The 135,037-nt window shown below is 35.6% G+C and overlaps 1 protein-coding gene across 3 annotated transcripts; it reads left to right on the top strand.

The window, feature by feature from the left end:
* Positions 1-21,555: 21,555 nt before the first annotated feature.
* Positions 21,556-120,408, top strand: LOC149784695 (uncharacterized). Of its 3 annotated transcripts, none has more exons than XM_089932735.1 (22): positions 21,556-21,626; positions 39,117-39,313; positions 42,971-43,049; positions 44,172-44,315; positions 51,485-51,759; positions 52,198-52,308; positions 55,238-55,379; positions 56,492-56,634; positions 60,727-60,896; positions 62,863-62,994; positions 65,635-65,784; positions 67,353-67,388; positions 78,442-78,526; positions 84,275-84,457; positions 91,822-91,961; positions 97,860-98,078; positions 99,439-99,691; positions 106,643-106,806; positions 107,141-107,336; positions 111,833-112,000; positions 112,544-112,654; positions 115,348-120,408. In XM_089932735.1, exons 2-22 carry the CDS (start codon positions 39,191-39,193, stop codon positions 115,456-115,458), a joined length of 3,135 nt encoding a protein of 1,044 aa, XP_089788861.1. In that variant the 5' UTR covers positions 21,556-21,626; positions 39,117-39,190; the 3' UTR covers positions 115,459-120,408. The 3 variants fall into 3 exon arrangements, with proteins under 3 accessions (XP_089788861.1, XP_089788859.1, XP_089788860.1); XM_089932733.1 differs by lacking the exon at positions 21,556-21,626 and adding an exon at positions 31,356-31,429; XM_089932734.1 differs by lacking the exons at positions 21,556-21,626; positions 67,353-67,388 and adding an exon at positions 31,356-31,429.
* The last annotated feature ends 14,629 nt before the right edge of the window (positions 120,409-135,037 follow it).

The following is a 135,037-nucleotide window of genomic DNA, read 5'->3' on the forward strand; positions in this document are numbered from 1 at the left end:
AGGGACAAGGGGAATTTTTTTTTTTTTTTTTAAATTTTTTAAATTTAAATTTAAATTTAAATTTAAATTTAAAAAAAGGGGTAGGCAATTGAAAGGCTATCTCTTTTCGAGAAATATGGCTGGCCCTGAAAAGGGCCTTTGGGTTTCTTCTGCTTCTTCTATTTCCTCCATTTCCTCATCAACCCCCTAATCTTTCCCCAAATTCCTTTGTTCTTCCTCTTTTCTTTTTCTGGTAACCAGTCTGGGTGCCCCATAGCCCTGAACTTCTCTTGTATCTTGATCCAATTGTTGTTGAGTTTTTCAAATGCGTCTTTTTTCTTTAAGTTTTCTTTCTCCTTTCTTTCTTTACTCCACTTGTCTTTGATCTTCATGACCTCTTCCTCCATCACTTTTCTCATAAGTTGTTCCGATTTCTTAATCTGGTCCAGGCCTTTTTTGACAAAGGACCACTCTGTCCATTCCATTACTTCTTCCAAAAACACCTTACTTCTAGCACATTATCCATGGCTTCTTTCAAGTGGCCAATCTTTACATACTCTGGATCTATAAAGCCTCTTAGTCTTTTTACTTCTTCTTCTATCAACTCTGCCACCAGATCCATGGCTGATTTTAGGTTTGTCACTTGCCTTCTTACAAAATCCCTGGTTGCTTCATACTTCCATTCACGTTCAATCCTTTCCACTGCATAAGCTCCATCCACCATCCAGTACCAAATGTCCTTTAACTGGTTAAACAATTCTGTTACAGCTACCATTTTCTTTCCTTTATTCCGTAGAATGGTTCCAACGACGAACGTTGTGGGTTCTTATACTGAAAGTGCGGACGTGAAGGAAAACATCCCCCTAAAACAAAATTGATCTTATCTAGATCATGACCGAACAACGCGCGGACGTGAAGGAAAACATCCCCTACTTTCTCATTTCATATAATAAAACCCTAACTATACTCTCCACATACGCTAAGAAACAATAAAGTAACCCATAATCTACTATTCACACCAACTTACTTGAACAGTTACTAACACAAACACATGCACTTGCACTATAAAAAAGAGTTAGTGTTTATATTCACACTACTCTACCTACACACACACACACACACACACACACACATTGGCAAATTAATAGTTATTTCTTTTCTAGAGTATTGGGTAGCCCTGAAAAGGGCTGTTTTTTTGGAACTTCATGGACGCCTGGTTAATGGTGGCACCTTCCAGGCCTGGCGCCACATACACATCTTGTCCCCCAGTTACTTTTTACCTTTTTGGGGGAGAGAGCAGAGGCAGGATATGTGGCTTCAGAATCCCAATTTTCGGTTTCTGGGATTCTGAAATTTTTTCTTCTCTCCTTTTCCTCCTCCTCTTCTTTGTATCTTCTCTCCTCCTCTTTGTATCTTCTTTCCTCTTCTTCTTTATATCTTCTCTCCTCCTCTTCTTTGTTTTTTCTTTCCTCCTCTTTTATCCTTCCCTCTTCCACAATGGCTTCCGCGCCCAGTTCATTTAATATGCGCCTGGCATATTCCAGATGCACATGAAGTTCCAACAGTTTCTCCAGTCTCGTGTTCATTTTTGGTGTTGATCAATCAACAAGGGTAGCTAGACTGCCGAACGAGTTTCAATTTATAGTGAAAGCGCGGACGTGATGGAAAACATCCCCTAAAAACATAAAATTGATCTTACCTAGATCATGACCCAAAACAACAACGCGCCGACCTAAAAGAAACACTCACTCACTTTTTTATGCTACCCATCACTATTTTAAAATTTTTTATAAATCACTTCAATAGACTATCCACATACGCAAAGCAATCCAATCTAACTCCAAATATACACCTCAAACACCAAAAAAACCATGATTTTAATCTACTATCCACACCAACGTACGTGAGCACTTACAAACACAAACACACAAACTCACAAACACATACCCTCACATTTTTTAAGAAAGAGTTAGTGTTTATTTTCACACTACTCTACCTACACACATTGGCAAATCGATCGTTATTTCTTTTCTAGAGTATTGGGTAGCCCTGAAAAGGGCTGTTTTTTTGTTTGCTATGGCATTCTTTTTTAGTTTCTAAGAATGCGATGTCCTCTGAGGATAGACTTTCTGTCGATAGGTCTGCTTCTTCGGAAAGAGAAGAAGAACTCTTTGGTGTCGATACGACAATCGACAAAGACTCTGTCAGCTTCAGGTTGCTGCTGTTGCTGCTGCTGTTGTTGTTGTTGTTGCTGCTGTTGCTGCTGTCTCTGAAGTCTGTACTTCTCTGTCCATTCTTCTTTTTCCCTGTTCATTTCTTCTCTGAAGAGCTCTTCTATCAGGTCTTCAGTGATTTTTAACATTCTCACATTCTCTATTTCTTCTGGCTTCGGTATCAGACTGTGTCTGACCCTATGCAAATTCACGTAGGCTTCGTTGAGCTTAGCTAGTTTGGAGCACATCTTCTTAGGAGGATGAGTCGACAATGGATGGTTAGACTGGAAACAACCCGGTTCTTAAAGTCAAAGCGCGGACGTGAAGGAAAACATCACCCACACTGTTTTCGAGTCGCAACGTTCAGTGAGTGTCATGAGAGGGATAGAAAGAAATGAAAGAGCATCAATCCAACATTCTTATAGCTAAACGAACCACAAAGGCATTTTTTTTAAAACACAACATTTTTTATTCAAAAATCACTTAACACTAAACAACAACTCTAACATTTTTAACAATAATCCAACACTATAACATCAAACATTTTTTCTCAATTGACAATCTACTTTAAACAGGGCTGACAACGTTGTGAATGAAATTGTGATTTCCACTGTTGGAAATCATTAGGCCATTGATGGACACTACGCTTCCTAGCTTGAGACAAAAGATAAGCATAATGGTCACAAAACCATCGATCTACTTTCACATCGTTTCTAGTAGAAGAACGAGGATCAAAATGAGTCACTAAATGTTCTAAGGAATAGCCCAGGCTGCGATGATGCAGAAAATACACACAGTACTGTCCACACACCAAGGAATCTGTGCCTTGTAATTTCACATTATTGAATCGGGTGGTTTGAGCATTTCTTCACATAAAGTCGATGATATCGTCTTCCAAAGGGGGCAATCCGTACGAATCGAAATATTCCACACATCCTTCTTGAGGAAAGTAGACGGCTACCCAGTGGGTTCCTGGGAGATGACTGTCGTCCGTGTTGATCACGTAAGCTTGATGGTCTTTAGGTTTGCGATGAGGGAGTTCATCTTTAGTACAGACGACAGGATTCCAAGAAGCCGTATACGAACTGTGGTTCAAAAGGTAATAAAGTTCCCAGGTATCCATGTTTTATGTGTGCTTTTTTTCTTCTTCACAGGTAATAATAAGTCGTCAATTCGATCCTGACTTTTTGCTTGAAAATGTCTGACGAATAAGCGGTTATTCGTTCTGTTTCCTCACTCTGATTCAGGAGAGCTTCGATACGATGGATCTCTTGAGTGGTTAATGGTGGACAAGAATGTTCACGCAAGTCTTTATACCACTGATGCAACACGTCTTCGTCCGAGATGAGACTCCAAGTTTCGTCCAGATACTCGTCCAATTTTTCTTCTTGACTCAACATCAGGCATTTATGGTGTTGAATTTGACTGGGATGATCGTTTTGACATCCATAACAATTTTTCTTGATCAATTCCGTCATTTTGTCCACCAAGTGTTTGGCAAAACAGGAGACTAAATGGGATTCTTGTTCTGGCCATCTCGACTTCATCATGATCACTTCTTCTTCCACAGTCTCCTCACATTTCATGTCCAAAGTTTCTCCACTAGGTAAAGAGGGACAACAGTCTCCCATGGTTTCTAGTAATCTAGGATGACTTCTCTCAAACTGTTGATTTCTATCGTATTATCGAATTCTGCATACAGGATGACGTTCACGGTTTCATCAGGGTCTCGGTCTTTAAACTGAATTTCCACACGAATCTGGCCAGATTTTATAGGGTGGAAATGTCCCTCGTCGCTGCCTTGGTCTGGAGTGAAATCAAAAGCCCACAAAGCGTAGCCTCCTGCATAATCCTCGTACGTAATACCGTGACTGGTATTGGTTCCTAACTGTCCGGTGGCTTCGTACAGGGACAAGTACGATCTCAAGTAATTCTTCTTGGTAAAGTCAGGTTCGAAAGGTCGGGTACACAAGGTTTTACCATCGCGACTGACTTCGATTTTGGACACGCCAAAGTGTTGAAAGTAGAAAGGATTTTTTTCGGCAGCTCCGTTGAAGGCTGTATTATCGACGATACCAACGATCAAACGTTTGGGTAACTGTCCTTGGAACAGATGATCTTCGATCATGGATCGCTGTCCCTTGGGAATGGTGAAGGTTTTCACTTCCACGCGTCGTATGGGATACTTGGCGGTCGTTCTGCTCAACGTCTGACTGATGTCGTTTCCCACTTTAGGTAACACTTCCACACGGCGTACGTAGAGTCTGGCTTCTTGGATTTTGGTTTTGTAACCGTCACTATCAGCCATTAAATGGAAAGTGGTACTGCTACGATTCAGTCTCAGGCGGACATCCACCCCGTTCAGCAAATACTTTTCTTGCAACCACATGTCCAAATGCAAACGATCCATCAGTTCTAAACTTGTGTCGGCTCCCGTGATTCTCTTTCTTCGTTCTACAAATCCATCATTGTTGTCTTTCTTTTCATCAGTTTCCAATATTTCAAACTTGGTAGGTTCGTCAGCTTCCCATACCACACAGGCATTGAGATGAGTGTTCTTGGCATCTATTCCGTACGTCAAGAGATTTTCCAGGTAGGCACGATAAGGGTAAGTATCCATGCTGCTACTGACCAGTTTGTTATTCAAGTACAAGTCCACTCCACTGAACAAGGAATGCATGAAATTGTTGACGGGAGCTACTGCTTCATCGTCTATAGCACCTCCAGTCTTATCTAGAATTTTGACTTTCAGGTACAAGTAACTGCCATTCAGATCGATGTAATCTTCGGGCTGTCCTTTGATTTCAAACTCGATGGGAGCGGAATCCGTCAAAGAGGAGACGGGGTGAAATTCCACCCATTGGGATTCTTGCATCGTCATCATCGTGGGGGGCATGGCAAACAGGTCCAGTTCCGTCTTGGAACAAGCGCAAGATTCTCGGTGCATCATTTTTTTTTGTCTCTTTTCTCAATAATCGAAAACGTCTAAGTCTCGAACGGTTCTTCTTTTCTTGGCCTTTCTCGCTTGAAGTCTGGTGAAAGGGTGTTTTCTTCGTCGTCTCTTTCTGCCTTGTCCTTGCTGAATGCCTAACTCGGTAGCGTGCAGGGCATTTATAGGTGTGTCTCGTCGGCCTAAAATGTCTTTGCCCGTTTGAAGCAAGACATTTTTGCCTGCCCTCATGAAGGCTTCTTTAGGGTTTTGTTTGTCGATGATGACATTTTGGAGAAATTCTTTGCCTTGCGTCAGTGCCGCATCTTTCAAGGCGTGCAATCCGCGTGTCACCATCGGTTTCAAGACTGGGGCCACCGAACGAAAGGCCGATTTTAACATATCTCTTAAACCGTGTCCTCGCTGTCGAGCAACCCCTCGGTACACTGGATACATGACTTAAGAGTCGTGAGAAAACCGTTTTTGAAAATGGAGTTTCACCGTGACTTTTCCTTTGGTGAATGGAATATTTTGTCCCAAATCTCCTTTTATAGCAATGTTGACCGTGTCCAAATACGACTTGCTGACAGGCAAATAGTGAGGATGGACAAATTCGCGGTGGACGTGGTAAGTGTTTCCATCTTCCTCGTCAGCGTTCGTGGCAGAATCCACTTTGAAAGGAATGACACGCAGTAACGGCACGGAGGTGTGTCCCACCACGTTGTACTCCACCACATCGGAATACACGAACATCAAATTCAGTCCTTGGTTCAGTTCTACCGGGGCACGAAATAACTTGCTAAAAGACTCGTTGTCGTAAACGATGGGTAATTCGTTTTTCTTGATCATGGCCTTTCTCATGTCCTTGTCTCCGCCCAACATGTCAAACAATTCAGGACAAAATAAAATGGACATGATTTTACTCCGTTCAAATTTCATCAAGAAGCGACGAGCTGCTTTGTGGTACTCCATGGTGACACTTTTGTTGACATGCTCCAAAGCTTTCAAAAACACGACATTAAACCTGGAGGCTATGGTGCTGACCAAATGTTGACCACTAAAATAATAGCCTGGGGGAATGAACAAGTGGTAGGTCCACTTTTGGTTTTGTGTACGGGTTTTCTTGTCATATTTGACATTGCTATCCGTCCACTGTTGCATTTGCTCGTCATGGACTTCCACATCAAAAAAATTTTGATTGGGAAGGACATTGAGGACTTGGATCGGGTGAATGATTTCTACTAAAGCCACTTCCCAATGGGCTTCGTGATATAAGGGGATGGCTTGAGGTAATTTGGCCGTGTAACAGCACAACGTTTTGTGGGGAAACACCTCCATGGAACTGTCACTGGGTAAGGTTAAGTAAAATTGGTTTTGGTGACTCATAATTCCAGAGTTCTGTGGCTGTCCGAGGGGTTAGTGGATGTCAGAGGCGTGTCTCCGCCCAAAATGGGGTTCTGGTTGTGATTGTTGTTGGAGTGGTGACTGGCACTGGCACTGGACACAAGGTTCCCGTTGGAAGAGAATTTCAGGGAGGGATTAGGAAGCAGGTAACCGATGCAACTGCTCAATAAAATGGTCCACAATTGTTTGTCTCCTTGTTGCAAACTCAAATTGGCGATGGCTGCTCCGATGACACAATACACCACGAAGATTTGGCAGAAAAAGACGATTTGCGTTTTAGGCACACGTTCTCCACACCACACCCACAAGGGTTGTTTTTGTAAATCTTGCACAGAAGAACTAGGTGAAGGAGGAGTGGTCGACGTAGCTGCGTCTGCTGTGTGAAAAGGCATGATGGTCACTTCTTTTTATAGTCGATGACTTGCGAAGCGTCGATCCAAGAATCAAAACTGGGTGGATATCCTTTCCAACGTACTTTGACTTCTTTGACACGTCGTTTGCCCACTTTACGGGTTCTGCGTTCGAGAATGCTTTCGATGTCGTACACGTCGTCTTCTTTTTTGGTGACACGTTGTAACTCGGGCAAATAAAACGTTCCTTTGAGCGCTTCTCCGTTCATGTCTTCCAATTTATAGACGGCAGGATGACGGCCATGCACTCGTCCAGTGACGCGAAACAATTCGGTCGTCCAGTTAGGTAAGTAACCTTTGTCGAAAGTGCGTTTGGTTTTGCCAATGCGCACCCAGTCTCCTACGGCCAACACTCCACTTTTCTTGGGGACAGCCCTCGTCGGGGACGTACCAAACAGACGCTCAAACACCAACACTTCGTTGTCGGGAGTCACGTCTTGCGGGGCACGTCCGATGCTTCGATGGTAAGATTGGTTGTACGCTTGCACCAGGTGCGGTAAGATGTCGATGTACTTCAGAGTGTGGTGATGCGTAAAATATTCCCACATGCGTTCTTTCAAAGTGCGTTGAAAACGTTCCACGATGCTGGCTTTGGTTTCGGGATTATCGATGGTAAAAAATGAATGTCACGTTTCTTTAATTCTTTTTGGAAAGCTTGGTGCAGAAATTCGGTGCCTTTGTCCGTTTACCATCGAAGAGGGTGACGACCGCTTTGTTTCAACACCCGTTGCAGGGCTCGCACTAACTCGCTGCTCGATTTGGAAGTCAAGGTCATGACCCAGGCAAATTTGGAAAAGACGTCGATGACACAAAACAAATATTTGTAGCCACGATTGTAGCTGGCCAAATGAGAGACATCGGCTAAATCGGCTTGCCATTGATGATCGATGCCTTCCACTCGGGTGCGACTTCTGGCAAACTTGCGTCGAATGGGTTTGTGTAAAGTGTAGGTAGCTTGTTCTTGTAACCATCGTTGCACTTGAGGTAAACGGAGACTTTTCAGTCGAGTTTTGGCACCACGATACAATTTTTGAACTCCTGCGTAACCTGCAGGATGGGAGGGATCGTAGTAAATGCTGGATAAGACTTTTTCCATTTTTTTTTTGTGTTGGTTGGTGTGTTAATAAGACACCCACTCTTGGAGGATGCTACTCTTTTTCTCTTGGGGTACTTTCTTGGATTGCAATGCTTTGCGTGTGCGGCCGGCAATAGGTGTTGAAGAGGAGGATGTCTGAGCGGGGGATATCGGTTCTTGTTTCACTTCTGTCTTCACTTCTGTCTTCACTTTCTTTTTCTCTTGTGATGAAGAAGGAGTGGCCATCATCTTTTTAATCCATCCAATTCTGGAGGTACATGGTGTTGTTAACTTGCATACTTTTTCTGGTGGAGTTTGAAACCCTTCTTCTTCTCCTTTTTCTGTCTTGGTCACTGGTACTGGTGGTACTGGTACTGGTACTGGTGATGGTGCTGGACTTTTCATCAAGGTCTTAAAATCTTTCAGAGTGGGTAGAGCTGTTTCGTCTAAAGCTTTCTGGTGAAAGAGTTGCAGTCGTTGCAAGAGTTGACCGTACTTTTGCGATTTTTCTGTTTCGGACAAATCTTGGCGATCCATCATGGACTGCAATTCGTGTTGTAACTGGGACATCTCGCTCAAATTGGGATTGGGAGGTAAATGCGGGGTGCGTTGTTCTTGCCACCGATGGTATTCCATCCATCGTTTGTAAGGCACTAAAGCTAGTTTTCGTCCTTCCATGGGGTTGTCAGGGGTCGATTCTGAGATCTTGGGACTTCCAAGGGCCTTTTTATCTTGCTCCCACCAGTCCTCCCAACATGGTTCCCAAGACTCCTTTCAGTATGGGGCCTAACAAGAGAGGCATAATGCCTCCACGTTGGACCAACATCTTCTTCTTTTGACGAATGGGAATTTTCTTTTGAACCATTTGGCGAAGAACGTGACGATGTTTGCCTAAGCATTGTTTCTGGTGTTTGGACAAAGGGATCGTGCCTTTCAAAACGTTCAAACAACATTCGCATACGGTATCGATGACCTCTTTGGAGGCCGTTTGAATGAGTTTTTTTCGTAGGGGTGGAGAAGCTTTGGACAGGAAGATAACATGTCCCCATGTTTGGCTAAACGTGGTGGCAGTCCTTTCCTTTTCTTTCCTTGGGGTTTTCTGGAGGGTGACATCTTTGAGTCTTCAGGAGCACCAAAAAAAACCACTGATACCCTACTTGGTCACAGGCCTTTTTAATACTGGAACGCGTCGCCACTGATTGTCTTGACGTCGTATCAGTTTGAGGACAGGCATGACACGTCGTGCAAGGGTACGTAACGGACTAAATCGAGGCAGTTCTTGCTTGGACAAATCCAGTAAACTTTGTAACATGCCCGATCTTTCATGGACTTTGATTTTGGGAGAAGGTACTTTGTGAGCAGCAGCCACTGCCACTAAAGTGGAGGGTCCTGCCACTGGGGAAGTTCTTTTGGGGGTCATCAACGGAGAAGTTCTTGGTGTGATCAACGTCTCCAAGTACTCTTCAGTTCCTGGTGTCATTAACGGAGAAGTGGACAAACGTGAGGATGCCGGAGACGCAGTCACGGCCGTGGCAGATCGTGGTTTGCGAGTGTAAGGTTGCGTCCTGGCCGAAGTGCCTCTCTTGCGACTAGTTTTCTTCTGTGGACTTTTTTTTTCTGGGGACTTTTTTTCTGTTTCTTTTTCTGGGGGCTTCTTTTCTTTTTCCGGGGTGATGGTGGTGTCTGGTAAGAGGAGGGTCCTGCCACTGGAGAAGTTCTCCTTGGGGACCTGGTCTTTTTCTTCTTGGGGTTTCGTTGGACTTTTTTATTGGGGATAACTTTGGGGGCATTAGGATCCCATCTTAAGAGTGAGCGAATGATGACCCCTCCTAGAGTACCGCTCCCTCCAGGTTTCAAAATGATTTGTTTTTTGGTTTGAGTGTCGATGCGGGGATCGGCCAGTTGGACCAAAGCGACTTTGTTTCGATCGAAAAAGCGTTTGGTTTGATGAGGAATCTGAATGATTCCTTGGAGTAATTGACGTGCCGTCACCGTGAACCATCGTAAAACTTCTTTGAGACTAGCTTCTAAGACACGAGCTCGTGTTTGTGGATTTTTTTCTCGACTGATGCCATACAAGGCACGAATCAATTTGACGGGAAGATGCGACTGAAGGGACGTCATGTTCACACTGTGTGAGACAGACGAAAAGGGTCTGAGGTTTTTATAGATTTTTTGATGGGGAGTGAAATGAAGTCGAGGACGGAGACGTGTACAGGACAGGCCCTCCGTCTTGGCACCAGTGGTGAAACAAGTGGGTACGAAATCGCAAATCCTCGGGGGTCGTAGGTTTCAAATCGACGAGTAAATAGGCGTGTGGCGTTTGAGTGGCATCGTCGTACGCCTGAGTCAGCCAAGGCGTTCCTAACTGTTTGGCTAAGACTTGCACTTGCGATTTATCTCGAGGGCTTTTAAACAAAAACCACGTAATGCGCATTGAGACTGATGGTGCGATGGGCTTTACTTTGTTGAAACAAATTTTGGGTGATGTAAACGACACTGGCATTACGGCGATGCCCTTTGCGCGTGAACCACAGTTTAATTTCTTCTTCGTCTTCTCCTAACATGTCGTCGAAAATGACCAAATGGGTTTGACGGGAGTCAGAGACGATGCCGTCGTCTTCTTTAGGAATGCCTTCCACAAACACGATGGAATCGCCTTGACTTTCTCGCAAGAGGTTGTACGCCGATTGCCACTCTTTGTAACACCACACGATGCGTTGAGGTGGCCGATCGATCAAATGATGTTTATGTTCGATCAAACGTTTGACGAATTCGGTTTTGCCTGAACCGCTAGGTCCAGCAATGAGCATGCTAAAGGGATGGCGAAGATACAAAGCCTCCCAACTGGCACGATCTAAGTGTTCGCCGATGACTTTGACAGTAGAGGAAGAGGGAGCAGAGACAGCAGAGGTAGCCATTGTGTGAGAAATGTCACTTGTGACACGAAAAACAAACAAGACAAGAGTTTATATACTTTTTCAGAACACGTTTATTGAATGTTTTTTTTCAAACATGAATACGAAAGACAAAAATACATAAAAGCCAAAGGCTTAAGTACAAGAATAAAAGGTACATGATAACCATGAACGTGGAATAAAAACAAGTGTCTGTACAACATGTTTTGGGTAATGTTCTAACCAGTTCTATAGTAGGGGGTAAGGTCACACAAGTGTCCTCCCGAAAGGGTCTTTCAGGCCTGTCCACGACAGTCCTGTCCTGGGTTACGGGTTCTTCTGGCACCGTCACTAACACGGGTTGAAAAGTAACTTTTTTCCTTGAATAACTCTCGTGCATACTGGGCCACCTCTTGTGTCCAAGCCTCAAAACCCCATTCTTTCCAGGCACGGACATCTGTCCAATGGGGATGTAAGTCACAAGCTACACACACATCGTCATACACGTCTTGGGTAGCTAAAAGTTGACGAATCTTTTTTTCCTGTTGAGGTCGAGAAGTATCCAGATGAAAACGCAAGGCTTTGAGCAAAAGGAGTTTTTCGTGACCATTTAAGGCCATGGGGGTATGGTAAGTACTGATCGTAAAGAGTCCACAAAGAATCGGCTGGTAAACGAAATCCCAGAAAACGAGTCACTAAGACACACACCACTTGTCGACCCAAATTGAATGGATACAGTTCTTGTAATAATCGATGGTAATGATCCACGGTTTGAGTACGTTCATTGCGTTCCTTCCACGGAATCTGTTGGATTACATACGACATAAGTCGTGGCATGGCAGCCTGTTTTTATAGTCTCTTTGTTTCGGAAGCAATACACGTACTTTCTAGCCAGTGATGTTCGTTCTCGAGTTGGGAATGTAAATCTTGCATACTGTAACCTGAACTTCAGATTTCGATTAGAAGTTTCCTCTTCCGCTAAGTAGATTCCACGGAAAATATGTTGGTAATCCTTTACCTCGTCTTCCTCAATGCGTTGCTCTAGGTGAATCTCGAAGTAACCAAAATGATCAACACGTGGATCATCGGGGGCCTGGAAGTATTGAACAAGGTCTGACCACTGCAACAATTTCTGACGAATCAGTTCTCTTATACCATTCAGGTACCAGTGGTTAAAGATCTGGTGACGTAACGGATGCAATTGTTCTTTACGTTTGACTTGTATTTTGACCAGCTCTCGGTAAATGCATTCTCTCAATTCCACAGGCAAAGCACGAATGTTCTCTTGTAAAGTATCCATGAATAGGCCAGTCCGTACAATTCACAATCTTCTCATAGAGAGCAAAAGTAATCCACATAGTGAGTAATTTCTGACCACTGCCATTCAGGGTAGCGTCCAAGAATGTCACTGAACTCTTTTGATGTAAACGGTCTAAAGCGATATAATAGGATGAATGCACCCTTGACCCAAAGAAATCTAACACACTGGTTGACTTTTTTCACCTTCCTCTTATGAATTTCTCGACACAAAAGTTCTACAGTGACCCATTGAGATTTTACTCTGGCAAACCCCTGCCAAACTTCTTTGTAAATCTTCTCTTGCAGTTCTTTAGGTAATGATTCAATATCGCTTTTGAAATGAAGTTTAAATACTGGTCTCGGTGATGTCCAACATTTGACTCCTAACCAATCTGGTTTCTTCTTCGACATGGTAAGTTACTTCAATGTCTCGGTCCCACTAAGGGTAAGTAATGACAATTCGGTGACCATCGAGCATGTTCTACGTAGGCCGAATCTTGCGGTTCCCAGTGGTGAAGTGACACACCGCAACTGAAGCACTTGACTTTATCTCCTTCGCCCAAGTAGAAAAATCCGGCTCTGGCTAATTCTTCTGGGGTCGGTCCTCCCAGATACTTAGGCCATTTTCCTTTGAACGATTGAAGACGATTTTCAAAGTCGCAGTATTCCGACAAACGCACAGGAAACGAATATTCGTCTTTCACAGGTTCGTTTCGATGAGGGTTGAGTGACATGGGTAGGAGTTTGCTCAGGGCTGGATGACATCCGTAGGGGGGTAGACGTGAAGGTGAACATTCCCCTTTAAAACGAAGCCCAGTAAAATATCCAAGAGGACGAGCAGCATCACTTTCGCATCCCTCAGGTTTGACACGCACATCATCCCTTTCCATGATAGGGGCAGGGACACTAAAGTTCCCATGATGCTTTACGGCATAAACTAAGGTCACAAGGTACAGCATCGTACCCATCGCAAGGCTCACAATCGCATTCCACTTCCGAAGCCTCACACTTGAATTGTGCCTTTCTAAACAACTTGTTCTGTGTTTCTCTGAAAGTAGTCATCTTGTTCGCTCGGTCTTGGTAGTCACAATGAACTATCGATCTTGCCTAGGGTTCCTTTTTATATACAGACCAATACCGACGTGACCGTACGGCAACGTAAAGTGATTGGGAAGTCTCACTCGCTTCTGGTACACGATTTGATAGATTTTTTCCAGGGGTCGACTGTCGATGTGGTGAGTGGGTAAACGTACAATCTTGTTCGGTTGGTGAGTGGTCACTTTAAAGTTTCCATCCTCTCCCGATTGCAAGGCTTCTTTTAATACCCCAAAGTTGACCACACGACTGGTACGATGATTCAGAGTCAGTCCTTTCACTTTGCACGTCGTGTGCACTTCTCCTTGTTTGTCACGGTATTCGTAGCCGTAATTTTTGGGACCGCCACTGACGAAACTTAGAATCTTGTCGTCGGGATGCTCGTCTGTCCAGGCTCCTAAACGGTCTCCTTCGATGTCAGGGTGCTGTTGAATCGGGTGATGGATGTAAATGCAACTGTCCGTGTCAAAGTACAGGACGCGTTCCCCTAACAGTTCTAAAGCTTCGTACAATTTTAAGCGAGCATGGGCTGTCACGTAAGCCGCAATGATGACATTTCCAAAAGGGTCGTCTTGTACAAAGTCCAGATCTTCTTCGTAATTGACCAAGATTAAATCCTCTCGAACGACGTCCACGTGTTTCATGTATTTGGTTTTGTCGTGAATCATCTGGAAGTAGCGGGAAGGTTCTGTCAAATATTCCGTCTTGGGTAAACACGGTCGTTGTGCCATTTTACCCCACAAGCAATTTAACATCACTTTGGCAAACGATCGCCTGCCTTCGTTTTTCTCGATGTGGTCTAAAGAGATGCCTTCTTGTTCGTAGTATTTCTCTTTGAATTGTATTTGGTCTTCGGGAGTGTGACACCAGGACGGATAGCCGCTGGCTTCTTGTTTCAGTTTCAAAAAGGCATCCACGTAGTCAGCGAAAATGCCTTTCTGACTGGAATCACCCTTGTGGTACTGTTGTGTCTTGGGAAAGTGGCAAATTTCGTACACTTCTAACAGTTGGTATCCCATGTCCAGAGCTTTGAACAATTCCACGCTGACCCAGGTTCCCGTCAAGGCCCGTTCTTCCTGGCTGTGATGGCAAGGTTGGTCCTGGTTGCACGTTTCGGCACAAGTACGGCACAAGGGAAACATCAGTTTGCCTTGACAATGGTGAGGTAAGACGGGATGGTATAGGTTCGTGGGAGGCAAAACTTTACACTTGATCAAGCCTTCGTATTGTCGAATGTTTTTCAGGTCGATGTGTTCCGTCAGCTATTGCGGATGCCCTACAGGAAAGCGACAATATTTGCACACGTAGGGATACAGCGAACACACGTCCAAGTATTTGATTTCTTCTCCTTTCTCTTCGTCGGCTTGGTACAGCAAACAGGTGGCATTGGTCCTTCCTCCGTACAAACTATCCCTCGGGTTCAGCGGGTCCATGAACTGGTAACTTTCCACGAGGCGTTTAAACTCGGGATCGGTTTTCATACGGTGATCGTATTCGTGTTCCCACATTTCCACCACTTGGTATCCTTGCTGTTCTAACTTTAGGCGTCGCTGACAAGTGTCCTTTTACAAGTCTTCCATGGTTCGTTGCAAAAACTGATTTTTAGTGTCACGGTCAGGGTAACAGACGGGACATCCATGAAATAAGGAACCGTTAAACTCGTACACGATCTTGGGGTTTTCTAAGTCCCAGCCATCGACCGAATACGTTCCGATGGTCTTTTCGCCTCCTCCGTTGCGGGCATGCTGAATCCATTTGTCTTCCTTGTCGCACAAGTAATGTAACCAGCGTAGGGCTTTGACCGAGTATTGACGCTTGACATAGTGGGTCGTTTGAGGACTGATGACAGCCACGGTGTTTTCAGGCATGAATCGTTGTCGGTACACTAAGGAACACGCTTTGGCAATGGTGCAAGCTTCTTTCAAAGGATCGACCCCTCCGTGTTCCATGAACAGTTCTCGAAATTTTCCACAGCAACGCCGTAAAATGTCCACGTCGGAACGACAATACTTTAGCATTTCTTCCTGAAAGTCGAAAGGGTCCGAGGCGTGAGCCTGGTACCAAGCGTAGAAAGCTTCTCGTTCGGTACGCATGTTGTCGGGGTCGTAATAGTGAGCCTCAGGAAAATGGGGTAGAACGGCATGTTGATTGGCTTCCGTATTGAAAAAGTGTGGAAAGTACCCTTTAGCCATTTCTGTCATTCCAAACGTTTTAGGCATTCGACTCAAAGGCATGGCCAAATAGCTCATCGAATCTTTAAACTGTACTTGTCCCACTTGCATGAAAATGATTTTAGCTCCGTTCAAAGTGACTTTAGGACGCTCGGTGCCTTGTTCCGTATAGTACCTCAAAAGAAACTGTCCATCGTATCCGGAGAAATTGTGAGCCATCACCGTGGCATGACGATGACAATCTCCGTAACGTTCGATGCCCTCTTGGCTCCACGTCTTGTCGATGGTGTCTAAGACCCATTGGGCAAAATCGGCTAACGTGTTCGGTCCCCGAAAGATTTTGTCACGCCCTCCAGGAATCTTGCTGCAGTGAGGGCAATGACTGAAGATAGGTTCTTGAATGCACTTCTCGCACGCTCGATGAGCCACGCAGAAATTAGGAATGTGAATGCCGGTCTCTTGCATGCATTCGAAATCGAAAAAGATGAAATTGCCTTTCTTCTTGTGACCGTCCTCTTCCTCTGGTGGGGGTTGGTATTTTTGCACGTAACATTCGTGCTCCAAGTCCACGATGTGGTGACAAATGTGACATTTTTTCTTTCCTCGACATACGTGTGCCTTGGTACGATTGGTACGTATGCCTTGTCCACACGTAGGGCACAATCTCAGGAGTTGACAAGCACATTTCTTCTGTGAACCTTGTGTTTTCAAATGTTGCTGGTAACAGGTAGGGCTGACAAACGTGCGCAGACAAGTTGAACAAGGCACTGGTTCTTCGCTCAGACAGGGTGGAGAGGCCAAACATCCTGGGCATTTCCATCCACAAGAGTTGTGTTGCTCTCGATTGTTATAACCATAATCACATTTCTCACAATAATAACCGTATCCCAGGAATCCAGTGATACTGGTAATGGTATCGAAATGTTCATCGTGATAATAGACATGAATGTATTTTCCGTCCTTAAAATCTTGGCCTCGAAACAACAGAGACCCACGCATTTCTTGAGGGTGCACTTTCAAGGTGTAGCGTGGAGCTAGGGCATCTTGCAATTTTTGCATCTCAGGAATGCCACAGGGTGTGTCTTTGGACAGGCCAGCTTGTTGCAACAGGAGTTCTGCTTCGTTTCGTTGTTTGGCTCGGTCCGATTGTCGAATGGTTTTCCAGGCTCTTTTCCATTCTGTCGTGTCGTTCTTGTTGGCATAGGTTCGTCCCACCACGATGGCTCGAGCTAAACACATCTGGTCTTGAGGGTTGTTAATTCGGACGGGACTTGTTTTGGTGTTGCGAAGGTCGTCCACCAATAACATCTTTTTGCGTCCAGTCCCTTGAGGAGGAGAGACGTGGGCCATTTTCAGTGTGGCTTTACCATCGGTGATGTCAAACTGGTCATTAGATTGTTGTACGTGTTGAATCTTGTCCATGACTTTGGAAGGGGTTAGTTCTGCGGGTCTGCTAAACTCGATCCAAACAGGGGATTTCAAACCGTCGTGATCTATGGATAGTGTCAAGCGATCGTCTTCTTTGGGTTGACATTGTCGCTTGAGTGCGGTGAGCAAAGAATCCCCCATCTCGGTGATAAACCCTTCTGCTTTCTCCAAGGGTACGTCGGCCTTGAAATCTTTAAACTTCACCGTGTAGGTGTAAGCCGTGGTTCTAAATTTTCTAGAGGAGCGCTTTTCCGTCTCTCGAATGGAATAGTATTTTTCAGGGTTGACTAAGGGTGACGAACTTGGTTTAGAGGTTTCAAATTCTGGTTCACTCATGTCCTCTTCAAAATCACTGGCATGAATTTGTGCCAAGATTTCAGCTCTGGTACGAGGCGATAGATCACGTTTCTGCCTCTTACTTTCTTCTTCTTTCTTCTCGAATGAATAGGATCGTTTCATCTTGAGTGCAAAACGTCAAATGACTCAAGTGTAAACACCATAGACTAATTTATAGTCATGGCAGACCAGCGTATATAAAAGAGTGTGTGTCTTGTCCTTTCACTATTCATTTCACTCTCAAGCCGAGCACAACGATGGAAGAGACTAACCAAATCGAACGTTTCGTCAGAGCTTTGCGAGGGGTCATTAGAAAATTCTCTTCAGACCAGCCTACGGACTACTCTCCTTCCTTTCGAGATAAAAGTCAGGATACTTGCTATATCTGTCAGAAGAAAGGGCATTGGTCTTCAGAGTGTCCAGACCGTCAAAAAAGAAAAAAAAAACAGGGGCTAAAAAAGACAAAAGTCAAGATACTTGTTATTATTGTCAAGAAAAAGGACATTGGTCTCCAGATTGCCCAAAAAAGAAACAAGAGGAGTCCGAAGAAAAGAAGGATTCTTCAGAAGAAGAAGAGAGGGATTCTTCAGAGGAAGAAGAGGAAGAAAGAAGACAATTCTATTTACAAGAGGCAAAGAAACAGGAGAAGAAAAGAAGAAGGGAAGAAAATGAGGAAAAGACGGTAAAGAAATTTAAAAAACAGAGAGACTAAACAAGGAGAAAGAAGAAGTCAATGAACTTTTTATTAAAGTGTTCTGTGGTGAATTGTGAATTGGATTGTAACAATGGAGAAAAGAATAAATTAATGATATAAGGTAAGTGTCTTTGAGTTTTGATTTTAAAATAAGAACGTACACTCACGCACTCATACAAAAAGACACGTACTATAAGGGTAAAATGGGTGGGTTATTTTTTTGAGTTATTGGCAAAATTGAAGGGCTATCTCTTTTCGAGAAATGTGGGTGGCCCTGAAAAGGGCCTTTTTATTTCGGTGTAGGGGTGAGTTTAAGCAATCAACTTTAACTGCCTTAAGCCTTTGCCACGGCCAAGGCCTACTTCTGGACTGCGTAATGTTGATGATGATGATTGGGTTGAAATCACTAAGGGTGGTACGGTAGGCTTAGTCACAGGGTCAACGTGTTTAGCTCGGGAAGGTCGTATTCTCTTCGGTCGTAATAAAGAAGTCTGATACATTTGTTTCAGACTTCTTAACTCCGCTAAAATGTCCAACAGTACCGTGACCGTTTGATTTTCACCCTCTTGTTTCTTTGCTGCTACTTCTTCTTGCTGTTGTTGCTGTTGTTTTTTTCTTACCTCTTCTTCTTGCTGCTGTAGGAGAAAAGCTTGTTCCGCTTCCTTTTGTCGTTGTATAAATTTCTCCAATTCTTCTTTCTGTCTCTGTCTAAAATTCTCCACTTGCGGTAATGAAGAAGGTAACGAAGGTTCCGGAACAAATTCTTGCGAAGAGAGAAAATCCACAAAATCCCAATTCACCTCCTCTGAAAGTAAGTCCGGGTTCCCTTGGGCAGTCTCCCCTGCTGGTGCACCCCAATGGATCGTTTGCTGAATGTCCGTCATGTTGAATCACTGTCGCATAGATTGACTGCACACAAGGGCTAACGAATCTATATAGACCACGTGACGTCACAGACTGTTCTCTTCGGATTGGATGCGAGCTGACTGAATTTTGTAACGCGTGTTTGGATTGGTGAATGAACTCAATCCGTTTCAATCCTACCTCTACCTATAAATAAGCTCAGTTCACTGCATTGATTCACCTGTTCTCGTCGCTTCAAGATGTGGACCACAGTTGAGTCATCCACCCTTGTGTCTTCCATGATGTTTAGGACGGACATGCTCATGTATGTCCGATCCAAGTGGACCGTTGTCCACAGGACAAACACCAGCCTGTGGATACGTAGGATCTACGTTGAAAGACAAGGTTGCCTGAAAAGAGTGCTGATTTACGGGCCCACAGTGAGACGCAGCCTAAGAACAAGAAGAAGACCAATACGGTGCCCTTTATGTTAATGAATACATTAACATAAACCCAAAGGCCCTTTTCAGGGCCAGCCATATTTCTCGAAAAGAGATAGCCTTTCAATTGCCTACCCCTTTTTTTAAATTTAAATTTAAATTTAAATTTAAATTTAAAAAAATTTAAAAAAAAAAAAATTCCCCTTGTCCCTAGACAAACCCAAACTCTATTCCCCATGTTAAATTCCCCTTGAGGCTAGATTGTCCCACGATTTTTCTCCATGTTAAATTTCCCTTGAGGCTAGAGTGTCCCACGATTTTTCTCCATGTTAAATTTCCATTGAGGCTAGAGTGTCCCAGGGGTCTCTGTAATGCTAATTCCCATTGAGGCTAGGGTATCCCCATTTACTACTTACAAACAATGCACTTCTATGATTTAAATCGATTTGTATAATAATAATAATAATAATAATAATAATAATAATAATAATAATAATAATTATTATTATTATTATTATTATTATTATTATTATTATTATTGTGTCTTATTATTGTGTCTCGTACGATATACTAAACTTCCAATATATTTTTAAAAAATGCTTCAAATGTTTCGTAAATTGCATTTCAAATATTTAGCAATATTTATACTAATATTTATCACGAAAATGAAATGTGAGGATAATATGGATAGTATGAAAACTTATTTTAGACCGTTACAAATATGCCACTTAGAAACATTCTACAGAAGGCCAGTGAGGAAATAATTTACAGATTCTTTACTAAATGTGTATCAGTAGTAAAACTGTACTTCCTTTTTGACTTAGTTATCAAGAGGCTAAATTCTGAATTTTCTTTAAATCCAACTAATACGTTTCTGAGTTCTTGAAGAGCAACGTTACTATACATTCCATATAGCAAAGACACGCATAACACGTGTTGTAAGTATGTTTGTGTCTATATTCTATGTATTGTCATACAATGTTCCCAATGTTTTTTGTCTGATTGTAATTTTTTGCCTAATTATCATAACACAGGGGTTTCAAACACGCGGCCCGTATTCTGTGACCCGCAAAAATTATTGGCGTCACAAGGTGTCATAAGAGATAACAAAGGCCCTCACGCGGCCTTCAAGGTGGTTTGAGTCTGAGACCCCTGTCATAAAATATTCCGAATGTTTTGTCCAATTGTCATGAAATGTTTCCACTGTTTTGTTTAATTGTCATAAAATGTTCCCAATGTTTTGTCTAATTGTCATAAACTGTTCCCAGTGTGTTGTCTGTATTAGACATGCACAAGAGCTGGTCGTCCTTTTAATGGTTTTAAGCAACACGATAGAGGCGTTAATTGAAGATGACTAATATGGTGGAACTATTTATTCTGTATGATGATTAGATTATATAAATAAATTTCTGATATATTTCTGATAATTCCAATGTCTTTTTTTATCCTCGTTTAAAAAATATAATTAAAAGCCAGAAATAAATAAAATATAGGCTTTATTGGTTCATTTTTTAAGGTTAGAAATGATCGTCGAAAACTACAATAAGTTTAGAGAAAACATTGTAAACCATTATATATATATATATATATATATATATATATATATATATATATATATATATATATATATATATATATATATATATAAAAGACACAGTGATCACATTCAAGAGGGCTCTCAAAACTCACTTATTTCGACTGCAAGAACAAACCTAATGTTTCCTACCTTAAAATATTCTCAGCATGTTTTTTTTAATGTTTTCTAATTTCATGGTGTTTGTTTTTGTAATCATATCATTATATGTTTTTTTATCTTATAATCTTATAGGTGTTGTCTAATGTTATAAAGCGCTTAGAGCTTCTAAAGGTTAGGCGCTATACAAAGTCCTCATATACATATACAATATATATATATATATATATATATATATATATATATATATATATATATATATATATATATATATATATATATATATATATATAACAAATTGATACATTTTATAATAATGCCAATGTCTGTTATTTGCGTTTTAAAATATAATTAAAACCCACAAAAAAAAAATAGAGCCTTTATTGGTTCATCTTCTATGGTTAGAAATTATCATCGAAACTTACAATTAAGTTTACGTCGAAAATTACAGTGCACTTGTAATGGATCCACATTTTGCTGTAATCATTGTTTCCACATTTAGGGCCATTAATATGGTTATGGAGAAATTATTTCCTTTTTTAATCCCTTATTTCCAGTCTTGCTCTTCCAATCAAATTAGACGAGGAAAGGTACAGAATCAGTGATACTAAATCATTGAGTCGTAAAGAGTTACGTACCTCGATATCATGTCCGTGACGTCATGGTTTCTCGGAGACGTTTGAAAATGGCGGACTAGATCCAATTTTCACAAGGAAGCAGGTGCGTGCTTTTATCTTCCAATTATTTAGTATCAATGCAGGGAACTTCTCTTTTGTTTTCAGTTATAGGTCATTAGTATAGGTTGAGTAAAAACTTGCCGTAATAAATACAAGCACGTTTAAGTGTTATTGTGGATTAAAAGCCACTCTGAAAGGGACCGAATCGTGACTCGTCTTCAACACTTTGGATTAAGTTGGCCGTAAGCCAGGAGCAAAGTACAGTAAAAGTCAGACGCCATAAAGAAGTTTCAATGCACATTTTTCTGTTATTAGAAGGAAAAATGTCACTTTGGTGAAAAAGATAGAAAAGACTTCAGTATTTACGGTGGGGAGTAGTGAGTGGACTGGTGGCATATCAGTATATTAAATGGCTCACCAAAATTTTGACAGTTCCTGTTCGGTGGAATGACGGATAATTGAAAACACCCAAACCACTTGGTTGTGGTATATGGTGCAGATAGTTGCTTTAAAATTCGCTAACACAATTACTTATCTTCTCGGACGTAACAGTTATCACATAAAAATTTGAAACTTTGATAAGCGAACAAACAAGCCAGTTCTGCAGAACTAATTACGAACAGTCTATATTTCATTACATCATTGCTAAGTCATTTGATTGCCAAGCCTCATGATATTATTTGATAATAGTTGGCTGTTTCCTGACATAAGTTGCCTGTGTCGTGGTACGAGTATTTGATAACATTTGACCTTTTCCTGACATAGGTTCCTTGTATTGAGTGATCCTTTACCCTCTCATGTCAAGACAAATGCAGGTCATACAATTGTATAGTCTATAAGTTTCAGACGATATTTCTACAATTTAAATGTTATTGAATGTAAAAATCCATAGAATGAAAACCTGATTGGAGAAAGTGACAAGCTGATTTGAATATGCAGTATCAAATTATTGTCTCAGGTTAGTCAAGGTGGGGCATGCAGCCATTTTGTTACAGCAGTTTATGGTTGACTATAAAGGTGCAAGTGGCAGATTGGTATAGATTAAAATTGTATTTTCTTTTTACATGTCATTTAAAACTTATATGCTGGATTGCTTATTTACTTGCCCTTGATGCAGTCCGGAATGTTAAAAAGTGTTATGTACAGTAGTATTTCAAAAAAATTTACATTGGGGAATATTGGTTGTAAGTTTAGTGTAAGGCATTTTCCAAATAAAGTTTCGTAAAATAGGATATATGTTCACTAAGCGGGGTATCAACTTGTGAGAGAAATATTTTGCTCAGCCTTTGCATGCAACTGAGTCTGAAACATTTACCTGTGATTGCTAGATCATGATAACAAGGTCACTTATTGTATCCTTTCCATCAGTAGTTTTCATAAAGCAAAATCCAACACTTAACCGGTTAACATTAGCAACAATATTCCTGCTTCAAAATAAATTGTAAGATCTATCCCTTTCCACTTAATTTTTTAAAGAAAGTTTTCTTTCCAAACTAACTGATTAATTGAATATAGTATTGCAGAATTTTCAAGAATATGGGAAAGCTAATGTTGTACTTATTGTTTTTGATGTTGCACACTGGATGCAGGTATTATCCATAGGAAAAGTTCTTGCTATCATTACTATTCTGATCCTTACATTTTCCTCAACACCATATTTTTACAATTTGCAGAGTATATTAATTTTATTTTTGTGCATTTTTCTTGGATGAATGGTGTCAGATAATTCACTTGTCCAACTTTCCTTTTATTTGTCTCACATTTTCATCTGTTACTAGATTCAGTAAGATTTATTAACTTCAGTGCATAGAAAAACAAAACAAAACAAGAATAGTGTACAAAATATTTTTTTCTTTTCTTGAAAGGGATTAAGATTTAAGTTTTTTGTCATGGTATCATATATTCACTAATTTTAATTTTCCTTTTTCATGATATACACTATTTCTTGCTGTTACTTATGTTCACATAAGTACTTCCATTAGCAAAAAACTGGAAAGGAATTTTGTGGATTTCAATCCTTTTCTAATTTTTTTCCCTTGAGACTTGATCAATGGACCAGATGAAGTCTTTTAACCCAGATGCTGTTCTCCTAAATAGCACCAATATCCCTTTTCATCACCTGGAACTAACACGGTATTGCTGTATTAGAAAATAGTTTTCCTTATTCGGCTTAGGTATAAGCTGTGTTAAAGAGAGCCCTCATTTATTTATTTTTTCTTTTTTAAATTTCATTTTTTTTAGTCATTTAGTTTGAAATGCTCATTCTTAGTGGAACGTCAGAAACACTGACTTAAGTGATCTTCTGCACATGCATTCATTGCTATATAGAGGCCAGAGGTCTCAGAAATGCTTAATTACGCGTATTTAGACACCAATTTTTGATCTGGGATGCAGAAAATCTTTGAGGTGGGAGTCCTTCGTACACATGTAATAGGTGTGTGGCAAAATTCAAAGACTTGCCAGTCCTGCTCTTCAGCCACCTGCTTTGCGGGAAAATGTATTGATCAGTTAGCTGTGCTGATATTTACAATGACAGAATTCAGTGACTGAAAGATCCCTTGATCTACATACATGTTGCCATTTTATAAGAGTACATAAAAAAGAACATGCAATAGCAGGGCGGCAAGTTCAAAAAACTTTGACTGGTGGCTGGGTGGGAAAATTTACTGATATTTTCAGTGATTGAATTCAGAGGAAGAAAGACCCAGAGATGTACATGTGGTCATATATAAAAGTATATCAAATAAACAACTTTAGCTTTCGTTATTGTGTTCATTTCCAAATGTAAACTTTGCCTTCTTCTGTTAGGAAAGCAAAAATGACTTCGCCCTGTGATTATTTATTAGGTACATTGACTGACCATACCATTTTTTTTTTAAATGCCCCTTGCCTTTGCCCGGTTAGTTTTAGTGTTGTAGCGAAATGTATTCATCAAGGTATCAGTAGCTAGGCTTAGTTTTTATATCAAGTATGTTGATAAACAAACTCTTGCCCATTCACAAGTATTATGTTTTGATAGCTGATTGACCATTAACCCTTTTCCAAGTAAGGTAGTAATGATCAATTTCCTGTTTGCTATCCTTTGATGATAAAACATACAAACTTGTGTTTTAAGATCAGAATCAGTGATCTAGATATATATTAACTTCCTCTTATACACTGTTTCATCATAAAATTAATTTGAAACTGTAAGTGAACCAGTAGGCCTAACGAGAAATAATGGCAGACTTCGCTAAGTCTGGGATGTACCAGTTTATTAGATTGTCTGTTTTCTTAAATTTTTAAATCATCGGGCAAATATATTCAGAAAAAATATACAAATCATTGAAACCAAAGCCTAGGTATTATTTTATTAAAGATTTAACTTTAAAATGCAAATTATGTAGGTCAGAAACATATGGGACAATGCTATGTTGTGGAATTCGCGAGATGCGCTTTAAGGTCTAAGCTGTTTTCTGACTTGACATGTGTTTGTGAAAATACAGGAAAAAACAGCAAATCAGACTATTGCCTAAAATTACTACAAGTATGTATACAAAAAAAATAAACCATAAATTTGCAATCCTGTCAATGGACTGTTGTAATGAAGCTATATGATAGTGAGTGATTACATTACAAAAACCTCTCCATCTGAAAACAGAATCACTCACATCTGTGTTGATTCTGTAGGAAAGAAGGGACTGCAACTTTTGATGGTGGGACTCCTATTTTTACCAAAATGGGAGTCCTGGACTCCTGATTTTAAAATCCTAGCGAGACCTCTGGAGGCTTTTTGAAGAACAAAATTGTCACAAGTTAATAATTAAATCCAGAATTTGTAAGCGCTATTGACAAATGCACTGGTTGAATTTCCAATTCATGTTAATTTGGAAATTTTTGGTAATAGCGGCAAGATATTTTATGTTCAGGGGGAGTAGATTCAAAACCATAAATAGAGTCTGGCTGGTGTCAGCTTTGGAGAAATAGTTACCTCTGACTCAGTGTCAGCCCTGTGCTTTATCCCTCCACTTTATATGAGGTTTTCTCCTCTGAATGTTCATTATTAACTCCCCTGCCAAAATAATGTTTCTAAACTAATTTTATCCAAATAGCATAGCAGTTTCACTTCAAACACAATGCAACTTAAGTGGAAGTTGATCCCTTGTATAATCAATTTAGTATAATGAAAGAAGTATCAGTCATTTAATCAGTCCAACGTCAGCACGACACTTGATACAATCCATTTTATTTACATCATGTACTGAAAGACAGAACCTTGCACATGTGGGGAAAGAAAAAAACTCAACAAAAAACAAACTAAAATAATGCATAGACAAGTAATTTTCTTAAGTTCATAACGGAAACCAACAGTTGTTTCAGTGAAGTGTCTTTCACTGGTTTGATTGAATTGACAAACTGGATTGAATTCAGTGGGTGATCCATTGAGGAGTATCTGGGTTGAGTAAGCACAATAAAACCAGGCCATTTAAAACACTGCTAATTAATACAACAGATTTGTTTGTTTATAGTGTTTTGATTGGCTCATAATTTGGTCATCACCCAGTATACAGTTAATCAGTAGCAGAACACGTACACATGAATGGAGTAGATTCAAACATTCAGTATGCCCAGAAAGCATGAAAGGCCACATAAAGTGATTGAGACATGGAAAATACTACCTGCCAAACTTGATTTACAAATGAAGAAAAAAAAATCGCTTTTAACGGACTAGTGCACTGGAAGCTATTTCTTGTTCGACTTTGAAAATGAATAGTCTGGGGCATATTGCTATTGTATTTGAAAAATAATAATCAGTCATATCTCAAATGTTAGGATATCAAGTATTTCATTTGAAAACATATAAAAAGTAAAGTTTGATGTTAGAATGTAAACTAATGTAAGAATATTTGACCAGTACTGTTAGAAACGGGTCATTAAATAGACAGGGATGTTTGATTCAAGAAGGTGATTTAAATCATGCCAAAAAGATCATCCAAAAAATCATCTAGATGTTTTTAAAAAAAACATTTTTTACATATGATGATAAACTACCTAAGTCACGTGCAATTAGCATTAGAATGTCTTAGAGCCTAGATAATCACATGACAGATGTGCTGAACTAATTGTCATGGTGCATTTAAACATAAAAATTATCATAACATTCAAAATGTATGTCTGTTTTCTAAATAAACACATGTTGAATGATAGGGTCAGCTCAACTACTGTAATTATAATTGTCAGTTGTGTGTTAAAAGTTTGATCACTCCATTATGAACTGGGGCCTCGAGTGGCCGAGTGGTCTAAAGCACTCTCTGTTACGGATCACTGCCATTTCACCTCTGTCTGCATGGGTTTGAGTCTAGGATTCTGCCAATGTGGGTATGTGAGAAAGCTTGCCAGTAGCTTCTCTTGGTTCTTCCCGGGGTTTTTCCGGGTTCTTCCTCCACCATTAATACTGGCCGCCATACATTGCCTATCATGTGCTGAAAAATGGCATTAAACCCCACAACAACAACAGCAACAGCAACCATTATTGATTGTAAAGGAAAGCAAGGCATATATATATATATATATATATATATATATATATATTGCAGGTTCATTGGATCATACACTATGAAAATGAAAAGCAGTGGCTGATCTCTTAGGTCTTGGAATATGCAAATCTCTATATTATTGAAATGTCCAGAAGAAAACAAGATTGTTTTAGCTCTACTTTGTTACTACTGGAAAAACTGGGTGATATGCGATGTGCAAAACTTGTAACAAAGAATTATGTGTCTCCCATTGCCTGGTGAAAATCTCAATCAAAAGACTTGGACAGTAATATCATAGAACTGAAGCATCAGTACTGGTGTTGTCTAAATTTGGAATGGTTACTTCCAAGGGCATGAACAGGCTTGACACTGAGATAGCTGGAAAACATGTAATTGTTTACAAACTGTTAAACACAAAGTACCTATCCTAAATCTGAAACATTCATGGAAAATGTAGTATTTAGATGTAGTGATTTGTTAGATGTATTATTATTTTTGTGATTGTCTTAGTATTGATTTTCAATTCCTTTAAGATACAACATCATAAACAATGTATATAATCTGCAAATATATTGAAAACCGAAACTAAAATTCTTGTATTCACTATATAATCATTTGCTATGGCCTGATCAGTCTGGCTCAAAAATAATTCAATATAAAAATAATCCAGGGCTCTCTTTAACACAGCCTATATCTTTTTCATTTTATAAAACCTTTCTTTAGATCTTGAGTTTTGTCAACCCTGCAGCCATTTTTTTTCAGAGTCTGTAAAATGTACAATAATCATCATGTATAGAGGGCAGCACCTTAATTGTGTTTGTAGAAGTTTGAAGTGCATCATTTTTAATCACAATGTAGAGTTCAGTTAATAATAATAATAATAATAATAACAACAACAACAACAATAATAATACTAATAATAATAACAACAACAACAATAATAATAATAATGATGATGATAATAATAATAACAACAATAATAATAACAATAATAATACCAACAACAATAATAACAACAATAATAATAACAACAATAATAATAATAAGAATAAGAATAATAATAATATTTATTATTACTATTATTATTATTATTATTATTATGATTATGATTATTATTATGATCATTATTATTATTATTATTTGTGTGGCATATTTGATTATGATTTATTCAGTAATAACATATGTAATAAGAATAAATTATGATCATGTTTGATAGATGACGGCCTATACAGGTTATAAAATATGAACACAACACAGAATTATTTTTGTCTGTGCCTTTGCACTGTTGACCCATATTTTTCATCTTTGTTACAAGGAAGTTTCCTTTATGTCATTGATAGGGTACATAAATATGTTCAAGAAAATAAAGATAAGGGTTAATTTTAGACTGAATTGTGCCTATCCCATGTTTACACACTAGAGGGTGCTCATTGCCACAACAACATAAGACAATATATTTCATTGGCTGAAAGAAATGTCTTACTGATTTTGATTGGCATAGATCAAGAGAATATGATCATGATAATAGGTGAAATCTTAAGTCAAAACACTGCTGCATTTATTTCTAAATTAATGTACAGGGAAAAAGAAATGTAGACTCCCATTTCCAAAATAAATTCTTTATAGAAGGGATTGGCTACTTGAGGATGAGGAATTCAAATCTGAAAAACTTTTGCATCTGATTGGCTGACTCTGTTGCTGTCTAGCAGCTATTTTTCATGTCATTTCTATAAACTCATTCAAATTTTATATCAAGATTGTTTACATTGATTATGACCAAGAGACTGCACCATTTTCATAAGAATTGTGTTAATCAGAATGTAGTAATAAATATATGTAGGTAAAATCAACAGGATAAAAATGTGGGAAATAATTTATACATGCCATGTTCTTACAGTGCTACATGAACCAGCTTAGTTAAAAATGGTCAAGTTTTTCTCTAATTATTTCCCCATATTTTGCTTAGAAATGCAAGAAGGGAACAAAGATTTTGTGATTTTACTTGTTTTCTGAACTTCCTATCTTGCTCCTCTCTAGAAGTTTCAGGTTAAACTGAGAATATATGCACAGTTTTGGAATCAGGCCAAAATCTTGAACCCCCAAATAGGCTAAGGTTAATAAATTAACAGTGAAACTCTCTTGAACACCATAGCAATGGTCTACAGAGTATGAACTTATGATGTGATGTACCATCCCCTATCGAGGCCTCGAGTGTCTAAAGCACTCTCCGTTACGGATCACTGCCATCTCACCTCTGTCTGCATCGGTTCGAGTCTCAGATTCAGTCAATGTGGGTATGTGAGAAAGCTTGCCATTAGCTTCTCGTGGGTCGGTGGTTCTTTCCGGGGTTTTCCTGGGTTCTTCCTCCACCATTAATACTGGCCGCCATGTATAGCCTATCTTGTGCTGAAAAATGGCGTTAAGCCCAACAACAACAACAACAACAACAACCATCCCCTATCAGGACATGTCAGTTAAGTGAAGAAAATGTTACATGTGTATCTTAAGTGTTATACTAGAAATGGGGTTGGCATTTTGGTACAAATTTCAGACTGGCTTTTAGACGTATTTTTCTGTGCAAATGTCTGCTAGGGATCAATACTGAAGGGCTGAGTATGATAAATATACTAATGTTCTATTAGAGGTTTTGGATTTATTTAAACCAAGCCCAATGTTGACAGGATGGAAAGGGAAATAATTCCTCCAATTCAATTAAATTCCATTCAGCTGGCTATCCTTTTCCTATGTGTCTGTGATACTAGACTGTGACTGCAATGTTTGTATCATTTAATACTAATGTACAGTACACTGTAGAAAAAATAACTTGTGTTTAACAACACCCTTCTTAAATAGCCAGATTTGTTCATATCCTAGCAGTGGACTTTGAACAGTGGTGAAAGTGTTTTATATTTAATGAAAGCTCATACAGACTACCACTATGTCCACGTGTCCCATGAAAGCTCATACAGACTACCACTATGTCCAGATGTCCCATGATAGCTCATACAGACTACCACTATGTCCACGTGTCCCATGCAAGTTCATACAAACTTCCACTATGTCCAGATGTCCCATGAAAGCTCATACAGACTACCACTATGTCCATGTGTCCCATGAAAGCTTATAAAACTTTCACAGTGCCAACAGAGAACTGAATAAAATAAATCAGAAGTGAAAGTATTGGAATATATTATACCATTATAATTACAATGTATTATGAATAACTACATTGTCCTTTTAAAGTAAAATATTCTACCTATAATTAGGAGAGAGGGAAGTGCAAAGAGGCAGAGTTTAAATTTCCACCAGAGTTTTGCTAAGTCAGTGCTGCTATGAGAATATATATTTTGTCTTACAGAAATTCCAAGCTAATCAAACATGTTAAGGACTCTTTAAAGTATGACTAAAGGCATTCTTTTGTCCACAAAGACTTATTACAGTCCAGCTAAAGTTATTCTGTAGCCCAACTAGCCAACATAGTTAGCTATGAATAAGTGATCAATTGTGACTGAACAGGTGATGAAAGTTAATCATCAGCCAACACTAATATAATTCAGTATGAACAATGTTATAGTTGTTGTTGTTGTTTTTGTAGGGTTTAACGTCATTTTTCAGCACACGATAGGCTATACATGGCAGCCAGTATTAATGGTGGAGGAAGAACCCGGGAAATCCCCGGAAAGAACCACTGACCTACGAGAAGCTACTTAACCATCTTATATTGAGGTCACATTAATTTTAACTAAATAACTATTCAATAATGACATGTGGTCTATGACCATCCTTGTACCCACATTATAACAGGAACTTTGTTATAATCAGGTGCACTGGAGTGTGGTAGTTGCCTTTTTTGTAGATTTTGTCTTTATTTTTCTTTGTATCTTGAATATTCTATAATGTATTATGTATAATGTATCTTGTATCATGTATCTTGAAACAATACCATACCCACATTGCTGCAATTGATTGTGTCATTACACACACACACACAGAGATGGGACCACATACAACATTAATATGGTTTTTACTGACAGGTATGGGTTATATAGATTTGATGGAAAGGAGGAATTATATATGTAGAAGAATGATCAGGCAGAAGGAACGATTTAATAGAAGAAGGAAAATAGGTTACTGATTACAAATTGGTTGATAGATGGGAAAATTTTGTGAAAGTTAGTAAAGGATAGGTAAAATACTGTGTACTACATATACTACAAAGCCAGTATTCATTCTATATATTTTTCTTTTTTTTATCAGTGGTATAAGAACAAGTTACACTGATACCCGATCGACATGGCAGATCGTGACAAGCAAAGTTTACCATCCTCTGGTAATTGGAATGATAATGTTGTCTTGGTGACATATTTGGGCACATAAATTTGAAGGTGATAGGTTGTTATATGGCTTGTAACACATGTAAGTGTGATGGTGATGGGCTGTTATCATGGTCTGGACCACTCATGAATGTGAAGGTGATGGGCTGTTATCATGGTCTGGACCACTCATAAATGTGAAGGAGATTGATTGTTATCATGGTCTGGACCACTCATAAATGTGAAGGAGATAGGTTGTTATTTACACGGTTGGAAATTGTGTTACAATACTTGCATGTTTTGTAAAATCACAATTGAATTCTTTATGTATTATTGCTGTGTTTGTAAGATCAATACTAATTCCATATGTAATATTGCTGTGTTGTTAAGATCAAGACTGAATTCCATATGTACTAATGTTGTGTTGTTAAGATCAAGACTGAATTCCATATGTACTGTTACTGTGTTGTTAATATCAACACTGAATTCCATATGTACTAATGTTGTGTTGTTAAGATCAAGGCTGAATCCCATATGTAATATTGCTGTGTTGTTAAGATCAAGACTGAATTCCATATGTACTGTTACTGTGTTGTTAATATCAACACTGAATTCCATATGTACTAATGTTGTGTTGTTAAGATCAAGGCTGAATCCCATATGTAATATTGCTGTATTGTTAAGATCAAGGCTGATTTTGTATGTACTATTGCTGCGCTTTTGAAATCCAGACTAATTCCATATGAACTATTGCTGTGTTTTTGGATCAAGACTGGATTACACATAAACATATAGAAAATAAAAATATCATTCTGCATTGAAAAATTCAACTGTGAAAATGCAAAATTGCAGAAAAGCAGGCAGTATTTATATTACTATAACTGTTAAATTGTCTTAAGATTTTGTCCATTTCAGAAATCAATTATGAACAGAAGAAATGCTAGGAAGCCTGCTTTATGTCACTAGGAATGTTGTTTCCTTCCAGTTGACTAGTATATTGAAAACAATTTTTGAAACAGTTCCTTCTTTGGCCTTGAAATAATGTACTCATGGACCTTACATTTTGAGTACCACCATCAGCATCTCTTTGGTATATGTACTGTAGCTGTGTTTTTAAGATGGAAACTGAATGCCATATGTACTGTAGCTGTGTTTTTAAGATGGAAACTGAATTCCATATGTACTGTAGCTGTGTTTTTAAGATGGAAACTGAATGCCATATGTACTGTAGCTGTGTTTTTAAGATGGAAACTGAATTCCATATGTACTGTAGCTGTGTTTTTAAGATGGAAACTGAATTCCATATGTACTGTAGCTGTGTTTTTAAGATGGAAACTGAATTCCATATGTACTGTAGCTGTGTTTTCAGATGGAAACTGAATTCCATATGTACTGTAGCTGTGTTTTTAAGATGGAAACTGAATGCCATATGTACTGTAGCTGTGTTTTGAGATGGAAACTGAATGTCATATGTACTGTAGCTGTGTTTTGAGATGGAAACTGAATTACATATTTACTGTAGCTGTGTTTTGAGATGGAAACTGAATTCCATATGTACTGTAGCTGTGTTTCTAAGATGGAAACTGAATTCCATATGTACTGTAGCTGTGTTTTTAAGATGGAAACTGAATGCCATATGTACTGTAGCTGTGTTTCTAAGATGGAAAGTGAATTCCATATTTACTGTAGCTGCATTTTTAAGATGGAAAGTGAATTCCACATTTACTGTAGCTGTGTTTTGAGATGGAAACTGAATTCCATATGTACTGAAGCTGTGTTTCTAAGATGGAAACTGAATTCCATATGTACTGTAGCTGTGTTTTTAAGATGGAAATTGAATTCCATATGTACTGTAGCTGTGTTTTTAAGATGGAAACTGAATTCCATATGTACTGTAGCTGTGTTTTGATATGGAAACTGAATTCCATATGTACTGTAGCTGCATTTTTAAGATGGAAGGTGAATTCCATATTTACTGTAGCTGCATTTTTAAGATGGGAACTGAATGCCATATGTACTGTAGCTGTGTTTCTAAGATGGAAACTGAATTCCATATGTACTGTAGCTGCATTTTTAGGATGGAAAGTGAATTCCATATTTACTGTAGCTGTGTTTTGAGATGGAAACTGAATTCCATATGTACTGTAGCTATGTTTTTAAGATGGAACTGAATGCCATATGTACTGTTACTGTGTTAAGGTCAAGAATGAATTTCATATATGCTATTGCTTTCTTTTTAGAATTGTTCAGTTTTTCACCCAGAGTGGGATGTGTATATAATTTGACTAAGTTGATGTCAGAACACATACTGTTATTACCCATAGTGTGTTAAACAATAGTAAAGACATACTGTTATTACCCATAGTGTGTTAAACAATAGCAAATACATGCTGTTATTACCCATAGTGTGTTAAACAATAGTAAAGACATACTGTTATTACCCATAGTGTGTTAAACAATAGTAAACACATACTGTTATTACCCATAGTGTGTTAAACAATAGCAAATACATGCTGTTATTACCCATAGTGTGTTAAACAATAGCAAATACATGCTGTTATTACCCATAGTGTGTTAAACAATAGTAAACACATACTGTTATTACCCATAGTGTGTTAAACAATAGTAAACACATACTGTTATTACCCACAGTGTGTTAATAGTAAACACATTCTGTTATTGTCCACCGCTCCGGTGGCCTAGTGGTTAGAGCATCCACCTCGGATGTGGGAGGTCGTGGGTTCGATCCCTGGCCAAGTCATACGAAAGACTTACAAAAATGGTACTAACAGCTTCCTCGCTTGGCGCTCAGCATTACGAGGTTAGTGTTAGGACTGGTCGGCCTGGTGTCAGGATAATGTGACTGGGTGGGACATGATGTTACATGTCTGCGACATGATGCCCCAGTGCTAGACATCACTATAAACTGCCACACTGCAGACATCGTAGCGATACGACTGAAAAATTGTTAAAGCTACGTTAAAAATCCAAATCACACACACACACACTGTAATTGTCCATGGTAAGTTCAACAACAATAACTGTAATTCATCCATGGTATGTTATGCAACAGTAAATGGGTGGGAGGAGCATTATATGAAACACAACCATCCCCAAATTTAATCATGTGGAAACACACAAAATCAAATTACATAAAAAATTAATGAAAAAATTAAATATTGAAATTAATTGAATAGAGAATGACAAAAGCAGAGTACACAGGACACTTGATGTGTAATCATGGAGACCTCATCCCTTGCAAATAAGTTTATGTTATTCAGCAAGATATGTCAGTCTCAAAAATAATGTTGAACATCTTACAAGATGTGAACAAATGTATTTTGAAATAAGACATTGTATCATTGTATAGGTAACAACTTGGGAATTTCTTCTAAGCCAGCTGACAAATTCATGACAGCTTCATTTTTTTGGCTGCCATTATATTTGCAAGTGAACATTATTTTGGAAAATTTTCTTATTGGATCTGTTAGACATTTTTTCTCTTTTTGATGTTTTATATATACCAATTGGAATACAATTAGTCTTCATTTTGATCATTGGAGAATATATAGATTCATTTATTAAACCAAGAAAAGAAAATTTGACCAATATATATTTACGCGTAAGTTAGGTTCGGCAGCTTGTTTGGAGAAATCACTATAACAAGGAACGTAGACCCTGATATGCTGGTGCATTTTGCTATGGCCAATCAGGGTCTTTGTAGTTTGTAGTTAGAAATGATTTTTAAGTGGGTATATACGGTATATACCAGCCCAATATTATTCAAAACTGTTGCAGAAAAGTTAACACTGAATTTTGTTTTTTTTTAATCACTGGTAGGATCTAGTTGCATTAAAAAACATTTAATTTGGTTAAATTTAGTTTCTTTTTGGTTGGCTATTTGTTTTTTCTGCGTGGACCTGTGGCTAAATTTTATTCTTTTATTGTTTGTTGTATTTTCTTTTTAATGTCTATTTCCAGTATATACATTTTGAATTTTAACTGGATTAAAACTAAGGTTTACAAAAATTTACTCATGTGAGCTTTGAGCATTTTTGGTGGACTGTAACCTTTTCCAGGGATACTTTCAGCCATTTTTGAAGAGTTTTGTTGTAGGCTAGTCTACAGTCTTGCCTCCATTTATCAAAGGATGCTACATGTGATGGGAAATCTTGAAACTGTTTAATTTGTCGAGATTTCTCAGTGATCGTAAGGATAAATGTTGGGATATGTCTTGATCTGTTCTTGGTTCTCACATTCAGATATTATTGACACTAAATTCACTCCAAAAAGTTATTAAGTTATTACCCTTTGAGACTTTGGGTACAATCTCATGGGAATTTATATCACAAAATGTCCATAACAGTTATTGCTGAAAGTTTTACATTTTTTTACAAATGTTTCTATTGTTGTATATGTGTTGGACTAATAAACATGCATTTTCCCCCCAAAGTATATGGATACTGTATGAAATAGGGTGTATTCTAGGATATTCTGTTACATGAATCACACAAATTTCTTCAAAGTTTCACAGGAAAATCTGTGCATGTGAAACAATCATAAATGATATTTACAAGCCCTGTCATTATTTCATCATTAAATCCTCCCCCCCCCCTTTTAGAAAATTCCCCCATTTTTACAAATGGTGGGAAAATATCTCCTGTAAATTTTCAGTTCTTGAATAGCTCCTGACAAAAAAAGGAAGAATCTTTCACTTTCAAAATGAGCCATTTCTTTGTGTGGGAAAGAAAGAGTGCACCATGGTGCATAACATCATGGCAGATTTGAGAATATTTTCAGCACATGTTAAGCATGAAACAAACTTAGAACATGAAATTGAAATATGATACTTTAAAATAAATCAGTATCCATAAATTTTTGAAAAGTAAATGAGGAATGTGCTGGAAGGGGTATGGCCTATGTGCTGGAAGGGATATGGTGTATGTGCTGGAAGGGATATGGTGTATGTGCTGGAAGGGATATGGCTTATGTGCTGGAAGGGATATGGTGTATGTGCTGGAAGGGATATGGCTTATGTGCTGAAAGGGATATGGTGTATGTGCTGGAAGGAATATGGTGTATGTGCTGGAAGGGGTATGGCTTATGTGCTGGAGGAGGTATGGCCTATATGCTTGAATGAATATGGCCTATATGCTTGAATGAGTATGGCCTGTTTGCTGGAAGTGGTATGTTGTATGTGCTGGAAGGAATATGGTGTATGTGTTGGAAGGGGTATGGCTTATGTGCTGGAAGGGATATGGTGTACGTGCTGGAAGGGGTATGGTGTATATGCTGGAAGGGATATGGTGTATGTGCTGGAAGGGATATGGTGTATGTGCTGGAAGGAATATGGTGTATGTGTTGGAAGGGGTATGGCTTATGTGCTGGAAGGGATATGGTGTATGTGCTGGAAGGGGTATGGTGTATGTGCTGGAAGGGATATGGTGTATGTGCTGGAAGGGATATGGTGTATGTGCTGGATGGGATATGATGTATGTGCTGGAAGGGGTATGGCTTATGTGTTGGAAGGAATATGGTGTATGTGCTGGAAGGGGTATGGTGTATGTGCTGGAAGGGATATGGTGTATGTGCTGGAAGGGGTATGGCCTATGTGCTGGAAGGGATATGGTGTATGTACTGGAAGGGGTATAGCATATGTGCTGGAAGGGATTTGGTGTATGTGCTGAAAAGAATATGGTGTATGTGCTGGAAGGGATATGGTGTATGTGCTGGAAGGGGTATGGCTTATGTGCTGGAGGAGGTATGGCCTATATGCTTCAATGAGTATGGCCTGTTTGCTGGAAGAGGCATGGTGTATGTGCTGGAAGGAATATGACCTATGTGTTGGAAGGGGTATGGCTTATGTGCTGGAGGGGATATGACCATTGTGCTGGAAGGGGTATGGTTTATGTGATTGAAGGGTTATGAACTATGTGTTGGAAAGGGATATAACCATTGTGCAGGAAGGGGTATGACCTATGTTCTAGAAGGGCTGTGGCTTATGCACTGGAAGGGGTATGACTTATATGCTGGAACATCCATTGCATACTTTTTTCTCACATCCTAATCTGTGGCCTCTTGGTAATTAGGTAATTGTTGTACACAGGTATATACTGAACAACCTGACATAGTTTGATGATAACAGATATGTATAATCTAGTCTGAAGGTAACTGACATGTATAACCTAGTCTGAAGGTAATTGACATGTATAATCTATTCTGAAGGTAATTGACATGTATACTCTAGTCTGAAGGTAATTGACATGTATAATCTAGTATGAAGGTAATTTACATGTATACTCTAGTCTGAAGGTAATTGACATGTATACTCTAGTCTGAAGGTAATTGACATGTATAATCTAGTCTAAAGGTAATTGACATGTATAATCTAGTCTGAAGGTAATTGACATGTGTTATTTAAACCAGTTTAAAGGGTCATAGTTTCTGTACAGGCTTGTATTTTATGTGGTGTGTTTTCATGACAGATAATTTAGAATTATGAAAGGAAATGCAAGTGCTATCAGCAATGGGGATAAGAGGTTTTACCTTTAACATTATTGTATTTGCATAAAAGACTTTAGGCTGAGAAGTATGACTTTTGTATTCCATTGAATGACCTCCACAAAAGTAATGTTTTAAAATTAGCAGCTTAGTTAGCAAATTTAATACAGGTAAGATCTTCGATTTAGTTGTCAAGGACTATGCCATTGATGGGTTATAATTTACATTGTGTACTCTTTGCACAGTCCAACACAGAACAACCTGACCTTAAAGCATACATGTATTGTAATTATAAACAAACATTTGTATTATACATGTAGAGTCCAAATAATGCTATGTTCTAAAGCTCTAGCTTATTCAGTGCTGAAAAGTGTATTGAATACTAGTGCTTCTCTTGGTATAGAAATATACTTATAGCTATACAAGGTAAATGTTTGTAAACTGACTCAAAGTGGATAGAATATCAACAGGTATAAAAATAGCACAAGTGGAAACATTCAGTAATTGTCATGACTTGTAAGGCAGTCAGATTGTGTCCAGAGAATAAGTCTAAGAAACAAGAAAAAATTATAAGGACAATTTTGTAAATTTTATTTGAATACATGTAAATAATGTTAATGTTTTTTTGTTTAAGGCAGAGGAGTTTATTGTTTGCCAGAAATTGACATTTTCATTAGCTAAAAAGTTCTTGAGTAGGTTTGTGATTGGGGAAATTTTGTTCTGTAATTCAGGCCTTACAAATTCTAGTTGCCCTGGGCAAGTGAATTTTCACATGGGGCAAGAAAATATCTTGACTTAGATTACTTGTCTTGAAATCTGAGATCTGTTATTTCCAATCGCTGACATTGTACATAAGATTTGCATAAAACATGCAATATTTAACTTTATGTGATGTATTCTTATGTGATGTGGATATTATATTTTTGAAAGGGAAGATAAATTATAAGTTAAAACAGGCAAGTAAAAATCTGAAATTTATTTGCACAATGGCAAATAAACTTTAAAATGGGAATGCATCCAATGCTTTATTGTCCTTCAAGGATTTGGTTTGTATCAACCAAGAAATCCATTTGAGAAAAAAATCCATAAAAATTGATACTTTGGGAAGACAGTGAATACAGAGTATACAAATTAGGGATTACATTTAAATTCATCTTTTTATTCTCATTAAACTTTGTATATCATTTAAATATTTTCTTACAGATGACCCTTTAAATAAAGAGAATAGTGTGCCAGTAGACATACCAGTGAAGAAAAAAAGAAAACATAGACAGAGAATGGAGCAGCAGTCTTCTATCCCGAGGGAGTCAGGGGATGGCTCTGATAAGACGGAGCCAGCTTCGAGCGGAACCACTTCATCTGGTCACAAGACGAAAGAGACCATGAAGGAGACAGTGACTGTAAATAGTTATTTTTAATCTGTAATACATTTCTAGCAATATGATTTACTTAATAAAGGTAATACAGAAACAGCATTTTTTACATTCCATTGTGTGCAGGCCAGTCTTTTCAGTATGGAACACCCGTGCATGATTTCTATATACTATGTATGACACATGGCTATTATCCAAGCTTGCATTATGTCAAAATAGCATAGAAATTTGAAAACACTACTCTGTCTTGTTTCATGACATCATTGTGTCTATGACGTCAAGGCAATCTATTATTTTGGGGGAATTTAGTTTCAATATTTAAGAAATACTTGGTCCATAACTATAAGGTGCCTTATTATAACACAGTCCTTTTTATGAGGCAGGTATGATCCCATGCTGATTATAACACAGTCCATTTTATAGGCAGGTATGATCCCATGCTGATTATAACACAGTCCATTTTATAGGCCGGTATGATCCCATGCTGATTATAACACAGTCTTTTTATTGGGAAGTATGATCCCATGCTGATTATAACACAGTCCTTTTTATTGGGAGGTATGATCCCATGCTGATTATAACACAGTCCATTTTATAGGCCGGTATGATCCCATGCTGATTATAACACAGTCTTTTTATTGGGAGGTATGATCCCATGCTGATTATAACACAGTCCTTTTTATTGGGAGGTATGATCCCATGCTGATTATAACACAGTCCATTTTATAGGCCGGTATGATCATGTTTCCCATGCTGATTATAACACAGTCCTTTTTATGAGGCACGTATGATCCCATGCTGATTATAACAGTCCATTTTATAGGCAGGTATGATCCCATGCTGATTATAACACAGTCCATTTTATAGGCAGGTATGATCCCATGCTGATTGTAACACAGTCCTTTTTATGAGGCAGGTATGATCCCATGCTGATTATAACACAGTCCATTTTATAGGCCGGTATGATCCCATGCTGATTATAACACAGTCTTTTTATTGGGAGGTATGATCCCATGCTGATTATAACACAGACCATTTTATAGGCAGGTATGATCCCATGCTACTTATAACACAGTCCATTTTATAGGCCGGTATGATCCCATGCTGATTATAACACAGTCTTTTTATTGGGAGGTATGATCCCATGCTGATTATAACACAGTCCTTTTTATTGGGAGGTATGATCCCATGCTGATTATAACACAGTCCATTTTATAGGCCGGTATGATCCCATGCTGATTATAACACAGTCTTTTTATTGGGAGGTATGATCCCATGCTGATTATAACACAGTCCTTTTTATTGGGAGGTATGATCCCATGCTGATTATAACACAGTCCATTTTATAGGCCGGTATGATCATGTTTCCCATGCTGATTATAACACAGTCCTTTTTATGAGGCACGTATGATCCCATGCTGATTATAACAGTCCATTTTATAGGCAGGTACGATCCCATGCTGATTATAACACAGTCCATTTTATAGGCAGGTATGATCCCATGCTGATTGTAACACAGTCCTTTTTATGAGGCAGGTATGATCCCATGCTGATTATAACACAGTCCATTTTATAGGCCGGTATGATCCCATGCTGATTATAACACAGTCTTTTTATTGGGAGGTATGATCCCATGCTGATTATAACACAGACCATTTTATAGGCAGGTATGATCCCATGCTACTTATAACACAGTCCATTTTATAGGCCGGTATGATCCCATGCTGATTATAACACAGTCTTTTTATTGGGAGGTATGATCCCATGCTGATTATAACACAGTCCTTTTTATTGGGAGGTATGATCCCATGCTGATTATAACACAGTCCATTTTATAGGCCGGTATGATCCCATGCTGATTATAACACAGTCTTTTTATTGGGAGGTATGATCCCATGCTGATTATAACACAGTCCTTTTTATTGGGAGGTATGATCCCATGCTGATTATAACACAGTCCATTTTATAGGCCGGTATGATCATGTTTCCCATGCTGATTATAACACAGTCCTTTTTATGAGGCACGTATGATCCCATGCTGATTATAACAGTCCATTTTATAGGCAGGTATGATCCCATGCTGATTATAACACAGTCCATTTTATAGGCAGGTATGATCCCATGCTGATTGTAACACAGTCCTTTTTATGAGGCAGGTATGATCCCATGCTGATTATAACACAGTCCATTTTATAGGCAGGTATGATCATGTTTCCCATGCTGATTATAACACAGTCCTTTTTATGAGGCAGGTATGATCCCATGCTGATTATAACACAGACCATTTTATAGGCAGGTATGATCCCATACTGATTATAACACAGTCCTTTTTATAGGCAGGTATGATCCCATGCTGATTATAACACAGTCCATTTTATAGGCAGGTATGATCCCATGCTGATTATAACAGTCCAGTTTATAGGCAGGTATGATCATGTTTCCCATGATGATTATAACACAGTCCATTTTATGAGGCAGGTATGATCCCATACTGATTATAACACAGTCCATTTTATAGGCAGGTATGATCATGTTTCACATGCTTATTATAACACAGTCCATTTTATAGGCAGGTATGATCCCATGCTGATTATAACACAGTCCATTTTATAGGCAGGTATGATACCATGCTGAATATAACACAGTCCATTTTATAGGCAGGTATAGTCATGTTTCCCATGCTGATTATAACACAGTCCATTTAATAGGCAGGTATGATCATGTTTCACATGCTTATTATAACACAGTCCATTTTATAGGCAGGTATGATCCCATGCTGATTATAACACAGTCCATTTTATAGGCAGGTATGATACCATGCTGAATATAACACAGTCCATTTTATAGGCAGGTATAGTCATGTTTCCCATGCTGATTATAACACAGTCCATTTTATGAGGCAGGTATGATCCCATGCTGATTATAACACAGTCCATTTTATAGGCAGGTATGATCCCATGCAGATTATAACACAGTCCATTTTATAGGCAGGTATGATCCCATGCTGATTATAACACAGTCCTTTTTATAAGGCAGATATGATGTAGGTCACCATTACTAGATTTCAATAAATGACTAAAAATGTTAATAACAATAGCCCAATGATAATTAAAATTAATAATATGCATGCTTTAAGACTAAAGTTAGATGTCATTGTATGCTGGCTGCAGCTAATACTGAAAGCCTAGCTGAGGTAGGTTTTAATTATGCAACAGTAACATTTCTCCCATCTTGCCAAGTAACGATCCATGACGATCCAAAAAATCTGGCCTGCTTCACTAAATAGCTGTTCGCTCAGAACGATTGAAGCTGGTGCAGACAAATCGGATCTAGGTAATTTGGCCAAGTAGGGAAACTGAAACCTGTGAGCGTTCCACCTGCCGTATATTTCTTCTTCTCATGGCAACAGAGGGCTGGCCAGCTACAATTCAAGCATCATCCCAATGGCATCATCCATGTGGGTATAAATTCCAGTGGTGTTCTGAATTCCAATCTTGAAAGTGTTGATGTGCCAGTGGTCTTGAATTTGCTTATGTGCAAACAGTTTTGATGTTTCACAATGAATAATCCAAAATATCCTTTCATGAATTCACAATAATTTCTAAAATAGTAATTTAGTCCTAAAGTCAATAATCACTTTATATATATATTGTTTAATTTTTTAATTTTTTTTTTTTTTCATAGAACACCAAGACTGAAACAACAACATCCGAATTCACTTCATTTGAAGAAGTTGAAATGGAGCATGATACATTTGAATATGGTGAGTTACGAATTTAAAGGAAAACAAATTAGAATTTATTTTGGAGTATATTTACCTTATGTAATATCAATGAAGGGTTTTCTTATGATTCTCTGTACATTTTTCTTTTGTTATATTTTGAAATCCACACAGTCTGGGTTCCCAGTCAAGGTACAGTAAAAAGATCTCTTGTAACTATTTCTTAAGATTATATTTTACCTTGATGTACAGTAACAGATCTTTATTTCTTAACATTATGTTGTTTGCTGTTTGACTCGATTTATGAGTACAGATGGATATTAAAACATCCCAAGAAATTAACACTGAGAAATTTTAATGATGTAACATTAATGTATAGGACAGAGTCAGAGGACAGGGCTGTGGTTTGGAAGACAAAGCTAAAGACAGGGCTGTGGAATAGAAGACATAGTTAAAGACAGGGCTGGGCTATTGTAGACAGAGTTAAAGACAGGACTGGGGTATTGTAGACAAAACTAAAGATAGGGCTGGGATATACACAGAGCAGGGGTATAAAAAACAGATTTAAAGACGGGGCTGGGGTAGAGAAGACAGAGTTAAAGACAAGGCTAGAGTATAGAAGACAGAGTTAATGACAGTGCAGAGGTTTAAAAGGAGATTTATCTCAGTTGTGTCATTTTCTTTCTGGCTGTTAGTAGACAGACCACTGTCTAGATACCTTTAAATTGGCTTCCTAATTGGTCAATTAAATAGCTGCTTGTTTTGACAGTCAAGCCTGGCACCATACCTGTACAGGTACAACCACCTTGCTGAAAAAGAGTACCAATGTATTGTTTAAATATTGAAGTTGTTGGTCAACTCATGTACACTTCATTGGATAAATGATTCCGAAGGTTGAACTTGTTTACGATGTGTAATCCAAAATATTGCATTTGCAATATTTGATAATTGTTTTCAATGTCTAACTTAGTTACTGATTAATGATTCTGTAAAGAATTTTTGGGAATAAAAGATAAAAATTAAACTTTCTGTCTAACTCACTTTATGCCATGGAACTTTTTGTTATAATTAAAGAGTTATTTTTGAAAATTTTATTTTAATATTTTACCAGCATCTTAACAATAGTAAAGTGATCTCATTTTGTTTTATGTATGTGTTTCACAGTTCCTCCGCAGGATGACACACTTCCAGACTTGTATCGTCTACTTGATTCCCTGGAGACAGGGGACGGGGACCTCGATGCCAAAAGACAGCCCCCTTCCCTCTTCACTAGGCCTGAACACATTCCCAGCTATGAGAAGATCACAGGTCAGTTAATTTTTTTAAAGACCTTTAATTGGGTCATTAAGATCCACTATCTATAGCTCTCTCAATCTCCTTGCCAGTACCGATGTACAGTGGAACCCCACTATAATGTGATAATTGGGGTCCAAAATTTGGATCGTGTTAATATCGGGGTTATGTTAATGTGGGGGTTTACAGTATTTTACTTAATTAAGAGAACAACTCATTGGCACATATACGTGTTTTCATGTCTAATGTATACGATGAATAGGGTATCAACACCATTTACTGTCGTGACGTTGTGGCATGCAGTTCATCTATAATGCATGTAATTCCATTGAAAAATTGCACACAGATTTACAATATTCAATAATTTTTTTCCAGATCATTGTGTTTCAGTTCTGCGTCTAATATACAGCATGAACAGAGTATCAGTACCGTTTACTTGCTGTCTGATATCGTACTGTTGGGACTTGCAATTAATCCATAATATATGTATTTAAATCCATTGCAAAAATTACATACATATGTAAATTACTCAATAATTTTGTCACATATCATTATGTGTCTGAATTCATTGGGAAAAATTAACAGCAAAATTAGGTTAAGAAAGACGAAGCACATGTACAGTTCATTATGTTCCAGGGTCTATGAATGGTATCTGTAGAAACTTCATACTGCTAAAATTTTCTCATATGCATTTCCGTGTAAATTTATCCATTGCAAATTTCCAGTAATTAATGCTTGTACGCTTATTTGTTTAAACAAATTCAGCAAGAATAATTATCAGTCAACACATGCTTTCAGCATGCATATAACTTTTACTTCAGATTTTGTGAATATTGAAATAAACATGTGAAAACTACTATACTAATCATTGCGCAAAGTGCAGAGAACAACTTGCGTTTGTGAACTTGCTTTTCCATAATGGTAAAATATTTTTATAAAAAATAGGAAATTAATAACGAGTTCATAAACAAACACCATACCCATGTAAAACCCGAGAACAAAGTGCAGTAGACCTGCAGTGGTCACGAGTCACATTAATAAATTTGTATAAGCTGAATGCATGTACAATTTCATACCCTTTCAATATCTAGCTAATAAAGTGGACATTATTTACTGGTCAACTGATTGCATCTAATAACACCGCCAAGCCCAGCAATCATATTGGTGGTTTTTGTTTTTTGATGTTTATTAAACTGTGAGAATCTTTTATCAACCACCCAATTGTCTGATGCTTGGTTGTGTATGCAGTTAAAGAAGAAAAACATGTCGGCTATTGTTTCAGCAACGATTGTATACAGAATTAATTGAAGACAATCACAAAGATGACTTACTGACTTTACTCATGGACCAATAATAAGTAACATTTCCGATAATGTTTATTTTGGCATAAGACTTCAAGAACCTGCTGATATTGCTAAATTTCAGAAGCTACGCCACAATCGTATTATATTAAAATTCATATGTGAACTTTTTCACAAAATGATAATAAACGTTTTGCACACTATTTCTCGTAATTAAACAAATTTTTTCCCCCCAGTACGAGAAAAATACACATACATGTATTTAAATTTTTAGGAACCACGCCATGATCATATTAAATTCAAATTCATATGCAATCTCTTCCCCATAATGATAATAAATTTTGTATACACTATTTCATGTTTTTTAAACAAAAAATATTTTTTCATGTGCGAATGAATATAGGAATTTATGGGAGCCATGCCACGACTGTGTTATATCCAAATTTGCATTATAGTGGGGTTGCACAGTATATGTGTCCCAAACTGCATCTAATTGTTTAAAAATCATGCAGAGTTACCAAATTTGGTGATATTCTCCAGTAAATTGTATACCCAGTTGATAGAATTTGTTCCTTGCATTACTTGCCAAGGCCTTAATTTCCAATTACCCAAAATGAGATTTAGTGTTATTAAGGGCTCTGTACACTTTATAAAACATACCTCATGGCAGTTTATATCCCTCTAATGTAGCATGTTTTACCTCATGCCATTTTATATCCATCAAATGTAGCATGTCTTACCTCATGCCAATTTATATCTTTCCAATGTAGCATGTCTTATCTGATGCCAGTTTATATTTATCTAATGTTGCATGTCTTACCTCATGCCATTTTATATCCATCAAATGTAGCATGTCTTACCTCATGCCAATTTATATCTTTCCAATGTAGCATGTCTTATCTGATGCCAGTTTATATTCTTCTAATGTAGCATGTCTTATCTCATGCCAGTTTGTATCAGTGTAATGCAGCATGTTCTACCCTATGCAAATTTATATCCCTCTAAAGGAGTATGTCTTACCTCATGGCATTTTATATCTTTCCAGTGTAGCATGTCTTATCTCATGCCAGTTTGTATCAGTGTAATGCAGCATGTTTTACCCTATGCAAATTTATATCCCTCTAAAGGAGTATGTCTTACCTCATGGCAATTTATATCCATCTAATGTAGCATGTTTTACCTCATGCCATTTTATATCTCTCGAATGTAGCATGTTTTAACTCGTGCCAGTTTATATCCATCTAATGTAGTATATCTTACCTCATGGAAATAACTTGATGGTTGCCAGGAAACTTGACAAGCACATTCTTCTTGAGATATAGTTGATCTTACAGGAAAATGGTATTGAATGGGATTCTTTATAATGTCCATACTCCCTTCATTGCAACTCTTGTTATCACCACTTTGTCTGAAGAGATAGACATATCAACATGGGAATTTCATTTAAAGACTTCTTGTTGTATGTGGTTGATTCTCATTAAAAATGGTCCTGACTTGATATGGTATCTGGTTGATACTCATTAAAAATGGTCCTGACTTGATATGGTATCTGGTTGATTCTCATTAAAAACTGTGCTGACCTATAATGTTATCTGGTTGATATTCATTACAAATTGTGCTGACCTGTAATGGTATCTGGTTGATACTCATTAACAATTGTGCTGACTTGTAATGGTATCTGGTTGATACTCATTAAAAATTGTGCTGACTTGTAATGGTATCTGGTTGATACTCATTAAAAATTGTGTTGACTTGTAATGGTATCTGGTTGATACTCATTAAAAATTGTGCTGACATGTAATGGTATCTGGTTGATACTCATTAAAAATTGTGCTGACTTGTAATGGTATCCAGTTGGTCCTATGTGAAGATAGTGGTGATTAAACCTTTAGTTTGTCCATCGTAGTGTATGTATTGAAAATCCTTGTTATTGCATCTTTTCATGAATTAGACTAATTTAGTTTTAGAGGTTTGGGACTTCACCAAGAGACTTCTTAGGGTATGTAGTCAGTTCTGAAAGAAACTTTTGCCAGTCAGGCCTGCAATATGGCTGCCTTGATAGCCATATTGAAAATCTTTTTATTGCTACAGCATGATATAGATATGGGGCTTTCCCTTAAATGTTTCTTATATTTAGTTGGTCCAAAATAGACATGGTGCTGATCATACCATCAACATGATGGCTATGGCAGCCATCTTGAATATTGTTATTGCTATTCTTCCTGAAGGCACGGTCTAAATGAAATGGTTTACTTTTGTTTAAACACTTCACAGTACTAGTAGTTGGTCCCAAATGCCAATGTTACCTTCCACAATTTGAAAAATTGCTATGCAACCACGTTTCCTGAACAGATACCAATTTCTTAATTTTTTAAAATTTTGTTTTGTAATTTTGTAAATATTTCATTTTTTTTTCTTTCCTGCATTATATACTTCTTTCTGTATCTAAAATGCCGCCGATCAGAACTCCAATATAGTTACATTGAAGCCTTTCAGCAAATCTTTTTATGGCTATTTCTCCTGTAAGGTGGGTGGTATCAATGTGGGGTTTTTGCAAAACAATTTAGAAATATGTAATTGGTTTTCAATGCTTATCTGACCAACTAAAATGGAACTATAGTCATCATGCAAAAACTTTTTTATCTCTATTCTTGCATGAATATTTTGTCGTTAACTTTGAGTTTTGAAAAAAATGCTTATTCTAATATTTAATTGCTTCTGAATGAAAATGCAAAATCGAACCACCAACATATTGGCACTTCTATGAAGGAGTTCAGAAAACAGACCTAATTGACTTTGGGGTCAAGTCAGAGATTTTTATACTTTCTCGAACTTTTGAACATAGCTACTTGACAAATTAATTTTGACATGATCTTGCATTTAGTTACAATCCAATTCCAAATTGATAAAAAGCACTCTTAGTTTGATTGATTTTGAGGTTCAAGGTCCTTGTGTTTAGCTGTAATTGATTGTGAGCATGATAACATAAGCAAAAATAGATTTTTGATCAAACTCAGTGTGTGAGTGTTTCTAAAGAATACCTTGCAGTTTTCCTCAAATAATAAATTAATTTAACAAAATGTAGCATGTGGTTATATCATGACATTGTTGAAAAATTAAAGGTCAATGATCTTCATTGATGATGCCATGTTCAAGGTCAAAGTCCATGGCAAAGAAGTTTAAAAGCAGATAAGAAAATCATTTTAATACCAAATTTGGTGTATTAGAGTTTCTTGATAATATCAGAGATGGTTTCAATACTTGTCAGTTTTCAACCAATATGGCATTAGTCTTTTTGTAAGGACTCAAGGTAATTGATTAAAATTATAATAACTCTCTCCAGACAGGTGACTAATAGTAACCAAATGATCCTAAACAATATACACGTACTATACTTTCCAAGTTTTTTTTATTGCCATGTTTGCTGCAGATTGCAATTAAGGTTATGCTCCATAGTTTGAGAAACTTTCACGTTTTGACACTTATGGTTGTCATCAGTGTGTGCAGTGAAAACTATAAAAATGGGACTCATTTCATCTCATATGATTCAAAATAAACTTTTCTTTCAGCATAGCTGTTGATTTTATTTTATTTTTAAGTCCTACTTATTAAATTTAACTTATTTAAATCCAGCTTGTGAGTTAGCAAGAATGTTTTAAAAAATAGCAGAAATTCTTCATTTTTACCCTGTAATTGGAATTGTGTGGCAATCTTACTAAGCTAGATACTGGCAGTTTTAACCCTGTTGTAGTCATACTAGACTAGATACTGGCAGTTTTAACACTGTTGTAGTTGTACTAGATTAGATACTGGCAGTTGTAACCCTGTTGTAGTCATACTAGACTAGCTTCTGGCTGTTATAACCCTGTTGTAGCCATACTAGACAAAATACTAGCAGTATTAACCCTGTTGTAGTCATACTAGACAAGATACTAGCAGTATTAACCCTGTTGTAGTCATACTAGACTAGATACTGGCAGTATTAACCCTGTTGTAGTCATACTAGACTAGATACTGGCAGTTCAAACCCTGTTGTAGTCATACTAGACTAGATACTGGCAGTTTTAACCCTGTTGTAGTCATACTAGGCAAAATACTAGTGGTATTAACCCTGTTGTAGTCATACTAGACTAGATACTGGCAGTATTAACCCTGTTGTAGTCATACTAGACTAGATACTGGCAGTTTTAACCCTGTTGTAGTCATACTAGACTAGATACTGGCAGTTTTAACACATTAACCCCTGGAGGTTTTTGACATTTTTGCCTGAAAATCGAGTTGGAAACACATTTTGAAAGCTATTTCTGAATAGATCCAAAAACACCAAATCCCCCATAATCTTTCAATAACATACTGCCTAGTTGTGTTAGAAACATCGTTTTTCATTGGCTGTTCGACTCGCGCATGAGCAGAAGGGTAACAGTTGGAGTTGGTTTTTTTTTTATTTGCTAAATGGAGCTATTTTTTTGTATCGAGACCACTCTTTATTCCAAATGTCCATCTTATCCTACTTTTTGCAAAGGCTCATCTGTCTGTTTGCAGTTCATACTGGTTTGCCTTAGATCTGAGACCGAAAAGTCTAAAATCCAAACACAAAATCGGATTCCAACCACGGGCAAATTTTGGGTAGAAAAAAGTTGGGTCCAAAATATGAGTTTTTTTAATTTGTATTTTGTAGTGCAACTAGATATTCCAGATTATTTGGTATCATTGTAGAGCTACATCTGTCTACCTTTATATAATACCACCCACTTTAGTGTATCATGCATGACCATGATGCGAGAGAGCTCGGCAGTAGGCTACTACCTCCTGCCTCGTTAAGTCATCGCTAGGGGTTAATGTGTTAACCCTGTTGTAGTAATACTAGACTAGATACTTGCAGTTCAAACCCAGTGGTAATCATATTGCATTAGATACCAGCAGCTTGAACCCTGTAGTAATCATACTAAGCTAGATACTGGCAATTTGAACCCATTGGTAAACATACTGAATTAGGTACCAGCAGTTTGATTTCTGTGGTAGTTATAGTGAATTTCATACCAGTTTGAATCCTGTGGTAGCTACAGTAAATAAGATACCAGCAGTTTCAATCCTATGGTAATCATACTAAATTATATACCAGCAGTTTGAATCCTGTGGTAATCATAGTGAATTAGATACCACCAACATCTGGTGTGTGTTAAATTCTTTAATTAACTAATTCATGTTGCCAACAACATGCATGACCACATATTTCAAATGTTTGGATTGACTTTTGCCATAAGAAGTTAACTCTGTGCAAAGTACAAAACTGGATTGAAATCTTTACTATGCCAACATACTGTCCATTTGTCCCAACTTGCATCCAGTCTTACCAAGATGCAGATTTGCTGTAACAGGATGTGAGAGAAAAAGGCTCAGCTCTGGCTAGCCCCTTTTTTGGTATGATCATAAGTATGCCAACACATGCAGACTGTTTATATGTAGTCAGTATACCTACACTGCAGACTATTTATGTAGTCATTACACCAACAAATGCAGACTATTTTTTTACGTCAGGATGCCAACACATGCAGACTGTTAATATATGGTCAGTATGCCAACACATACAGATTGTTTATATATTGTCCGTATGCCAACACATGCAGACTGTTTATATATGGTCAGTATGCCAACACATGCAGATTGTTTATATATGGTCAGTATGCCAACACATGCAGACTGTTTATATATGGTCAGTATGCCAACACATGCAGACTGTTTATCTAGATTTGTTATTTGTTCTTACTCAAGAATTTACTTTTTATGGACAATAAATATGAAAAAATCCTTCACAGGTGAAGCAGGGAAAGGGTGGGGGCATAGTAATATGGTGAACATCTGTAAATTTTCCTTTCTTATCAGAACTGCGTCAGCGGTTGGAGACGGAGGAGATGAGCCCATACCTTGAAAGTTTTGAGGAAGGAATCAAAGAGGATGTGGTGATGCTTGGGCACATCAAACTGGATGAGGTACAGGAGGAGGAAAAACACCTTCGTGATGAGCACATTAGATACATGGAACAGGAGGCAAAGCTACGAAGAGAGCGTGAGCAGGAAATTCTTGCCCGTGAAGAAGAGGCCAAGAAACATGTAGCCAAATTCACTAAAGACAAAAGAACAGAAGTCGCCAGGCGGGAGGTGTGTATAATGATTGACCTAGTACCATGACAAATACTCTCTTAAAAGTTTTAAAAAATGTTTGCTTAATTAATATAATTGCTAAAATACAGAGATGTTAAGAATATGACTGTTTTGCTCAGCTGTAATTGCATCATGCTTGTAGGAAGATTACTACTGTATGAGTCACACATCATCTTGGTTAACTCTATGATACAATGTGTTTGAAAATTTCTGTGTACAGTTATTACTGTCATAATGGACTGTTAAATAGTGTATGGAATCAACTCTCTATCATCAGTAACACTCCATTTTAAAAATCTATCAATATTTATCTAAATCTATTTATTGCAGTGAAGCAGTACTCTAATTGATTAAGTGAGTTCAGTGTTAAAGTAGGATTAGGCTTGTCTGACAAATGAGGCTTTCTAAAGATTTCTTGTTTTTTTCAATATCCAGGAAATCCTTCTTCAGCGTGAGAAGCTTCTAATGGACCGACTCCATTTAGCCTTCAGGCGGGCTGAAAGTCAGCTAATCAGTGTCCTGGAGAAGAGGAAGGGAGAGGTCAAGGTCAGTATTGATTTTATTCATTGTACAGTGCTCTTTTATTACAAGATTATCCATTGTTACACATTACAAGGCCCTTCATTATAGCATGGTTCCTGTTGCAAGGCCCTTCATTATAACATAATTACTGTTATTGGGCCTTCATTATAATATGGTTCCTGTTACAAGGCCCTTCACTATAGTATGGTTTCTTTTATCAGGTCCTTCATTATAACATGGATCCTGTTATTGGGCCCTTCATTATGACCTAGTTCCTGTTATAGGATCCCTCATTATAACATGGCTCTTATCCTTCACTATGACATGGTTCATGTTATAAAGCCCTTATTTTAAAAAAAATTCTGTTACATAATTTTTTGTTTTAAGATGGTTCCTGTTATAGGGTCCTTCTTTATAACATGGTTCATGTTATAGGGTCCTTCTTTATAATATGGTTCATATTATAAGGCCCTTATTAAAACATGGTTCATGTTATAGGGCCCTTCTTTATAACATGGTTCATGTTATAGGGTCCTTCTTTATAACATGGTTCATATTTTATAAGGCCCTTATTATAACATGGTTCAATTATGAGGCCCTTATTATAACATGGTTCATTTTATAAAGCCTTTTTATAACATGGTTCATATTATAAGGCCCTTATTATAACATGGTTCATATTATAAGGCCCTTATTATAACATGGTTCGTATTATAAGCCCTTTTTATAATATGGTTCATATTATAAGACCCTTATTATAACACAGTTCCTCTTACAGAAGTAAGCATGGTCATGGATCACACTTTATTGACTGGTAGCCAAATTATTTGTATCATTTGCTGCTTCATTAAAAGGCAATTCACTGTAACTCAATAAAATGTGTGCTTCCCATGGATAGTGTTATAATAAGAGTACTGCAGTTATACTGAGGGAGTACTGTAATTATAATGAGGGAGCACTCTAATTATACTGAGGGAGTACTGTACCTATATTGAGGGATTACTGCAATTATACTGAGGGAGTAATGTAATTATACTGAGGGAGTACTGTACTTATAATGGGGGAGTATGGTAATTATACTGAGGGAGTAATGTAATTATACTGAGGGAGAACTGTAATTATAATGAGGGAGTAATGTAATTATACTGAGGGAGTACTGTACTTATAATGGGGGAGTATGGTAATTATATTGATGGAGTACTGTAATTATATCAAGGGATTACTGCAATTATACTGAGGGAGTACTGCAATTATACTGACAGAGTACTGTGATTAGAATGAGAGAGCACTGTGATTGTTTTATTGCCAAGTTCTGTGTTAGTCTTGTCTACTCGATTTCTTGGTTTTGTAGCTTATCAGTAAAAACTTCCCAAATCTTGGGTGAAATAAGTTTTCAGATTTTAGGTTTTCATTTACCTTTTTTCAACACAGCTCAATGCTACATGTTTGTACAAATTATCAGAAATATAATGACATCTATTTATTACAACTTACAGGCACTTTTCTATGTTTGTTGTTAAAATTTGTCATTTTGAAAGAGATTTGAAGATGGCTAAAACATCAGCAATTTTAAGCGCTAATATTTGTACATACTATATGTAGATTGAAATAAGCCACTGTAAAAAGATTACAATTAGTATCCTATATCAGGATGTAATATCCACATTTAGTATCCTATATCAAACTGTAATATCCACAGTTGGTATCCTATATCAAGATGTAGCATCCACATTTAGTATCCCATATAAAACTCTAATATCCACATTTAGTATCTTATATAAAACTGTAATTTAGTACCTTTGAGACTGATGATGTTTGCTTATCTGAAGACTCATATTATGTCAAAACCAACTGAGCTGATAAAATTGTATTGTGGAAGAAGCAGAATGAGGTTTGGCTGTTAAACTGCATGCAGGGTTCATACGGTCTTTGATGGTCTTTGATAGTTTGGGACAAATGAGGTAGCATTTTCAAGCCCTTGAAAGTTTGGGAAAATTGAGCAAATTACACAGAGGTCTTTAAAAGTCTTTGAAAATTGAAATAAAGCCAAACATTTTAATTTCTTTCCATAATGACAAATAAAATTTGTTATGGTTGTTTGATTCGGATGTAATCACTAATCACATTTTCCTGGTTTCTTTATTTTGATGACCTGTTCAGTTTAATTTCATCATTAAACAGTATCGTAGTATTTTGCATTTGTCAGATAACATAACCTGTATACTAAATGTTAGCGAAAATAGGTCTTGGAAATCTGTGTTTGTAGTCTTTGAAAATTTGGGAAAAGTCTTTGAATTTATCATTCAGAATTCTGTATAAACTCTGGCATGGAAATATAACATTTTGTGAAAAGATTTGATGTCTGCTCAGTGCATTGAATGTTAGAGTTTAGTTGCGTGAGTGTTACATGTTTCACAACTTTTGAATTAGTAATTCTTCCCAATAAATTTGATAGCATAGTGTGGTTTTCACACCTGGGGTTCTGTGGATACACAAGTCAGTCAGCATTAAAAAAACAGTGAGGAAGGCTTATAGGAATCAGATAAAAATGTCAACTCAGATATCCCAGGTGTAAAATCACAAAGAATATTCTTGAGTTTGACTCCTGGTCCAGCTTTCCATATTTACCTTCATCATTATTGCTTGTGAAAATTGGCATACAAACAGTGATTAATTTTCTAATTAAAACTGTAAATTTTGCGGTTAAATTTTGGGAGCCTTGTAATCTTATACATATAATGTCATTCAGTTATTCCTTTTTTATGTCCAGATCTGATACTTAAAGGCTGAGATTTCTGTTTCAAAGAAGTATGGTTTCACATCTCTGCAAATAATTAAAAAAATCTTGGGTAAACTTTGGTGACCAATGCACAGTTATGTTTTATCTCCAACTTACAAATACATGGGACAAAATACATCTTGACTTCCAACAGCTGTGTCTATCCAATTTCAGACATTCTATGGTGACCTAATGATGGCAGATGGACAGTATGGAGGCAGCAAGGGAAGACGCTGGAAGGTGGACTGGGATAAGACACCTCAACCCATCCAGGTCAAGCTGAAGTGTCTCAGGGGTGTCAAAGACAAGCTCCCGGGTATGGCTGCACATTTTTGATAATATGTATTGTAACTAGTGTTTCAGTATCATAATTATGGAATCACAGTGCTTGGTATGGACAGGTGTATCATAATATACCTGTGAGTCTGATCTCATTTATTTGAAACAAAATAGAGTCTGATCTCATTTATTTTATATCAAATAAAGTCTGATCTCATTTATTAACTCATTAGTGTTGCCACTGAAATGTCTGATAAAGGCAGTTATCTATTAAACACATACAGTTTATAATGGACTGGGTCAGAAATTGTTCATATTTGTAGTATCATGTGTTTATTGGATAAATAGATGTTGATAAATGAGATCAGATTCAATATTCACAGGTCCTGTATGAGATAAGACCCCATTCTCTCAGGTCCTCAGTGAGACAAAACTCCATGTTCTCATGTCCTCATTGAGACCAAAACCAATATTCTCAGGTGCTCAATGAAACTAAACCCCACATTCTCTGGTCCTCACTGAGATCAAACCTCAAATTCTTAAGTACTAATGAGGCCAGGCCCCACGTTCACAAGAGTTGAATTAACCTTTTTGAGCAAGAAACTCCAGTTTAAGCTCCAAGTCCCAAAACACCGAGAATCAATAACTTTAATTAGAAGAAAGTTAGAGTGATAGAACTATGTCAGTATATAGTTGTAATTGGAATACAGCTAGAGTCACAGAACTTTGAGAATTATCTTGATTTGTGTCACTGCTGAATTTTGATGATACAAGTGCATGGTAAGTGTCATTACTAATTTGAAATTTTGAGCTTGTGTTTTCTCCTTGTTTGAGGTTTGAGGACCTGGTCTAATTTAGGACCTGAGTGTACAATAAAATGCAGGGCCAGCATGTACAATCAAATCAGAAAATATTTGTACAGGTGATCCATGCTGTACAATAGTCTCTGAAGGCCTGCCTTACAGTAATTCCAAGATGAAATTTTAAAAGGCATGACCTCTGGTGTGGTATTTGTTTGGGGGAAGGAACTCAAAATGGCAAATACTACCTTGGTGCAGGATATAGTAACTTTTGAACAAAATGTGTCCTCTCTTTAGTAGAGACCTTACAAGAGAGGAATATTATTTTTGTATTTGTTACGTTTTTCAGGTGGGCGTTATGTAATGATGGTATCGTTATATGATAGACTGGGTGGCCATGTATTAAGGTGGTCCAAGATGAAGGGTCAGCTGTGGGGAGGAGCAACTCTACCAGTTGGTCATGATGGACTCTTCTACAATGTCGAGATGAAGGTATTATTGTAAAGAGATATCACTTGTTGTATTTCATTATGTTTGCCTTATTTAAATAATATAATCCAGGTGGGTAATCAGGCCATCCTCTGTAGTCTTTTGTTTTGGTAAATTTCACAATGTGGATAGATATGCAGAATTGCATTTGGTAAGTTCAGCCATAGGCAGTTATTTGGGAGAAATATTAATAACTTTTCACAATGGAATGGTTCAGACTGTGACCAGTGCTCTCAAGGGTCTATACAAATATCATGGAAAGCATATTGAGGCCAAGGGATATCACACATCTATCAGAGACATGCCATTTTATAAGTCAGTCAAAACAATAAATTCAAGAAAAAATGCAACTGAAGGTTTTGGAAGAGAAAAAGAGCATCAGAGTCAATAAGCCAAGACGATGAAAAATTATTATTTCTGCAGGTTAAATGGACTGTCACGCAACAGTTGCTTTGGAAATTTCCCCATTTAACTATTGGTATACAATGTTAGGCTAGCGATAGAAGGCATACCCTATATGATACTTGTAATAGGTGGGTCCCTCCAACATCAAGCATGAAAATGACATATCTTCTTTAGCTGATAATATGAATGGTTATAGATATACTTACATTTATGCATCTTGAATTTCCTCGTAATATATTTTCTTAGTTCTTCAAATCCAAATGACATGACCTATGTAATTGGAAAACTTGATACACACTGAAATTGTACTATAATTTTGACTACATTTCCAACTGAAATCACACTGCCCTTACTGCACTGAATTGATTATAAGCAGAAAAGCAAAATTGAGTTGGATAAACAGAAAGCAAATATGTCCATTCCAAACAACCGGAAATGTTTTCCCACTGAGCATTTATTCAAAATGTGACTCCAAATTTCAGTTTTAAGTAGCCCAAAATGCGAAATTTTTTAAGTTAATATAAGCACACCTCTAAGTTCAAAGGTTGCTGGGCGGTGCTATGTGTGCATTAATATTGTTACTGCATACTTATGAATCTACAGCTGTGTATTTATTTTGAAAAAATAGCTAAAATTCAGTTATGTTGTTTCTGGTAGTGTACTCTTTTCTGTTAAGTCTTTGGTAGGAAAACAAATGAGTAGATAATAAAAACGTTACTGCAGTTATTATTGCATGGGAAAATATGAACTCGCTTGTTCGAAATAATATTGTACTCCTAAGGTCATACTTTATTATTCAGAAATAAAAACATGTTCCTATTTTCCCATACAAATGCAGTAACCTATATTTATTTTATGCTAAGTAGTGAATTACTTGATTTTCTAATTAAAACACTTTTGATATTTCACTGTAGTGAAATAATAACAATATTTTTTCACTTCAGGAACTACTTTTTGGGGTCAGAACATATTTACCTCCCTTTGATTTTCTGTCAGTGAACTACTTTTTCCTTATGTAGTGGTTGTTTTCTTATTAATAATCCCTGTCTGTTATCCTTGAAACTTGTAGTTTGTTATTCTGGAAATATCAGTTAATTTTTATCAATCTGATGTGGAACTAATTTTGTGCGCAGGTACACATTGCACAGCAAAACATGTATGGTCAGCAGCTGACATTACCATAAGAAATCTGCTAATTCACTATGTCACAAACTTTAGGTAGCTAACATATGTGAGCATGAAATAAAAAGAATATTTGCTTGAAACGAGTGAATAACGGACACATTTCATCTCATGGGTGAAAAACTCAAATATTTTCATCCACTATATACTGTATGTGTGAGCAGTGTTCATCAAACACATACATCTCAATATTATTCATTAAGGACAAGTGAACACCAGTTATAGGTAAACTAACAAAATATATAGAACAGAAATAGTATTGCTTACTATCCATGGGTCACATGCATTGTTTTGTACACAAAATTGATAGCTTTATTTCCAAGTATGGAGACAATCTAACTCATGATATGGGATGGTAGAAAGGACAAAAGATTAATCATTTACCATTGTGTTTCAAGAAGTTAAAAAAGAAATTTTGTCATATTTTGTTGCTCAGAGGTTTCTCTGGCAAATTATTATTATTTTTTTGAAGTAGCCAGATTTGCAACTTGCATGGCATTTAAGATGGAGCATGATAAAAAATGTAAGGGGGCAAAAGCACACTAATTAAATTTCCATTTGAGTCAGTTTTTCAAGCATTAGTGGCTACTGAGTCATTCAGCTTCATTCGTGGCTGTGTCTTGGTGATCACAAAACTATTCTTAATTTTTAAAAAAATTGTTTTTGTTTGGGCCAGTAATATTAGTTTCTCAAGATTTTGAAGTGGTATTGCCTTACAATCTGTGTTTTTGGCTTCTCTATTAAAGATTCATCAACAAGATGGTTTCTGTAATGATACTGCTTCTTTTCTAATGATGTAAATTAGTTTCTGATGGCCTAGTGGTTAGACAGACCGACCGACCTTTATGATTTTGCTGTAATTCTTACGAAAATGATCCATAAAATTCAGACTCAACGCATAGAAGGAAAAACTATGGAAATATGAATGATGAGGTAAAATATAATATACATAATTGGGTAATCTGCATTTAATTTGGACCTGGGTTTCACATTAGCTTTAGTGGAATTAGTTAGAGAACCAGACTAGCTTATAGTTGTACCTCATATGTTTTTTCCAGGCATGATCAAACTGTTGATTATTGAAAGAAATGAATAATCTTCTTAAAAACATTTTAATAATCAGTACAGAAGAATAAAAAGGAATAGTAAGATTGTTTTGAATAGAAGCAGGAAAGGGCACAATTACGTTTACTGGACATGACATGTTGATTTGAGTATGTCACATGGCAGGAGATACGATTGCAGCCGTGTCAGCTGTGGAAAAAATTCCAAGAATTAAGTCAGCTTGCAAGATAGCAACAATCCGTTGAGCTACATAGGGTTAGAGACTGAAGTTTGTGTAACTGTACTAGAGGTAATTAAAGTGTACAAAGTCATGTACTTTACAAACCTTTCAGATGAACATAATGCTTACCATCAATGCCGAACTTTTTAAATACACATTTTCCGACTTGATAATAGCAATATATGATATTTTGTTACACCTTACTGAAAACTGGTCAGACTTATGGAAAAAATCAGATGCCTTACTGAGGCAATCTTGTTAGGTTGGTAGGTCTGTAAGTTAGCGCGTCCACCTGGGATGCGGGAGATTGCGGGTTCGAACCCCGGCTGAGTAATACCAAAGACTTACAAAAAGGATAATGCTTGACACTCAGCATTAAGAGGTTAGTGTTAGGACTGGTCAGCCTGGTGTCAGGATAATGTGATTGGGTAGGACATGATGCTACATGTCTGCTGCATGATGTCCAAATGCTAGACATCACTATAAACTGTCGCACTGCAGACATCATCGAAATATGACTAAAAGAGTATGTAAAAATGCAAAACACACACACTAATTTTGTTTCTCTATTGACTGTAAACAAGCTACATGCACTTGTAAGGGGAGGTAATTCTAAGTTTTGACAATTTATTTTTTTAAATGGGAGAGTATATCTGAAAGTCAGCACTTTTTACAGTTTACTGGATAAAACTTGAAGCAGACTGTAGTTTTTCTCATATTTGAAGTTCAGTTGGTGAAATATTGACATGCTATTAGAAAGTGTAAATGGTACATTCAACTGTCAGGTGTAAAATACCAAAGAATGGTAATACAGGTCTCACTTTTCTGTTAGTGATGACATTTTACTTTTTTTTTTCTCAGCAATTTCTAGATAAATTCAACTTAAAGTTTTTCCTGATATTGTTTCCTGATAAACTGTGATTTGGTTTCTAAAGAGATCTGCATGGTCATTGTGTTGTTCACAGTTGTCACATTATGAAGAATCTGTATGCCTTAGTTCTAAATACTTTCTTATGGTCATAAAGTTAAAACTAAGACCTTTTGTCTACCTTATTCCATAGGATATAAAATTTTGTTTACCTCATTCCATAAGAATTATCCATAAAGATTTTGTTTCAATTTTATTTTGATGTCAAGAGCGGTTTCGGTTTATTTCTGAAATATCCAGGTAGATGTGTTACCATGCATGAAATTATCTTAATTCAATTTCATTTTCTTTGTAGCTGGACCAAAGCATGTTCACTGTGGTCCCTCCAAAGGCATCAATCCGTCCTGGGATGGTTCTGATATTTGAACTCTTTCTCCTGAGGGGTGCTGTTGTCCACACGGACAGAGTGGTAGGCTGGGGTTGCTTTCCAATATGTGATGCTCAGTTTGAAATCATCGAGGGAAGGTAAGCAGTTTAATTGCATACTTTCTGTTTAGAGCTATATTTGAATGCTGTACACTATTCCATATAGCGGCAACCTTTGCATAAAGGTTAGGTACAAATGTCTTATTAATGAAACAATATTTGCTCATGATTATCCGTATATAATGACATCGTGGGTAACTTGACAGTTAGCTTTGAGATCATTGTTAAGTTCGTAATCCACAGTATATAAGTATATAATCTTCTTAAAAACGTTTTAATAATCATGCAGCTATAAAGCCTTTGAGATAAATTAGATATGTTCATTTGAACTGAATTGTATTAAAAGTGTTCAGGAACACAGAGTTGTTTAGGCTTGTAACATTTTAGCTTTCCTGTATATAGTAGAGGTGAGGTATCGGACTACATCCAGCATCAGTGTCTGTATATGTAAAGCTTGTTTGTGTTTACAGCTTCATTGCATATCAATAAATCCTTCTTCCTGTCTCCTTGGAAACAGTTTGTATTGTATTTCGTGACACTTACCTCTAGGGAATGGTTTGTTTTTGGTTTGGCATTGTACAACACAGTAACACAAATAGGTTATTTTGAGGCAGGTAAGGGAGATGATGGTGTATGTGCATGAAACTTGCTGATTGCATCAATCATGATGATTACTATACTCTTATTGTAAAAGAAGGTCACTAAGACCCATATTTTACACTTCACTTTGGTAACATTTTATATTTTAAATTAATTTCTTTGACATTGTTCATGCTAGAATTCTGGCTAAGGTTAACATCTCATGCTTAGCTCATGACAGCATATATTTTTTGCATGCTATGTACATACTATCTACCTAGTACCATGAAATGATTGTATAGGCCTTTAGAAATATGCACTAGCTTTTATAGGCCTTTAGGAATATCCATTGGATTGTATGGGACTTTAGGAATATTCATTGGATTGTCTATACCTTTAGGAATATCCATTGAATTGTATAGGTCTTTAGGAATATGCATTGGATTGTATAAACCTTTAGGAATATGCATTGGCTTATATAGGCCTTTAGGAATATTCATTGGATTGTATAGACCTTTTGGAATATTCATTGGATTGTATAGTCTTTTATGACTGCATTCGATTGTGTAGGCCTTTATGAATATGCATTGGATTGTATAGTCCTTTATAAATATGCATTGGATTGTATAGTCCTTTAGGAATATGCTATGGATTGTATTGTCCTTTAGGAATATGCTATGGATTGTATAGACCTTTAGGAATATGCTTTGGATTGTATTGGCTTTTAGGAATATGCATTGGATTATATAGTCCTTTAGGAATATGCATTGGATTGTATAGTCCTTTATGAATATGCAGTGGATTGTATAGTCCTTTAGGAATATGCTATGGATTGTATTGTCCTTTAGGAATATGCTATGGATTGTATAGACCTTTAGGAATATGCATTGGATTGTATATTGGCTTTTAGGAATATGCATTGGATTATATAGGCTTTTAGGAGTATGCATTGGATTGTGTAGGCCCTTAAGAATATGCATTGGATTATATAGGCTTTTAGGAATATGCACTGGATTGTATAGACCTTTAGGAATATGCATTGGATTGTATAGCCTTTTAGGAATATGCATTGGTATGTATAGGTTTGTTACTTTTAATAAACATATTATTTATTCTAGACAGACTGCTTTGATTCCACAAACTTAGCGCTAGGGTTCCTAGTAAAAGCATGCACAGAGGTTGGCATCTCAGCTATAGTTGTGATAATCTTTATTATAGGAAAAGACGTTAACTGCATTATGATATATACTATCTATATTTTTTGCTATATATTTGTATCAGATACTGTCTGTAATGTTGTGCTCTATATTTATATCAGACATCAGCAATTACTCTTTTTATACCAAACATAAAGTGTTGGCACTAACTGTATGATATGTCTTTGTGAACCCAAATTGATTTTATTTTAATTGTAAATTTACTCCAGGTACAAATGTCCATTTTTGCGTGGAGAGATGGACGTGTCCATTGACAAGCATGAGAAGGTGGAGGAGCTGATCGCCTCAGACCTTGACCACTGGCTGTGTAACCTGTACTTTGAGATTGTCAAACTTCCCAGGTAAGAATATACCTGGACCACTGGTTGTGTAACCTGTACTTTGAGATTGTCAAACTTCCGAGGTAAGAATAGACCTTGACCACTGGCTGTGTAACCTGTACTTTGAGATTGTAAAACTTCCGAGGTAAGAATAGAAAAATGTTGAAATAAATAATACATTCTAACACTAGTTAAGGTGAGTACATCTCTAGCAGAGATAAATAGATAGATAGATAAAAGTGCTGTATCATCAATTTTGCAATATTAAAAGTGATATTTCAAATATTATGCTCAGTTACACAGCTAGAAAAGCTAATTTCTACTTTTATGGACAATTTTGAAAGTTTGTAAATGGAGAAGTTAGGAGCCAGCATTTTATCTCAAGAGTCTAGAAATACCACAAGTAAGGAAATTGATCTGTGGATGTTGTGTATTACCAGAGATGGGTTTGTTGATCAAGTGTAATACCAGCGATGGATTTGTATATGTCATGTAATACCAATAGTGAGGAAGTGGAGTTGTGGATGCAGTGCAATACTAGACTGGAGAAATATACTTGTGGATGTCCTGTAACACAAGAGAGTGAAGAAATGGATTGTGGATGTCATGTAACATCAGAGAGTAAAGAAATGGATTGTGGATGTTATGCAACATCAGAGAGGGAAGAAATGGATTGTGGATGTCATGTAACATCAGAGAGTGAAGAAATGGATTGTGGATGTCATGTAATATCAGAGAGTGAAGAAATGGATTGTGGATGTCCTGTACCACCAGAGAGTGAAGAAATGGATTGTGGATGTCATGTACCACCATAAAGTGAAGAAATGGATTGTGCATGTCATGTAACACCAGAGAGGGAAGAAATGGATTGTGAATGTCATGTAACACCAGAGAGTGAAGAAATGGATTGTGGATGTCATGTAACACCAGAGAGTGAAGAAATGGATTGTGGATGTCATGTAACATCAGAGAGTGAAGAAATGGATTGTGGATGACATGTAACACCAGAAAGTGAAGAAATGGATTGTGGATGTCATGTAACATCAGAGAGTGAAGAAATGAATTGTGGATGTCATGTAACATCAGAGAGTGAAGAAATGGATTGTGGATGTTATGCATTATCAGAGTGAAGAAATGGATTGTGGATGTCATGTAACATCAGAGAGTGAAGAAATGGATTGTGGATGTCATGTAACATCAGAGAGTGAAGAAATGGATTGTGGATGTCCTGTACCACCAGAGAGTGAAGAAATGGATTGTGGATGTCATGTAACATCAGAGAGTGAAGAAATGGATTGTGGATGTCATGTAACATCAGAGAGTGAAGAAATGGATTGTGGATGTCATGTAACATCAGAGAGGGAAGAAATGGATTGTGGATGTCATGTAACATCAGAGAGTGAAGAAATGGATTGTGGATGTCATGTAACATCAGAGAGTGAAGAAATGGATTGTGGATGTCCTGTACCACCAGAGAGTGAAGAAATCGATCATGGATGTCATGTAACATCAGAGAGGGAAGAAGTGGATTGTGGATGTCCTGTACCACCAGAGAGTGAAGAAATGGATTGTGGATGTCATGTAACATCAGAGAGGGAAGAAATGGATTGTGGATGTCATGTAACATCAGAGAGGGAAGAAATGGATTGTTGATCTCCTGTACCACCAGAGAGTGAAGAAATGGATTGTGGATGTCATGTAACACCAGAGAGTGAAGAAATGGATTGTGGATCTTATGCAATACCAAGGGGTCAGGCAATGGACTTGGAAATATTGCTTTATTCCAAGATTATACATGAATTTTAACATTTACCAATGTCATACTAGAACAGGGGTCCCAAACATGTGGCCCATGAGCTGCATGCACCCTGCCAAGCCGTACCCTATGACCACCAAAATGATTGGCATCACAAGGTGTCATGAGAGATAACAAAGGTTGTGTGGCCCTTGGGCCATCAAAAATGACCTCATGCAACCCTCAAGGTGGTTTTGAGTTTGATTCCGCTGTATCAGAAGATCATAACATTTGTCATCTATTCTGAAGTAACACAACATTGTTTAGCAATACTGTAAGATAATGCCATATTTTATTTGCTACATTAGGGCTGTTCATTGAAACATACATGGAACCCAAGGAAGGCAGTTTTTAAATATATAAATACCAATATATCCTGATTACTGAAGAAATTCGTATGAAAATTTAAAAAAAATCTGAATTGCATTTATGGGTGATTTTTTCACATTGACAGTGTCTTAGCTTGGTCCCATGTCTGTTTTACTGGAAAGGCCATTATAAAAAGAGACTGTAATTCATTTACTCATCTGGAAAATTTATGAAAGTTATTGAATTATAAAGTATGCAACACTAATATATGGGATTATCTTAAATAAGATTCGTTTTCTTTTCATGACACTTATTAACACATTATTGACTATAACATGCTGAGGAAATATGAGCTAAGTACCTTTCGAAAGGGCACATTGAGCAAATTCACCTGGTCTGTCCTGGGTGGGTATCTAACCTAAGACCCAAGGATTATAACTCTATGCTTCACCAACTGAGTTATCACAGTTCCCAAGATACCTTTTGTAAAAATAAACTGAATGTTTTGTCCCATAAATATGACTGAAAATTTACTGGTGGTATAAATCTATTTTCAGGTTCCTTTCTGGCCAGAATGAATATGAGGTGGAGCTTCAGTTCTCATCATCCCTGACTGCATACCCTGACAGACGTAATATTGGGGAGGAATACCTGGATGGAGAGAAGCCTGTGTTGGGGTCCCAGTCTGATGTGGGTGGCAGTCAGGAGTGAGTATATATAATATATGAGAGAGACAGAGAGAGAGAGAGGGAGAGAGAGTATTTATTGAATCTCTGATATCACATTGTGCAATTTAATGAGATATCTCATCAGAGGATGTACTCTGCTGTAGGTGCATGTATATCTTTACATGTATTGTGTAATATCAGTGTCTTTCCACACAATTAATATATTTTGTACATACTACTATCATGTATTATGTACCAAATCAGTGTGTGGTGAAAATGCTACATAAACAAATTAAGGAATGCATGTGTGTATGTTGGTGGGTGTGTTTGGCAATAAACAAAATGGCTGTCAAACATACAGGGTATTTCATTTAATGGAGTTGTGCATTCAGTTTTTTAGTAATTAATAGTTAGATAAGAAAATATTGTGTTAACACTCAGCTTCATGTTGTTTCCTTTCAGCCCATATTGTCATGCATTCTACAGATCAATTGAAATATTGGTAATGGGATTTATAAAAGTACCGTGTTATATCCAGAACCATGTTATAATGATTGGGTGTTAAAATGAGAAAAGGCTACCAGAGAAATATGAAAGGGGTAATTTTACCAATGGAATGTGAAAGGGGTCATGTTACCAAAGAAATATGAAAGGGGTAATTTTACCAATGGAATGTGAAAGGGGTCATGTTACCAGAGAAATATGAAAGGTGTAATTTTACCAATGGAATGTGAAGGGGGTCATGTTACCAGAGAAATATGAAAGGTGTAATTTTACCAATGGAATGTGAAGGGGGTCATGTTACCAGAGAAATATGAAAGGTGTAATTTTACCAATGGAATGTGAAAGGTGTCATGTTACCAGAGAAATATGAAAGGGGTAATTTTACCAATGGAATGTGAAAGGGGTCATGTTACCAGAGAAATATAAAAGGGGTAATTTTACCAATGGAATGTGAAAGGTGTCATGTTACCAGAGAAATATGAAAGGGGTAATTTTACCAATGGAATGTGAAAGGACTAATGTTACCAGAGAAATATGAAAGGTGTAATTTTACCAATGGAATATGAAAGGGGTAATGTTATCAATGAAATTGAAATATGGCAATGTTACAAGCAAAATGTGAAAGAGATAATGCTACCAGTGAAAGAGGCAATGTTACAAGTGAAATGTGAAATTGGTTATGCACTAGTGAAATGTTAAAGGGGTAATTTTGCCAGTATATGAAAAGAGAAATGTTACCAGAGAAATGTGAAAGGGGTAATTTTACCAATGAAATATGAAAAGGGTAATGTTACCAGTACAATGTGGATGGGGCAATGTTACCTTTGAATGAGAGAGGGCTAATGTTACCATTGTAATGTGAAATGGGAAATGCTACCAGTGAAATGTGAAACTGGAAATGTTACTAGTGAAATGGGAAATGTTACTGGTGAAAGGGGAAATATTACCAGTTAAATGTGAAAGGCGTTACCAATAACTGGAATGCAGAATGAAATGATTTTGTTTCACATTTATCTCCATTATGTTGTGCAGTATTTAAAATTTTCATGCACACAGAAAAAGTCAGTGTACAAAAAACAAAATTTTGTGACTCTACATTGTAGCTTCATTTACATGAGGCACATCAAAACCTCTGTGTTGTAAGTATAAAATGTTGGTAGACGTATCATTATTCACTGTCTTACTTTCTTTATCATCCTTTATCAAATCTGCTCATGTCTGCTAAATCATCTGTATTTCTTTGAATATCTTAAAAAGGAATGAATCGTTGTGTATCGTACATTTTCAGAATTCATTATTAATTGATCAAAAAATACACTTTGTTATTTGATATAATGGATGGTGCTTGGGAGTATCTAATGGTTTTTGCATAAGTTTTCTTATATGGTACATATTACATGCCCAGTAAAATTTACAGTACATAAAATAATATACCATAAATCAATTTTTGTTGGGTTTTGAATCAAGTTTGTATTTTCTTACTAATTCTTGTTAATCAAGCAATGGAATATTAATTGTCACTTGACCATTTAGTCTGTCAAATGTGTCATGTGACAGAAAGTGACAGCCGACCAACTACCAATTGAGTCGAATTATAAAAGGCTCTTTTGATAAATCAAAATGAATTCCACCCACCTTTTTTTTTACCTCTGGATAAGTCAAAAATGAAATTATCCACACCTTTATTCTTTAATAAGCAGCATTATTAATATGATGCCAACTGTAAGTTGAAAAATTATATTTTGATATCATATTTCAATTATCAGTTTTAAAATCATATTTGAATATTATAATTCAACTGTAAATTTAAAAATCTGATTTGAATGTCATTATTCAACTGTAAGTTTTAAAAATTAATTAGGATATCATAATTCAATGAACTAAATGTTAAAAATCACATTAAGTTATAATTAAATAAACTAAGTTATTCAAAATCATATTTTGATATCATAATTAAATTAACTGTATGTTAAGCACAGTTACATTTGGATTGTTTCCTGTTTCATCCATAAGTTTTAAAAATCACATTTGGATATCATAATTCAACTGTATGGCGAACAGACAAAGAAGAGTGACAGAATCACAGTTCAGATTGTTTTGATTACATTACAATTTAGAGAATGAACCCAAAATCATCCCAAAATAAGTTATAAGAAATAAGTCCCTGATTAAGCTCATATGTATGTCCAGGATAATTGGTATACAAAATTGCATCAAGTTATTGGCAACTTTCAATGTGAAGATCTACAATTTGCAGTTTTCTTTAGTAGTCTGAATGCAAGAATTTTTACTAAATTTAATTAATACCCCCAAGGAGCCAGTGTAAGAATATTGCACACTGTCGATTTACTGTGTTTGTAATGAAGTAGAGCAGATGAGCGGTTTTAGGCATCCGTTGTTATCGTCTCTTGTTACTGACAGATCTGATGCCAGAGTCATAACACATGATCATTGCCAATGTGCCAATAACGATGATAACTAAAAGTTTTATTAATTATGCTGTATTTATCATACACATTTACTGAATCAAACTTAAATATACTGTTCGCAGATAAAACCATATAGGAGTCTACTCAAATATAGTGTTCTCGTATAAAAACATCCCTTCATAAAAATTGAAATCCTTCCAGATCAAGTACTGGAGGATGAAATTCCCCACTCCTGTGTGAAAATCCAAGAGAAATTACTGCTGCAGATTAACAAATTAACCCGCATAAAAGGTGCTTATGCATCAAAATTTGCTTTGATATTATAAACGGTTTCTAAGTTTACAAAAAGCTTCTGTTAGTGAATAGGTGGGATTGATCAACAATTCTCATAACTCTCAACAAAACAGTAGAACAGACAAAACACTTAAAGTGATATCTTCATCTAGGAGTCAATGTTCACACTTTATTGCATTATTTTGTGTTGAATACTGGTAGTTCCTAAGTTTTCATATGTTGGTTATAATCAGCTTTAAAAATAACGATAAGATATTGCTCGAAAAAGCCCAAAACTCAGAAATGAAGTAGAACATGTAAAACACCTAAACGGTACATTTATATTTATTAGTCATAGTACACAATAAATTACAGTAGGATAAGTTTAATAGTTATTTAGGTATTACACTATGTAACACAATTTTTGTTCCTGGGTAGTAAGTGTTATTTTGTAATTGCTTATGCCAAAAAAGTATAGAAAATGACTATTATTCCCCACAAACTTTGCTTTTGTGGCCGGGACAGTGAGATCTGAAATTTACCTATTTCCAGGGGCCCCGAGTGGCCGAATGGTCTAAAGCACTCTCCGTTACGGATCACTGCCATCTCACCTCTGTCTGCGTGGGTTCGAGTCTCAGATTCGGCCAATGTGGGTATGTGAGAAAACCTGCCAGTAGCTTCTCGTGGGTCAGTGGTCCTTTCCAGGGGTTTTCCCCGAGTTCTTCCTCCACCATTAATACTGGCTGACATGTATAGCCTATCATGTGCTGAAAAATGGCATTAAACCCCACAACAACAACAACAACCTATTTCCAATGAGAAAATGGGTGAAGTTGTCTTTTTGTTCACATTAAGTCAGAAAAAAAACAACATGATTCATAATTTCCATGTATTTATACTAAGTTAATACAAAAATGACAACAAAAGATTTAGAAGTGAGTAGTTTCTCAAGATTTACAATTATACTGATACAATTATACTGTAAATCACTTTCACGAATCAGCCCCCTAATGTAGTCTTCCATCATGGTCTCGTTATACTGTCCTTGGTAGCAGTGTTCAAAGCCCAGTATATCCTGGTGAAAGGACTCACCTTGCTTCTCCAAGTACACTCCCATGTTCTCCTTGAATTTATCAAGATGAGCATCAATGATATGGACTTTGAGGGACATCTCACAGCCCATTGTACCCTAGTTCTTCACCAGAGTCTCAACCAGCTCCATATAGTTTTCGTCCTTGTGATTGCCCAGGAATCTTCAGACCACTGCAACAAAGCTGTTCCAAGCCACTTTCTCCTTACAAGTGAGCTTCTTGGGGAATTTATTGCATTCTAGGATCTTCTTCATCTGTTGCCCAATGAAGACACCAACTTTGACTTTTACCTCAGACAGCTTAGGGACGAAGTCTTGAAGGTACCTGAAGGCTGCTGACTCCTTATCTAGAGCTCTGACAAGTAGTTTCATAAGGCCTAATTTGATGTGCAGTGATGTCATCAGCACCTTTAGGGGATACACCAGTGGCTCCCACTTGATGTTGTTCCTTCCCATAAAGAACTCAGTCAGCTGTGGCCAGTCCCACCTGTTTTAGTGCGCTTTGGTGTCACTGCTGTCCCAATGGCAAAGATAGCAGGGAAACTTGGTAAAAACCACCTTTGAGATCCATCAGGAAAATACCACCATTTTGAAGTCACCGATAACCTCCCAGCTGTACTCATCATACTTCAATGTGTACAGCAAGGTTTTGATGCTGTTGTAATCCTCTCTGAGGTGCACTGAGTGAGCCAGGGGAAGAGATGGTTACTTGTTCCCATTATGGAGCAGCAGAGCTTGGAGGCTTCTGGATGAGCTGTCAATAAAGAGGTACAACTCATTCTGGTTACAGGCGATTCTGATTGACTCAAACAGACTGGTCACATTGTGGCAGAAGCAGAGCCCATATTGATGGGTGAAGAAGCTGGGTAAAGCTTGGTAATGCTTCCTCTGATCTGCGACTTGCACACTTTCATCCAGCAAGTTACACCGCTTGAGCTTAGACCTCAAAAACTCGGCGTTGGACTTGGTGAGACCAAAATCTCTGATCAAGTCGTTGAAGTCTTTTTGGTTGGGGTGGTATGGTTTTCTCTCCTCAGCTACACCTCTAAAATTGTCATCTGGATCTACAATGTCTTTGTCGCTCTTTGACTTGCTGCTCTTTTCTAAAGAAGGCTGCAGTCTCTCCAGAGGAGTGGATACAGGTGATAGGCATGCCAAAAATGCCTTGTAGGCCTCACACATCTTAGCAGATACTTCCAAGGAGTACTTTTTTGCTCTTGTCTTGATAAATTGGCCACAGACATAGCAGAATGCGTCTGCTGGATACTTGCTGCCTCTTGATGCTATCTCAGAAAAATGTAGAAATGTATTGACTTTGGCATCTGGAACTAAACTGAGCTGGTGGGCTTAAGGTCCCTGTACTTATACTACTATTTATATTACTGGAAAGTTCTAGAAGTTACTCCAAGTTTACTCGGCACTGAATCTATCTGGAATGTTCTGGAAAATAGGCAAATTTCAAAATATCTCTGTCCTGGTCACACAAGCAAAGTTTGTGGGGAATAATAGCCATTTTCTGTACTTTTGATGCATAAGCAGTTAGGAAGATTAGGAAATAACACTTACTACCTAGGAACAAAAGTTTCTTTTACACTGAGTTATTTACACACAGATTCCATTAGGAATTGTTGAATAGTTAGATATTTACACCAAATAGCATTAGAGCATGTTGAATAGTTACTAGGTATTATTTACACCAAATTATATTAGGATGTGTTGAATAGTTACATATTATTAAACCAAATTACATTAGGTTATGTTGAATATTTAGGTATTATTTGCACCAGATTATATTAGGATATGTTGAACAGCTAATTAGGTATTTACACCAAATTATATTAGGATATGTTGAACAGTTAATTAGGTATTTACACCAGATTATATTAGGATATGTTGAACAGTTAATTAGGTATTTACACCAGATTATATTAGGATATGTTGAACAGTTAATTAGGTATTTACACCAGATTACATTAGGATATGTTGAATAGTTAATTAGGTATTTACACCAGATTACATTAGGATATGTTGAATAGTTAATTAGGTATTTACACCAGATTACCTTAGGATATGTTGAACAGTTAATTAGGTATTTACACCAGATTACCTTAGGATATGTTGAATAGTTAATTAGGTATTTACGCCAGATTACCTTAGGATATGTTGAATAGTTAATTAGGTATTTACGCCAGATTACATTAGGATATGTTGAATAGTTAATTAGGTATTTATGCCAGATTACATTAGGATATGTTGAATAGTCAATTAGTAGGATAAAAAACAGATCTTTTCGGCAAGATTGAAGACACCAAATTAAGTTGTGCTTTCTAAACCTATAGTAGATTGTGCATGAATTAAAAAATATGTGTTCCTTCATTATACCCTGAGATTTGAGTCTTTGTACTCAAATACTTTTGTTTCTTTGCATATTCACTTCAAATTAAAATGTTATTTTAGTTTAATAATAATTACAACAGTCCATAAATGAATGCCAATAACTCCTATTCAGTGCTGAAAGAGATCACTACATTCAGTACGCCATTCAGCTGTTATTGCATTGGAATTTTAATCCCTGTGAAAATCATGAATATTTTTCTCTGACTTTCTGGGAATGTTTCTTGTATTTAGCAGAAAGCAGCCTTAAATCCTGAACCAGAATTAAAATGCTTATTGAGTTTGGCCTGTTGGCTTATGCGTAGGATGACAAAGAAAATAGGTGTGATATGTCTGGTTCCAAAGTAACTTGCATTGAAAATCTCCATAATTTCAATCAAATGCAGCCGTCCTATGTTGATGTATTTCTTATTCAAGTTTGAGTCTAAAATAAGCATGACAGACTTGGTGTAGTTGAACTTGTAATTAATGTACCATATTTCATCAAAAATGTTGAAAAATGAAAGAAATGTGAAAGGAACCTAATTTGTGTAATGATACCATTAAAACTGTATTTAATGCTGTTGAAAGAAAGGGAAAAAAATCTTGGTTTTAATTAACATTTTTCTGGTATGAGCCAAACTTGGGTCTTCCTGATCTTGTTGATTTGCTTCAGCTTGGCTATTTAACATTTCTTTTATAACAGTATTTTTATTAATTGACGCTTAAACAAGGTGAACTAAAAGAAAATCTTTTAACAATACTTTACTAATGACTACTACTACTGCTATTACTACTACTATTAATGCGTGTGTGTGATTTGGATTTTTGACATAGCTTTAGCAAGGCAGCTGTTTGTACCATTTTTGTAAGTCTTTGGTATGACTTGGCCGGGGATCGAATCCACGACCTCCCGCATCTGAGGCAGATACTCTAACCACTAGGCCACCAAAGTGGTACTACTATTAATAACAATAGCAATAATAATAATAACAATAATAACAACAACAACATAAAGTGGAACTAGAATATCATGAAGATGAACAAGGGTATATGACATTTTAGATTTACCAAAGTACCAATATAAAGAATTTTATGCTTTAACATATCTTTGAATTTTTTCCTGCTGTAGAAAAATGATTTTAGTTGGGTAACTGAATTTTGCTTAGTCTCATAACTGGTTGTTTGTTATAATTTGATTCCACTATAATTGCTTTCCATAATACTTAATTTGCTTTTAATATTTGACATGAGATCGAGCAGAGTCTGAGAAATTTAAAACTGACATAATGTGAAATGCACAAACTTATAATACAATATGAAATTTACACACTTATGACATATGAAATGTACATACATGTGCCATAATATGAAATGTAAACATGTATGACATACTATGAAATGTACAAATGTATAACATAATTTGAAATGTAGAACTGTATTACATAATTTGAAATACTTACACTTATGACATAATATGAAAAGTACACATGTATGACATAACTTGAAATGTACACATGTATGACATAACTTGAAATGTACACATGTATGACATAACTTGAAATGTACATATGTATGACATAACTTGAAATGTACACATGTATGACATAACTTGAAATGTATATATCTATGACGGAATGTGAAATGTACACATATATGACAATATGAAAAGTACACATGTATGACATGATATGAAAAGTACACATGTATGACATGACTTGAAGTGTACACATGTATGACATAACTTGTAATGTGCACATGTATGACATAACTTCAAATGTACACACATATGATGTAATATGAAATATACACATGTGTGACCTAAAATGAAATGTACACACTTATGATTTAATATGTGTGAGTGTGTGGTTTGGATTTTGAACATAGCGTTAACAAGTTTTAAGTCATTTTGCTACAATGTCTGCATTGTGGCAGTTAAAAGTGATGTCTAGCATTGGGGCATCATGCTGCAGACATGTAACATGATGTCCCACCTAGTCACATTATCCTGACACCAGGCTGACCAGTCCAAACACTAACCTCTTAATGCTAAGCACCAAGCAAGGCAGCTGTAAGTACCATTTAAAAAAAAAATTATGACTTGGCTGGCGATTGAACCCATGACCTCCCGCATCCAGGGCGGATGCTCTAATGATGATTTAATATGACATAATAAGAAATGTACTCATTTATGATACACTATAAAATGCTCACACATAAGACATAATATAGAATGCTTAAGCTTATGACATAAAAATGTACACACTTATGACATATTATCAAATGTACACACATATGACATAATATAAAATGTACACATTTATGACATGAAATGCTCACATGACATAATATGAAATATAAACACATATGACACAATATAAAATGTACATTTGTGTGAAATAGTATGAAATGCTCACACTTGTGTGATATATGACATGCAAACACTTAGGACATATGAAATGTACACACTATGACATATGTAATATACACACTATGAAATAATATGAAATATACACACTATGACATATGAAATGTACACACTATGACATAATATGCAATATACACACTACAACATAATATGCAATGTACACACTATGACATAATATGAAATGTACACACTATGGCATAATATAAAATGTACACACTATGACATAATATGAAATGTACACACTATGACATAATATGAAATGTACGTTATGATATGATATGAAATGTACACACTGTGACATAATATGAAATGTACACACCATGCCATAATATAAAATGTACACACTATGACATAATATGAAATGTACACACTATGACATAATATCAAATGTACACACTAGGACATAATATCAAATGTACACACTATGACATAATATGAAATGTGCACATTATGACATAATATGAAATGTGCACACTATGACATAATATGAAATGTACACACTATGACATAGTATGAAATGTATACACTAATCAATATTATGGTAGAGGTATTTTGATATCAGAAATTGTCCATTATCTTTTAGCACTGGTATTTGCTGATGTTGAGGCTAATTACACTACACATCAATAGCATTGCAACAGCAGTTTCACATAATATAACACTTTTCTAATACAACTGGAATGGTAGGTAGCTTGGATGAAACACAATATTGTTTTGCAATGGAGGACATTTAAATGGGGGGCACAAATTAGTTTAGTTTCATTCTTCAAATATATCAGTCTTGTGTTTACACCCATATTATCCAGCACAAAGGCTAAAGAAACATTAATAGCTCAGAGTGTCAAATCTGTTATAGCTAGTGTTTATTACCAAAGGAAATTTGGGCACTTAAGTTGTGTAGAAGCCTTTAAAATATTTGATACCTATGTAAAAACCTATATTAATGTTCTGAAATTTGGGTGACATGCATATTCAGAATGTATTGAAAGAGTTCAAAGCTGTTTCTGCAATGATATCTATGTATCTCATGTAATGATAATAATTATGATGCCCTTGGAGAATGTGGCAGATGACCATTGTGAGTTACATTTTACTCTGGGTGTGTTAAATATTGGTGTAAATTGTTGCATTCTGATAGGAGGAGATATCCAGCAGAATGCTACAGAATGCTATGCTACAGAATGCATGCTACAGAATGCTACAGAATACATACTACAGAATTCATGCTACAAAATGCATGCTACATAATGCTACAGAATGCATGCTACAGAATGCTACAGAACACATGCTACAAATGCATGCTACAGAATGCTTAAATCATCAGATGATAATGGACATGTTACAAGGGCATTACATGGCGAGACATTATTCAGCTATGAGTTGTATGGATATGGGAAGATGTTGGAAATGTTAGTGTGTTTGTAACAGCATTCTCTACCAAAGTGAAGGAGCATACTAGTTGAAACTGGCATGATAAAATCATACAATTATCAAAATGCAGGTATTATCAAAATTATAAAACATAACGGTAGCGTTGCAAAGTATCTTTACATATGATTACCTATTTATGCCTGTGAAGCTCTTTCAAGATTCAGATGTTCTAGATGTAAACGTTTTACAGAGATTGGTAAGTTGATGATATTACTGCTTTATATCATTCATGTAATTTTCGTTATCACGGCATTAATAGAAGATGAATATCGTGCATTTTCTTTTGTAAAAATTATCAAGATCCAAGAAAAAAGTATTTAGACAAATGTTTGTATAATAATCTATCAGTAGAAAAAAATGTATGGCTTTATGCCAACACAAAATCTTGTTATTCACAGCGTTGCTTTAAATATTTACTTTTTTCTGCATTGTCAAGAATATATATACAGCAAAACCTGTCGTGTGGGCCAATGCTATGAAAGACCACCTGTCTTGGGAGACCTGGTCTCCTTGCATAGATTTATTGGTTATATAGTCTTATGACCAGTCATGAGAGACCACCTGTCTTGAGAGACCATTATTTTTGGCAGAAGAGGTGGTCTTTCAAGACAGGTTCCATTGTACAATATTTAATGTAAATGCAATATGTATATGTGTACTTCAGGTGATAGATTTTGTCTTTGTATAATATATTATTTTATTATGGACTGGTGGTCTAGATTACCGACTAAAAACTCTTGAATATTAAACAGCTGTCATGACTTGTGATAAGTGGATTCTTAAGAGTCATGAGCTTTTTAAAGGTAACGATGAAGGAAGAATGATCTTTCACGTCGAGAGAGTTGGCAGTTGTAAAATCAGTGATTATCAGCTTTGCATTGTGCCAACATTACTTGCTTATTTGATAATTACTCTTGGACCTATAAAGGAAGACAAAACAGTTATGCATATTTATTCCTATTGTCAGTAAAGTGAGTTAACTTTGTGCAATATAAGGTGTTTAAATATATATGTGAGTTATTTCCCTTTTCCAATATACTAAACTGGGTTAATTCTTTTGGGGATAAAGTAGTCAGCAAATTTTATAAGTTCTTGTTGTCTCAGTTTTTTGGTTCTACTAGTCATATACCAGAAGAGGTTATTGGACGGCCTGTTGTCTGTCATTCATTGTCTGATATTCATCCAGTAGTACAAGTTTGTGTCGTTAATCCGCATAATGGAGGATTATAATGAAACTTACACACATTTTTTCTAAGATCTAGCTGATTTTAAATGAATATGTTGCTGCACGTACGTAGTTGCTCCTAAATGAAAATTATATTGATCTGACAGCTAATGTAGCCCCCATCTTAAGCAGTTTGTTATTGCTACTTCTCTTGAATGAAAAAAATCATATCGACATGGGGTTTTCACCAAAAAGACTGATTCTGATGTCTTGTTGGTCATGGATGAAAATTGTTCTGTTCAGCATCCATTATGGTCATCACAGCAGCCATCTTGAAAATCTTGTTATCTCAACTCCTGCTGAATTAATGGTAATATCAATGTGGGGTTCTCACTAAAAGACTTGCGACTGCTCTGGTGGCCTAGTGGTTAGAACATCTGCCTTGGAAGCGGGAGGATGTGGGTTCGAACCCTGGCCTAGTCATACCAAAGACTTATAAAAATGGTACTAACAGCTGCCTTGCTAGGTGTTCAGCATTAGGAGGATAGGGTTAGGACTGGTCAGCCTGGTGTCAGTATAATGTGACTAGGTGGGACATCATGCTACATGTATGCAGCATGATGCCCCAGTGCTAGACATTACTATAAACTGCCACACTGCAGACATCGTAGCGATGTGACTGAAAAATTGTTGAAGCTATGTTAAAATTCCTAATAACACACACACACACACACACACACACACACTTCTTGTGATGTCAGGTTGTTACTAAATGATATAAAACTACAATTATTAAATACTTTCAATGGCTCGTACATTTATTTAGAGTGATCTTTTAGGTGGGACAGGCAACTTTTGAATAGAAAGCTTATCATGCTGGTATGACCCTTTCCCCTTGCATTTGCTGGGATCAAACCTATGACAGTGAAGGTGTAGAGCAAGTGTGTTAGTAGAATGTAATCTAAGTTGTAATACTTTACAGTTATTTTCTTGACTCTTTCAGGTCCTCGCAGGCCAGTATCCAGATCAATCCTGCAGCAGTGGTCACCAAATCAGAGGGGTTGGGGTCAGGTGTCAGAATTAAAAAGGTTGGAATTGACAGGCATCTTTTATTTTATACACCTACACATCAATCACTTGAATATAATTGCTGATTTTTCAGGCAAACTGATTCACATATATATGTAATGATGATATTGAGACCATACTTTGGCGAAAGCTTAACTGTGTATTATTATTATTTATATTTGATAATGTTTGTAACTTTTCAATCTCATACACAACCAGTATTGAGAAAGGTAATCAGAAGCTCTCGTCCACACACTAAGGACTTCATCAGCAGACTGATTTAATCTCTACTGATTGTTAACATCACTCAGTGGAATGGTTAGCGATGTTAACAGATTGTCCCAGATGTGCTGTTGATGAAATCCTTTGTGTGAGGATGAAAGCTTCATGTTAACTCTCTTTTTATTGTTTGTGTAAGAGATTTAAAAGTTAAAACATTGTCAGATATGGATATTGAGTCCATTTACTTGAAAACCAGCATATCTGAGTAACAAACTTGAACTAGAGCAACTCAGAAGCTTTGCCATTACAAATCTTGACAGCATTCACATAGTGCTGCATTTCAAATAGTATCATTCTGTCTCCACCTTCCTCCTTATTTCTCTAAGTCATTATTTTTAGCCTACTGGATCATAAGGACATGTCAGCTGATTGTATGTCTCCACTTATCTTTAACAAACTTTAACTTAGTGGATAGCTGTTTCATGTCGTAAGGAATAAGACTATTTATTTGGTCACATTTTAAGGTCACTTTGGTTGAAAGGGAAGAAAAATGGGGTTTTGTACAATAACTTTGGCACTACATCACAATAACATTGGCACTACATCACAATAACTTTGGCACTACATCACAGTAACCATGACACTACATCACAATAACTTCGGCACTACATCACAGTAACCTTGGCACTACATCACATTAACCATGGCACTACATCACAATAACTTTGGCACTACATCACAATAACCTTGACACTACATCACAATAACTTTGGCACTACATCACAGTAACCATGACACTACATCACAATAACTTCGGCACTACATCACAGTAACCTTGGCACTACATCACATTAACCATGGCACTACATCACAATAACTTTGGCACTACATCACAATAACCTTGACACTACATCACAATAACTTTGGCACTACATCACAATAACCTTGACACTACATCACAATAACCATGGCATTACATCACAATAACCTTGGCACTATGCCACAGTAACCATGGCACTACATCACAGTAACCATGGCACTACATCACAATAACCTTGACACTACATCACAATAACCTTGGCACTACATCACAATAACCATGGCACTACATCACAATAACCTTGGCACTATGCCACAGTAACCATGGCACTATATCACAGTAACTTTGGCATTATATCACAATAACCATGGCACTACATCACAATAACCTTGGCACTATGCCACAGTAACCATGGCACTACATCACAGTAACTTTGGCATTATATCACAATAACCATGGCACTATGCCACAGTAACCATGGCACTACATCACAATAACCATGGCACTAATGGCACTACATCACAATAACCTTGGCACTACATCACAATAACCTTGACACTACATCACAAAAACTTTGGCACTACATCACAATAACCTTGGCACTACATCACACACAATAACTTTGGCACTATATCACAATAACCTTGGCACTATGCCACAGTAACTTTGGCACTACATCACAATAACCATGGCACTACATCACAATAACCATGGCACTACATCACAATAACCTTGACACTACATCACAATAACCTTGACACTACATCACAATAACCACGACACTACATCACAATAACCATGGCACTATATCACAATAACCATGGCACTACATCACAATAACCATGGTACTACATCACAATAACTTTGACACTACATCACAATAACCATGGCACTACATCACAATAACCTTGGCACTATATCACAATAACCATGACAATAAGCTTGGCACTATATCACAGTGACCATGGCACTACATCACAATAACCATGGCACTACATCACAATAACCTTGACACTACATCACAATAACCATGGCACTACATCACAACAACCTTGGCACTATATCACAATAACCATGACAATAAGCTTGGCACTATATCACAATAACCATGGCACTACATCACAATAGCCTTGGCACTATGCCACAGTAACTTTGGCACTACATCACCATAACCTTGGCACTATATCACAATAACCTTGGCACTACATCACAATAACTTTGGCACTAAATTACAATAACCATGGCCCTATATCACAATAACGATGGCACTACATCACAATAACCCTGGCACTACATCACAATAACTTTGGCACAGATCCAGATTGCACTTGTGAAAGAAGCCTAGTGATATTGAAATCAAAAGAATCAAAGTTCAAGGTCATTGTGGCTGAACTAGTAGAAATGGTTTGTCTAAAATGAACCGCAGCTCCAGACCTTGTATCATCACCATATTTTGATGATACATTTGGCAAGGAAGAAGAATGTTGATGTTGGGTTTGAGAGGACAAAGGTCGTGGCCAATGTTCCTGAAAGAACACAAATAATTTTTCGCTAAAAAACTTCATTCCTAAATCATGTACCTTAGCAAAGTATATGCATGGTCATCACTTAAGGTGAGAGTCTTATTGAGTTTGGGGTCAAAAGCCATGGTCATTGTGAGTCAAACAAACGACTTTTGCATAATAAGGTTTGTTGCGGGGTATGTTCCTTGAGAAAGCTGTGACAGGATTAAAAATAACTTGGCTTGCAACAAATTCTAAATTTAGAGCTTGAGTAGAAATACCAGATCAAATCAGCCTTGAGTAACTGAATATTGCTTGCCAATGACATTTTCTCCAGTACTGAGTAATTGATTACTGGTTGCCAATAGCATTATCTCCAGCCCTAAGTAATTTAGTACTGGTTGCCAATGGCATTATCTCCTGCCTGGAGTAATTGAATAGTGGTTGCCATGGCATTATATCGAGTATTTTCTACCTCTCACACCAGTTTTGTAATTTGAATTCAAAATTTTATTCCATTTCCTGTCTACAAAGAATGCAAATTTTGCTGATAAGTTTGGCATGTTCACATCAGTTTGAACAATCAAAATATATAAAAATTGTGATTGTGCATTATTCTTGGATGGCCAGACAGAATGCACTGTTCTATTCAGTTATTGCCTTGGGTCAGTTTGATATAGTAAAACATGACATCATTTTAATGTTAGAAAAGTAAGATTACACTGTTGGCATGAAAAGTCAGAATAGAGATAAATATTGATACATCTGTAATTAGGTTGCACAAAGTATAGCTTGCAAAATCATTTCAGCAAAAATATAGTTCATATGGAAGCATTCTCCTTTGTATTTCTTAAATAATATTTTATATAAACTTCACATGTGCATATTTTATAGGTCAGATTAACAACTGCCATAACACAAACATATATAAGAATAAATTCTTAAGTGATACAAATTGTCAGTAGGAGTAGGAGTTGTCTCCTACTGTTGAATGGTCAAATCTAAGATGTACCTGACTTGTACTAGGGTACACCAATACCCATTGCAGCACTAAAGGAATCCTTTAGATTTGAAAGTCTACAGGTCAAGGCCATGCTATGAAAATAGTGGTTTCTAAATGCTAGGATCAGTTCTGGACAACATGCTTTGATCAACACTGACCAAAGGTCAGGGTCATTAAGACCTATTGATCAGTGACATGTTGTGTTGACCATTCAGTGTAGGTATGAGAAGTCAAATAATGGAGCTAAATATAAGTACAGTTTAAATTAGGCTGCACATAGTATACCCTGAACAATCATTTTAAAATTAAAATATGTCTCAGTATATTTACAAAATGGTATTGAACATAGACCTTGCATAATGTTTTGCATATAGACTTCACATGGTATTATATTCACATGGCATTGTATATAGACCTCACATGGCATTGTATATAGACCTCACATGGCATTGTATATAGACCTCACATGGTATCTTATATAGACCTCAGACATGGTATTATATATAGACTTGACACATGTTATTATATATAGTCCTCACATATGGTATTATATTTAAACATCACATGGTATTGTATATGGACCTCACACATGGTACTGTATATAAACCTCACATGGTATTTTATATAGACCTCACACATAGTATTGTATATAAATCTCACATATGGTATTGTATATAGATCTCACATATGGTATTGTATATAGATCTCACATATGGTATTGTATATAGACCTCACATGGTATTGTCTGTTCACCTCACACATGATAATGTATATATTCTTCACATGGTACTGTATACAGACCTCACATGGTATTGTTTATAGACATCATGCATGGTATTGTTCATAGACCTGACATGGTATTGTATATAGACCTCACACATGATAAAGTAGATAGACCTCACATGGTAGCGTATATTGACCTCACATGTTATTATATATATATATATATATATATATATATATATATATATATATATATATATATATATATATATACCACACACATGGTATTGTAGATAGACTTCGCATGGTATTGTATATAGACCTCACACATGGTATGATAGGTAGAACACACATGTTATTGTATATAGACCTCATGTATGATATTGTATATAGACCTCACACATGGTATTGTATATGGATGGACCTTATACATACATGATATGGGACAGAATAAGAACCTTAAACCAAATATTGCTTAAGTGAGAGGAAATTCATAAGTGACACTCATTCCAAATTGTCAGGTGGAGTTGTCTCTTTTTGTTGGGTCTGGAATCTGAAATGTACTTGACTGGTACTAAGGTACTCAGATACTTGTACTAGAGTACTCAGATATGTGTACTAGGGTACTCAGATACTTGTACTAGGGTGCTCAGGTACATGTACTAGGATACTCAGATACTTGTACTAGGGTACTCAGATACTTGTACTAGGGTACTCAGATACTTGTACTACGGTACTCAGATGATTGTACTAGGGTACTCAAATGATTGTACTAGGGTACTCAGATACATGTACTAGCATACACAGATACATGTACTAGGTTACTCAGATACTTGTACTAGGGTACTCAGATACTTGTACTAGGGTACTCAGATGATTGTACTGGGGTACTCAGATACTTGTACTGGGGTACTCAGATGATTGTACTAGGGTACTCAGATGATTGTACTGGGGTACTCAAATCCTTGTACTAGGGTACTCACATACATGTACTAGGGTACTCAGGTACTTATGCTAGAGTACTCAGATGATTGCACTAGGGTACTCAGATACACGTACTAGGGTACTCAGGTACTTGTACTAGGGTACTCAGATGATTGTACTAGGGTACTCAGATCCTTGTACTAGGGTACTCAGATACTTGTACTAGGGTACTCAGATACTTGTACTAGGGTACTCAGATGATTGTACTAGGGTACTCAGATCCTTGTACTAGGTTACTCAGATATGTGTACTAGGTACTCAGATACTCATTGCAGTACCTATAGATTTGTGGGTCTGTATGTCAAAGGTCAAGGTCATGAAAAATCTAATATGAAAATAATGGTTTCTGCACAGTAATCTTTGTTCTAGAACACATGCTCTGAGCAAGATTAAAGTGATTGAGACCAATTGTCTTGAGTCAATAATGCCCAGCTAAGACCTACATATATATACAAGTATTATTCACGGTGTCATTCTCTTTGTCAATAATATTTGATTATTACTTATTTCCCAGGATTTCAAAAAGAATGACTTCCCCAGCACAATTGGCTCCCGTGTGCTGCACAAAGACAAGAAGCTGGACTTGATGTTAATGGAGGACTCTGATAATGAGGACTCTGAACCTGACGACATCAAGGCTATCAAGGGTGAGGAGGAGTTCAAAAATGTAAAGGGGATGCCTGGCATGTACTACAAGGTGATTATTTAAAATCTGTCATGGTCACATTTAGAAGTACATCACATTTAGAAAATCAATACATCTCATTTAGAAATACATATCATTTAGAAATACATAACATTTAGAAATATGTATCATTTCGAAATACATCACATTTAGAAATACGTCACATTTAGAAATACAAATTTAGAAAATAAATACATCACATTTAGAAATACATCACATTTAGAAATATGTCAAATTTAGAAAATAAATACATCACATTTAGAAAAGAAAAATGTCACATTTAGAAATATGTCACATTTAGAAAAGAAATATGTCACATTTAGAAATACGTCACATTTAGACATACATAACGTTTAGAAAAGAAATATATCATATTTAGACATACATCACATTAGAAATACATCACATTTATAAAAGAAATACATCACATTTATAGAAGTAATATGTCACATTTAGAAATACATCACATTTAGAAATGCGCCACATTTAGAAATACCATCACATTTAGAAATACATCACATTTAGAAAAGAAATATGTCACATTTAGAAAAGAAATACATCACATTTAGAAATATATCACATTTAGATATATGTCACATTTAGAAATACATCACATTTAGAAATATGTCACATTTAGAAATATATCCCATTTAGAAATACATCACATTTAGAAAAGAAATACATTTAGAAATACATCACATTTAGAAAAGAAAAATATCACATTTAAAAAAGAAATACATCACATTAAAAAAGAAATACATCACATTTAGAAATATTTCACATTTAGAAATATGTCACATTTAGAAAAGAAATATGTCACATTTAGAAATTCATCCCATTTAGAAATATGTCACATTTAGAAAAGAAAAACATCACATTTAAAAAAGAAATACATCACATTTAGAAATAAGTCAAATTTAGAAATAAGTCAAATTTAGAAATAAGTCAAATTTAGAAATACATCACATTTAGAAAAGAAATTCATCACATTAAAAAATAGATCACATTTAGAAAGAAGTCACATATAGAAAAGAAATATGTTACATTATAAAAGAAATACATGACATTTAGAAATACATCATATTACATCACATTTAGTAATACATGACATTTAGAAATATGTCACATTTAGAAATACATCACATTTAGAAATATTTCACAGTCAGAAAAGAAATATGTCACATTTAGAAATACATCATATTTGCTTTCAACAATACATCTATCCTTTTTACCATCTTTCAAAAACCATTAGAATAGTTGTGTGCAGAATATTTGGTTGTGAAGAGACAAATCCGTAATACAGCTATCTCATTTTGTTGTTCTTATTATTACTGAGCTGCAGGAAGGATAGCACTGAGATATGACATTACTTATATCCCTGCCATATCTATGCTGAGGGCATCAGGTATTACCCATATCTATCACAAAACACATATCACATCTTGATTCGAATGAAATTTGTTTCCACTCATAAGGACTACATGGATTGAAACCAAATTTAGTAAAGGATTTATATTCAATAGACCTGGGTCACATTTCTTTTTCACCATTTTATGATAAAATTTATTATTCACTTTTGACGTGTGGCCTTCAGCTGCATCCTATTGATAGGGGTATCAGTGTCCCATTGACACATACCTAGATTATTCTAAAATCATCGCTGGTGCCTTCTTTTCCTCAACCTGATTATCGTGACTACTTTTCATAAACTAATAGCTGGCTGGCAATGAATCTTGACGTACACATTTAACCTAATGTCTAAATCGGTCCCTTAAACTTATGTTTGGATGGAAATTAACCTTGACAAAAGTCATGTACAAATTTGTCCTGATGTTTATATCGGTCCCTTAAACCTCTGTTTGGATGGAAATTAAACTTTACAAAAGTCATGTACAGATTTGTCCTGATGTCTAAATTGATCCCATGATGGTAGATGATCCCTTTTGAAAGCGGTCTTGCTGTTTTGTTACCTATGCAGATGATCACACTGTGGGGTTTCTTACAGTGAGTGTCATACAGCATGAAATTGGATTGGCAATCAAGTCAGTGGCCCATAATGAAAGTGGATTGGCAATCAAATCAATGGCCCGTAATGAAAGTATATTGTCAGTCAACATATGCAACATGGAAGGATCATTAATTCAATCTAAATGACAGTTTAGCTGCATTGATATACAACATGGAAGGATTGTTAATTAAATCTACTTGACAGTTTAGCTGCATTGATATACAGCATGGAAGGATTGTTAAATTGACCAGCTTTTAGCAGCATACCATAATACCTCATGGAATTAATCATTATTTTGCCCTTCCATGATTGACATTATGAAAATCTTATTAGTTTAACCTGCTCACGGCAATCTACTTACTATGATAGACAACACAGAAATTTCCTTTTGTTTTATAATCTGTTCCATTGTGACTGGTAAAATGTGTTAAACAAAAAAGATACTTTATATTATGTCCAACTAATCACCTTGAGCCACACTGCCTAAAAGCAAGTTATGCCAATTACCCTATGCCACCTCCTAAAAGTTAGCTATATTGAGGTATGATGTTTTTCAAAACAAATGCAACTGTCTGTTTGGATGAAAATGAAAATTGTACCTGATATTTACTACAGTTGCTGTAATTAGCAACCTTTTTTAAAACTGTGTTGTAGTGACTTATGTTGATTACGGGTCATGCTGACATGATAATTTCATCACAATATTCATCAGAATATTTAGTTAGATATTTGGCTAGACATGTAGTTGGATATTTGGTTAGACATTTGGTTAGATAAGTAGTTAGACATGGATACAAATTGTACTGCTCTGATGCTCAGACAGCTCTATATCCATATTTTTTGTGTGTGGAAGGTATGAAAACCAGTATAGCATCACAAGAGGTCAGCATGGTGGCGATAAAGCATAGCCGCTTAGTGGATGGGCCAGCAAACTTAAGCAGTGTTAAATCGAGTTGGTTGGTTGGTATTTGTTAGTCTTGAGAAATGAAGGAAGTGTGCCCATGAGAGATGCCCCATTTGGTGGTTGTGCATTGTCTGCTGTAGCTATGTAGCCCAACATGGGAGTGGCAGTCCTTGCTGCACTTGAAGGTTGAGTCTGGTATGGGTTGGAGCTGCTTCTTCTTTCTCTGTGATCTCTTTTTATCAGCTAGCAAGCGTAGCTTGTCCTTGATGGCTTTCAGACCAGTGATCAGAGCATGTCACCAGCTTCACCTGTCTAGAGCAAGCTCTGCCTAGGTGTTGATGTCAGTGTCAAGGGCTTTCATGTTGCGCTTGCAGACATCCTTGAAGCGGAGATGTGGTCATCCAATCGACCTTATGCCAGAGGCAAGTTTGGAATAAAGAATGTCTTTCGAGATCCATCTGTCATCCATCCGACGTACATGGCCCAGCCATCTGATGCAACATTGGCGGAGTATGACCATGCTGGGAATCTTGGCACGTTCAAGCACCTCATTGTTTGTTACTTGATTGCTCCAGGTGATCCAGAGTATGCGTCGGAGGCATCTTGTGATGCATACAGAGTCCAGGTTTCACTGGCGTAAAGGAGAGTGCTTAGTATGCAGGCACGGTAGACAGTGATCTTAGTGTTCAGGGTCAGCTTGCTGTTGTTCCACACTCTCTGTGACAACCTGGAGAGAGTTGTTGATACCTTTCCAATCGGCTTTTTGAGCTCAGCATCGAGCGAGAGGTTCAAGGTGATGGTAGAGCTGAGGTACGTGAACTGACTGACTACCTCAAGTTCGTAGTTGTTGATGATGATGCTTGGGGGGTCCGTGTCCTGAGCCATCACATTTGTTTTCTTTAGTCTGATGGTCAGCCAAAACTTACTGCATGCTTTAGCAAAGCGGTCCATCAGGCAATGTAGCTCAGCTTCTGTGTGAGTGGATAGATCAGCAAAATCTGCAAAGAGCATGTCCCTGATGGTTGCTTCATGCACTTTGCTCTTTGCCTTCAGTCATGCCAGGTTGAACAGTCTGCTGTTTAATTGCGTGTGTAGGTAGATCCCTTCTGTGGATGTCCCAAAGGCGTGCTTGAGCAGGACAGCAAAGAAGATGCCGAAGAGTGTGGGGGCAAGGATGCAGCCCTGTTTCACTCTGCTGCAGATGTCAAAAAGGTCGGATGTTGAGCCATCATATAGCACTTTGCCTTTCATGTCATCATGGAAGGACTGGATCATGCTTAGCTTTGCAGGACATCCAATCTTTGCCAGGATTGTGAAGAGTCCGTCTCTGCTGACCAGATCGAACGCCTTGGTGAAGTCTATAAAGGCCAGGAAGAGGGTCTGTGTTGTTCTCTGCATTTCTTCAGTTGCCTGATGGAGAAATGAAAATTATTTATTTTCTCAGAAATTGTGAGTATTAAAATTGTTATGTCTTTAATCTCCTGAAAGACTATAAAACTAATGCGTTTATGAAATTTGAGATGGTACTAGCGATTTTGATTGCTCGTCACATGAGCACACAGAATCTCACAATCTCATTTTCAAATATTGTAGAAAAAAATATTAAATGAAAGTCATACTGGTGGCAATAAAAATAAAAAAACGAAAGAGCACAAAATTCTCAATATTTATTCTGAGACCAACTTCCAGAGTTTTGTTGTATCATATGACTACCACATTGACATGTGGTCTCTCATGCAGGGTGCATATGAAGCAGGGAACAAGACTACTCTGCTTGATGAATCAGACTGGCCAAGTTTCTCGCAGTTGTTCTCTAAATAAATATGTTGAGAATTATATGTTCTTTCTGGTTTTTACAAAAGGTATCAGACTTTCATTTAATATAATTGAAATTTTGTACAACACCATTAAAAAGGAGTTGTTGATATCATGTGACTATTGGACTTCCGGTGTCATTGTTTGAGATTTGTGAAGTTATGTGACTATTAACGCAAATGGCAAGTACCAGGTCAGGTTTCATCTATGCTGAGTTTCGTCTAGTGTGTCAGTGGATTAAAGACATAATGATTATAATATTTGCCATTTTTGAGAAAATAAATAGTTTTCCTATTGATTTCATGCAGGTATAAGTCGATATAACACAGTTTAAATTTGCTTGGCCTGCTGGTAAGCTATCTTGTAGTGGCAGTTTCGAAATTTTTTTATGTAATTGTTCCGAACTCACACACCATCCTAATTGTCCAAATGTGAAAAATGGGGATGGAATATTCAGTGGAAACTTGATTAGAAAAATTTTGAATCTCTGAGCTGAACTTTGGTGTGAAACTATTACACAGTAAAATGTAGCCTGAAGCATTGGTTTCAGATCTTAAATGGGACGCAGGAGAAATGGGAAATTGTCGTCCCTTTTATTATATATTAAGAAACGATAGGAGCCCATGTATCAGTACAGGTTTGGGGACTGGTTTATTGAACTACAAGAAGACAAGTTGATTTTACAGAAAATTCAGTCCTTGTTTATACAACAATTAATATTTTTGATGTTTTTGTCAAAATTTAAATCAACCCTTTTGTAAATACCTTTGATTGATGGAGTTTTAACCAAATCGTCTTAAGGAATTTAGGTTGGTTGAAAAATCTTGTTGAGATTTTATTGGCACACATAAATTCAGGGTTAAACTTTTTTGTTAAAAGATAAGATTCTAATACTTTGCATTTTTTTTTTTTTAATTATGTGATAAGAAATTTTTACTTTGTATAACATGCACATATATTGCACTGGAATTCTTTAGTATTAAAGGTTTGAAAGGAAACAAAATAATTTATGCTCATTATGTTGTTTCCTTGAAGCAACATAATGCAGGTCAGCAAAGTAAAGTTAGGTTTTTGTATTCTGTACATTGAAATGGCTGTAAGTGCCAATCTATAGGAATATGGTCAGATTTGTTTCATGTGACTCATTTGTGTGGTTTTGTACATGATCATCTTTTCTGACATGTTCTGGAGAGTCTTGAAAGAGAAACATCTGCAGATTTAGAAAATGCATGTTTTATAGTCTAAAATGTTCTTTAATTCCATTCAGTACTGGTCATATGTTAACCATGAAAAAATTAATTTCATCCTGGAAAAACACCTGGAAAAGACCTGGAAACTTATATTTAGAAAAGCATGGGAACCATGCTATCTGAGATTCCATAACTGTGACCAAGTTGTAATTATCTTTGTGGACAGATTCTCATACTGCCTGACATGGAGTTTTCACAGTGTATTGAAAAGAAAATGATTTTTGTTTTAAATTGACATACCATGTGTAGACTGTCTGGACAAAAGAAAATTAATTTTTAGAGGGAATAGAAATGACTCTCTTAAAAGTAGTCTAAAAGTGTGTAAAACAAACTATTTACCACTTGAGCATGAATCCTGTCTTAGGACTCTTAATAACATTTCTAGTTTTGTAATGCTGTCTGTCATGTTGGGATACTGCATTTTGTAATTCTGTGTCGGTCATGTGAGGATACTGTATTTTTTAATGCTGTGTCAGTCATGTGAGGATACCGTATTTTGTAATGCTGTGTCTGTCATGTGGGGATACTGTATTTTTTAATACTGTGTCGGTCATGTGGGGATACTGTATTTTGTAATGCTGTGTCTGTCATGTGGGGATACTGTATTTTGTAATGCTGTGTCTGTCATGTGGGGATACTATATTTTGTAATGCTGTGTCTGTCATGTGGGGATACTATATTTTGTAATGCTGTGCCTCTCATGTGGGGATACTGTATTTTTTGTAATGTTTTTCTAAGAAACACTATTGGAATTTTGTGACAGAAGGATGTATATTATAATACCAAGCTTCAACTACTGATGAAAAAAACTACTGGTGGAATGTTTTTCAAACACATATGATCATATAAATATATAAAAGCAACCCTATGAAACATTTTATACTAATTCCACACATGACTATGTTGGACAAACTCTGTTCTGTATGCATAGTCTGTCTGTATGCATAGATGCATAGTCTGTCTGTATGCATAGATGCATAGTCTGTATGCATAGTCTGTCTGTATGCATAGATGCATAGTCTGTATGCATAGATGCATAGTCTGTATGCATAGATGCATAGTCTGAATGCATAGATGCATAGTCTGTATGCATAGTCTGTATGCATAGATGCATAGTCTGTATGCATAGATGTATAGTCTGTCTGTATGCATAGATGCATAGTCTGTATGCATAGTCTGTCTGTATGCATAGATGCATAGTCTGTCTGTATGCATAGATGCATAGTCTGTCTGTATGCATAGTCTACCTTATTTCCTTGGGAGGAAAACAAAATGGCAGAGGTACATGTATGGGTGGATGGGTATTTCTGGAAAGAAGTACACTACATTCTTAATGACATGATAATAAACTCAAACACATAATGATCACAAAGATAATAGATTGTGTTGTATTTTATAGAGATATATGCAGAACCCAATGGACCTATACCATGACAAGCTGTTTTCCATGCTACCAAAGACATCCATCACTGACCCACCCAAGCATAAGAAAACACTGACCCATGTGGAAGAGCTAGAGACACACTCCTTTGCTGTCCAGTAAGTTGTGAGATCATTGTGCATGTTTATTTATAATAGGCAAAACATAATTTCATAAAACTTGTATATGACACTGTGACATAACGCTAAACATCAGGACACAGTGACATGATTTTGTTAGGCATTCAATTTGTGAATTTTGTTGAATATTATAATATGATACTCCAGTAGGGTCGATAATAGCCACTGAAAACTAATTTTCTGGTTACTAGGCAACCTAATGCTAGGAAAAATGGATGGTGTGACTGTCTTCAGTTGTGAGCAACCATGAGTGTAGAAATACTACTAGGACATTACTGTGTATACTCATAGACCCTGTCTTGATGTTGCATATTGTGCCAGCAGACCAGGGTATATGCTGTTTATTCTGCTGATTACCCTTGACAGACTGGTTTGCAGCTGGACTTAAAAATGAAGACATATGGAACAGACTGGTCCCCCCCCCCAGCTGTCTGGGCAACTAACTAAAATATGGCTGCATCCAATGCTAGAAAATATTTGCAAAAGGCAGCTAGCCACAGGGCAAGCTGACTGGAAAATTGAACATCATCCTGGAAGAATTGAGCTTGTTCCAGAATATAAAAACATAACATCAGTTTCTAAAAAAATGGTAAAATAAAATCTGGGACATTTTCTTGAAGTTTTGTTATATTTATTGTACTAATATGAATATTTTTTTAAAAAGATTTTTTTGGATCTTTTTGTTATCACATGAAGAAGTTAAAGTTATGTGACAGTACATGAAGATAATTATGTAGATGAGTAATGCAGAAGGCTGGAGAAGAGAATGCTTAGATTGATGTAAAAGACAGGTAGCCAGCAGAGTCAGGTCTTTGACTACATCAACAATAATGAGAACATGACTTTTGAAATGGGAGTGGTTTATAAAGATTTATTTATTTATGATTTGAGAAGAATTATTGTTATCCATGTAATTATTTATAAAGCAACAAGAATGGTGATATCAGTCTTATTTAATTTCTACATAAACAATATATAATAAATACTGCTTGTGGATTTTAGACATTTTGGTACATTGATCACATGTTCAGAAAAGTCCACATGGCTAATCAAGAAAAGCATGTGGCTATTTATCTGCAAACATACCTGTAGCATAAGGGGCCCCGAATAGCCGAGTGGTCTAAAGCGCTCTCGGTTACGGATCACTGCCATCTCACCTCTGTCTTTGTAGGTTCGAGTCTCGGATTCAGCTAATGTGGGTATGTGAGAAAGCTTCCATTAGCTTTTTGTGGGTCAGTGGTTCTTTCTGGGGTTTTCCCGGGTTCTTCCTCCACCATTAATACTGGCCACCATGCCTAGCCTATCGTGTGCTGAAAAATGGCATTAAACCCTACAACAACAACGAAAACAACAACCTCAAGCATAAATCTCATAAATTATGCCATTGACAGTTATCACCTAGTTAGCTTGAAATAAGTTACATGCACCAAAAGAGCCGACTTCTGAGAGTTAGCAAGTTTGGCAGATTGTAATTGGTCTGGAATGTTGACCAGGCACTTTTATTGGCTAGCATAATGATTAGATAGGAGCATACTTACCCACCCTTATTGCCAGGCTAGCATTTGAAAGTCAGAGAAATGTCGTCTTCCAGATATTATTATTAAAATGTAAATATTTATTCTATATTCATTAAAGATTGCTTCAGATGCAATTACCAAGCCTTACCATTAATGTGTCGGCATGAGAAAATGTAAGACTTATTTACAATTTGACTGTAAGATAGAAAATGATTGATGCTGTATCACGAAATAAGAGTTGGATGTGACAGACTTTGATGGTTTATAGTGAAATAAATGATTGATAGATACAAGAAATTGTGGGTATTTATGTAACAGAGTCATTTGATACATTTAAATATTTAATAAGGGTGCTAATATTTGTACTGTTGTGAGTTCACAGAGTGTAACACTTGCAAAACAAAGATTATTTAGGGCTGAACAGGACCTCTCACTGTATAGCATTGCTTGGGTCCAGTGATGAATAATTATGTCAAATGTTCTGTTGATAATAATAATAATAATAATAATGAGGACTTTGTATGGCGCCTAATCTTTAGAAGCTCTAAGCGCCTTACAACATTAGACAACGCCTATAACATAAAAGAAACAAAACATATAAAATGATATTGTTACAGAAAACAAACACCATGAAATTAGAAAACAAAATAAAGGTGTAAATATTTAAAGTAGGGAACATTATTAGGTCTTTAAGTTTGTTCTTGCAGTAGAAATAAGTGAGTGTGATGAGGACAGTTGCTCTTTTAAAGTCTGTTGGTAAAAAAAACTTACACATTTAAATGTTACCGGTTATCAAATTGTGTAATTTTGCTTCAACTCGTATCTGGAACATTTTTACATGCAGAATTTAAATGTGCAGTGTCTAAGACAGAATGAAAGGAATACTGAAAATGGTTCTTTTTTCTATCTTACCTTTTCCTATAACAACTTAAAAATTTGATAAACAGAATCACAAAAGGGTAATAACTGAGTATTGAATTTATTACCTCATTGCATAATTAACGATTCTCAGATTGGTTCGATTATGAGCAAGATGCATATATATCAATGAGGCTCCATTGTTAACACTTTATTTGCTTCTCGAGGGTCGGTGGATTTCTCGGGTTCTTCCTCCACCATTAATACTGGCCGCCATGTATAGCCTATCGTCTGCTGAAAAATGGCGTTAAACCCTACAACAACAACAACAACAACACTTTATTTCATGAGCATAATATTCAGACTGTTTCAAGGTATTTCTTTAACACTAAGTACCTATATTTGACTAGAGGCCCAGATGGGCTTTGACACTAAGTGCCTATATTTGACTGGAGGCCCAGATGGGCTTTGACATTAAGTACACATGTTGGATTAGTGGCCCAGATAGGCCTCCATCAGTTTCAATATTGTTAACATTTTTGTCCAGTTTTTCATCTAGCCATCCTTCACGCTTTTTATTCCAGAATTTAACTCCAGAAACCATTAAATGTAGTTGAGTGATTCTAAGGACTCGTATTAGACTATTGATCAAGATGTGCAGTTTGCTGTTCTTAGTTCTTCAGATTAAATTTTTTTTTCTTTCTCAGCTAGTCATTCAACAGTCTATTCTCCACACTTTTGCTTCTGTGCACAACTTAAAAATTGTTTATATCTGTATAAAACTGTATGTGTATATTAAACTTGTGATGTAGATGTCCCATTTTGCTATTCACATTCCTTCAGTTTTCGTATTTTTAACATTTTTCCCTGTCTGTTCACCTATCTCCACCATCCAAATACCATTTACAAGATGTCAATTATTTCCCTTTTGCAAATACATATTACTTCCTTTTGTACTTTGTGCATGCCTATTACCTCCGTTTGTATCATGTTTGTTTCATGTTACATCCCTTTGTCCGTTGTGCAATGTCTATTGGGGCGCTCACCAGTTATTATGTACTTTTGAGAGAGTGACATATGCAAGGTGAAATTGTTTACATTTAAAACATGCACACTGGAGAGAATGTTGGTATACCTCTATGCTACATTAATGTAATGTGGATGATATTTCTTTGGATATTGTACAAATTGGAAATTGTACATGATCTAAGCACACTGTTAACTAAAATGAATCCTCCCTTGTGCTAAACAATCAGCCTGAATTAGTCTAAAGTACACTATCCATAGCAGCATTAAAATAGGAAAAACGAATTTTGACAGACTAGGCAATACCAGCTTCTGAAAGCGCAATGAATGAATTAACAAATATATAAAATGTAAAAAAAGTTATCAGCTCTTTTTTATACAATTTACCTCTGAAGTTCAGAAAGTGAAAATGACCAAGTGGAGGAGGTAGCACTTTTTTTAAAAGGTGCACATCTGGAGTAAGGCCAAGCTGTATACTCTATAACCCATATTACACCCATCAATCATAAACCAAAATAAAGGGAATTAAAGGTTCTTTGAATTATACCCAAGATATACAATGTCTTTTTTAAATAGCCAGTATAACCAGTGAGGAAAGCCAGGGAAATTCTTTTTCTTTAAACTTCTAACCCTATGCAAAATACCAAACTGTAGAGCACCACCATTACTTCTCATTGTTCTATATGCATGCCTATTACCTCCATTTGTATTGTGAGCAATATGCCTATTAGTTCCCTTTGTCTTGTGTGTATATAAACTTCCTATACATGAAATATTCAGCACCATTTTATCATAAAGCAGACATTTTGGCTGGCAGAAGATAAAGAAGTCTATGTCTTTTCTTGTTTTGTTTTTCATCTGTCTGGTATGTAATGAATGAGTATATAGTTAATGCAGTGTCTGTATACCTGGCTATTTGTCCATAAAGTTTTGTTTCTGGAGCATAACTCCCACATTGTTCAAAATATTTCAACCAGACTTAGATCAAATATCAAGAATGTTATATAGCGCTGTGTTTTTTATACATAAAATTTTAGTGTTTTTTAATGTTACCATGGAAATAACTTGTATCATAAGTAGTATAGAAATTGAGAGTGCTAGACCATTGGTACTTCCACTGAGTGATCATTGCATGTGATGGAGATGGGTGGATATATCATCTCTGCTTTCATTAGCAAGTAGAATGATTTTGCTTGTGTGAAATTTATTTAATTAATTGGTTTTTATGACCTGAATATGCTTATTGAGTAAGCACATGAATTCTTTCCCCTTTTGAAAAAAATTCATATTTTGCAAATGTTTTGTAAGTAAATTATTTGCATGCATCAGAGACACAATAAGATTTTAGCATTCAAGTGTTTGACCAAGTGGCTTTTATAAGTTTTAGTTTGGTTGGTGTGATCTGCATTTAGGTATTTTGTCTAGTGGCTTTGATTGGTTTTGTGGGCTGTGATAGTGAAGTTGTTTGCCTAAGGACACAACCTTAAGCTTACAATACTCCAATACTCTTCCTAAAAATAAAAAAAAAACTTCTTTCCTTTTTTGCCTTAAATGTGTGAAGTGGCATGCTTTCTTTACTTTATTAATTTAATTTACATGAATTAACATTTACATGGCCATCTCTTGGCACAGAATTTGATTTTCTTTATGACCCTGGTTTGGCTATCCATTGCATACATGTTATAACTTACCTTATTCAATGTAATACTTCCATTTTGCACTTACCTTATTCCATTTTATACTTCCACTAAGACATTAGTGTTTGTGTAAATTTTTTGAAGTTGATCTCATCATAATATGTGCACACAGAGGATGTCATAAACAAAGTCAAAAGAATAAACACATTTGTTAGAGTTAACTCCCTTTGACTTTGGTCAGCACTCATATTTGAAAGTTTATTGACTCGCTGTTGCCTAATATTATGATGCTGAATAAAGCAGTTCTTATACCTTTTTAGGCATTGATTTAACCTACAGAGTTAATTGGTATCTAGACACCAAGCATGCACAATTGTAAATTCCAAGAAAATAATAAGGTTTTAGCAGCCTTTCTCTGACCCTAAGTCATTCTGTGATTAGGATACCTGTGCTTTTATGTTAATAAATAATAATTGTATAATACATACCACTCAAACAACAAACTAAAATTGTTTATGGACATGATGTATTTGTATGTGTTATTTAAAAATTGGACATATTTCACATGCCTATTGTATATAGGTGGCTTGTAAATTTAGTAGATTTATGTATGTCTGTATATATATCAGACTTTGTTAACTGTTGTAGCACAATTCCAATGCAATCATTTACCTTGTACTTTTGTTTAATAGTTGCTGTCTGTTTTTTTATGTCTGTTTTTTATGTCTGTTTTTTTCCTTATGCACTTAACTTTTGCATTGGAGTCTCCATTTCAGACACCCATTCTATCGCAAGGATTGATTTCATCATGTGTCTTTTGTATTTGTTCTCCATTTCAGAAAACCATTCTCTGACAAGGGCCGATTGCATCATATAGGTCACGAGAGAATGCAGTACATTGGGCGACAGTTTTTGTCAGAGTTGGGATTCTCACAGTGGCGGAGTAAGGAATTTTGGGGAATGCTGCTGCTGCTGATGGTGGTTTTCTTCATCCGCATGTTCATGCACTACATCGGACAGTGGCTTTTCCTCAGCGCCAGCAAGATTCCCATCAATATGTAAGTGGGTGTAGGAGAAGTCATAAATATTTTACGCAATTAAAAATTTAAACTTGACTTATGTGAGAAATTCGTATTTTTGCTTCATTGTTTCAAGTATGGTTGTTCCCTCTTAAGGCTTTCCATTTTATGCATGTAAGCTGGAATAGTTATGAGAACACCATTATATTTAGGTGTACCACAACTGGAAATAAATCAAAATTATGTTGAGGCTCAGACTCCACCCAGTGCAGAAAAAGGCATGTTCCCTCTCCACCAACTAGCCTATAGATTGGACAACATACATGTATACAGAACATTTTATGTTAGTCTTGCACTAGCAATGTGACTGAGAGAGGTCTCTTTGTGGACTTGTGTTGGAATTATGGAGAGGTTCAGCGGGATCAGACTGGACATCTCTTCATGCACTGGTGCTCATTATAGTGTCCATTTAGAACCAAGGAGTTTCTGGGTCAGCACACATATCTGCTGGTTAAAGGGTTAATTTTCCTGAAATCTGTCTTTGGCTACAAGCTAAAATAGTACACTCTCTCTTACACGTGTCTTTGTGCTAGTTGGGAAGAAATTGCATTCTAATAAACTGATTTTTTAAAATGTATGCGATTTTTGAAACTGCTAAATCACAACGGTGGTAGGGCATACAGGGTTGTCCATTTCTGTTCATCACACCTTGATTGGGCTTGCATTTAGGTCAATTTTCAGGTGTTAGATTCTCAGTTTTCAGGTGGGTAGAGGTGTTGCCTTGATTATGTTTTCAGTTTTCAGGCATATTATTAGTGTTTCCCTAATTAGGTTTTCAGTCTTTTTGTCACTGTAATGGTGTTTCCTTGATTAGGTTGTCAGTTTTTTGGCACTGTAGTGGTGTCCCTTTAAGTAGGTATTCAGTTTTCAAGCACTGTAATGGTGTATCCATGTTCCCTGAGCACATCAGTCCATCACACTTGATTAGGTGTGCATTTAGATAGGTTTCTGTGCTGTATAAGTGTTTTTTTGGTTAGGTTTTCAGTTTTCAGGCATGGGAGTGGTGTTCATTAAGTTGTCAGCTTTCTGACACTGTAGTGGTGTTTCCTTGATTAGGTTGTCCATTTTCAGTCACTCTCTAGTGGTGTTTCCTTGACTAGGTTGTCAGTTTTCAGGCACTGTAGTGGTGTTTCCTTCATTAGTTTGTCAATTTTTTGGCACTGTAATAGTGTTTTGTTGATTTGGTTAAAAGTTTTTAGGCACAGTAGTGGTGTTTCATTGGTTAGGTTGTCAGTTTTCAGGCATTGTAATGGTGCTTCCATATTTCCTGAAAATAATTCTAGTTTTTCTGTAATCTAAAGCTTGCTTGAGTAACATGTATGGTTTTTTTTCTTTCTAGGTTTGCTTTCCAGCCTTATACAGTAGAGTTGAATTACCAGGAATCTCTGATGACTTCCAGGCAGGAAATCCTTGTAGTCGCCCTTGGACCAGTGTTTAACATCCTCATTTTCTCCTTCCTGGTCTTCTTTGCATGGGCATTTCAAAGGATTTTCAATTTCTTCCCAGATTTTGGATGCAAGTTTATCATGTCTTACGGCATTCACACAATTTTGGATCCAATCCTCATCCTTATTGTGGACTGTGCACTTGGGGTAATCATGTGAGAGAGCATGTATGATAGAGAATTCCTTGTAGTTTGAAAATGGCTTATGTTTCTTCGAATAAGCCCCAGATTTTATTAATTATGTTCTGTCACATTGTATTAGTTATGCCTCCCTATCCTGATTGTATTATGTTCCCCAGATTGTATTAATTATATCCCCCAGATTGTATTAATTATATCCCCCCAGACTGTATTATGTCCCCCAGATTATATTATATCCCCCAGATCATACTAATTATGTCTCCCAAATTGTATTATGTCCCACAGATTGTGTTATCTCCCATAGATTATATTATATCCCTCAGAATGTGTTATGTCCCACATATTAAGTTCCACAGATGGTATTAATTATGTCCCCCAGATCATATTAATTATATCCCCCAGATCATATTAATTATATCCCCCATATTGTATTAAATATATCCCCCAGATCATATTAATTATATCCCCCAGATCATATTAATTATGTCCCCCAGATTGTATTGAATATATCTCCCAGATCATATTAATTATATCCCCCAGATCATATTCATTATATCCCCCAGATTGTATTAAATATATCTCCCCGATCACATTAATTATGTCCCCCAGATTGTATTAAATATATCTCTCAGATCATATTAATTATATCCCCAAGATCATATTTATTATATCCCCCAGATCATATTAATTATATCCCCTAGATCATATTAATTATATCCCCCAGATCATATTAATTATATCCCCTAGATCATATTAACTATATCCCCCAGATCATATTAATTATATCCCCCAGATCATATTAATTATATCCCCTAGATCATATTAATTATATCCCCTTGATCATATTAATTATATCCCCCAGATCATATTAATTATATCCCCTAGATCATATTACATCCCCCAGATTGTATTAATAGTGTACAAATAGGATCCTTCTACATTTTTTTTCTACACAGTATTATGAGGCAAAATCCTGAAGTATTGAATAAAGATAATTACAATTTCTTGTTTGGGACTTTTGCAGACATAAATTTAGAAACACAAAAACTTTTTCTTCTTTTAATACCCAGTTTACAGCTCTCGAATTAACTCATTATCCCCATCAGATTATTTTCTTTTTTGTCTGAAATAGGAGCAGTTAACTCATTATTTGGATTGCTTCGGATTTCATTCATATACATGTTTCAGAGAGATTTTCATTTTGCCAGATGCTTAACGTGCATAAAAGACTTTGTTTTCGATTATGTCACCCACACACGAGTTGATGGTTGAAAAGTGGCATTTAAATTTTTTTTTATTGAATCAACATTTTTTTTTGTTTTGGTCCTTTTGTTGCTCTACATCTCATACTGCCTTTAGTTTTTGCAATGGCATATCTGTCTGTGTCCATTTTGAACTAGTCACTTTTTGAACTAAGCAGGAAATCTAAAATTTGGACAAAAACACAACCTCTGAAAGTGCTTGTTGTTGTTGTAGGGATTAATGACATTTTTCAGCACACAATAGGCTATACATTGCAGCCATTATTAATGGTGGAGAAAGGACCCAGAAAAACCCTGGAAAAAATCACCGACCCACGAGAAGCTACTGGCAAGCTTTCTCACATACCCACTTTTAGCCGAATCCAAGACTTGAACCCAAGCAGACAGAGGTGAGATGGCAGTGATCCGTAAGTGGTAATTGTTGGACTAAAGAACCATGTCTAAATTTTTATGGGGGGACCTGAACATTTTAACATGACTAAAAAGTCTACAGTTCCTGCTATCATTGTAGAGCTACATTTTTCTTATTTTCTCTAATACTACAACCACTGGTGTGTAATGAATTATAGACACCCCAGAGATCAAAGCAAGGGTACCATCTCATAAAGCCAATATGTGGATAATAAGGTAAACAATAGAGCTGACTTCTTATAAAGAACTTTTATTTTACTTATCTTTTGTTTCTCTAGTTTGTTGATAAAGTAAATATACACATTTCTGTGCAGTATTATCCTGTGCAAAAAGTATCTCAGGTGAATGAAAATAGATTGTTTTTCCAGTTCTTAGAAGAGTGTACAAATATTAAAATTAACCAGTTTTGTTTGTATGACAAGCTTGTTGTACATCAAGAATTTACAGCAGTTGGAATAGCCCCTTTCTGTACATAAAGTCAATGTAGGAGATAACTCCATGTTACCAGTACAGATAGTGTAAGAGATAAATATTTTATTAGTACAAAGAGTCAGTGTAAGAAATGACTGTTACCAGTACAGATAGTGTAAGAGATAAATATTTTATGAGTACAAAGACTCAGAGTAAGAAATGACTGTTACCAGTGCAGATAGTGTAAGAGATAAATATTTTATCAGTACAAAGAGTCAGTGTAAGAAATGACTGTTATCATTACAGATATTGTAAGAGATAAGTCAGTGTTAGAGATGACTATGTTATCAGTACAAATTGTCAGTGTTAGAGATGACTATGTTACCAGTACAGCTAGCAAATGTTATAGATAACTATTATCAGTATCGATAGTGTAAGAGATAACTATGTTATCAGTATAGATAGTGTAAGAGATAACTAAGTTATCAGTACAGAAAGTCAGTGCTTGAAATGACTGTTATCAGTACAAATTGTCAGCATTAGAGATGACTATGTTACCAGTACTACAGCTAGTCAATGTTAGAGATAACTGTTATCAGTATAGATAGTGTAAGAGATAACTATGATATCAGTACAGATAGTGTAAGAGATAACTATGTTATCAGTACAAATAGTGTAAGAGATAACTATGATATCAGTACAGATAATGTAAGAGATAACTATGTTATCAGTACAGACAGTGTAAGAGATAACTATGATATCAGTACAGACAGTGTAAGAGATAACTATGTTATCAGTACATATAGTGTAAGAGATAACTACATTATCATTACAGATAGTATAAGAGATAACTTTATTATCAGTACAGATAGTGTAAGAGATAACTATTTTATCAGCACAGATAGTATAAGAGATACCTTTATTATCAGTACATATAGTGCAAGAGATAGCTATGTTATCAGTACAAATAGTGTAAGAGATAACTATGTTATCAGTACAGTTAGTGTAAGAGATAACTGTTATCAGTACAAATAGTGTAAGAGGTAACTATGTTATCAGTACAGATAGTCTAAGAGATAACTTCATTATCAGTACAGATAGTGTAAGAAATAACTATGTTATCAGTACAGTTAGTGTAAGAGATAACTTTGTTATCAGTACAGATAGTAAAAGGAAAAACTGTGTTATCAGCAAGAGCAATAACAGAGAAGACGAACGGTTTAGTATCTTGGTTTCTCATTACACCGAATCAAAACTCAGTTACAAAAGTTTTTTTTCATGCTTGTCATTGTCACACTGTGCTGAATATGCCATGCTGTTGAATAAAATCATCAAGTAATGTAATTGTATGTATATATATAATATGCTATATTGTTGAATAATAAGTTGGTAACACTGAGGAATGCAGACTATTGTATATCATTCTGTTGAACAGAAGCTAGCAAAATCATTGAGGAATGTAGAATATGGTATACCACATTGTTGGATAATAGCTGGCATTGTCATTGGGGAATGTAGAATATGGTATACTACACTGTTGGATAATAGCTGGCATTGTCATTGAGGAATGTAGAATATGGTATACCATACTGTTGAATAATAGCTAGTGACATCATTGAGGAATGTAGAATATGGTATACCACACTGTTGGATAATAGTTAGTGACATCATTGAGGAATGCAGGATATGGTATACCAAACTGTTAGATGAAAGCTGGCATTATTATTGAGGAATATAGAATATGGTATACCACACTGTTGGATAATAGCTGGCATTGTCATTGAGGAATGCAGACTGTGGTATGCCACACTGTTGGATAATAGCTGGCATTGTCATTGAGGAATGCAGAATGTGGTATGCCACATTGTTGAATAATAGCTAGTGACATCATTGAGGAATGCAGAATGTGGTATACCACACTGTTCGATAATAGCTGGCATTGTCATTGAGGAATGTAGAATATGGTATCCCACATTGTTGAATAATAGCTAGTGACATCATTGAGGAATGCAGAATGTGGTATTCTAAACTGTTGGATAATAGCTGGCATTGTCATTGAGGAATGTAGAATATGGTATACCACACTGTTGGATAATAGCTGGCATTGTCATTGAGTAATGTAGAATATGGTATACCATACTGTTGGATAATAGCTGGCATTGTCATTGAGGAATGTAGAATATGGTATACCATACTGTTGGATAATAGCTGGCATTGTCATTGAGGAATGTAGAATATGGTATACCATACTGTTGGATAATAGCTGGCATTGTCATTGAGGAATGTAGAATATGGTATACCACACTGTTGGATAACAGCTGGCATTGTCATTGAGGAATGTAGAATATGGTATACCACACTGTTGGATAACAGCTGGCATTGTCATTGAGGAATGTAGAATATGGTATACCACACTGTTGGATAATAGCTGGCATTGTCATTGAGGAATGTAGAATATGGTATACCAAACTGTTCAATAATAGCTGGCATTGTCATTGAGGAATGTAGAATATGGTATACCACACTGTTGGATAATAGCTGGCATTGTCATTATGGTATACCACACTGTTAGATAATAGCTGGCATTGTCATTGAGATATGTAGAATATGGTATGCGAAACTGTTGAATATTAGCTAGTAACATCATTGAAGAATGGAGAATATGGTATACCACACTGCTAAATAATAACTTGCAATGGCATTGAGGAATGTAGATTATGGTATACAACAGCATTGAATAATAGCTAGCAACTTTATTCAAGCTGCATATTGCAGCATACCACAGTGTTGAAATGTTATATCATATTTCCCTTGATGTTGGAGGTGATTTCTCCTGCTTCCCAAAAAAACGGGATGGCTCTGTCAAGTTGATGGGGATTTCTACACATTTAATAGGACATATTTATTATTGTCTATTTACTTAATATTATTTTCCTATTACTTCACCACAGTTATAAACCTTGACATGAAAAACAGTTAAAAACCTTGACATGAAAAACAGTTAAAAACCTTGACAAGAAAAACAGTTATAAACCTTGATATGAAAAACAGTTATAAACCTTGACATGGAAAACAGTTATAAACCTTGACATGAAAAACAGTTATAAACCTTGACATGAAAAACAGTTATAAACCTTGACATGAAAAACAGTTAAAAACCTTGACATGAAAAACAGTTATAAACCTTGACATGAACTTCCTTTAGAATGCTGATATAAATTCATATGAATGGTTCACCTAATATCATTCAGTTATTATAGAATGTTCTTATCCAATATAATAATCTCTGCAGTATAAATACATTAGAATTGAAATAGGAATCTCTGTTGTATAAATACATTAGAATTGAAATAGGAATCTCTGTTGTATAACTACATTAGAATTGAAATAGGAATCTCTGTTGTATAAATACATTAGAATTGAAATAGGAATCTCTGTTGTATAAATACATTAGAATTGAAGTAGGAATCTCTGTTGTATAAATACATTAGAATTGAAATAGGAATCTCTGCAGTATAAATACATTAGAATTGAAATAGGAATCTCTGCAGAATAAATACATTAGAATTGAAATAGGAATCTCTGCAGTATAAATACATTAGAATTGAAATAGGAATCTCTGCAGTATAAATACATTAGAATTGAAATAGGAATCTCTGCAGTATACATACATTAGAGTTGAAATAGGAATCCCTGCAGTATTGATACATTAGAATTGAGATATGAATCTCTGCAGTATAGATACTGTAGGGGACCGGTTGTAGGTCTACTGGTGGAGTATCAGATTTATAATCCTAGGGTCAGGGGTTCAGTACTCACTCAGGTCATCTCGGACATTTGCTTGTTCTTGGGCAAGGAACTTAGTTCCCATTTCCTCCACATGATAATAATGTGTTGAAAAGGCAGTTAATACTTATAAAATCAAAAACAATAGTTATTATCACCGGTGTTTCTGTTTAAATGATCAGCACAGTTGTTAACAAAATGAATTCTTATTTCAAGCAAACCCTTCAGTTTGGAATATAATGAGTGAGCCTATTTCACTTTTTTGCAAAATCTTTACTCTTCATCTGCCAAATTATCGCTCTTGGCATCAGATGCTGATTGAAAATCACCTTAGCCATTGTCATTAATTTTAGTTATTAATTAATTATTTAATTAATTTCATATGATCTCTAAATTTATTATACAGTCAATCACTATCACCTTCAATTACTAGTGTATTTTGTGTGAAACAGAGCTTTTTAAATTTCTTATTGATCTATTTTATCATTTTGATGGTTTGCTTGCTTAAGAGTTTTATCAAAGCAGGAAGTAATCTTGATTAGTTAGAATATTGCTATATCACTTTGGTAAAAAAATCATGCATCTTGATGACTTAGTGGACATGCACAATGTTCCAGACATGGCTTGTATGATGAGTTGTGCATGGTTAAGCGTGCCCTTTTGAAGTTTACTTTGAAAAAGGCACAAAGTTGTTGTTGTTTTTGTGGGGTTTAACACCATTTTTCAGCACACGATAGGCTATACATGGTAGCCACCATTTTTCAGCACACGATAAGCTATACATAGTAGCCAGTATTAATGGTGGAGGAAGAACCCGTGAAAACCCCGGAAAGAACCACTGACCCACAAGAAGCTACTGGCAAGCTTTCTCACATACCCACATAGGCCGAACCCCAGACTCAATCCCACCCAGACAGAGGTGAGATGGCAGTGATCCGTAATGGTGAGCGTTTTAGACCACTAAGAAGCACAAATTTGCAACCTGGAGAAATCACCCGATTAGCATCTTATGTAAATGTTTATTTAATGTATTGCCTAAATGTCCTACTCAATAAACATTTATATCATATCCTGCATCTGTTTTTCAGCGTTACAAGGATGACAGCATCACTCCTACGGCTGACTTTGCCAAGCTGTGGTGGCATTTTTCTCGCGTTGAGGGATCAGGACTGGCTGGAATCTTCATAACTGTGTTTCTGTACATTTTCACCATGTTTGTCTCTGGAGCCATCCTGTACATGTATTTCCTCAGGTTAGTTAAAACACACACACACACACAGAGGCTTATTTTTTAGAGATTTAAACCAGAATTATCTGTGTGAACATGGATGAATAATCAAAATTTCTCTTGTGAAAGTTAATTATGTAAAAAATGTTTTCCTTTTGCATTTAAAGCATCAGAATATGGATTCAGCTTGCCTGGTCAGATGGTCTCGTACAAAATGTGGTATTTAATGTTGATTCAACTATAATGGAATGATGTCATGACTAAGGTTACTCATGATTGGAAAGGTAACAGGAAGCTATTATGTTGTGTACAGTGCAATCGATTTTCTTACCGACTATCCACAAATTTGTGTCTTCAGACTTCACAACAATGGCCGCCTACTGGACATGTTTTGGAGATTGAAGAGCCTGGAGGAGAAGTTTTTCATGCCCTATGATCTGGAAATCTCAAATCAGGAGCTCAGCTACATTGCCAAAAAGGCTGAGATGTGGCGTGGAGAAGAGGGTGAGAGACGCAAAGTTGCTGTCTATGATTACATATGGGAAGAGGAGGATGTAAGTTGAACTTTTTTTCTCCACACTTTGGCAGGGTTCCTGCAGATTTAACAGAAACAAATTCCATGACATTTCCAAAACTTTTCCAGGGCTATTTCACAAATATCAAGGACCACAATATCTTGCATTGTCACAGTTTATAAGTCATAATTGTGTCATGTTTAAAACAAGTTTTTTAAAAAAAATAAGCATTTAAACATTTTTGAATTCCATAGCGTTTCCAAAACTTTGCAAGTTTCTGACAAATTCCATGACTTATCAAGACCCTTGAAATTTATTTTGTAAATTCCAAAACTTTTCCAGGATTCCAGGACCCATGGGAATCCTGCTTGGTTGGAGTTTAAAATCTTGGCTGGATTGTAAAATGGTTATGGATTGTGAATCCAGCTAGATTGAACTTTTTCAGTCTTCTCTATATCATTACTAAGAAAAGAAAATACTACTTCAGTGTTGATCAGTAAAAGAATACAATGTGCCATCCATAAGTGGTAAAGAACATGAAAGAACCATAAGAAATTGTCCAATAGGGTGTAGATTGATGGCCCTTAATCAATACTTGTAATTATATATGGATGACTGGAAGTAGACCGATAAATTTGTCTTGATAATTCAATTAATTTTTCCTGACCTCACCCATGTGTACACACCAGCAAGATACTTACGCTCCTCTACTCGTATACTCATTATTCCCACTATGAAAACAAAGTCATATGGACAGCGTTCTTTTGCATACCAGGGCCCAGCAACGTGGAATGAATTGCCCACTGAACTCAGACACAAAGACACACTGATCCCGTTCAAGAGGGCTCTCAAAACTCACTTATTTTGACTGCAAGAACAAACTGAAACACCTAATAATGTTTCCTACCTTAAATATTTTCAGCATGTTTTTATGTTTTCTAATTTCATGGTGTTTGTTTTTTGTAATCATATGATTATATACATTTTTTATGTTATAGGTGTTGTGTTGAGCTTCTAAAGATTAGGTGCTATACAAAGTCCTCATTATTATTATTATCATTATTATTATTATTATTATTATTGTTATTATTATTATCTGAATAATGAACTAAAAAGTGTTATCTCAGCAGATCTATCAGTATGGATAGCAAGTAATTCTGATTATTATAAACTTTCTATCTTCACTGGTCCAATTACAATTTGTAAGTATTGTAATATAATATCCATTTGAAACCTGATATGGAATTTAATTCTGTGTTGGGTCATTTGAATTCAGTAAGACTTAATTCTATGTTGGGTCACTTATATTCAGTAAGACTTAATTATGTGTTGGGTCACTTGTATTCAGTAAGACTTAATTTTGTGTTGGGTCACTTGTATTCAGTAAGACTTAATTCTGTGTATTCAGTAAGACTCAATCATGTGTTGAGTCACTTGTATTCAGTAAGACTTTATTGTGTGTTGGGTCACTTGTATTCAGTAAGACTTAATTATGTGTTAGGTTACTTGTATTCAGTAAGACTTAATTCTGTGTATTCAGTAAGACTTAATTGTGTGTTGGGTCACTTGTATTCAGTAAGACTTAATTCTTTGTTTGGTCACTTGTATTCAGTAAGACTTAATTCTGTGTTGGGTCACTTTTATTCAGTAAGACTTAATTCTGTGTTGAGTCACTTTTATTCAGTAAGACTTAATTCTGTGTTGGGTCACTTGAATTCAGTAAGGCTTAATTCTGTGTTGGGTCACTTTTATTCAGTAAGACTTAATTCTGTATATTCAGTGAGACTTAATTCCATTTTGGCACATGTATTCAGTAAGACTTAATTCTGTGTATTCAGTAAGACTTAATTATGTGTATTCAGTAAGACTTACTTCCATTTTGGCATATGTATTCAGTAAGACATAATTATGTGTTGGGTCACTTGTATTCAGTAAGACTTAATTCTTTATATTCAGTAAGACTTAATCATGTGTTGGTCACTTTTATTCAGTAAGACTTAATTCTGTGTTGGCTCTCATGTATTCAGTAAGACTTAATTCTGTGTTGGGTCACTTTTTATTCAGTAAGACTTAATTCTGTGTTTGGTCACTTGTATTCAGTAAGGCTTAATTCTGTGTTGGGTCACTTTTTATTCAGTAAGACTTAATTCTGTGTTTGGTCACATGTATTCAGTAAGACTTAATTATGTGTATTCAGTAAGACTTACTTCTGTTTTGGCACATGTATTCAGTAGGACTTAATTCTGTGTATTCAGTAAGACTTAATTCTGGGTTTTGTCCCTTGTATTTAGCAAATGTTACATCTATTTTCCATATATACCCAACATTACATTGGTTTATTTGAGATTGTAACCTCCTTATGATGTAATGAATGGATGCTTTGTTGGCTGGGCCTCTATGACTCATTAAAAGCTTGACTAAATGCTAAGCAATCTTGCCAAAAGCCTTGTGCACACTTGATATAGTTAAGCGATATACACACTTGTACACTGTATATAATAAAGTGATATACACACTTAAACACTGTATATAGTAAAGTGATATACACATGTATACACTGTATATAGTAAAGTGATATACATATTTATACACTATATATATTTAAGTGATATACACACTTGTACACTGTACATAATAAAGTGATATACACTTATACACTGTATGCAGTTAAGAGATTTACAGACTTATACACTATATGTACTTAAGTGATATACACCTTTGTACAGTAAAGTGATATACACTTATACACTGAATATAGTTAAGTGATATACAGACTTATACACTATATATATTTAAGTGATATATACCCTTATACACTTATGCAGTAAAGTGATATACACACTTATACACTGAATATAGTTAAGTGATATACAGACTTATACACTATATACAGTAAAGTGATATACACCCTTATACACTGAATATAGTTAAGTGATATAAACACTTATACACTGTATATAGTAAAGTGATATACACACTTTTACACTGAATATAGTTAAGTGATATAAACACTTATACACTGTATATAGTAAAGTGATATACACACTTTTACACTGAATATAGTTAAGTGATATACAGACTTATACACTATATATATTTAAGTGATATATACCCTTATACACTTATGCAGTAAAGTGATATACACACTTATACACTGAATATAGTTAAGTGATATACAGACTTATACACTATATATAGTAAAGTGATATACACACTTATACACTGAATATAGTTAAGTGATATAAACACTTATACACTGTATATAGTAAAGTGATATACACACTTTTACACTGAATATAGTTAAGTGATATACAGACTTATACACTATATATATTTAAGTGATATATACCCTTATACACTTATGCAGTAAAGTGATATACACACTTATACACTGAATATAGTTAAGTGATATACAGACTTATACACTATATATAGTAAAGTGATATACACACTTATACACTGAATATAGTTAAGTGATATAAACACTTATACACTGTATATAGTAAAGTGATATACACACTTTTACACTGAATATAGTTAAGTGATATAAACACTTATACACTGTATATAGTAAAGTGATATACACACTTTTACACTGAATATAGTTAAGTGATATACAGACTTATACACTATATATATTTAAGTGATATACACCCTTATACATTTATAAAGTGATATACACACTTATACACTGTATTTATATCATAAATTACACTATCAAAATTTGTAAAGATTCAGTTAGTAGTGTTGTTCACAAAATACCCCATCAAAATGTTAAAAAATTGTAGTTAGTAGTGTTGTTCACAAACCACCCAATGAAACATTTTAAAAGGTAATTAGATCCACACAAGTCATACAGAGTCAAATACTCTGTGAAATTCTTATCAGAAGTTATGTCAAAAGTCAACTTGTATGATTTTCATTGTGAATAAGGATGTTTTTAAATAGCTTTGTTTTTTTAGATAGTTCCATGATTTACTGAATAAGGACTGAAAATTTGCTGCCATTTTTTACCTATATCTCATCTTCAGGATTAAATTATTGTTTTTGGTCAGACTGATTTTGAATATAAAGAGTGAAGTTAACATCTGCACTATGTCGATTATTAGTCTTAGTCAGAAGATTTGTTTTTTATATCTAAGACCCCCAAAAATATCATTAATTAGATTTTGATGGTGTGATCCACATTATTTTTTTGATGTGGTGGGTGGGTGGGGAGATAAATAATAGGTTGACTAAAAAGGATACATTTCATAATTTTATTAACATCAGTAAATATTCAAATTATATACAAATACATTCAGTGAGTAATCATATAGAAAATATGGTATTCATTGCAGGTCTACAACCCACCTTTAAAATTTAAAATATTTAAATGGCAGGCCTCCTAGAATTAACATGGGGAAAATGTTGTAATGTCTGGTTAGTAACTTGTTATTACATTTGATGTAATATTTCACTGTCATTCAGGTGGATACTATTGTCGAGTTAATAACTTGTTATTATATTTTATGTAATATTTCACTGTCTTTCAGGTTGATGATACTGTCTGGAATGAGAACACAGTAGAGGAGGAAGAGGATACAAAGAAGGAAAGTCACAAAGAGATCACCACGCACATTTCGATCCACATCATACACTTGGATGGCCTGCGAGAGCTTTATCGTCACTTCCTGCGGCTTCCAGATGGCGCTATAGTAGAGGTATATTAGATAGATTCAGAGGTAAACAGAGCAGTATTTTGTTTGTGAATGAACTTGTTTTACATTAATTTATTGTCAGATCTAAAGAAGACTCTTGGATCATAAACTATATAACGGAATGAATCTGAACCATCAAGATTTGTAAAATGTAACAAATGATATAATTATCAAAGGTATAAAATGAAAATTTAAGAAGAACTTATAGTTTTATTATATAAATCCAAAATAATTATAATGTTTCTACACAAGTCCAAAGAATCCAGTTGATGTGCATATATCATTAGTCAGGTCAATTACATTTATATATATATATACATACATACATATATATATACATATACATATATATATACATATATATATACATATATATATATACATATACATATACATATATATATATATATATATATATATATATATATATATATATATATATATATATATAGTTAGCCATGTCTATAATATGCATGTGTATATAGTGTTATATATGATGTGCAAGAGTGAATATTGTGTTTGACTAAATAATTGATTGAATTATAGGTATTTGGAGACCTGTCTATACCAGGGATGGACAAAGATGTGAAGGCTGCCATTGGGAAAGGATCCAAGGATTTTGAGAAACTAATGGGTTCACAGGCTAGCCTTAACAAGGTACATCATTGTAAACAGTTCTTTTTAAGTTAGCCCAAAACAGCCTTATCTGTGTTCAGGCCACCAGCTGAAGGAAATCGAAAAGCAACCTAAGAAAAAGATGGCTTGCTTCATAGCAAAGGTTAATACGATTTGGATTGTAGAAATTATCATAGACTATAACAGTGATAATAATAATTAAACTAAGAGTAATACTGAATTTATTTAACATTGGTAACTCAGTTACATGGTAGAACTAATCTCCTGAGGTCCTCAGAATTAAAGAGAGTTTATTGATGTGATGATTTTAACCAGTAAGATTGTATGCAAAGGTCTAATAATTATAACTCCACTGTGTCTTGTAATGAAAACAAGGACTAGCACATAAATCCTACTACCATACATGAATTGTGTAGGAGCAGATCTGCTTTTGTATAATGTACTGATTGATTGAGGTCTAAATAGTCTTATTCAACCAGACTCTTGTGGCTTAGTGACTTCTCCACAAATGAGGGTCTGATGAAAAATGGAGTTTCTTTTGCAGTGCCAAATGAAAGCTTTTAAAACATTTGGGAAAGTAATTTAATTGGCTGATGAGATGAGATGATGCACTAAATCATTCTTATAATGGGATGATGTTATAATGGGATGATGTTATAACGGGATGATGTTATAATGGGATGATGTTATAATGGGATGATGTTAGGTTTCAAGTACACATTGTTATAATGGGATGATGTTAGGTTTCAATTACACATTGTTATAATGGGATGATGATGTAATGGGATGATGATATAATAGGATGATGGTATAATGGGATGATGTTATAATGGGGTGATGTTAGGTTTCAAGTACACATTCTTATAATGGGATGATGTTAGGTTTCAAGTACACATTGTTATAATGGGATGATGTTAGGTTTCAAGTACACAATGTTATAATGGGATGATGTTAGGTTTCAGTTACACATTGTTATAATGGGATGATGTTAGGTTTCAGTTACACATTAAATGTTATAATGGGATGATGCTAGGTTTCAAGTACACATTCTTATAATGGGATGATGCTAGGTTTCAAGTACACATTCTTATAATGGGATGATGTTAGGTTTCAAGTACACATTGTTATAATGGGATGATGTTAGGTGTCAAGTGCACATTGTTATAATGGGATGATGTTAGGTTTCAAGTATACATTGTTATAATGGGATGATGTTAGGTTTCAAGTACACATTGTTATAATGGGATGATGTTAGGTGTCAAGTGCACATTGTTATAATGGGATGATGTTAGGTTTCAAGTACATATTGTTCTAATGGGATGATGTTAGGTTTCATGTACGCATTCTTATAATGGGCTCATGTTAGGTTTCAAGTACACATTGTTCTAATGGGATGATGTTAGGTTTCAAGTACACATTGTTATAATGGGATGATGTTAGGTGTCAAGTACACATTGTTATGATGGGATGATGTTAGATTTCAAGTACACATTCTTATAATGGGATGATGTTAGGTTTCAAGTACACATTGTTATAATGGGATGATGATAGGTTTCATGTACACATTCTTATAATGGGGTGATGTTAGGTTTCAAGTACACATTGTTCTAATGGGATGATGTTAGGTTTCATGTACGCATTCTTATAATGAGCTCATGTTAGGCTTCAAGTACACATTGTTATAATGGGATGATGTTAGGTTTCATGTACACATTGTTATAATGGGATGATGCTAGGTTTCAAGTACACATTGTTATAATGGGATGATGTTAGGGTTCAAGTACATATTGTTCTAATGGGATGATGTTAGGCTTCGTACACATTGTTATAATGGGATGATGTTAGGTTTCAAGTACACATTGCAATAATGGGATGATGTTAGGTTTCAAGTACACATTGTTATAACGGGATGATGTTAGGTTGCAAGTACACATTCTTATAATGGGGTCAATGTTAGGTTTCAAGTACACATTGTTATAATGGGGTGATGTTAGGTTTCAAGTACACATTATAATTGGCTGATTAGTTTTCAAGTACACATTGTTATAATTGGCTGGTGTTAGGTTTCAAGTACACATTGTTATAATAGGGTGATTAAGATCTTCCTCTTTTATCAGCATCTGTTTCCATGGTTATTTTGAACGATGTAATTTTTAACATTGCCAAATGTATAACTAAACATCAGCACTGTCAGACAAGGGTTGGACATCTATAGCTTCCAGAGCTTACTTTTTAACCCTGAACTATGTCACCACAGTATTTAATTATCCATATAATTAACTGAAACCTTTGCACTCAGATCTGTACACACCTCTGTCTGCATGGGTTCTAGTTTCTGGCTCCTCACCCAGTGTGAGGAAGCTGCCAGTAGCTTCACTTGAGTCGGTGGTTCTTTCTGAGGTTTTCTTGGATTCTTTCTCAACCAGTTGTATTTGTGGCCATGTATAGCCTAGTTGTGTGTTTAAAATGGTGTTAAACCCCACAATAACAACAATATCAACAGGAACAGCAGATCTGCATAAAGTTAACTTTTGTTGAGTTGATGATTGAAATGCAATATATATATATAATTTTTTAAATAAAAATTCAGGTTAGATTCAGCAGATATGTAAAATATCAAAAATTGATGCTACAGTGAGATTTGACCTAACCTTCAATTTAGAGATAAAAGGTACTCAGACTCGCTCAAGCATTCAGTTTTATCATATTTTCAGATACCAGGACGGAAATCTGTCATTACACGAAGTGGTTTCAGATCAGATAACTTTTCTCCCTCACCTTCCAGTTCATCCTCCGACCTGCACGAGAAGAAGAAAACGAAGTAAACATTTTCTCAGCAAAAATACTGATTTCCACAATGAACACAGCAGACAACCATGTGTTAGTTCAGCTACTGCTTTTTCTGATAAGTGTTCTGTTTATTGTTTATACTGATATAACATTTTGGTTTTATATATGTGCTGATTTAAACTCAAGATCTTTGGTTTGTTTGAACCAATTTTGTATTTGTTAAAAATATACTTCAGAGCAACGAGTGAACCTTCATTTAATAATATCTGAAAATCATAATTAAAAGATGGTTCAAACATTTATTAGGTTATTTTGGTGACAGTATAAAATAGCTGGCCATAAAACAATTTGGGTACAAAATATGTTAGTCATCAAGTGAAATCCTATAGTGAGAATAAACATGAGAAATGTATTACTATATTGCTTTCATGATCACTAAAACCAATATTTTTATTAAATAGATAATTTTGTAAATATTTGTTTTCATATTCTGTATTAATATACACTGAAAATAACATATTGGTACCTGTTTAGAATTGTTTAGGTTTGTGGTAACCTAATCCATTCTGATTATTAATATAAGTGACTACCACTTTTTGTGGAAAAATATTTAATATTTTTTGTATAATTTGACAGTAACAATTAAAACACTGGTAGAGGTAGTGTGATTACCTGTGACTTGATAATGTCTTGCATAGTGTCATACATAGTACCATGCATAGTCTTGCATAGTGACTTGCATGATGCCATTTGCTTCGTGATATCAGCCATGATGAGAACCATCTATTATTCTTTCATTGTGGGATGTGTTGTGATGTGACTTGGATTTTTAATGTAGTTTTAACAATTTTTCAGTCATATCACTACGATGTCTGCAATGTGGCAGATTATAGTGATGTCTAGCACTGGGACATCATGCCGCAGACTCATTGCGGGATAAAATCATGGAAATACTAGCAAACTGTGATAATGGCAAGATACAAGAGATGATTGTGAGGTAAAACATTTAGTCACATTTAATTTTTATTTGTTATTATACACCAATAATAATTGTATCATTGCCAAAAAAAGTAGAGGTGAATCATTGAATCCGCAGATTTGTGCCTTTAAGAACTTGAAATTTTGTCTGATCATTGCAACTGCCATTTGAATTTAAGAGGTTTAATTTAGTGTTTATTGGAAAATCAAGAATGACAGGATGTACTTTCTCTATTAGGATGCTTGAAAGCAGACGATACCATTTTCAGGGTCAAAACTGCTCAGTGATTTGGCAATGGTTGTAAGATGTTGCGTAGGTATTTCTTGCTTTTTTTATCTCAAAACAATTACACGGCATAAATTCCTTTTGTAAAAAATAAATATATCAGATGCACAATGTGGACAAAAGATATTGGTAAAAGAAATATAAGTAAAATTGATATCAAGAAAATTTAAGTCTGAATTTGTAGCCGTACATGCAGCTGGTTTGTTTTGTTAACAAGGCAAGAAGACTTTTATCTCCTTGTCATTACTTACAAGAGGACACTACTGTTTTATAATCTTCAAATATCAGAATGTTTTTCCACGGATGGTCAGATTTGGCATGTTAATCAAGAAAACTCAACAATTAATGTTCATAGATGCCAAACTCCATTTGCTCTGATAAAATAATCATTATCCTGCAAGTTCTGGAAGAAAAAAGTAATGGATGATTACTGTACAGACATTGAATATGAGACTTATCTTTGGTAAATAGTGTTATCTGTAGCACCAGTAACAACATTCGTTTACACTTTGAGTAACTAATTGAGCCGATACTGCATTCAATTTTACCCCAATCTCCATCCTCTAATATAGAAGTGTAATGAATCAGCTTTTCTTTTCTTTGCAGAGTTGATATCTATGTCAGTTCAGTTGTTATAATAAAACAGGAATGTTATGAATTATACTGAAAAAATTACATCTGATCAGCTATATAATATCAGGATAGAAAGTGTGTATGTATATGTTGAAAATGAATACACAAAAATTTAGATTTCATTAGCAATGGGTGGGGTATTAATGCAACCATCATCAACCCAATGTATTGTTGGAGGGTTGTTTACTTTTTAATTTTAACAAAATATTGACAATAACTTATTACTAATCATTTCAAAATGTTTGGCAATAATGTATAACATAATTTCATAGAACACACTTTTAACATGATCTCTCTTACACTGGTGTATAGTTGGGTTCAAAGTAGCAATATAGGAAGCATGAACATGCTCCTTACAATGTTTGAAATTGTTTTTTTTTTATTATACTGGCTTTTTAGAGCATTGAACAAAGCACTATTAGATATTGCAGGAAATTGTAAAATTATCTCAATTGCCTTGAAGATATTTATTTTGAATAAATGTTTCATTCTTTGATAAATATTCCCCAAAATTTAAAGCGGTTCCGTCCAATTTATTTTATGTGATAATAGTGTTTTGTATCCACATATGAAAAATTGCACTATATACATGTATATTGTATTTACTCCATTATACAAGTATGATTTTATTGTTTGTATTGTACATGTACGTAAATATGTCAAGTTTGACTATTCTAATTCATATGCTTAAGTTTATGATTTTAATCTGTAGAAGATCTTGCAAAATATTTAACAAATTCATAAATCAATATGAATAGAACTTATATGTTGTAGATTTCTTAGTGGATTATTCTTCAAGGTGGGTGGGTGGAAGGATTGTGTTAGACGAATCGTATTCTTTGGTACTATCATGCTAAATGTATAATGGAAGAACATAATAGACTGGCTCAGTATTTACATGAAAAGAAGGATATATTTGATGGAAGTGTGGATGATACATTATTCAGCATAAAAAACATAACATGAATATTGATATTTACACTTTTATGTGTGATATTATTAATTAAACTGAAGTCTTTAGTTAAGATAGAAAATCAGGGAGGTATAGGCTAGGAATACCTGCTAACTAGTGAGCCTTCCATCCCTGTTATACAAAATAAAGTGAAAACATATTTAATTTACATAAATGAAAATAATCATATTTGTTTGGAATAACTCGCCTTTTCCATCCCACCCCATTTATATGAAAATTAGACTGCCATTTCTCTCATTGTTGGGGATTTGTGCACTTTGTATAACTTAAAAATAAAATGAATTTAAGAAGAGAAACTGATATTACTTTTCCCTGCAAAATATTTTGGCATTAATGTGTAATATAAATTTGATAAAAAAGTTACTTAACCTGATCAGTCTGGTGGATATTATAGGTTAAAGGTTAAAGGTTGTAACATGGGAGGTGTGAGCAAGTTTCTAAGTGTTTGGATGTGTAAATATTAGGGATTTGTTTGTAATCGTCATAAAATATACCTGATCACTGGTATTTTTAGAAACATCTCCCCTGTGTTTAAACATTAGATTTTGTATAAACTTTCACATCCATTGATAAATATTCCTAATTACAAAAAGATTTTCAATTAAATATTTTCCATCTAATTTAGTTTGTATTCCTTGATAAATATTTTTAATTAAATATTTTCTGTCCAATTTATTTTGTGGGATTTTAGAGTTCATATCTATGTAGGAAAAATTGTGCATATATATATATATATATTACTATGTGATACATTGTACAAATTCACATGCTTTAGATAATTATGTTTAGGAATTAAATTTTAACAAGATCTTGCAAATATGTCAAAGAAATTCTTAACTGTATAATATATATTGCAGATCTCTCAGTAGATTTTTCAGCAAGGTGGGTGGAGTCATTGTGTTACCTGAATCTAATACATTAGTACTGTTATGCCACATGGACAAGGTATAACGTGTAAACAAAAGATAATGGCTCAATATTTACATGCAAAGAAGAGTCTATTTGATGGAAATGGGGATGCTTCCTTATTTACGTTAAACATACCAAGAAACATAATTATTGTTATGTCTCTTATTATGCATGCTGTTGGTGAATTAACAGGAGGCTTTAGAAAAAAATGAATGAAACATTGATAGAATTCCCCAGTATTTAGTGAACATTCAAATCCTGTGATGGAAACTCAAGAAGATGAAGGATATAATTCTGCAGTAACTAATGAACAATACAACCCTGTGAGTATAAATAGGCACAGTCTTTGCTCTGCCATGATATCAATACATGTATATAACTCACATGCTTGTGCTCTTTGTAAAGGAATTAAGCAATGCATGTTCGTAAAATATGTCTAAAAACATCAAAACAAATTGCAAAGTTGTACAGCTCTCCATAGTTATAACAACCTTCATGTAACTTTTGATGCTGCATATAACACAATGCTGCTATGGACTCTGTCTTAAACCATTGTACTTGAACTGATCTCTGAAATATGACACTATTGAGTTGTAAACAAATATATCAAGCTTAGTATTGTGTCTTTGTTTCATTTTTAAAACATTATTATTTGCATCGTTGAGATGACTAAATCCCATGAAGTGGAGAAAAAAAAGTATTTCTTGTACATTAACTTAAATAACGTTTATGTTTGTCTGGAATTCCAAAATAAGACATGCATGAATTCATCAAACTTTTTGCTTACTTCTCTAAATAGTATTGTTGTTCACATGATATAATTAGTACATACAGTTATGACTCCCAAGTACTGCATTATACCATAGTTAGATACATGGTACAGTTGGCATTTGTGACTTCCAGCTACGGTACTTTGTAACAATACCATAGTTGGCACATGATGTGATTGGCGATTATGACTCCCTGGTACTATATTTTACCATGGTTGAGTTTGTGATGCATTTGGCAGTTATGACTCCAGCTAATTCATTATAATTAAGGAGAGTTGTATTAAGTAAGGGATACCACATTTTTATACTTTTTACACAGATATGTGATTGTTTCTTTTTCACTGTTGCTGCTGGCAGCGTTGTTATATAATGTTTGTGAAAATACTAATTTCTAACTTGCCTTGAACTTCTGCAATAAATTTGTCAAAGTGACAAAGTTGTCATTTGTTTTTTTTCAGTCTTTAATTTATAACTTTCATTTATCACAAGACTGTAATATAAAGTGTGGTGGTGTCTGAAAAACAGCAACAAAGGTGGTGTTCTGTGGTTATTTTATGTTTTATTAAAACCTATCAAAGAGCTAAATTTTATTACTTTTTGGATTCCCATTTCACATTGAAAACCATGTAAGACCATGAAGTTGACAACCTGTTAATATCCCAGATCTTATAGAAGCTTGATTCCTATTGGTATTCATCATAAAGAGACTGCATTGGCTGCCTGGTCCTAATGGTATTCATGATAAAGAGATTGCATTGGTTGCCTGGTCCTAATTGTATTCATCATAAATAAATTGCATTGGCTGCCTGGTCCTAATGGTATTCATCATAAATAAATTGCATTGGCTGCCTGGTCCTAATGGTATTCATCATAAATAGATTGCATTGGCTGCCTGGTCCTAATGGTATTCATCATAAATAGATTGCATTGGCTGCCTGGTCCTAATGGTATTCATCATAAATAGATTGCATTGGCTGCCTGGTCCTAGTTGTATTCATCATAAATAAATTGCATTGGCTGCCTGGTCCTAATGGTATTCATCATAAATAAATTGCATTGGCTGCCTGGTCCTAATGGTATTCATCATAAATAGATTGCATTGGCTGCCTGGTCCTAATGGTATTCATCATAAATATATTACATTGGCTGCCTGGTCCTAATGGTATTCATCATAAAGAGATTGCATTGGCTGCCTGGTCCTAATGGTATTCATCATAAATAGATTGCATTGGCTGCCAGGTCCTAATGGTATTCATCATAAATAGATTGCATTGGCTGCCTGGTCCTAATGGTATTCATCATAAATAAATTGCATTGGCTGCCTGGTCCTAATGGTATTCATCATAAATAGATTGCATTGGCTGCCTGGTCCTAATGGTATTCATCAGAAAAAGATTGCAGATCAAGCCTTACTCTGCAGTCACTTATTTTTAAGTTGGTATGGTCAAGTGAACTTACATTATAGCTGCCCTGCATCCATTGTGTGTTGTCAGTTATCCATTCATGAATAATCACTTGTTAACACTTTTGAGTTTGCTGCAGTTCTGATCTGATTGTAGTCAACCCTGGAAATAGATATCAGACAAATTCCATGATGAGCAAATTTCCATGCATATTAATTAGGTGATCTGGTATCTGATTGGCTGACCTTATTACCACTCTTGAGGATAAATTCTGAATCAAATTTAATCAATCTTGGACTGTTTGCTTATATATTTAAGATGAAGTTAAATAATGAGGTGATTGTGCATCTGATTGGCTGAGCTTGTTTCCATTGTGGAAGCCATATTTCTGATGAGATTTTGTTTAGACTTGAAATATGAGTTTATAACCTCAAGATTGTGACAGCTTCAGTAGCAAGTGAAACCCATGCTTATTAATGAGGCAATCTACAACATATTGGCTGAGCATTTTACCTCTCTAGAAGTCATACTTCTGAACAAACTTATCATGTATGCTTATTTCAGAAAGATCATGGATGATTTCAATAAAATGGGGGAGATTCATGCATATTAATGAGGCAATATTGCGTCTGATTGGTTGACTTTGTTATCACTCAGGATGCTCTGTGTTTAATCTGATCATTGTCAGACTTTGAACATATGTATATTTGACCAAGATATTGTACAAGCTTGATCATGGATAGGCTCTTCATACATTAATGAGGTGACAGTGCATTCAATTGGCTATGCTTGTTATCACTCTACAGACTGATCCAGTTTTAATCAAAGTTTGTAAATCGGCTTTGAGAATCAAGATCTCTGAAGATTACTGTTATGAGAAAGGTCCCTGCATATTGTTGATATATGTTTGGCTGAGTTTTCAAAACTTTATTCAGTGTATTTCTGATTTGATGAGTGTGTAGAAAGTTTATCCTCTTAAGATTTTGGTAGTTTCTACCTTTATATTTTTTCAAGTTCATTATACTGTAGTGATGGGCTTTTGTACACGTTATACACACATTCATACCCCTTGTACACATGCATATTCATACCCCTCATGCACATATTCATACTCCTTATACACATACATATTCATACACATATTCATACCACTCATACACATATTCATATTCCTTATACACATTCATATTCATACCCCTTATACACATACATATTCATACACATATTCATACCACTCATACACATATTCATATCCCTTATACACATACATATTCATATCCCTTATATACATACATATTCATACCCCTCATACACATATTCATATCCTTATACATATACATATTCATATGCTTTATACACATACATATTCATATCCCTTATATACATACATATTCATACCCCTCATACACATATTCATATCCTTATACATATACATATTCATATGCTTTATACACATACATATTCATATCCCTTATACACATACATATTCATATCCCTTCATACACATATATATTCATACCCCTTATACACATATATATTCATACCCCTTGCACACATATATATTCATAACCCATATACACATTCGTATTTATTCATACCCCATTACACATACATATTGATACCTCTTATAGACATACATACATATTCATACCCCTTATCCACATACATAAAGTTGATATTCATTAGAGGATAACACATTATACAACTAAATTCAGTTATGGTTATCATATTGTTAAGATCCCATTTACAGACCCTTATTCCAAAGATGTACGACCACTGTTGTGTGCAGCTTACCATCTGGCATTTGATCTGGACAAAATACAATTTCCCACAACATGTGCCTCTGTTATAATGAGAGTTGTTTTTGCCAGACATTAATATCTTCCCTCTGCTGTTTAATTATTTTTTCCATCATTAATTCCCTTTGTGTATAATTATTTGTCATCATGATGAAAATACACTTAATTTTGTTGAAATATGGATATTATCACATGTCCCCTGTTAAACTTGAGTATCCATGGTAAGAGGACACTTGTTATGTAACCAATGAACATTCAGTTCTCAGGTAAAAATGAATCATAGCTTTTCATTTTAGACCCAAATGTCCAAAATGATGAAGAATTCTGCAATCACAAAAATGAAGACATTATTTAGAAATAATTTCAAGCCTCTAATATTGGTTTGCATGATATTTCAATTAATCAAATGACAAAATATTTAAGTTTAGCATTTTTGCAATTGTTGTTGACTAAACAAACCTGATTTGAAATGTATAAAATCTTGCATTGTATAATATATATATATATATATATATATATATATATATATATATATATATATATATATATATATATATATATATATATATATATATATGAGAATATCATAACTTTAAAGCATTGGCATTATATAACTGGATATACCAATATTGGTATATCCAATTTTGATTTGCCCATGGATCATTAATATGCATGAATAAACATCGCTTAATCAATAGGCCATTACTACAATATTCTCTAAATCAGTGATGAATTTTCATTGATAAATCATTAGCAGCATAAAGAAAATAACAACCAAAAATATTAATAATCCCCATTTTCTCTTTGAATTAATGTGTTACACAATTCATTGAAATTGTTACTGTTTTCCCTTTTATTTCTCTGTCTTAATCTCGCATGCACTCACTGGGGTAAAAATATGGGGAAATCAGTGGAGTGAGGGTGAAAAAGAATTAGGACCTAATGAAATCCTTGAAATTGAACTTAAACTAAGTAACCTACAAGAATCTGGGTCATCATAAAGGTTAGGTGTACATGTGTACACGTTCCATGATATTTTAATACAGTGATTACAATAATAATGATACAATGATACAATGTGCAATGATACTATGATACAAAGTGCAATAGCCCATTGAGATTGCATGGTTTATTTATTGCATAGGAGGCATACACATGTTGCAAGATACTTAGTGCTTGCTTTTTTTCTTTCCATTTTTATAAAACCTGTTAATAAAGTTCTGAAAACAGATTATTTAATATTAAAATGTCTAAAGGCTTATAACCTACCTATCTCAATGTGTTGTTATTAAGACAGCACACTAATCAACCAACAAAGAAATATATAAATGGGCAATTAAAGAAACGCTTTTATGGTAAGTCACCCCTAACCTCAATTCCCCACCATATTTCCCCCTCTCTCTCTCTCGTTTGCCAGCATATCAGTTTTAACACTTTTTCTTTCTCTTTCTGGACCAAGATAGTAAAATATTGATGAATCCATAATATTGACTTAGATCAACTGTAAAGACATTTTAATATTTGAGTTACCTCTTGTAGGTTGATCATTTGCTAAGTTTATATTTCTCAATGGTTTCAGTATGATCAGTGGTAAATGAATTAATCGAGTTTTGTGTTCAAAGAGTTAACATGTTGTGTTCGCAGTGCACTACTTTCTTCTTTGAAACCATTTCATATTTAGAGCATAATCATTTACATTTATGTAGTTAATATGAATGAAAATAGAATTTCATTTATACAGTCAACATGAATGAAAATAGAAGTTCATTTATACAGTCAACATGAATGAAAATAGAAGTTCATTTATTCAGTCAGCATGAATGAAAATAGAAGTTCATTTATTTAGTCAAGTTAAAAAAAAAACCACGAAAGAAGCAAGTTATGAATTTGCACAGATGACTGTGATTATCTGCACAATTTAAGAACTACATTTTTTACCAGATATGCTGTGCAGGGATGTGTAAAGTTCATTCACTCTATCAATACACAAAAGCCATTAGTCAGACTCAACTCCAGTGAAAATGCAAGTATGTGTATTTGTATCAACTATATATATAGTATGTATGCTATATCTTTCATGTGCCACTTATTGTATAAATAATTCATTGAAGGAAAACTCATGAAGCCTCATTTTCTTTTAATGAAAAAATCTACATTACATGACATATGAATCACACATCCTATGTACCATGCATGTAATCTTTTAAGCATATATATATATATTACACCCTTTTATCCATTTCCCCAATTACTTAGTGCTGGCTGAGCTCATATTTCCCCATTCTAGTGATGAAGCTCAGGAACATTTATTTCCCCCAGTATACTTAAGATGTAAATTTTATCAACGAATAAATGTTAGCATTCTAATGACTGTTGTACATTCACACACAGAGACACTCTTTTCTCTTTTCTCTTTTTGTAGGGTTTAATGCCATTTTTCAGCACAAGATAGACTATACATGGCGGCCAGTATAATTGGTGGAGGAAGAACCCTGGAAAACCCCGGGAAGAACCACCGACCCACGAGAAGCTACTGGCAGGTTTTCTCACGTACCAACGTTAGCTGAGGCTGAGACTCGAACTCACGCAGACAGAGGTGAGATGGCAGTGATCCGTAACGGTGAGCGCTTTAGACCACTCGGCCACTTAGGGCCCCCACAGAGACACACACACAGACACAGACACACATACATGCATACATACACACATACACACATGCATGCATACATACATATTTAATACATCAATCCATCCCTCCATCCATCCATCCATCCCCATCCATCCATCCATACATACATGCATGCATGCACACATACATACACATACATGCATGCATGCATAAATACATACAGACATACATACATGCATGCACACATACATGCACACACACACACACATATATGCATACATGTACACACATGCATGCATACATATACATGTGTATGTACACACATGCATGCATACATATACATGCATACATATACATGTGTACGTACATACATACATATGCATGCATGCTTGCACACATGCATGCACACACACATACATACATACATATACATGTGTATGTACACATGCATGCATACATATACATGCATATGTACACACATGCATGCATACATATACATGTGTACATACCTACCTACCTACCTACCTACATACATAGTTACGAGTATATGCTCTTAGTAAAAGTAAGAATAAAAAAGGTGAAGACAAGTTTTTAGAATTTAACAAATAATTTGCTTCCCTAGAATATCAAGTGAAAAATGAAAAGAAAAAAAATCAGTTTTATGAATCAAATCCAAAAATAATCCAAGAATTAAAAAATAGATGTCCTAGTAATAGGACTGTTTGTTTTAACCTGCGAAGTGATGAGGTGTCAACTCTTGTTGAATCACAGAAAATATTATTCTAGCTATTGAATTCTGTATAAATGTTGATAAATAGTTATAAATGTCCTTGTCCAAAAATTAATTTATAGCACTTTATTATTTCCACATTTGAAGAAAATAAAATATCAGCTCAAACTGGCCACAACATTACAATTTAACGTATCAAAATTTTAAAGCCCACTGACTACTTCTATACAAAACATTAGGTATAAGTCTAACTTAATACGCTAACATAACACATTCCCGGATGGTAGTCAGAAGTCCAACCTTCCAGAAGAAATGGAAGTTTGTTACGCGAAAATTATCATGTAGTCCAGGTATGAGCTTGGCTCAATTTAACAAGTCTTACTCTGAGAAATAACACATTTTTATATATAAAAAGTTGTTTTCCTAAACTGCCACTGATTTTGAAATGAGGTCAGGAACTAGGTTAGCATTAGATACAATGTTTCTATTATTAGTTGTTTACGTCAAAAATATTTTAAAAATCAGTCAGAACTGAACTTTTTTTGTAGAAAGCATCAATTACACTAAACAATGTTACATTACAGTAACTTGAAATAAAATTAAAAAATGTAAAATTAACCAATAATTAAATTAAATATACATAACACTTCCCCCATACAATAAAAAGAAAGATTTATGTTATAGGACAATTATACATGTAGTTTATATATAAAAAAATATAACACAATAAGTAATCAAACGAATGATACAAAGTAAACATGAAATAATACATTTCTATACATGGGAAAGCGCATCTGCTATTAAATTATCTTTTCCGTTGATGTGCTTGATGTCATTATTATATTCCTGTAACAACAAACTCCATCTTAGTGGTCTTTGATTTTTGTTCATCTTACCTATGAAAGTAAGGGAGTTGTAATTACTAAACACAATAATCGAAGGAGCTAAACTAATGTAAACTTCAAAGTGTTGTAATGCCAATGTCAAAGCCAAACATTCTTTCTCGACTGTTTAATAGTTTCATTGATGCTAATTAATTTCTTATAAAAAAGGCACACTGGATGATCAACACAATTTTTATCTTCTTGTATTAAAACTGCTCAGACTCCAACATCACTTGCATCAACATACAGCTTAAATGATTTACTGAAATGTGGAGCTGTAAGAACTGGTGCCTTCTTACATATGGATTTTAACTTATCAAAAGCACCTTGACATTTTCCATTCCTATGACATTAGTTTTCTTGCTCAATAAATTAGTCAGGGGTTCAGCAATTATGGAACAATTGGAAGAAAAGTTCCGATAGTATCTAGCCACACCTAAAAATCGCATCAGTTGATTTTTTACTAACAGACACAGGAAATTCAGAGATAGCCTAGATCTTAACAGCTATAGGTTTAACTTGTTCATGTCCTACGATATGTCCTAGAAATGTTACACAATCACGGTATAACTCATTTGGATAAATTAATTGTTAAGCTTGCATCTGCGAGTCTGTCAAAGAATTTCCAAATTGTCGCTAAATGTTATTTCCAGGTGTCGTTGTAGATGATGACATCATCGATGTAAGAGTCACAAGTCTCTAGACCAGAGGTAATCATATTCGTTGAAAAGTACTTTGTGAATCTTTCATCCCAAACGGCATCACTTTAATCTGATATAGTCCATCAGGAGTCACAAATGCCGAAATTTCCTTTGCTGTTTCCGTCAGTGGAATTTGCCAAATTCCTTTCAGAAGCTCAAATTTGGTGACATACTTGGCATTTCCGACTTATCAATGCAGTCATCGATTCGTGGTAATGGAAATTAATCTGTTTTAGTCACACTGTTCACCTCCCTATAATCGATGCACATACGGAAAGGTTTTTCTGGTTTCGGAACAAGTATACATGGTGAACTCAGTCACTTTTACCGGGCTCTGTGAAATCATTCTCTAGCAAATACTGAATTTCCCTTTTCAAGTATTCCTGTTTGAGAGAGGGTTCATCCTTAGTGGATGTGGTTTCACAGGTTTGGAATTTACGATTTCAACATGATGGAAAAGTTTGTTTGTTCTTGTAGGAACATCAGGAAATATGTGCCCATATTCAACTGCTTAAGTTCATTCATTTCTTGGTGTTGCAAACTTCAAAGTTCCTGGTCCAGATTATTCATAATGTGTGAGGGGCCCCGAGTGGCCGAGTGGTATAAAGCGCTCTCCGTTACGGATCACTGCCATCTCACCTCTGTCTGCATGGGTTCGAGTTTAGGATTCTGCCAATGTTGGTATGTGAGAAAGCTTGCTAGTAGTTTCTCGTGGGTCGGTGGTTCTTCTCGGGGTGTTCCCGGGTTCTTCCTCCACCATTAATACTGGCCGCCATGTATAGCCTATCGTGTGCTAAAAAAGAGCGTAAAACCCCACAACAAAAAGAACAACAACAACATAATGTCTGAATTCCGAAGATTTGTCACTCCAAAATCATTAGAGTCCGATTTCATTCCTTCGCCTAAATCCTCATTGATTGGGACAGGTACAACTAAAGTAATTGCATAATTAACCTGGCTATCTCTCTCAACATATGACTTTAACATATCTATGTGACAAAATCGTACCTCCCACGGGTACTTATGGTATAATTTAGATCATTTACTTTATTGGCAACTTCGTAAGGACCATACTACTTGTCCTAAAAAGGATTTTGTGGTATGGTCAAGACAGCCAGAGCTCTATCACCAGGCTGAAAAAACCCATTTACTTTGCATTTGTATCATATCTTAGTTTTATTTTCGACTGAGTAGAGTGCAGATTAGTTCTTGCAACCTTACAAACCTTTGACAACTTATACTTAAAATTGGAAACATAATCGATAAGATTAATTTCGGTATCTTCATTAGACTGAAGTTTCTCTTTTAACAACTTCAATGGTCCACCCACAGCATGTCCAAAAACTAATTCAAAAGGACTGAATCCTAAAAATTCTTAAACTGATTCCATAGCAGCAAACAAAAGTAAATGAATGTCTTCATCACAATTTTTACCCGTATCAAAACAATATGACCGAATCATATTTTTAAAATTTTGATGAAATCTTTCTAATACCCCTTGGTTCTCAGCGTGAAGGGCAGAATATTTTAATTGTTGGATGCTTAATTCGTACATAACTTGTTGAAAATTTCCAGAAATAAAATTTGCCCTTTTATCAGATTGGACAGATTTGGGAAGCTAAATTGAGTTTTAAAAAAAAAATCTTTATCATAGCTTTTAATAGTTTCAGATTTAATGTTCCTCAAAGGAATTGCCTCTGGGAACCTTGTTGACGCATACATTATGGCCAATAATTATTGGATATCTGACTTGGTCTTAGGTAAGGGACCAACACAATCTACCATAATCATGCTAAATGACTCATCAAGTGCAGGAATATGTTGTAGGCGAGTCTTAGGTATCTTCTGAGTGTGTTTTCCAACCATTTGACATTTTGACAAGATGTACAGTATTTACAAACATCACTTTTGATTTATGGCCAATAAAAGTGAGTCAAGATATTATGATAAGTCTTATTAATCACTAAATGACCAGCCAAAGGAATTTCATGGGCCAGACTAATTATTTTCTGTCTGTAAGGTTTTGGAACTATAATTTGACAGTTCACAGAACACTCATCAGCAGCATGTACCTCGGGATGTCTCCATTTTTTCTGAATTCCATTTTTAATGAAATACCAGACAGGAACTTCAGTGGCTTTAGTTTCACTAATGGCCCTTTGAAACAAACATGATATATCGAGATATTTTTCCTGTTCGATGACAAGTGATTGTCGTTTGTCACCCTGATTAGAATATAGAGTATGAGTAGTTAAAAGAGGATTATTGTGATCAATACCTTCTGATTGATCAAAACAAGGAGTGAAAGTGACCAATACACGTGTCAGCTAAAGGAATACTTTCATTATCAACATCATTGTCTCAAGAGCTTTTTTTTTTTTGTCATAGCTCTGGTAACTGCACAAGCTGGGAATAAACCAGGGAAATCTTTGTTACCTGGATCGACTTTCTCATCCAAACAAGGCTTGTCAGTTACAAGTGGATTAACCACAACCTTGTCTCCAGCTAGATCGTTTCCTAGTAATAAATGAATGCCCTCAAAGGGTACAACATATACTGTGCCGACTGTCACAAGTCCCGAGACTAAGTCTGATGACAAATTTACACAATGGAGAGGAACATTAACAAAGCCGCACATTACACCCTGAATAAGAAGACTATCATTAGAAGAAGACTGCTCAAAGAAGCTCCTGTGTCCATTTAAATTTTAATAAGGCTATGATTGGCCGAATCGACCAAGATTGATATAGAACTCTTCGATATGAATGGTTCATAATTTTCCATAATAAAATGAGACTGGGGTTTATTCTACCCAATAAATGTATTGCTTTCAATAAATGACCATGACCTTGACCTCTTAGAAATAAGAGCATTTCGAATAGGTCTGTCTTGATTATGATGCCTATTTTTCAATTTTTATCAATCAGAAATAACGTGTCCTTTCTTCTTGCATTAGGTACACGTAGGAATAGACAATGATCTTTGGTAAAGCTTATCTGAAGCTTGATCTTTAACAGGTGTGTCAATCTGACATTTAGAAGGGCTTGTATTAGGCTGAAATACTGCAAGGAGACTGTTGAGTGGAAGTCTTATTTACAAAAGGAACGCTATGAGTTAAAGAATACACATCGGCAGCACGAGCAGCATTTTCCAAGGTTTCGATCTTATGCTCGTCAAGACAAATCTTAATGTCACTATGGTCACAGTTCTTGAAATCTTTAAGTAATAAAAGTCGTTTGAGAGTTTCATAATCTTGTTCAACTTTCTTGGCTAAGCAACATGTATCAGATAACTGCTCTTTTTCTATAGCAAATTCGACACGAGTTTGTCCAGCTTCTTTTTTTAAAGTTTCTGACTTTGTTGCCGATAAGCTTCAGGGACAAACTCATAACCCCTTAAGATGCATTCCTTAACCACATCATAGTTATCACTTTGGTGAACTGACAGCGAACGGTAAATATCACTAGCTTTATCAATAAGTACACATTGTAATAATTCAGTCCAGTGCTCCCTTGGCCATTTCAAATTTTCAGCAACGTTTTCAAAATAAAGAAACTATTTGTCTGCATCTTTTTCTCTTAAAGAGGGCACTAACCTAATATTCTTTGCAACATCAAAAATTAATTTTGTATTTGAAGTGGGAATGTGCTTTTCACTTTCCAGCTCCATTTCTCTTATTCTAAATTGATATCACCCCTCTTTTTCCCCTTAGCATTTGTTATTTTTGTAATTGCATTTGTCTTTCTTTCTCTTTCTTCCAGTTGCATTTATTTTCTTTCTCTCTTTCCTGTCTCTCTCTCTCTCCTTTCTCAAATTGTAACTATGTTTTTGTTTTTCTCTTTTCTGCCTCTCTGTCTCTAATATTAACTGCATTTGCTTTTCTTTCTTTCTTTTCTGTATCTCACTCCTTTTTCTCAAATTGTAACTGCATTTGTTGTTCTTGTAACTGAATGTCTTTCTCTTTATTCTTTTCTTCAGAAGTTCAGCTTCCTTAGCTCTAATTAGATCTTATGTTTTAATTCTAATGCTTTGTATTTACGTTAGAGACTGCTGCAGACTTACAAATCGAAACCAAAGCAATTGTATCCAAACAATTTTCTAACAAATACTGGACCACAATAATTATTATTTCTTGCTTCGTGAATGAAGCCTTTACCTAAAAAAAAATCATATTTCCCGGCACTTGGAATTAATTCATCTTTTTGAAACGGTCTAATTGGTCCTGGGAAGGCAGGCTACGAGTGGCCGAGTGGTCTAAAGAGCTCTCTGTTACGGATCACTGCCATCTCACCTCTGTCTGCGTAGGTTCGAATCTCGGATTCGGCCAATGCGGGTATGTGAGAAAGCTTGCCGGTAGCTTCTCGAGAGTCGGTGGTTCTTTTAGGGGTTTTACCGGTTTCTTCTTCCACCATTAATACTGGCCGCCATGTATAGCCTAACGTGTGCTGAAAAATGGCGTTAAACCCTACAACAACAACAACAAATTCGAATAAACGAGGGGATGAAATTGGACCAGATCTCAAAGTGGACATTATCATTTTCCCGAAAACAGAAATTTAATAAAATATGCAAATTACGACATTTAACGAAGGTTACAATTTAATGGGGTCTTTTATTTGCAATTGTTATTAGTCCCAACAATAAAGTAATTATCTTCAAAGCGGCTAAATCACAAATCTCCCAAATCAGAGGAGACATTTTATGAAAGAAGACCTTATTTGCTTTAACTAATAAATCTTGTTTATATGTTAACGTTGAGTTTTATTTTGTACATATTAATCTGAACAGTGCAACAAAGTTCATAGTGTACAGTACAGGTTAGCGCGCATATAACATCGTGTACCATCCAGTTCTGTTGCATTTGTCCGAAAGCAATATTGATCCATGCCATGTCCTGTGGGTAAATTCTATTTATAGCGCCTCATTACATCTGGCGGACCATCCTGTACTTTGAAGGGAGGTGCATTTTCAAGAGCCCATGACATACTTTTTGGCTGGTTGAAATGCGATGAATGCCGGTCGGTTAAAATGCGACTTTTTGGCTGGTTGAAATGCTATGAGTGCCGGTCGGTTAAAATGCGACTTTTTTGGCTGGTTGAAATGCGACGAGTGCCGGTCGGTTAAAATGCGACTTATTGGCTGGTTGAAATGCGATGAGTGCCAGTCGGTTAAAATGCGACTTTTTGGCTGGTTGAAATGCGATGAGTGCCGATCGGTTAAAATGCGACTTTTGGCTGGTTGAAATGCGATGAGTGCCGATCGGTTAAAATGCGACTTTTGGCTGGTTGAAATGCGATGAGTGCCGTTCGATTAAAATGATATAAGTTTCTAATTAATGAAACTGGTCTGTCTAATTAACATTAACGTGCATCTCATGCAGATGAATAACCTTGCAAATTGTAACTGCATTGCTTATGATGAAGTAACTACTCAACTTTCAATGCAGAGAATGAACTAAAAGAGACGATATTGGAGGAAATGACAAACAGATCCAATTCAAGCACGAAAATGGTAAGCATTCAAACACGATGTTTATAGAAAAATGAAAGAAATTCAATGGAGTATGTATACATTGTTGGGAGAAATATGAAACGATAAATAGAAATCAATGAAAATGATAACCAGAACAAAATCTAATGAAAGGGTCTAGAATTTATGAAAATGATCAAAAAATGGCTTATAATAAAAAGGGTAACTATGAAATTCATCAGCTGCAAATATTGCATATCGCTATTTCTTTCTCAATGCTCCTGCAATAGCGTAGACCCAGTGATTTGATGTTATTCCAGCCAATGTTCATATACACGCTTCGATAACATGAATAATATATAATTCATTGGCAATATGCAACACGAACTTCTGGGGTTTTGACACTGATTTTAATAACTCGGATACATGACTCCAGGTAACGAACACACGCACGTACATATACAAACACATACACATACACACAATTTCGCAACGAAAAAAGCAATTGTTTCAAAACTCTTGTAAGTATGCCACTGCGCATAATTTACATTTCGCAAATACTGCATTTCTAGAAAGTAATGCTGGATCCACTGCCATACTGATTGAGCGAATACATTTTGCGACTTTTCGTTCTAGTAAACAGTAAATAGTAGGCTAATAAATTTACGCAGGGTTAGTAGTTTGAACTTTTCTTTCCAGCCGACATTTTTTTAAACCTTAAAATCTTTATTTTACAAGTAATATAATTGATATGGTATTTTTGTGCTATAAATATTTTTACGACAAGCAACTTAAATAACTAAATTACAATTAAATAATTAAGTAATTTATGTGTAATATACACGAACACGAACCATTACTTAAAACAACATATTAACCTCAAATTTATTTCGAACCGCTTTATAAAGGAGCTTGGAAGATAATTTGACTAAATTTAAACAGAAGGTTACAACTTACAGCTTTTGAAAGTTGTTAGGTTATAAGAAATTTGAAAATGAAAACTCTCGGAAAAGATCAAACTATGTGAATGACTGAATCTACGATTTTTTAATGATGAAATGTGAGCGAATATTCGGGTGAAACAACATTCGAGTGCCTTGATAGCTATCGCACCGTTCAAATGCCTAATTTTAGACAAATATAAGCTATAATTCCCAATACTTAAGTCATTAACTGATTATCAAATTCATCTAAAGGTATGATTTACTTTAATCGATTTGGGTGTAATCAAACAATACAAAATTCGACAGGTGATCAAGTATTCACAGGACATTTTGGTTGTCGACTAGATGCTGATGAAGTGCCATAACCGAAGGAAATGAAAGGTCAGCGCATTCTATATTTCTTTCCATGCGCTCCAGTTTTATAAGTTTTTTAAAATCAATAAAACAAACAAATTTTCTGACGCTGTAGGGAGTACAGGTCTGTTCATGAACTGATGTATGAACTA

This window comes from Sinohyriopsis cumingii, chromosome 14, assembly GCF_028554795.1.
Source record: "Sinohyriopsis cumingii isolate HCF-2022 chromosome 14, ASM2855479v2, whole genome shotgun sequence".
In the NCBI taxonomy this organism is placed as follows: Eukaryota; Metazoa; Mollusca; class Bivalvia; order Unionida; family Unionidae; genus Sinohyriopsis; species Sinohyriopsis cumingii.

Coding starts and splice junctions, on each gene's coding strand:
- LOC149784695 (XM_089932733.1), top strand. CDS start 31,393: ATGGCAGATCGTGACAAGCAAAGTTTACCATCCTCTG. Junction 99,692..106,642: donor TTGTGGACTGTGCACTTGGG/GTAATCATGTGA, acceptor TCTGTTTTTCAG/CGTTACAAGGATGACAGCAT. Junction 112,001..112,543: donor CAGATGGCGCTATAGTAGAG/GTATATTAGATA, acceptor ATTGAATTATAG/GTATTTGGAGACCTGTCTAT.